This window comes from Elgaria multicarinata, chromosome 2 (assembly GCF_023053635.1).
Source record: "Elgaria multicarinata webbii isolate HBS135686 ecotype San Diego chromosome 2, rElgMul1.1.pri, whole genome shotgun sequence".
Lineage (NCBI taxonomy): Eukaryota > Metazoa > Chordata > Lepidosauria > Squamata > Anguidae > Elgaria > Elgaria multicarinata.
The window spans coordinates 144,708,642-144,852,820 of record NC_086172.1 but is presented as its reverse complement, the minus strand read 5'-3'; the positions used below and the strand labels follow the sequence as shown (position 1 = coordinate 144,852,820).

Below are 144,179 nucleotides of genomic sequence, written 5' to 3'. Positions count from 1 at the left end.
TAGCACATTTGATTAAGATCCATTGACCCCTGCCATTTTTAAAAAAATCAAATCAAGGTACAAAAGGTTCGGCCGTTTCTATGTATTAAATGGTAGCTCAATAAGCATTCTGCAACTTGTTAAACTTCCCACTAGATTGTATCCAGGTTTAGGTGCATGTAACTGGGCTGTCAGAAGCAGACTTTCTTGTCCTCTCCTCTCCACAGCAGCCCTTCCAGCCCCATGAAAATGCTACACAGATGGTCAGGGGACCCCATTGAACAAGTTCGAGCTGTGCTGTGTAAGGAGAGGGAGTCCCAAAAATCAGGCAGAAGGGATCTCCCATAAGTTCAACCCTCCCATCCATGGAAGGTATAGCCTGGATCCAACCCACTATCTTCTGGCAAAATGCAATAATAGTATCAAAAGCTGAAAGATAATGTGATTTGGGGGTTGTCTATATGCACAGAACGCCCCGGGGTGGGTGCGCTGTGGTCCTGCGTCAATTAAATTACACAGTCTCCTCCTCGCACACACACACACACCCGGGGCTTTCCTACAAAGCTGCAAAGAAAAAAAGGCGGGGACTTACCCCGAGTTTTTTCTCCGGAGCGCGGTGAATACAGTACATCTGCCGTCTATCCTTGCTCCGTGGCAGAGATATGGGGCTGGGCAGATGGCAACTCCTGATTGCTTGCCATTTGCCTGGGAAGGGGGAAGGCGGTGGGTCTGGCTGCCAGAAACCCCTCACTTTTACTGCAGAGTTGGGAATAGCCCCTTAGTTTTATCACACCAGCGTTATATTGTGCAATCACTGCGATTGCACAATGTAATTTGATTTCAGGGAGTGGTTGAAGTTTTCCAGTTTATAATCTGCTTTGACTGTGAAGTGCTCCCATGCATCCTGCTTTAATTGTGCTATAAAGGCAAAAGACTCGCCCTATTTTGCTACTAGCTTTTGAGCATATCATTTGTTGCTTTCCGAGCAGCCACTGGGGCGCAGGAGCAGGATTTGAAGAAAAATTAAACAAATGCTTACATCTGTATAAGCTTTAAAGATAAAGAATCAAAATTGGCACAGTAATAGATATTAAGGAGAGCTTTAAGCATACCAAATTTGTATTGGACTGGGTCATCTGTTGATTTTTTAATGATTTTTTTTACATTTCCTCCCTTAAACCCTTTGCAAAGGAATTTAGGAGTGCTGCTGTGTGGGGTGTGATTTAGCAACAACAACGCTGACAGCTTAGCGCTATAGGGCATAATTTGAGGGAAACAAGTATGTGGGATGAAGCTCCCTGCCACTCCAAAGTAGCAAATGTGTGGGGTTTTGCTTATCGCTGTGGCAACCCGCCATTGTAGAGGCAGCCTCTTGGAAACGAGCTTATAGTGGTGCGGTGAGAATAAAAGTTATGTTCCAGCTAGCTTAGAGCGTATCTACATGAGGCATTTGTTGTTTGCCTGTCATTCCCTACTCATGGTTGTTTATTGTTTCTTTAGACAACATCATCACCCTCCAGTTTAGCTCCTGCTTTTAAACAGCTCTTTCCATGAGTTTTTTTTTTTTTTTAGACCAGGGAAAATGGGGTATTATTTCTGATGGCAAACGTAAGAGCGATTGCCTCTAAAATGGGAGCCCTTTGTTCTATCTATCTGAAGGTTGTCAGGTCTGTTGCCTTGGGGGTACAGTAGAATGCCTGTAAATTTTATCCCATTTGGATAGAAAACACCAAAGAGACAAACCACAGAACACTAGTTTGGGTTTCCATTGATATCGATGGAAAAATAAATGAACTAATTAATGAACAGAATTCAAGCGAATGGAAAAAGAAAATGGATTTTTCTTTCTCTGCTGAATTCATGTTCAACTTGACCATGAATGGACTCGGTTGAAATAAGGTTAATAGCATTGCCATTTATTCCCTAGGATATTGGATTGGAAAATGCAGAGGTCAGAATGGATCTTACATTCTGACCTGATCCCAGGTGCTAAATTTGAATGTGCTGCCCCTGCATTGCAAATGGACAGGATGTTTACCCAAGGGTGGCAGGAGGGATGACAGAAAGAAACCAGACCAAGAACTCGGTGTGCAAATCTGTATTCTTAGCTGCAGCCTTAGCAAATGGCTTCAGCAAAGAGAACAACCTCAGCAATGAGACCATTTTTCAAAAGAATGGCAATTTTGACAAAAGACACATTGATGAAATTTATCGGATCAAAGTGGGAGGGAAAAGTCACATTCTCTGTTGGTGAGGGTTAGATAAATCCAGGTGAAACATTGGAACTGCAAATCCATTTGCAAAAATATTTTTAAACAAATTTATGAGAACTCAGAGCTTCCACTGATTGATTGGTGTGATTAATGACAGCATTGATCACAGATTAAAATTTATCCCCTACTTCATCAGTAGAACTCAGAACAAGCAATAACTCTGGGACTTGGGATTCTTGAAGAGCCCAGCCATTCCCAAGAGATGTTGTCAGCATCATTTTCTCTCTACCATTATTCCCTTTTTGGAACCCCAGGGAGCACATAGCTTGCTTTTCAGGCTGAATTGATTTCAGCTTTCTTTCTAAGAGGTAGTCTACCCCCACTTTGTGAGTGGTCCTTCCGCGCCAGCCCAGAAAGGGATGTCTGCAGTGTACTATGGCTCGTGGGGCAACTTGCTAGTCATTCCAAGACGAACAGACTGTTGTCACAAAGGACCTCAATGGCGGACCTTCTCTCTAGCAGCACCCACCCTCTGGAAAACCTTCCCTCATGTGGTTTGGGAAGCAGAAAATGTAACATCCTTCAAGTGCCTCCTAAAAACATATCTTTTTAGATAAGCTTTCCGTAGACTACAACTTATTCTGGTTTTATATGATATATTTTTTTAAGTGTTAAAGTTTTAAATCTTGACTTTTGTATATTATGGTTTTAGTTGTTAATTGCCCAGAGAGCCTTGGCTATTAGGCAGTGTAGAAATGTAATAAACAAACAAACAAGCCTTTGGGTCCACAAGATTGCACCCTACGAATAAAGATAGGTGGAGATCAACAATGGACAGAGCAATCTGGCCAGCAGCTCCTTACTCTCTACATACTTACCATCCCATCCATCTTTCTCTTCATCCCAGTGAAAAGGTCTTCAGAATTCTCAGCAAGCAGAGCCATGGTGTGTGTGTAACATATAGCCTTGCTGCTCTACCATGAAGAACCATAGGCAATTAAAGTAGACAGTGCACAAAGAGGATAAATGCTAAAACGTTTTTTAAATATCTCCTACAATACTTACGAACCTCAAGCCCGTTTAAACCATGTCCCGTTTGGGATAAAGGAAATATGGAAGAGGGCATTCTAGGACTTAGTGGTAGCTTTTGTTTATTAAATTGTAAATGATCTTAACACTTAAGAGAAACTGTTCCTTTAGTTCATAGTCTTCCAATATATGTAAATGTAATTGATTAGTCAATCACCTACCAAACATAAGGTAACCAGATCTTCAGTTACTGCAGTAAACACTATTGCAATCAATGGGCAGGCCCTATAAGATATACAGAAGTAGTAGAGCCATCCAAGGAATAAGAACTAGAATGACCCCAATTCAGTGGGGAGTAACCCCCCCTGGGACTGATAAAAAAGACTAATGCAATCTCTTATTCAGCTAACCACCATAGAAGCAGAAACACAGGAACCCAAAGAAGGTTGTCATATAGGTAAGAAAATGTTCCAGACCTTCTAGAACCCTGGTTACTGGAAAAACAGAAATCGAGAAACACCTTCTCAGGTGTTCGCTGTGAACACATGAAGAGGAGCTTTGGGGCCACAACCACAAGCTCTGTGCCAAACATCCCTGCTCCTGCTGGAGACCTTGGCATGTTGAACATGCGAAGGGAGATTCTGAGTACATTCACCTGAACACACGTAGAAGCCTCCTGGAGATTGGGAACTCTAATAATGCAGGTTCCTGATCACAGAGAGGTTTCTAGCTGTACACACTTACCCTATTCAGGTATTCTTCTTGCCGTATAGATGCAAAGTCTGAGGAAAGGGAGCTCTTCTGCCTCACCCCTCTCACTGAAACGCCTCTTCAGACAGTCACGCTCCATGAGTAGAGGGTGACGATGCAGCAATGGAGAGAGGTGGGGTGGGAGAGCTGCCTTTCCTCATATGTTCAGGGCTGGTGCCAGACTATTTTGCGCCCTAGGCAAGGCGAGCTACTTGCACACACACCCCAAATTGCCAACTTTGATTCAGCTGTTCAAGAAGATTTTCTGAATTGTATTTTCCTTTTATTATGTTTTTTCTTAAAACAGCTAATTTGTATAAAACTGTGACCCTTAAAGGGCAGTACTGGGCCCCTCTGAGGTCTGCGCCCTAGGCGGCTGCCTAGTTGGTCTAACGGTAGTGCCGGCCCTGCATACGTTGCCTGAGTAGGGCTACTCAGAATATCTCTTCAGACGTTCATGCTGAACATGCAAAGTTCAAGGTGTTAGGATTCAAGGTGGAAGAAGCAGGGGTGCCACATGTTTCTGGCATGTGTTGCCTTGTGTCCTCTACAGTTTTCCCCTCATGCATTCAGCTGAACACTTGCATAGAACTAGGGTGTTTCTAACATCTAGGTAATGCCATTTTTTCTTTATTGGATGAGAAAGATTTGGGCAGAAAGAAGTCAGCAACCTTTTCAAAATTATAGGATGGAGTAGTGACTTGGTAAGCCTGTACTTGGTGACATGTTGTTGTTGTTGTTGTTGTTGTTGTTGTTGTTGTTGTTGTTGTTAATAATAATAATAATAATAATAATAATAATAATACAATACTATTTAAGAACTTAATTGAATATCTGTCATCCATTGTCAGGATTAAAATTTAATAACTTTGAGCTCTGTAGCTAGAGAGTAAGAGTACTGTACTTAACAACTAATGTTTGAGTATTGAATTAAAGGAGTATTTATGATATATGGAAGCAAATAACAAATTGGATGAAATATAATAAGGCTTTCAAAGCAGAAGGTAGAGGCACAGTAAATCCATGTTTTTATATGAGAAGCATAGTAGGCTTAGACGATCACTAGGGCTTCACTATGTGAGGGATGGGAGTGTTAATAGGGATGGTGAAGAAATTCATTTGGTTCACATTTTAATATGATCTGACCTAAACTAACTTCCTAAACTAATATATGAACTGGAACACAATTATCCTTTAGCTTTGTTCTTTTAAAATTTTGCACTGAAGTTCTCCACTTTTTTAATGCATAAAAATGTATACATTCAGGGAAATGGTGTGCAAATAGGAATATTTTAGTGGAAATTGCATGCTAAGATGCATATATTAGGAGGAAATGTGCACAAAAATATCTTTTTATTGCAAGGCAGATCGCTGGCTGTCAAAAAAGAAGAAACTCATTTTCCTGTCATGGTTGTTTCCTTTGCATGCAACAGTCTACACGGAAATGTCAAAATAATAATAATACATTTTGAATCAAACCAGATAGGGTGAGAAAGAAACCTCATGCTTTAGAGATCAGCAACATGTCAAAAGGCACTTCAGCATTTGTGAGTTGGAGGGTCATCACCATTTGCTGTGATTCCAAAAAAAAACACCAAACATCATTTCCTTCCCAATAAAGTCAACTCAATAAATCAAGTCATTGCTCAGGAATCCATATGAATACAATATGTGGCTATTTCTTTGCATGCACAGTTTGGATTCAGCTTCTTCAGTCTCAAAAGCAAACATTCAATATACATTATTTCTTGTAAATGGGTTAACTATCTGGTTGACTACCTGGCAAAAGATATTCAACTCCTAGCAAGTTCCTTAGCACAAATGTAAATGCTAGGTATGAGGAGAGGTGCATATATTTCCAACAAATCTGCATTTAGCTTTCCATGATAGTCTCCTAAAATTGTTAAAAGCTAATAATATCAACACAGCCTAGAAAGCTTATCTACAGATACAGCAAAGGAGAGGAATGGTTTTCAGTCCAGGGGCCACATCCCCTCCTGGGAAACTTCTGGGTCAGTGGTAGGCAGAGCTGGAGCCAGTGGTGAATGGGACTGGACCCAGCACCATCTCCCCCCCCCTCTCTCTCTCTCTCTATCTCTCTCTCTCTCTCTCTCTCACACACACACACACACACACACACACACACACACACACACTCACCACCCATCTATCCATTCACTTCTCTCTCTTTTTCTCTCTTTCCCTCTCCTGCTGCCATTTTCTCTCTTCTTCCCTCACTTCCTGGGCCCAGGACCCTACTCTCAGCATGTATGCTTTTAAAAAACCTCCCATTGACCTGAACAAAAGCCCCTTGTCAAGACCTTCTGTTTCTCCAGCAAAGTGACACACCCATGGCATATCCATCAAAAATACATAGAAGTATCAGCTATTATGTGGGCATTAGCTGAGTCAGGGATAGAAGCTGACCCAAGTTAATGGTTTGCTGGGATTACCAACAGAAGTTACAATCACCCTCAACATTCATCTCCATGGAATGGGGATAATAAAAACCACATCCTTTTGTTGTGAGGCTAAATAATGTTGCAGCGATGATTACTCAAAAAGGAAACATGAAATGTGAGCAGTTGTGCAAGCAGATTTAATCAGTCTGTTTCCAGCAGATGTACCATCTTGTGCATTTCTGCCGGTTAAAAAGCACAAAATGATGCCGAAGTCAAGGAAAACAAATATTTATAAGAGTAAATGTAAGACCCAAGCAGCAGGAAGACTACAAAGTATTTTGTAGCACTTACCTGCCTTGGGCATTTCAAAAGTTTGCTTTCAAGCTGATCTAGTCACAAAAAGTACTGGCTGTCCTCTGCCTTTTAGCAGGCTCCTTATGAAATAACATGAAAGTGCATCCACTAGAACTTCTCCAGTGCCCTTATTATATGCACTATTCTGTGTTCCCACTTTGCAATGTCAATCTGACCTTAGAAAATGTAGAAGCCAGAGGACAGATAGCTGGAACTGCTAAATGCTGAAAGGCACTGGTGGGTCTTGAAACTCCCAGTAACTTTGATGTGCTCTCTGCCCTCTTCTCTCCTGTCCTCACAGTTACATTTGCATCTTCCGTCTAGCCTGCTCAGTGGAGGCTGGTGGCTCTGATGTCAGTGGGGCAGTGAATCTGCTCTGGGTTTCACTCAGAACCAGCCAGAACTCTAAAGAAGCATATCCAAGATGCTGAATCCTAGCCTTGGATAGCTCTTTGAGAGGTCTGACTGCTTTTGACTGAAGCCCAGAGTGGATTCATTGCCCCACTGACATTGGAACCATCAGCTTCCACTGATGCTGCTTCTATGTCTTGAAGAGCCTTCTCAGGCTGGTGCTGGCACTCTGAACCATTGGGCCTTGCCAGGGCTCCTGAGTCCCATTAGGATCCACTAGCACTTATACCTGGCTCCCCGGCCCCGCAGTGGAAGGTTGCCATTTTAACTTCCCACAATGCCCCTGATGTAACATTGCTCCAAGGCATTGTGGGAAATTTAAATGGCTATCTGTCTGTTGCTGCTACTGCCAGATAAGCCCACAGCCAGTGGCTACATCATGACCACCTGGACATGGACTCAGGCACTGAAGAACCAGTGGTGCCAACAGAGGAGGCTCCAGCCCCAAGCGCCAGTGTGAAACCAGATCAATGTAACTATTTGGGCATGTTTTGGTCAAAGGAATTTTAAGTGAGGACAAGAAGCTAGGAAGAGGGATAGGAGGATGCTGACTGGTTTCTGGAGGACAGAATGGTAGTTCTTGAGACAGCATGAGAAATCATAGAGAAAAGGGGGATACTCGTTCTGATCAGCTTGATGATTTGGAGCACCTCAAGACTATGTATGTTGTTTTAAAGTCAGCAATTTACTGCCTGGAATAAGCACTTGAAAGTGGATTCTTTGTGTGTTTGGTACAGTACCATATTTGTTTTTTCTTATGTGGAATGTCACTTTATTTTTCCTTTTCAGGTGTCTCAGAACTGGGCAAAACAAATTGTTTTTGTTGTTTAATGTGTCTTTTGGCTGATAATGGGTTCACAAAAGTTTATTCATGTGTGGTTCTCAATCCTAAAATATTTGCTCAAGGGTATCTAGCACATCCAAGTCAGTTTTGCAAAATATTCAATCTTAAAACGATTTCTCCGTTCTGTTCTGGTTACATTCACTATTAAACTGAATAATGATCAAAGACTCATATATATATATATATATATATATATATATATATATATATATTCCATTTCTCACTTAATAATGTTCTTTCAGTTTCCAGCCCAGTGGGTGTAAACTGGATTCAGGGTAGAACAATTTGTTTAGGGCAACTGTTTTGATTCACAGCTAATTTCCTGTGTTTCTTGTTTGGGGCTGTGACTGCATGGGTGTTCATCTGCACCATGAGAGGGAGGGGAGCAAACCAAATGACTTTGCTCCCTTAACTTCTTGTGTGTCCTCGCCACTGCATCCAGTAAACACCTTTATTTTCCCTGGCTGCCTCTATTAAAACTACCCTTTATCCTCTGTAATGCTGGTGTCTCCTTAGTGCCCAGCCAAAAGACTGTACTGAGTAGAGTGGGAAGGCCATTACATGGGTGAAATATCAAGGCACTAGATTAGGGTTCAACCAACAACAAAAAATTGGTTATTACTAAACATTTTGAAAAGCAGAAATTAAACAGTTTCTGTAATTATCTTCCTAGGTGGTGGGAACAGATATTAAAACAGTTTTAGCATTTAAGCATTAGAGCAATTAGGCCCTGAAAGTAACATTTAAAATAAACACATCCATCTAAACCTTGTCTAGATTAGTTTCCTGCTTAAGCCCAACAATAAAGCAATTTCATTCAGTTCAACTGGAGCATCATCAGACGAGCATTTTATAGCATGCTCATTACTGGGTTCGCTCCCAGATATCGTGGGTCCTTTTCATGACGCCGTCCATCTCCCATGCGTCTCCCTCTCCTTCTGCTTATTTTCACAAAAAAAGGCCTGGGAAATCCAACTTTTTTGGCTGTAGCAAAAGGTGCCGCCATTTCGTTCTGTGTGCAGGAAAAGCAGCGTGATAAAAACGCCCACTGAACGAGCCATGTGGTCATTGTTTGCTTCCTCTTTCTTTCCCATGTGAAGAAAGAGGAAGCTGATCGTCCCTATTGTAGGACAGAAAAGCAATGGTAGGGAAACATGATTTCCCCCCATATGATGACACTCAAAGTCCTTTGGCAATGCTTCATACAGGCTTCATGCTTTCAGCTCAGCATCTGTTGTCCCTGGAACCTAGATCCACTGCAATGCTCTCCATTCTGGCTTTTTTTCTTCCAATTTCTAGGTCTTAAAATAATAATAATAATAATAATAATAATAATAATAATAATAATAATAATTTTATTCATTACCCACCTCTTCCACTGGATCAAGGGAGTGCCTGTTTCCAAATTTCACATCCACACTGTTCCAACTCCCCCACCCATCTATTTAGCCAATCAGAATAACAGGATCATAGAACAGTAGAGTCGGAAGGGGCTTATAAGGCCATCGGGTCCAACCCCCTGCTCAATGCAGGGATCCACCCTAAAGCATCCCTGACAGATGGTTGTCCAGCTGCCTCTTGAATGCTTCTAGTGTAGGAGAGCCCATGGCCTCCCTGGGTAACAGGTTCCATTGTCGTACTGCTCTAATAGTCAGGAAGTTTTTCCTGATGTCCCACTGGAATCTGGCTTCCTGTAACTTGAGCCCATTATTGTGTCCTGCACTCTGGGATGATCAAGAAGAAATCCTGGCCCTCTTCTGTGTGACAACCTTCCAAGTATTTGAAGAGTGCTCTCATCTCTCCCCTAAATCTTCTCTTCTCCAAACGAAACATGCCCAGTTCTCTCAGTCTCTCCTTATAGGACTTTGTTTCCAGTAGATACAGATTAGTAGGAGATCCAAATCACTCTTATAAGTCTGAAATGATCACTCACAGAGCACCTTTGAAATTAGGTCAAGGGTGATATGACGTTAGGCCAGGGGGTGCACCTTGGCCTTTGTTGCTCCCCTTGCTAGTAGCAAAAAGATGGCACCTTTAATAAATCACTCAGATTATTCAGGTGCTAAAGGGCGTGATTAATCAGATGCATTTTGAAGTGTATGCCCTATGTTTTCTCCTCTTGATGGTCTTTCTTCTGGCTTTAGTACAGTGGTTCTTAAAATACCCCCTTAGTTTCTTTCCAGCTGCAATATAGGCACACACTTATGGTTCAAAAAAGATGTTGTGGGCAGAAAAAACTCTTCCTCTACTGAGTGTGTTATTTCCCCCCCCCCCAGATTCAGATTTTAAAATATAATCATAAATGTTTCTACAAGGTTGTGAGAAATAGATATTGGAGAAGAATTTTCCATAGGAACCCCTAAAATGTGGGAGGGGGGAAACAGAGGCTTGTTTTTGTTATGCAGATGAATAATTCCATCTGTTTGTAATCCTGTTAAGCAAACTGATGTGCTCCAAGCAACTCAGCACGTAAAACATGCGAGAGCCTGCACCGTTAATAGCATTGATTGGGCAACATTCTTTCTGAGCAGGAAATCATCTCTACGGATCACTCTAAAGGCCATGAAATCCACTTCAGTGTGATTCAGAGTTGGTGCAAGCAATAAACAGCTATTAATGTGAGAGCCTGGAGAGATGCTGACATGGGAAATCATGACCATCATGCAATCAATATATTGTCAATTATGTCAAGGCTAAATTGATGGCTGCTGCAGTGGTAAAAGGAAAAGAGGAGATAGACAGCCTAGAGGCCTGCAGCCCAGGTATTGGTGGTTAGTTCAAATTAACACGGGAAGCGCAGCCCATCTCTACACACAGAGGCACTATTTCTGATTACCCCCTTACTGCCTGAGCATGTGTGTGGTTCCTTGGAGAAGCAAGTTCACTGTGTTCATTGGGACTGACTCCCATCTATGCATGCATTTTGCTGCTTGAGGCAAAGGATGGAGTCCCCCTCCCGCCACATCATTCCAGATACAGAAGTTCCCCAGCATACAGCTGAATCTTACTTAAACACTGGCAACAAGGTAGCATCCTCCACCACAGCTGAGTTTGGCAAGTGAGCTTAAGGGGTGCAGTACCACCCACATCTCTGTCATAAGAACATAGCATAAAAACATAAGAAGAGCCATGCTGGGTCAAACCAAGGGGCCAGCTAGTCCAGCATTCTGTTCACAAAGTGGCCATCCAGCTGTTGACCAGGACCTCACAACAAGCAGGACATGGTGCAACAGCAACCTCCCAACCATGTTCCCCAGCAACTGGTGTATGTAGGCTTACTGCCTCAGATACAGATAGTCATCAGGACTAGTAGCCACTGATAGCCTTCCCCTCCAGGAATTTATCTAACCCCCTTTTAAAGCCATCCACGGTGGTTATTGCTACATCTTGTGGTAGCGAATTCCATAGTTTACAGTAACTATGCACTCTGTGAAGAAGTACTTCCTTTTATCGGTTCTGAGTCTCCCACCAGTCAGCTTCATGGGTTCTAGTATTATGAGAGAGGGAGAGAAAATGTCTCCCTAGCCACATTCTCCACACCATGCATAGCCTCCTTTTGTCCAAGCTAAACAGTCCCAGCCGTTGTAACCTTTCCTCATAAGGGGGATGCTCCAGCCCCTTGCCCATTTTAGTTGCCCTTTTCTGCACCTTTTCCAGCTCTGCAATATCTTTCTAAAGTATGGTGTCCTCCCATCAGCTGCCTAATGGAAAGCCCTGAGTTACCCTCCGTTTGTCAAGCCACAATTGGAGCAGTGATATCATAACCTCAGTCGGCAGAATGGCCTCATCAATATCCTTATCTGGGCAAGCAATGTTATGCTTCCTTGGCTCCCTCTCTTGCCTCCCCAGTAGCCACAGCTCCTCCTGTCTCTATGCCCTTGTGTAGTTTTGCACCACAGCCCTACTTCATTCCTCCTTTCTTCAATTCTGTATCTTCACCACCTCTTGTTGCGGTTCCATTAGCTGCCTTGTCTCTTCAGCAGCCTCCCAACCACCCATCCTGGCCTTGTGCTGTGGCATTTTTGCCTCAATACCCTTTTTAATCCTGTGACAATACCCTACGCCTCATTCCCTGCCCACCCTGCTACTTGAATTATACACAAACTAATGCTTTCACAGCAGTAATTTTTCAATGTGTGGCTATTACGAGTTGAAAAGTTTCTTCATCTACCTACCAACCAATAACAGCATAACTGAATGATGCCTCTGAGAGGGCGTGTGAGACTTCTTTGAATTAGAAATGTGCAAAGAACTGTTTATGGTACCTGTAATTAAGAGACTGGAGGGCATACTGTATCTCCATCTAATTAGAGTTTGCCTCCGAACTGACGCTCCTATGGAAAAACTTGCCACAAGCATAATAAAAAGAAATTGCCTTCAAACATAAATACCTGGAAACTCTATGGAACTAAAAATAATGAGCAGGAGAAATGTAATTATTCCCCAAACTCATTACCCTTGCAATTTACATCTCCTTCATAATGCCAACATTGGTCTCTGATCCAGGTTATATGTATTCATCCATCAGGTAGGTTCCTGTCAGTTCCTGCAAAACCGTTCCCTCCAAATCCTCATTTCAATTACAGATGGGAGGAGGTTGGTTGGTTTACATTTTAAAGCAAATTTACCCGAATTTGTATTTTCAAACCAATTCATGAAATGAAAGTTATTCAAAATCCAAACATCTCTGAATTTTTCAATCAAAATATGTATACAAAACCATGTACATTAGGGATAGGTGCACACTAAAATACATATATAAGTGAAAATAACAATAAAATGCATTGTACTAGAAAAATGGCTAGCAGAAAGGGCAACGAGAATGATCAGGGGTCTGAAAAAAAAGTGCTATGAGGAGAGACTGAAAGAACTGGGCATGTTTAGCCTTGAGAAGAGAAGGCTGAGGGGAGACATGATAGCACTCTTAAAGTACTTGAAAGGTTGTCACACAAAGGAGGACCAGGATCTCTTCTCGATCATCCCAGAGTGCAGGACACAGGAAGCTAGATTCTGACTGGACATCAGGAAAAACTTCCTGACTGTTAGAGTAGTACGACAATGGAACCAATTACCTAGCCTGTGGAATTTTAGGATGCTTTTAGGATGTTTTAACAATGTATACTATGTTTTTAATCACTATTTTATGTATACTTACTGCTGTTCCCCGCCTCGATCAAAATGGAGTGGCGGGTAAGAAATATTATTATTATTATTATTATTATTATTATTATTATTATTATTAGGGAGGTTGTGGGCTCTCCCACACTAGAGGCATTCAAGATGAAGCTGGACAGCCATCTGCCAAGAATCCTTTAAGGTGGATTCCTGCATTGATCAGGGGGTTGGACTTGATGGTCTTATAGGCCCCTTCCAACTCTGCTATTCTATGATTCTATGATATATAAGGCAAAATTGCATACAGAAAGTATCCTTTGCTTGTGAAAGTTCAGTACAGACAGGAAATTCCACTGGGAGTCTTTTGTGGGGAGAGAGGTTCTTCCTCAGTTATTTCCATAAATTTACGCAGAAGAAGGCAGTTATTAGTATGTGCATATTCAGAACGATGATGAGGCACATATAGTTGTCATACTCGGATATTTCAACAGAGAATTAAAGAGATAACATAGAGCTTCAGGTTTATTGGGTGAGCATCCAGATAGTAAAAGGTTCAGATAGTCAGGATTCAGGAGTCCTGTTCAGGCTTTCTAGGTGTGTGTATGATGTCCTCATGAAGAGGAAGCATGAGGATGAGTTCACTAGCTCTGCCTTACCCATCACTATGCTTGTCACCCTCCACGTATTGAGGGATAACTTCTGCAACAAGGAGACTTTCCCACCCATGTAGTCTTCCTGCATGATTTGGAACCCTGGGAAATCAAGGTTCTACATCACTTGGGGGCTCTACACAGCTGCCCCCCACTGCCTGTGAGGACATTGATGGAGGGCTGCGGATCTGGAGCTGAGCCCTCACTCTTTCTCTTCATGTGTTCATTGTACATAGAACTAGAATGCCAGAATAGGGCTATCACTACAAGGACGTGCAGGAACTTGAAGGTTTCATAAAATAATCATGATTTAATGGAATCAGGTTTGGAAATCATGTTGCAATTCTAGGAACTAATTCACAGGCCCTTCCAATTGCTGTTAGGGAAATTTTCCAAGTTGCTATCATGGAAAATGCATTATTTATATATATATAAAAATCTTCTGCTCATCCTCCAAAAATTATAAAGGGAAGATATAAATATAAATTCCCCATTGCAAAATTTCTGCAGTGCATCGCTCTGTTCGTCTGACTAAATACTATTAGCTGCAATCCTATATACAATGGGGCTTGCTGGTCTGTAGACATAGAATCATAGAACCATAGAATAGTAGAGTTGGAAGGGGCCTATAAGGCCATCGAATCCAACCCCCTGCTCAATGCAGGAATCCACCTTAAAGCATACCTGACAGATGGTTGTCCAGCTGCCTCTTGAATGCTTCCAGTGTGGGAGAGCACTGGGTATAGGATTGTACTGGGTCTTAGCCTGTCAACTTGAGAACGTGCTCCTTTGTCTTCAATCTTTCTCAGTCACAGGAAATGGATGTGATCTGCAATAAAAGTTGGTCTGGCGTCTAGCACAATATGTTTAGAAAGCATGTGCTAGCCTGAACCTAACACATCTACTGCAGTTCAGCTTTTAGCTACTTCGCGATATTAGGCTTTCACTAATTAGAAACTGAAAACTGATAAAATCTTGTATTTATCATTGCGCTATTTTGTAAATATTGGACAGCATCCAGTCGGACATAACATAAATTACGTTGTGCTAGTTGACGAGATCTCTAGTGCAGCATGGATAGCATTAGACGGCATGGCCAGATTCCCTGGAAAACCATCATGCCAGCTAACGATCTTGGTGTTGGGCTAGAGGACCCTTGCAGTGGCACAATGCCATTTCCGTTAGCACTAGGGTCCAATTGGATACTGCCTGATAAAATTAACATTTCAAAGTCAGTGGCAACTAAGCTGGTCAAATTTGTATTTCCCATTTAAAAACAAAAACAAAATGTTATGCAAATTAGAGCATAAGTAGTGAAAATATGTCAATGCCAGCTATTAATCCTAATATATGCCTATACTAGCTATTAATCTCTCCTAATTTGTTAGTATATTCATCTCTGAGATTTATATTTGTCCTGCTCGCTGTTATTACACTCATTCTATAGTCAAATATGGCTTCACTTGAGTTAATTATAGTTTCTCATCCTTCATCTGTGATTTTAGGCTTGCACAGACCAAAATAAATGGCACTATGGTGTCTAAGGCTGCAGTCTTCTACCCAAGTCAATGGGACTTACTCCTGAGTAGGCATGTATAGGATTTCCTTGCGAAGTACTTTAAAGACACCAAGCTTTAGTCCTATGGATAAAAGAGATGGGCATTAACTGATATTTAAGGCATTTTTATGTAGCTAAAGCCCAACCTAATGACAACTATAATGGCTATTCAAATGTATTACACAGTACAGCCCCATTGGCCTGGGGTTCAATTTTGCCACTATTAATTCCTGGAAGGGGATTCCTATGCCAATACATTGTGATATAGTGGAGACTACATTGCTTCTCTGACTTCTCTATTTTCAAGGTTGTTCAGGGGCAGATCTATTATCTGTGCCATTGCTGCAAGCCCTTCGCATAGGAATGCATGATGTAGATCATGGTGGGAAACCTCATTTATATCAAGGATCATTGACTCGGAGAGAGAGAAAATCAATTTGGGGCCACAGATAATTATAAATTAATTAACTGCATTCATTCATTAAGGGTGCAATCCTATTATCCCAGGGAAAGTATCCCAGGGGCCATAGGATACAGCAAACTCCCACCTAGTTATTTTGGCACCTGAGGCAGAAAATGCCATGCACACTTCTCCCCCTCCTTGACAGTAAAAGTGAAATAATAAACTAATATCTGTTGCCAGTGAAGGAGGAAGAAAGAGGTGAGACACAAAAGTTGAGGGAAACTTTGGCCACTTCTATTAAGAACTTTTCTAGATGAAACTTTTATTGTGCACTCACCATTCATTACTTGCTGTTCTTTAGACCAGCGTTTCTCAATCGGAGGGGGGCATATGGCCCTCTGGCCCCCCCCCCAGGATATTCCAAGGGGGCCACAGGTGAAAATCGCATAAATGGGGGGCCACGGCACGAGACTAGGGGGCCTCAGAGATTTCAAAACTTGGTTTCAAAAAAACTAGCAGGGCGCTTGCATGAGTAAATTACATTAAATCAAATGCACTTCAAGACCGCCTGTTTTGACAGCTTTGCGAGGACAATAACGAAGACTTCACATGCTTATTATTGCATAGAGAAGTCCGTTGGCTGTCCAAAGGTAACTGCCTTTGTCGTTTTGTTGCTTTGTGGGACTCAGTTCTGACATTTTTCAGAGGCAAGGAAATGGAAGAAAAGATAACCTCCGCTAAATGTGATATATTTTACCTGTGTGATGTCTTCAAAAAGCTCAATTTGTTAAACAAACAACTACAGGGCAGGAATTGTGACCTTTTTTCAAGGAAGGAGATTATTACAGGGTTTCTTGGAAAAGTCAAGCTGTATGCCACCAATATTGGACGTCGAGAATTCACCCAGTTTTCCTCTTTGGCAGCAGTTAGTGATGAATTGAAAGATGATGAAATAATTGTGTATGTGGATCATTTGAAGTAGCTTTATAATGATATGGAAGTTCCTTTCCGTGATCTGCTGGACATGGATATTCTGGCCTTGGTAGTTGATCCATTTGCCATGAATGCTGCTGACGTTGATGTTTCTTTGCAAGAAGTGCTCATAGAGCTACAGAGCGACATAGCAGCCAAATTAACTTTCAGCCAAGAAAAACACCTTTTTTGGACAAAGAGTACAATATCTAAAATGTTTCCACAGCTTTGGGATAAAGCAAAATTGTTTTTCATGGCATTTCCTACTTCGTATTTGGTAGAATCAAGTTTCAGTCGTGTGAATGATTTACTCAGCCTAACGCAGAATCGCCTTAACATAACGACAGAGGAGATCTTCGGTTATCCCTCACAGCAATAGAACCAGATATAAAAAAGCTTGTTTCCGGTCATCAAGCACAAGGGTCACATTGATCGAGAAATACTTAAAGTATTAATTTTTATGTAATTGTATTTTGTATAAATTATAAAAATTATAAATAAAACATGTTCTATTTACAAACAAAACATTTAAATATCTTTCTACCAGTAGGACAAGGGGGCCACAGGAAGGAAACAATCCCTGACAACCATCTGTCGGGGATGCTTTAGGGTGGATTCCTGCATTGAGCAGGGGGTTGGACTCGATGGCCTTGTAGGCCCCTTCCAACTCCGCTATTCTATGATTCTATGATTCTATGAAGGTCGGAAGGAGGCCACGGTCGGAAAAAAGGTTGAGAAACACTGCTTTAGACAACGTCAACACCCTTCAGTGTCTCCACTGTGCTTTCTATTTTCTAACCATTTTTCTGGTTTTGTTTTTCTTTTTTCAGTGGGGAAAATGCAATATATTTTTAAAATTATGAACCAAAATCACCACCTACCAGTGCAGCTGTGACGTGTTTTATTCCACTATGCCACAACACTACCTAAAGAAGCCTCCAAGTAATAGCACAGAAAACCAAAGGCAATGCAATTTGATCTCTATAGGTATAAGTTTACACCCCTGTTTATATATATATATATAGGTAAAAACATTAATAGGTATTATAAGGGGCCCAAGTTAGGTGGACAGGGCAGGTACTGGTTTGTATGGAGGATCATTTGTTCTGAGGCCGGGAGAATAATGGTGATATTTGGTGCATCCCATCAGGCTTGACCTTCCAATGTAAAGGTTATGTAGTGGAATGTATTAAAAAGACAAGAAAGGAAAAATGGCTGTGTAGAGATCAATCGCAATCCTGCAAAGAATCCCAAAGCCAAAGTAGTGGGTTAAAAACCATTGTGTACGAAAGCTGTCATTCAGTATCTGCAATGCACGAGGATCTGATCTCTATATCTTGCTAAACTGCGCTATTCCTGGACGAACTTAATCCCAGCCAAGTAAAAGGGTGCTATATAATCTCTGTCAATTCTCTTAAATTCACCTTGAGATGAAGGGGGCGGCTTTCCTCTATCACCCCCTCCCGGGGGGGGGGCAACTCTGGGCAGATGTCCTATGTTAGTCCCAAAGGCAATTCTGATCAAGCCCATGAGTCCCACAGCCCTGAGCATCAAGCCTGAGGTGTTGCCAGTCACTGTGGAGGTGCCTCCAAGTGCCCAACAAGCCCGTTGCCTAGCCCAGTGTCTGCAGAAAGCTGCCAAAGTAATCCATTCACCTCACAGAGGGCAGCCAGCACTAACTCTTACATCAGCCGAGATTAAGCAAAATGTTCACGAGTGAGGCTGCTGTTGCTGAACTGTTGGAAATGCCTCAACCAGCGCTCAAAACAGAAGAAGATCCATAAAGAGGCATTGAGCAGGGGGTTGGACTCGATGGCCTTATAGGCCCCTTCCAACTCTACTTCTCTATGAACTCTGTGGACTGTGAAGATGCAAGTACAGGCAGGTTCTCAGACAACAACAGCGAGCTCCTTTGCTCCTCTCAACTGCCCTGACCAGGGCAGGATCACGGCTTCTGCTTTGCCTGCCTCAAGGCTTGGGTGCCGGTTCTCATGGCACGTCTCTTGGGCGGAGCAGACTCTTTATGGACTGAATGCATCCCAACAGGCAGCACTTTTCCACTGACAAGAAAATTACAATAGCAGCCAGTTGTCAGCAAAGTAATAAGGGGCAAAGAAAATCCTAAACTGGGGCGTGTGCACAGTGTGCCAGATGTATCACCAGATGTACTGCAGCATCCAAAGGCCTGCTGGCTCCTGCCAGCCAGGACGGAAAATGTGTGTGTACTGAGGGTGTACTTCGCCCTTGATTATGGGGGTTTCTTGAATTTCCCTCCCATTGTTCAAAATATGGCAGCCAGGTTGGTCACCGGTACACCTAGGGGTGACCATATTACACCAACTTTAAAATCACTTCACTGGCTGCCCATTAATTTCCGGGCGAAGCAGAGTGGTAAAGCAGCAGTTTCTGCAGCTGAAACTCTCCCCATGGCCTGAGTTCAATCCCAGCAGAAGCTCCTTTAGTGGCAGGGCCTCCATGGCCGCAGAGTGCCTTTGTTGGCAGAGGGGCCCCTCCACCAAATCCTCACCCCAACCAACGAGCAACATCAGGGAATAATTATTATTATTATTATTATTATTATTATTATTATTATTATTATTATTATTATTATTATTTCTTACCTGCCTCTCCCTCTGGATTGAGGTGGGGAACAACATTTATTTTACTTTCATCTAATTCAGATTTTACCCGTTCTTTCCTAAAGGGGTTCTGTTCCTTATTTAAAGATTTGCCTACTGCTGCTGTTTTTCCCTTCCAAAACACCATTGTGGGTGGGTAGCTGACCACTGCAACGGAACCTCAAGAACAGAAGATGGCAACAATTTTCTAGCTCACTATAAAAAAAAAAAAATCTGCATTTGCCTGCATAACCAATTTCCACTTGGCAACAGCAGGATGTCAATAAGAAGTCTAATGGATTGCCAAGGAATAATTAGGATGTCAACACTATTGGCAGTGAATTAATATTGGCATGCTTGGTTACTCTAACCAAGTAATCCATTTTTTTGTCATTTTCTATAAATTAGAGAAACTGTGTTGTATCTAATGGTGTCATTCTGCCACTGGAAGGGAAACAGTCGGTGGAATGGATTTCTCTGCCCCATTGCAGCCGGCCCACTGTGCACGCGCATGCACACACACACCAATCTGTTCTGTTTCAGAGGGTTGATGGATGATGTTGGAACTAAGCCAATAAGAGCAATTGAAGAAACTCTTTTCTTTGAGCCTTTTCTTTTTCATTAGCCATTTACCCACTTCTGTGAAATAAATCGTGGAAGCTATAATGCCCTTTCTTAACAACAAGGTAAGATTACTGGAAGTTGTTTACTACCATAGATAATTAGAAGTTGTATTCATGGATATGCTGCTATATGAAATACCAGTGGTTTCAATTATGGTGTGTTATATGTATGTGTGGAATAGACACACATGTATGTGCACTCACAGTTATGCAAAGTATCCAATCCCTTAGTATTGGGGGGGGGGGGAAGAATGCCAGTTTTGTAATGATGTATCTAATCCCAGGCCACTTAATGGATTTAAGAATGCCATGCATGTTTCTGTAGATGCCCACCAGCAGTTTACTGAAACAAAACCTATTCAGATCATATTGTCATCCCATCAGCAGCAGTGGTTGGAATCAAGCTGGGATGTATGTCCCAGTTGTGCACTAGAGATGTGCATCAGACTTTTTCCGGAGTGTGTCAATTTCATATATGTTAATTCATAAGTACGTTCGGTCTTGTTTCTGCACTAATGTGTGATCTTAAAAAAAAATCCTATGAAAATTTGTATATAACTAGATATTTAAATATTTATTTCAAACTTATTTTCTTATGAATTGCACATTCATAAATGTATTTTAGCTCAGGGTGTGATCCTATCCAGATTGCTGGAAGCCTCTGAACTCAGAGGCTGCCAAGTATCCAATGCTGGGTAGGAGGAGAAATGCAGGTCCGCACTACAGCAACCCTGTGTTTCTGCTAGATGGGCTATTTCACCCATCTAAGAGCATCATCAGACAAGCATTTTATAGCACTCTTACTATTGGGCACTCACGGATTTCCGTGGGTCGTTCTCATGACAGCATCTGCCTCCTATATGCCTCCCACTGGTTTCCCTCTCCTTCTGCCATTTTTTCGTAGTAAAATAGTCCAAACAAAATGCAAATCTTCTAAGTTATAATGAAATTGGTTGCTATTTCCTGCCATGTGCAGAGAAGTTTCGCTATAAAATGCCCACTAGAGGGCACTGTCCCACTACACCGAATGGGCCATGGGATTGCAGTTTGTTTCTCCTTTCTCTCATGTGTGAGTCTTCCTGTCCCTATAGCAGAAGAGCAGCAGGAAGCAAGAGTGACGGTAAGGAAACACGATTTCCCCACCCCCAGTCTAATGGTCCCCTAACAGAGGTGCTTCAGAGGTAGAGGGAAGGAGGCTGGGGCAGCCATAGCAAATGATGTAAGGCACCTACCCTGGGAATTTCCCCTTTTCCCTGTCTCAGAGCTCTGTTTTGTGAGTGCAGAGAGGTAAGTAGCACTGTTCTCTCTGCACTGGCTATGAAGGGGTGGGGAGGGGGAGGGGAGTGTGGTTTCCTGGCTCTGAGCTGCAGTTATTCTTGCAGTACACAGATCAGTCTTTGGCACAAGTTCCTTTTTCATAACCTTATATTGGTTCCGTATCCTTATATTCTTATATTCCATATCCTTATATCCTCGTTTCTCCAGATGTGGTCTGGTGGGCATTGGATTGCTCTCTCAACATATGCATTTTAAATTTTTGCCTAAAATACAAAATTTTAACTAATTTTGGTACTTTTTTGAACCAAGAACTCCATCACAAGATTCAGAAAAGGGCAAAATCTAAAAGATTAATTACAATCCAATCCATACATTTGTCTGGGAGCTGGGCCTTATCTATCTATCTATCTAAAGCTGAATGTAGGTGAGGGTTTTTTATGTCCGGAAATGTTTACCCACTTCAAGATGAGCTATAAACTTAGCCAGAGAGGTCCGCCTGGCGCCTACACTGTACTCCTTTCGTCGCCAGCTGAAGACCTTTTTATTCACTCAGTATTTTAACACTTAATTTTAACTTAAATTTAAATTATACTGTTTTAACTCTGTATTTTAACCTTATATCAATTTTGCTGCGTGGTTTTATCCTGGTTGTGCTTTTTATATTGTATTTTGTATTTGTATTTTTAACTTGTTGGTTGTTTTATGATGATTTTAATTTTTGTGAACCGCCCAGAGAGCTTCGGCTATTGGGCGGTATAAAAATGTAATAAATAAATAAATAAATAAATAAACTTGAAATTTGGGGTGCTGATAGTTCTCCCTGTACAATGTACCAAAAACAAAACAAAACATCAAAACACCCAAGTTTTTGTGGTTTAAATATTCTTAAACAATTTAAAACAAATTCTATGCTGATGTCTACAACTCCCAGCATGCCTCTCAAAGGACTGGGCTGCCTGCAGTCTGCCGAAGGCATGATGGGATGTGTAGGCATTTCAGAGATCTTCCCTTGCCCGGAGCTGCCCGCGTCCACTGAGAGCTGCTTCCCTCCACTCCTTGGTGATGCTACTCCTCAAGGGACCAGTGAGAAGCCGCATTGATGATGAGTGGAGGGAAGCAGATTAACATTATTCGGGGACCTGAGCAATACTGGGAATACCTGCTAGTAATTAATAAAACATCCCCATTGTGCATTGATCCTAAGGAACCAAAGTGAAGGGACCAATAGAAGGAGGGAAGATTGCAAACCTTTCATTTTCTTATAAATATATATACAGCCACATTTGTGTTATTTGTGTGCATATATTAGATTGACCTAGAGTTCACGTAATACCACTGTGTACCCCTTGAGAACCTCTTGTGTGTTTCAGCCTCCAAGATATCCTTATTTCCTAATTGATATGCTAAGCATAGCAGTGTCTGATCTTTCCAAAATTCTAATTAACTGCTTGGTATGTCTCCTGCTAATTGAATAAATACTTTGTTTCTTAACAAGATTAAGAGAGGCAGCATATTTACATTTTAGGACAAACTTACTATTCTATATAAATCTGGAACAATTTAACTCTTTCAATTTCAGGCCTTGATTCACAAGATTGCTGTTTTTAGGGGTGGAGCTCTCCACCCAACCATTGTACATATTGATAATTATACAACACTGTGGGATGGGGTGGAGACTTTTTACCTGAGGTGTATTCATGCCTACCTCCTGATTAATGTGCCTAGTCCCATCCTGAAATATCCTATTTTAGGCTGGGTTTACATAATCATGGAGGTAAAATCAGTTGTGAGCTGCCTAATTACTCTCACCAGTCACGGTTGTCACGACATCCAACCTGCCTGATGGTGGGTGGATGGGTGAGGTGCTCCCCCCCCTTCCATGATTGTGGGGTTAATATAGGCAGGATCTACACTACTCCTTTAAAATGGTATATAACAGTAGTGAAAGCTGTTGGGGCCAAGGATACACTCTATATACCATTTTCAAACCATTTTCTAAGTGTCATATCCTGATTGGTGTAGATTTAGCATAAGTCATATTTTTGATTCTTGACCTTAGCATTTGATCAGGTGTTAATGACCCATGAGGCAATAGTTAGTTTTTAGACCATTTCATGCATTCCACAGAGATGCAAGTCTTCCACAGCTGAGCTTCTTATTGTGACAATACACAATGTCTTACAAAACACCAGGTCAAAGTTGCTTGGGCTCCTATGCAAAGCAGCCTGCCCAAACTCATCTCTCTCTCTCTCTCTCTCTCTCTCTCTTTCTTTCTTTGGCTGTGTTCAGACAGCACAAATGTCAATGGTGGGTTATTAGTCAACTCCATGGTTGATTATCGAGGGGGTATTCCCCACATGACATGATTATAATCAACTGTGGTATGGATTAAGGGCAGCACCAAGTTGACTATTATCATCATCAGTTTATTGTGCTAGCCAAAGGCCATGACAAATACATCCATAGAAAAGCATACAACTATAAAAGTACACAACAGTTTAAAATAGCCAAGAGAACCATACAGACAAGCTTAAATTTACTGTGACTAAAGCTCTCATTTCACTCAGCACTTTGAGTCTCCGTGGCAGTTTATAGCAATTTTATCAAGTTCTCTCTTCCTAATCTTTTTCGCTGCCAGTGCAAACAGGGCCACCTTATGAGTGACATAACTGTTGGAATCGCTAAGGAGGAAGAGAACTGTTTCTGCTTGGGCATTCATGCCTCCATATGTCAGCAGCGGTTTCAGGAGTCTCTCTCTTGGGTCCCTATACAAAGGGCAAGTTAACATATAGTGTGTTATGTCTTCCACTTGTTGTTGACCACAGATACATAATCTCGATTCAAATGGTACCTTGTGGTAGCGTCCATCCAGCACTGCAGTTGGCATCACTTGAAACCTCAATTCAATGAAAGCATTTCTCAGGGGCAGTGGCCTCAATTTGGACAGATAACATGCTCTATAGTGTTCTGTTTTTAGAAGAGGGAACCACCGAGAGAATTTAGAATTTTTAATAAGTTGCAGGTCCCTCCTGGAATCTACCCGAAAACACCAATCCCTTAGTTGCTTCTTATCCATGCTTAGAGCAAACTTCAATTCAGGGAGATGATAACTATACAAGAGCTTTTGGAATATTACTGTCCAATGACAATTATTATCCATTTCTAGAAAACACTTGGTAGGAAGACGCTCATTTTGCAAGATGGCGATTCGTTTAAAATATTTTAGCTGCGCACTCTCAATTCTTGCCCTAACTGAAGGACTACCAGCTTCTGTGCGCAAAAAAGCTGCAGGGGTACCAGATGGAAGAGAGAAAAGTTTTCGAAGGAAGTTGTTCTGCACAATCTCCAAGGCTTCGGTTGTGGTGTTGTCAGACCCCCAGATTTCAGACCCATAAAGCAGCTGCGTTATTACTTTGGTGTTAAAGATTTTTAGGGCAGGTTCGATCAACTGTCCCCCTTTATTATAATAAAACTTCATTAGAGCCCCTATAGTTTTTTGAGCTTTCAATTTCGCTGCCTCCCTATGCCCTTTCCATGAGAGGGACTCACTAAAGAGAATACCCAGATATCTAAATGAGCGGACCTGGTCAATGACGTGTTGGTCCAAAGTCCATTTGTGTGTAGGTCTGCGGCTGCCGAAGACCATAAGTTGACTATTAGTCAATGGTGTGTTTGATTGACACATCCCCTGCCCTCTCTCCCCCTCAGTCCTCCCGCTGGTATCCCATCAGCCATTATGAGTTCTGCTGGCTTGACTAGAGTGGCTGCCGCCACTTCGTTCACTCTTTCCAGCACTGTGTGCGATGAAATAGTCAACGGTGCCCAACACACAACACGATAACCAACAGTTCAAATAATCAACTCTGTACAGCATTGGCTATTTGCTTTGGTTATTTTGGTTATTCCACCCCTCTCTCAAACAGCCCTTGAATCTTCAAATCGTTCACTTATTTTCCTCTCCAACTTCCAGTCATTCTCTGTTTGACAAGTACCTGGATTACATCCTTAGCAGAGGGGGAAGGAATGCCTTTCTACCCCATTCAGAAGACTTGAGGAAGATCCAGCTATTGAGAGCGATCAGCAGCAATCCCTGTAACAGTAGCTGGTACCTGGCAACTTCCCCACAAGTTACAAGTCCTTTTGACCCCTTTTGTCTTTCCAGACTCCCAATCTCAGATCAGCGCTTATAGGCACCTTTCCCTTACCACACTGGGATTCACTGTTGCATATTAGCTTGCACACATACAAACACATGCCACATACAAACACTAATTTTCATAATACATGAAAGGATGAAAGTTGACCTGGGACATGGAATAATCAAAGCATATTGAATGTTCTTGATTTTTTAAAACTGATAATTCTATGCAAACATTAGGATGCTAGGTTTGATTTTTTTTCCTTTAAAAAAAAAATAGAGCTGTAGAAAGTGTGCGTTTTCTAATTCAAGGTGAGCATAGAGTTTCAGAGGGGAGAGAAATACATTTTTCTTAGTATGCTAGAGATTCTGAAGCCTGCTGACTACAGTTCCCACCATGCTTCCTCCACTCATATTATCGCACTGCAAACTTTGGGGGCTATATTTAGCATGTTTCCATGCTCTTGCCTAAAAACACAAGGCCCATCATGTTCTGCTATTTATGTGCGATGCTTTGTGGCTACATTTGTTTCTCTCCCTTGTAAATCCTTTCAGTAACTTAAAACCCATAGTACAAACAAAATGTATAATTATTACCATAGCTTTCATAGTAGTTTATATTTTATAAGACTATATAAATGGAAGTTCCATGCTGCCATCTACTGGTAGTCATTGGAATTTTGACTTTATGACAGAACCGTAGGCACATGCTCTATCTTTCTCTGCATATAGCAAGTAGGGGTGTGAACTCTGCACTGAAAATCAGGGGGTTCGCTGGACCTCCAAAATCACAATGCAGTTAGGGGGCAGTTTTAAAACTGTCAGAAACCCACAGTGAAGTTAGATCGTTTGGAGTCCCAAATGGATCTGTAGGTCCGAAGGTTGTTTAGGTGATGTGAGGGCACGTTTCATGTTGATGGATGGCTAACTAAACACAGTTCCATATTAGGAAGACGCCAAGGGAGGAAGGGGGGAAGTTTTGAGATTGATATCTGTGGCAATAGCCACAGTCTCCTCCCTGTCCCCCTCTCCAATCACAGTGCTTAAGGGGAGGGATTGCAAATGATATAACCCATTTCCCGTCACCCTGGAACTCATTAATTTGTTAGCTTGTGGAGCGAGAAAGAGTCTAAGTTCCACTCCCCATATACACTATTGATGTTGGCTGAAAGGAAGAATGAACAGCTGAACTGACATGACCCATATATGTAAGTATTTAGTAGCAGTAAGTAAATATGATACCCATAGTTTAAGACTGGATTGGAATAGAGAATTGGACTGTCCTATATTGCCTGCCCAATGGACGATTGCCCACAATGCCTTTTCAATAAGGGTTTGTCTAACTTCCACATTTGTTGGAGATGTAACACATCTAATGCTTCTTTAACTCATATGTTTGGGCAATGCCCCATAGTCGCCCCTTTTGGGGAGGAGGTTATAATAAGGATAAACTTTGTGCAGAAACAAGCTATAATCTGGAACAATCTGTATGCAGATTTATAATACAATAAACAATCTATAATACAGAACAATGTGCATCTCCTCCTAAATTACCTACCGGCTTCTTGAAAGTTAACATATGGTCAGCACAGATGGATCTTCAGAGCCCATAGGACAGCCAAAGGACTTATACTATCACACTGGAAGGACAAATCCACACCTCCCGTAATGCAATGGATTGAGGACCTAATAACACTATCAACTTTTGAACTGGTGTTATATCGACACAACTTGCAAGTGGATAAATACATGGATATCTAGTCTGCTTTTCTTGAAACCTTTGTATAACTCTCTCCCCCCCTTTTTTTTTAAAGAACGGTATACATGATGGAAAATGACAATAATCTTATATATATAATGTATGGTTTCCCCCCTCATTTTCACAATGTATTTTCTGTTCTGTTTTGTTGATATTCACAAAAGAAAATAAAAATTTATTAAAAGTATCTATATAGATCTATCTACTATTGCAGCAAAACCAATCGTCTTCAAGTTTGCCCTCTTTTCTGCAATAGACTTAACAGGACACTGGAGGAAGGGAAAATTCTTAGGGATTCTTAGTTTATCCTTGTATGTTTTTTGAACAAAATGTTTCAAGAGGATCAGATGCAGTGCCAATTCCATTTATTTATTTTGTACATAGATTTCTATCATGCCCTCCTAGAGCCTATGTATTACTCAGGGCAGCTTGCAACAATTTAAAATCACAGTCATAAAAAATAATGAAAATACGTTCACAGTGCAATTCTATACATTTCTACTCAGAAGTAAGGTAAGTGATATAAGATTGCAGTTTTAAAACACAATAAAAACATTAAAAATTCAATAAAAGTAAAGACCATCCACTTGCCCTAACCCCTAAACATCTTGTTTGCATAGATTGGTTGAATCGATGGGCCTTTGTGGCTAGATGAACCTGCTTTTGCAACGTCCTTGAAGAACTAGGAACCCACAGGCTACATTTGTGAACTGTGGGATGTAACATATCAACCTGTCCCTATATATTGGGGTGGGCAATTTGTGGCCATCTAGATGTTTTGGCCTACAACTCCCATCAGCTTGAGCGACCAACTGTCAGGATTTCCCCGGATTTGTCCTGGTTTGTGTTCTATCCTGGGTGTCAGGGGGGATTTTCTGTAGTTTTCTATAATGTCCTGGAATGACACACTTTCCCCTTTAAGGCCACCATTAGAGTGAGGGGGAATCATTTCTGGAGGCATGTCATTCTGGAGGTGCATCATTCCCCACACACACACTGCTCCAATTGAGGCCTTAAAGGAGAAAGCATGTCATTCCCGGACATTATAGAAAAGGCCCTGACTGGAGCAGTAGGGGGGATGACACACTTTAAGGGGCCTTTAAGGTGGTAGGAGGAATGATGCACTTTCTGGAGGCACTGGACAGCTGCTTTCGCACCCACTACCCACCCTCACAAGATGTCCTCTTTTTTCGTTTCCCAAATATGGTCACCCTACATCAGCCCTAGCCAGCATAGCCTATGTGAAGGATCATGGGAGTTGTAGGCCAAAATATCTGGGGGGGGGCACAAGTTGCCCACCCTTGCTATTACATTGACATCACTGTTTTGGAAAATTGGCCTCAAACTCCTATGAGCTCTCAAACGCCATTCAAAGTTTTCAGGACAGGATTCTCAGATTTATTCTCTGCTGAATGAGCATTTATGGCAGGCAACCTCTGCTGTACCTGGGAAGTTCAGCATCACACTATGAGCCACTATGTTTAACTGTTGTTGTTTATTTGTACTTGGTTTTAATCCCCATATTATATTATGAGTATTCTGATGTGAACTACATGAACACAAAATTCGTCTGAAAGCAATTACAGCAAAGCTAGTACAAACGAATGGAGACACAAAGATATAAATTACTATTTACGTTGTTCTAGTAACCCATGTACATATTTTCTGTAACATATTCAAATGATTAAGACGTATTTTAACTAATTAATTAATTAATTAATTAGAACACATATAACTCCCTTCTCTTATTTGGAGTTCAGGGGCATATACAACACAAATTAATATCATAATTCAAAATAACACTGCTTTTATTAATTTCATTTAATGTTTCCTATTCAGTTATGTTATAATTCACATATAATTAAAAACTGTGACAAGAATATTAGTGTAAACTACATACTACAAACAGTAGCAAAACACAAAAGGTCTTCATCATTAACTGGAAATGCCTCTATAATGTAAGCCATCTTGTTACTATATATTGAAAGGTAGCTTTTTACCCAGTGCTAATAAGCTCTTGGATGCTGATGGCTTTCTTGTAATCAGTGATAGCTTCTTTAATTAAACCCATTTTGCCACGAATATCAGCTCTAAGCTTAAACATCAGGGCATCATAAGGCTGAATTGACAGTGCTGTAAAAAAATAGTATTTTTATTAGGTGACATTTCAGAATAAATAATAACCATATGCTAAAAACTTATCCAAAAGTACATGGATAATTTGGATGTAATGACTTAAGTATTATTTGTTTAATTTCAGTTTTAGTCTGTCTCATAGGTTCAATAATAACAACAACAACAACAACAATATATTTATTTATTACCGCCTCTCCCTCTGGATCGAGGCGGGGAACAACATCAAATACAAAAATACTATAAAATACATAAAATTGATTGAAAACATATAAAGCTAATACATTATTAAAATAACAGCCAGACATCTTAAAATTCGACTGAGTAGGCCTGCCAGAAGAGATCAGTCTTCATAGCTTTTTTAAATTCAGAAAGACTGTTAAGTTGGAGACTCTCTCCCAGCAGGCCATTCCACAGTCTGGGAGCGGCAGAAGAGAAGGTCCTCTGGTTAACGGTTGTCAGCCTAGGTTTCGCTGACTGAAGTAAATTCTTCCCAGAGGATCTGAGATTGTGGGGCGGATTGTATGGGAGAAGGCCACAGGACTGTATGGGAGACATGATAGCACTCTTCAAATACTTAAAAGGTTGTCACACAGAGGAGGGCCAGGATCTCTTCTCGATCCTCCCAGAGTGCAGGACACGGAATAACGGGCTCAAGTTAAAGGAAGCCAGATTCCAGCTGGACATCAGGAAAAACGTCCTGACTGTTAGAGCAGTACGACAATGGAATCAGTTACCTAGGGAGGTTGTGAGCTCTCCCACACTAGAGGCATTCAAGAGGCAGCTGGACGAGCATCTGTCAGGGATGCTTTAGGGTGGATTCCTGCATTGAGCAGGGGGTTAGACTCGATGGCCTTGTAGGCCCCTTCCAACTCTGCTATTCTATGATTCTAGGTAACCTGGACCCAAACCATGTAGAAACTAAACAGCTCAATATGAGCTTAACCCCAATTACTAAAAACCCAATTAAAAGAGATCGTGCATTGTTATGAGAAGGTCCTCTGGGCTGTAATTTTGTGAATCTCCAGGAGGAAAATGCTCTGTAATATGTTGAAATCAATAAATCCCATTGGCTGTGATTCAGAGATCTTTGCACACAGAAGCTAGGTGCTACACACAACGATCTCCCCCCATTAAACAAATTATCAGTGCTGAAGGCTTTGACAGTGTTTATTACCTACTTGTAATGGGGATAAAGAGACACAAACATTAGGAATCGGTTTGCCCACCTGTCAAAGCTGACAGTGCTGGCCACCTATGAATGATTGGTGCTGGAGCACTCAGCATGCACACTTAGACGTTGGATGAGGTCACATTCCCCACCTCAGGCAGCACTCTTGGGTTTGCGACAAGTGATTTGATCTGTCAAAACTGACACTGCTGACCAGCTATGCATGATTGGTGCTGGAGCACTGTGCAGGTACATTTAGATGTTGGATGAACTGACAAATCCCTACCTCATGCAACTCTCCACAGATTGCTGCTCTGGGTCACAGAGGAAAGTAAGCAAATGAAAATAGGTATGTAGATCTCCAAATACTAGTACCTTTTGAAATGTCCTCCTCAGCTTGCTCATATTGTTGTAATGTGCTGTACAGATTTGCCTTGTTATAATATATTGCTGCAGAGAAAGGAGAGAGGCTAATTGCCTTCTCAAAATCTTCTTTTGCCTCTTCAAAGTTTTTCAATAGTGTATTTGTGATAGCTCGATTCAGGAATGCAGATTCATTTTTTGGATCAAGCGTCAGTGCCTTGGAATAATGCTTATTTGCCTATAAAATTAATTGTTTTATAAATAACTACTAACATGGGAAATACATATACAATGACATTGTTTTAACCTGTTATTAATACAGTGAGCAAAGTACTTCAACAAGAAAGATGGTTCTGTTCCACTCTCCAATAAGTATACTTTTGACTGGGAGCTTTTCTACATAAGGCTGTTAATCACAATATCTACTTTAGATTTTGTTGCAGAATTGCGATTCTGAGCTCTACATAAAGAGCATTTCCTTTTCTGCTTTTCTTCTGTATAACCTCTTGGTGGAGGTGTGCAATAGCAAAATAGCAGAAATATACAAGTAGATAGGGGTGTCACAAGTGTCCGACTGGATCAGAGAGGATAACAGATCCCCTGCATCCAGTCCCTAGACCCAGTTGGGCACACTGAGTGCAAACATGAACCCGCACCCAAGCACTTGCAAAGTCCCTGCGAGCACTCGACAGCCACCCACCCTGGCTGCCAAAATTGCACACTCCCCCTTCCCCCACATTAGTAGCGGCCACCATTAATGCAGCAGGGGGAAATACACAATTTCTGGAGTCTCCGGAAATAGTGCACTTCCCCCCGAGGTGTTAATGGCAGCCGCCATTAATGCATGGGGGGGAAGTGTGCGATTTCTGGATCCCCCCCAAATTGTGTTCTTTGCCTCACTATGTCAATAGCAGCCACAAAGGCCCCATTAAATTGACGGCCACCATTGACACAGCAGGGCAAAGTGAACAATTTCTGAAGGCTCCAGAAATTATGCACTTTTCTCTGTTGCATTAATGGCAGCCACCGTTAACACAGTGGAGGGAAGTGCGCGATTTCAGCCGCCAGGGCAGTGGGCTGCTAAGTGCTTGCTGGGCCAAGCTGAGCCTCAGAAGAGGCTTGTGTGGCCTGACGAGCAGGGGGCAGACAGGGTGGCAATTTCGCCCACCTCTACAAGTAGAAACACTGCTTTTAGAAATAATACCCCATTTTCCCCTGTTTTAAGAAAACCCAGGAATGTGCTCTGAAAAAACAAGTGAAAGTGGAGCACACCGTCGTCTAAAGAAAATGTAAACAACCATGAGTAAAAAATCACAAGTGCAGAATAAATGCCTTGTTTAGAAAAGCTCTCATTCTTTTATTTCTTAGTATTCTAATTAATGCCATTCACAAACAGTTGCATTCCTGTTTTCTCTGTTGTCGTATTTTTTCAAGTACTGATTAATGTACATTTTTACAATTCTACTTCAATAACACACCAGGCATCAGCTATGAACTGGCTGTAGTGTTATTGTCTCAGCTGGACCAAAGAAATAGTCTGCAACATTGTTGGTGACTGTCTGTCTCACCTCTCTAGGCCAAGCAGCACCCACCCTTTTACCACTGCCATTATTTTAAAATGTAAAAAATGTAGTAGTGAAACTGACACACACACACACCCCCGCACAAATAGTAGGATCTAGCAAAATCTTCTCCATTCCCCTCTAGCCTAATCCTTGTTCAGAGTGATCTTTCTGTTCAGTCTAGAGGAGTATGCTTTAAGACTAAAGTATTTTACTAAAAATTGTGGTGTATATTTTTGAAAGAGGAAAATATGCCTAGCTGAAATGATAGCTGCATCCAAGGAAAAGCATTCAATAAAGTTTGTGAGCATAGAATCAAATACAAACCTGTGAGAACTGCCTGTTAAGGAAGTAGATATTTGCTGCATTGAAATATGCCAAAGCATAGCTGGGGTCAACAGTGATGGCCTGCTGATAGTCCTTCATGGCACAGTTTAAAAATCCCATAAACTGGTTAATGACACCTCGATTTGTAAGCAATTCTGCACTGGCAGTTATCTGGAATACATTCAGAGAAGTACGTTTCCAAGAATAAAATTCATAAAGAAAATATTTAATATTAACAAAAAGTATATCTTAATCTGGATAGCTTCAAATTATAAATAGGGAGATTTTTATGCACAGGAAGACCCTGGATGTGCAGTTTCATTTCCTGTCTTCCATACTTTTTTGTATGAATGAAAATGAACTTAGAAGAGCAACCTACCTTAAATAATACAGGGAGCACTTGTTGGATGGCAAAGGAGTAGAAGTTGGAGAGGAACGTAAGTGAAGGATTTGAAGATTCATGGGCTGACTGAGAGAGGGATGGTGTGTGTCTGTGTGTCTGTGCGCACGTGCGTAGGACACGTAGAAAATGATGCATAGAGAGGGAAGGGTGTAAATTTACAAGCAAGGAAGGATATTGTACAATTAAAGCTTAAAACAGAGCAAATATTTACCTTTAGTGCAGCATTTGTATCTTGAAAGGCAGCAAAATAATCACCCATCTGAAGACAGACTATAGCTCTCCCATCATAAGCTAAGTGACATTTTGGATCAATAAGAATGGCTGCTGTGAACTGGGCCCAAGCTTTCTGAAACTTTCCAAGAGCCTAAAATAATTGAACACAATTATTAACAAAATGAGATTCTGGCCTTAGCTAGACCTAAGGTTTATTCTGGGATCGTCCTGGAGTTGTCCCTGCCTGCTCCCGGGATATCCTGTGTGTCATTTACATGAACAGGGATGACCCCGGGACGATCCCGGGATAAACCTTAGGTCTAGCTAAGGCCATAGTAATAGGTCCTCCTCTGGGAGCTCCCACCAAGAAAGTGAAGTGGGTGGCTACTAAGAAGATGACAGTTTCTGATGTGTCACAATTCCTGTCAGCCTCCAAACTCGGAGGCGATCTTTGCCTCTGTGCTTCTGCCCACCCTGTATTTCTGCTATTTCACCCATCTACCAGTGAGGAAGGGAAGGAGGCTGAGGCAGCCACTGGAAACAGCAGGATATTTTGCTGAATGATCCATTACCTGCAAATTGTACCCTAAGCAAAGTCTGGCCTTTATGCATGTTGGATTCAGATGTACTGCTTTCAAGAAATCTTTCCGGGCTTGTATATTGCCTTGTTCATGACCAAATTCCATGTATGAATTCCCTCGTCCAATATAGCCATCCAGAGAAAAGGGATCTAGTTTAAGAAGCTTAGAAAATGAATGCACGGCCTCTTCATACTTCTGAAGTCTAAAATCAATATACATTTGAAGGTTGTTGTTTTATTAGCAATATTTGAAGTTGTATAATTCAACAAGGAAACAAGCAATGGTGCAGCAAACAAGGTTATCACCAGTTCATTCACATATCTCTAATCTCTGACACATTCTCACATGGCTTGCTTTGTCAAGGTTTATAATATATATTGATGTAGCTATCAAAATTGCCTTTTCAATTTTCAGTCACAGATTGCACCAGTCAAGTGAGTTGGGTCAGCTGCTCACCAGAGTTTGTTGTTTCATCCAAATCAGCAAACTATGGTTTGTGCTTGCTCTGCAAACCAATATTGGAAGTATTAAAAACAGTTTGCTGGTTCAGGTGAATGTCAAAACACATGAATTTCATATAAGTTTTGCTTATATTAGCTTCAGCTATTGGATGGTATTGAAATGTAATAAATAAATAAATAAATAAATAAATAAATAAATAAATAAATAAGGGTTTTGCAAAGCATTTAATAGGAGACATGTTCTGGATTGATGTGTATGAGTATTGTGTGTGCATTGCATAAGTGAGTTAAATACTTGGGATAGATGACAGTTTTTACATTGTTCTCCCAACACAAGAGATGTAGAATTAAAAGGTATCTTTTATTATTTATTTATTACATTTCTATATTGTCCAATAGCTGAAACACTCTTGCACCGTCTGTTCATGTAAGAAGGTAAACATAATCTAACAAAGAGTTCTCTGTATCAGAGAATTTTCCATTTTGCCCAAAGAAATCTTCAGTACAGCTTACAAGGAGATTCTATAATACTCATACATACAAGGTACACATGAGGGTCCTGGGTATGCCCTCACAGAATTGAGGCAAGACTGCAAATAATTTCCTCTTGAATGAATATCCTCTCTACTGCATAACCAGGATAGGAATGGTAAGCATTATTCCTATTACAGGCTGTGCCACAACAGCCCCCATCTAACACTATCAGAGAATGAGCTTCAAAAATCAGAAGCTAAAGCATAAGTTACCTATATAGTAGGTACTAATATCCGCTGGAAGAAGCAAAAAAGAAAAAAGAAACATTGTAAAATATATTTTGTAGTACTAATACCAACTGTTGAGTAATTGAGCCACTTATACATCCTTAGACAAACTTGAATTACTCCGTTTGTCAAAATAGCATTTAGACAACCATATATCAAGCCTATTGATTTTTCAGATCTGTGAACAAGTCTAACAGGCTCTCTGTGGAATGCTGTTTCCTAGCCATCACTAGGAAAGTGAGCAAAACCACAATGAACCATTGCACAACGAAAGTGGATAATGAGAAGATGTATAGCTCCTTTTTATTTATTAATTACATTTCTATACCACCCAATAGCTGGAGCTCTCTGGGTGGTTCACAAAAATTAAAAACATTCAAAGTATAAAACAACAGTATAAAACCATAATATAAAATACAATATAAAAGCTCAACCAGATAAAAACAGCAGCAATGCAAAATTACAAATTTAAAACACAGTTAAAATTCATTTATAGACTATAAATTTATTCATAGACTGTTAAAATGCTGGGAGAAATATAAAATGCTCCTGAGAAATATAAAATCTTTTTTCTTTATATCAAGGGCAGACCTATCATATAGCAGAGTGAAGCAGCCTGCTAAAGGTACCATCGCAAGGCCAGGATAGAAGAAGACTAGTTGGTGCTTGAACGCTGATGCACCAGTGGTGATGCACCAATAGGTTTTTTTTACATATTGGCCTTAGCTGAAGATGGGGGTGAGGGTAGTTCAATTTAGGCTCCATTTCAGGCAGTAAAATGTCTTGAACTATCACTGCTTTTTGTTCACTTTCTTCCACTTCTACTACATAAACTCTTCTGTAAGCTTTATTCTAAACCAGTGGTTCCCAAAGTGGGTGGTACCGCCCCCTTGGGGGCGGTGGGATTGCATAGGGAGGCATTAAGAGGCAAGGGGGTGGCAGAGGGGTGCTAAGAGGCAAAGGGGTGGCAGGAGGGCTCTCAAGGTGGTCTTTTCTGAGAAACGCCTCTCCAGAAGGTCTTAAAACCCAGGGACATTTTTATGGGAGAAGGTAGTTTGGTCCCAAGCCATATAGGGGAAGAATCCACACATGTATTAATACTGTTTAGGAAGAGTCCTTTTAACGTTGAATTGAAATGTTTCAAAAGCACCAAAACGCTAATGAAGAGACATACCCTGCTTGGTGTGCCCTGCCATGCCAGCTGCAAAACAGAGGCATCCGCTCTCTTTTCCCTCCCTCCCTCGGCAAGCCTGTGGCGGGTGCTTCAGATTTTGAATAAATATTCAATTAATTGTTACTGTTCTGAATGTTATTTTTATTATCTTCCTTAGTGGGTCGTTGAAAACCACTATTCTGAATAATGATTTTTATAGTGTAGGGCAGGGTAGCCATGAGTTTGTGGAACCAAGGGGTTGGTTACCTGAAAAAGTTTGGGAACCACTGTTCTAAACTGTGACATCAAAACATATTCCAGATTTGTTCTGATCAATATTTAATATTACCTATGGTAGCAGAGTCCAATAACTTTACATAGTCGAGTGTCTTTTGGTTTACTCCGTCCCACGTCTGAAAAGTCCTAAAAATAGAGAAAGAGAACACAAGTGATTCACTTGACACTGATGTCTCAGGCAACATACAACATACTTCAGTTAGAGTGCACCCCTATTGGATTTGCCATGGGTACTCATAAGCCTTTGAACTTGGAGGCTTATGAATATCCAGTGCTCTGCATTTTAGCTAGGTGGGTGTTTTAGTCCACCTAAGAGAATCTTTAGGGAGGGAAGGAATCTGGGGCAGCTCTGTTAGGACTAAAAGACCCAGGAAAAGTGTGGCTGCATGGAGAGTAAGTTATAAGCAAGCACAATTTGTGACAATGCACAACATCATGACTGATTACAGGGCACATCATATAAGGCACCAGCCTTAGCTTCCAATTTCCGGGCTTTGTGGATTTTGGACAAGATGAGAAAGCCTTATCTTCCTGACTTTTAAACAGGCAGTTTTTTTTATGATTGAATTTTTTATTGTTCACTGCTCTGGAATCTGTTTAAATGTGGAGCTGTATAGAAATGCTGTAAGTAAATAAATAAATAAATTACAAAATCAAAAAATGGTACATAGGGGGAGGGCAGGGGTGATTCTATACCTCTAGTGCATTATCATGTAGGTCCAATTCTGTATAGAGTAATGCACGGTTGATCAAGACTTTCAAGACAGTGTCATCGCTTGCCTCAAGAAGAAGAACAATCCCATAATCTTTCAATGCCTATAAAATCAGAGGTCACATAGTTAATTGTTGGAAAGTGTAAAACAAGGCATGTGTTTTACAGAGTAAGGAATTATCTCCTTTACAAAGACATTCCAGTCTCCCTACCTGATTAAAGACCTGTATGCTTTACAGATGGAAAAAAGTCTCCAGAAATTTTGTTTCTACAATATAACTTTACTAGGGTTTATAACAGAGAAAGAAGGTATTTTCCACATTTTAGCAAAGTTCAGAGAAAATAATTAAATTTCAAGATTTTGTCCTAGCATTAGTTTCAATGAACCAAGGTTACTATAAAGATATGCTATAAGGATTGATGTAATAAAATTCAGGTTAGACATTAAAAATATACTATGCTTATTCAAGAAGCAAGTCATTCTCCCTTCCTATGACTTCGTCAAATGAAGAGTAAATCCAGACATTCCCCTCTCCAAATGCTATGATCCAGGAAAGAAGAGAACCTGGACTATACCATTATGGGTGAGGGGAGTGCCTTGATTTACTCTTCTAAGGAGCTGGATTTATAGTCAATACATTGCAATTCCCCAGTTCGATCACAAAATGATTGATCTGCTCAGTAAAAAATTAGTCTTAGAACTCTGACATTAACTGATATGGTTACTCATGTCTGATAAAGTTACATTTGACCTTTACTCCTAATATTTCAAATGTTGTCTTTAAAAAAAGATGAAGAATGTGAGGATGTTATTAGAAATAGGCTTTCTTTTGACATGCTGTAGACTTGGGTTGCAAAATCTAGCAAGTCTTTTATGAACCAACTCTCAAAATATTAATCAAATTGGTTTCTAGAAGAAATATAGTTCATACATTCATGCCTTAGGACATACATACTAAAATCTGGTGGTTTTTGTTGTCCAATAGTTATGAATGACCAGAACAAAGCGAAACATCCATAAAAGTGAATTCAAAGACAGAACTATCATTTGTCATTCAACATATGAAATATGGTTTTGCAGTCATCTGTGTGCCTCATTGCAAATTTGCTTCTTAGGTATATTAGAATCTGTTGGCACACTTCTTGGCATGAAAGCCTGGGAGATACTCTTCCCCAGTATTTTGTGTGACATAGTGCTGTAACTTTAAGAAGCCTAGCCTAGCATCCAGTGTAGGCAAGGCTGAAGGGAACTACTTCAACTGGAATGGCTAAAGAGACCAAAGCAAGTGATCGTACCATGAGGTCATGAGTACCTGGTCACTTATTCAAGCCAAAGATTAGTAGTATGATTCAATCAACCACACTAGATTGAATGACTCATGGTTAAATAGGGATGTATGGATTTTGTAAAATCTGTTCTAACTTTCACAGATTGTTCCGTTGTCCATGCATTGACAGAATGGGACTTTTTACGATTTCCTGAATTTGTGCAAACTTGCACTTGTGCAAAGCCCCCCCCCCAAATGCGCACTTTCATGCTTTAGTCTATGTGCATTTTCAGACAGTCTTTTTGTGTGTGTGTATTTTTCTACAACTCAATTTGCGTAGAAGTATGAAAGTTTTTTAAAAAAATGTTCTGCAAGTCCATAGAATCTGTGTAACTCAGGATAAGCTGGCCTGCTGTGGAATCCATGGGTTGGACTCACAGAAATCTGAACTCATTTGATTCTATTGTGGATTTCTCCAACATCCCCATAGTTAACTTAGGTGAAGTAATCAGGAACCAAAGCATGAATACACCATAGGCATAAAGGTCTCATGCTTCCATGGTGCTGCATAATTAGTGATAAGTGTGGTAGTTGGGAAAGGTTCCCCACCCCTGAGCCCTGCAGTCTCAGAGACATACTGGGCCAGACTGCATGACATGACAGCCCATCATGGGTTAATTTATCCATGAGGAGCTGTGGCACATGCCAGCCACCATTGTAAATATTAAGGTAAATTAACAAATAAATTAACCGATGATGGACTGGTGTGTCATCCAAACAAGGTCACTGCCTTGATTAGATTTAGCTTATCCTGATTAATATTGGAGAAAGGATCCACCCTATTGAGACTATGGCTTGCTCCAACCAAAGTAATCTCTCCCTCTTTTGTCTACTTTATCTATAGTTAGTCCTGAGCTTTTGTCTACTTTATCTATGGTTAGTCCCTTTTGTGTCCATTGTAAGAACCTAGGGCTTGAGAATGTTCTTTACCTCTCCAAAGGTCTTTGGTTGTGTGAACAGCTCAGTGCCCCTTGCTGAAATCACTTTAAGCCGCAGAACCCAGTGTTCTATACGAGAGCCTCAACCACCTTATTTCCAGAACACCTTGTCTAGCTGCCTAGTTCCCTGCTCTAGCTGAAGTGGTGACCAACCTACAGCCTTTTTCAAGGCTTCCTTTGACATAACCTCAGAGGTTTCCATGCACCCCAGCACTGTCTTCAGGAACAATGCTGGACAGGTATCTTTCAATCCTGCCCTATGTTTTGGAGGTCCTTTCCCTATGAATTGTAACCTTCAGCCTTTCAACCCACTTTTATTATGTGCATGTCTGAGTGTATTAACCAGTTTTGGGGTGGAAGTCTGGCCGCTATAGTGCAACTTTGCCCTGCTTAACAACTAAAAAGGATTGCAGCCAGGTTCCCTTTTCCATTGTCATCCTTGTTTCCTATTCATGCCCATTGTAGTCAGCCAAGTCTAGGGTGACCATATGAAAAGGAGGACAGGGCTCCTGTATCTTTAACAGTTGCATAGAAAAGGGAATTTCAGCAGGTGTCATTTGTATATATGGAGAACCTGGTGAAATTCCCTCTTTATCACAACAGTTAAAGTGCAGGAGCTATACCACAGTGACCAGATTTAAAAGAGGGCAGGGCACCTGCAGCTTTAACTGTTGTGATGAAGAGGGAATTTCACCAGGTTCTCCATATATACAAATGACAGCTGCTGAAATTCCCTTTTCAATATAACTGTTAAAGATACAGAAGCCCTGTCCTCCTTTTCATATTGTCACCCTAGCCAAGTCATCAAGGATTTGACTGACACACAAAATAATCTGGAGTCCCAGAGACTCTGATGGTACACAATAAAGAGCTGGAACAGGAAACAAGAAAAAGCAAGGGATAATGCACAACACTGGAAACTGGTGTCAGTGTGTTTAGTATAGATGCCCAATCATCCTGCCCCCTTCTCTAGCCATGGTGACTTTGTGGAAGGATTAGCCGCAGCTTTTTGCCTGTGACCAGAGAAAAAGCATTGCAGGTCCCCCTTGTCTCCCCAGCCTCATTATCCTCTTATACCACACTTTTTTTCTTTTTTCCTTCCCCTCTCCCAGAGAGCCCTAGAACTCAGATTTTCCTGGCCTCATCTTCTTCAGCTCCCAAAGAACTATAGTCCAGCCCATTCAAGTCCCAGCCCACTGCACATGTTCATGACCTAGCTTTCCATGCTCATTATTATTATTATTATTATTATTATTATTATTATTTATTTATTTATTTATATAGCACCATCAATGTACATGGTGCTGTACAGAGTAAAACAGTAAATAGCAAGACTCTGCCGCATAGGCTTACAATCTAATAAAATCATAGTAAAACAATAAGGAGGGGAAGAGAATGCAAACAGGTACAGGGTAGGGTAAGCAGGCACTGGGTAGGGAAAAACTAACAGTAGAAAGTAACAGTAGAGCCTTGGTTTAGACATGGAGTGGGCCTTTGAGATAATGTCACCATCGTTTGAACCCTGTGCACGTATTCATTTCGTATTATATTTTTTATGCTTAGTGTGCATAGGATTGTGTTTGGTATATTCGCTGATTAATTCCATCCAGAAGTTCATATAATGCTTAATACCAACCAACTAATTCCAAAAGTAATTGTTTTGTGTGTGTTCAGTAAAATAACCCCCTTTTGGAATAGACTTGTCTGGGACAAATCTGCCGAAATGTCCTATGACCAACATTGAGAGGTTCCTTAAACATGTGTATCTGTGAACATGTGAATCCTTGCACATGTGTTCAGAGAGGACATTTGTTAACAAGTCTGTCACTCCCACAAAAGATTCCAATATATTCAGTAAAAGCCTTTTTCATATACATAGATTAATGTGGGTCCGGAGCTCCCCTTCAACCAAAGTGAATGGAAAAAGCCTGCAAGTATGGAGAACCATGTGCATATTACAGTGTACACAAAACTGGATTGGGGTAGTACATGCATGATAATTAAAAATAAAAGCAGGATCATTATATTTAGAAATAGTGCTAAAGCAATTAAACAATGATATATGATTGATCTTCTTTTTTAAAAAATGAAACATACATTTTTCCAGTCCTTCAATTGGTGGAAGGCAATTGCCCTATTGTAATATGCCAAAGTGCATGCATTGTCCAGGTCTATAGCTCTAGTTAAATCTTCAACAGCATGTTTGTAAGTCTATAGAAAAAAATGGCACAGAATTAGCATGAACTGTAGACTTCACATAATCTACACAGAAGTCTCCCAGAGCTATTATTTTTGTTCAAGGCTGCCGCTAGGAATAATGGTACATCATGACTTAGAATCATTCCTATTGGGGTATTCTCAACAAGGAACACTGCTGGGCTGCTGCTACTTCTTGCAGCTCCATTGCTGATTAAAGAAGTGGTAAAGCTTTTTTTTCTAGTAAAAGAAAGAACGCAACCTTCTGCCACATCATATCTCTCATAGTAAACCACCACCACCACCCTGAAAAATATGAAAATCCTAAAAATCTTTGGAGTCATTTTTGCTTTCCCCTCATTCCCACAAAATTCTGGGCTGAATACCTCAGGTATTCAGAATACATACAATTCCAGAGTCTTCCTGGGACTTAGAACTGGGGATATGGCCAAGGAGTTTAACTTGGCTCCTGTGTCCTTCCTTGGTGAGTCTATCTTCTCACCAGTTGCTATTGCTCCTGGTCCTTTTTCTCATCATTCTTATCACTTGCTTTCTTGACAGGCGGAGAGCCAGTGAGAAAGTAGGCAGTGGAACCTAGTGTTCCTCCTTCTCACAATCACCACTGTCTGAGCCAGAGCAAAAGGCAGGTGAACAAACAGGGTGCAATGATGAAGAGGAGAAGAAAGTCCAGAAAGCTCCTGTCAGTGGGTTCTTGCTGGGGTGTGGATCCTTGGCGGATGCCCACCTCTTGATGTTGGCTCTGACTGGTTCCCTTCTATTTAAGAGTTCAGAATGGATCTAATCATCACATTTTCCTTTGCCTGCCAAGTTTTTGAGCCTTGCAGACTTCTGATTAGTTCAGAACAGCACATGGCAGAAATTCACTAAGACTTGACTATCTGCATTACTAAGAGAAGCAATGCAAAACCTTAAAGCATTTTAAGCAACCTCCAGAGATCTTCAGGGATTGGACAGATTATTTGGTTGTATATTTCTTTGTTAGGATGTGCCCCATGGGTGCACAAGGTTTTGGCTCCGAGGGCTGGATAGACTGTACACATATATATAGTCAAATGAGCGCGCACGCACACACACAGAGAGAAACGCACACACAAAGAATGGGTTAACTTGCTCCTGTTAGCAAGAGAAAAAGGCAGGTTGCTTACTTCCAACTGTAATTCTTCAAGTGGTCATCTGTACATTCACACATATGGCCTCTGTTCCTGCATCAATCCTCGCTTTGGAAAACTTCTATAGCTGATGAATTTTGGCAGGAACTCTCTCCCACTGCCCCAATGTGCATGTCCCTAGCTGGTTCCCACTTATTCCCTCTGTTCCTTCAGACGATATTGTAGCCTCAGAACTGAGAGGGATCTTTGGTATTTACATTGATCTTGAGTATGACACCAAAGAAGGGATGAAGGGTGGGTTATGTGAATGTGCAGGTGATCATTTGAAGAACTACAGGTACAGGTAAGCAACCTGGCTTTCTTCTTCATGATCTCTGTGCATCACACATATGGGTGAGCAGCAAGCAGACATACTGGAGATAGGCCAGTGTCTTACTGCACAACAGAACAGAACAGAGGACAGCATGGCCAAAAGTCAGCTCTGGTTTGAACATCCAGTCAATAGTGCCAAAAATGTTGCCATCTTCAACCAGACTGCATTTTTATCAGAAGGTCCCAAGTGGAGGGAGGACATAGAACTTAATTCTGTAGCCCCTCTGGATGATGGAAAAGACCCAGGAGACCGATGTTATGTTGGTCCAGGCTGGCAGAAAAAAAAACACCCAGGTGAATTCCAATGAAGGAGGTACAGTAAAAGGATGAAGAAAGAGAGAGGAAGTGTCAAAGGTGATGCTTGTCATCCTGTTCCCCTGCCCCCCACGCTTGTGGCGAAAGCTCCTGAAGTTGGCCAAGGAGTTTCTCAGCACTGGAGCCTGCTGTCAAGTCCCTTGCCTCGTGCCCAATTTGCTGGTAAGGATGCTGCCACAGGGGAATGACACCAACAGTGTTGTTTGTATGAAGAAGGCAGTTGGCTCAGCCCTTTACACTGTGGTGTATTTCTCTCCTTCTGGACAGAATCCATGGCCTTATCAGTCTTGGAATTGAAAAGGCCTTGACCATCAAACAACAAGTCCTTGATATAAGACTGAGCCTCCTGGGATAGACTGCTGACCTCAGCCAGGCATGATGCCTCAAAGCCACTGCCCCAACAAAAACATCAGCATTGCAATCCACCTGATGCAGAGCAGTGTTGATCTGTTGTCTGGCTAAGTGTACGGCCTCACCCTGGAACACCTGAGCAAGGTCTCTCATATCTTTGGGAAGATAGGAGAAGAGGTCACCAACTTTTTCACAGAGGAAATGCTGATAACTTGATAGAGCTGCAAGGATGCTGAGGAATACAGCCATCTGCAAAGCAAGTGGAAATGACGACCCTTCTTATCAACCGGAGAAGAATAGATCTCCTTGATTTACTCTACAGTGACTCAAAGATAGAGTTCAAGGCATGATGCGTGAAGTGAAACGCAGTGTCCTTATCCTAAACTCAATATATCTCCTCAAGCCCTTTAGACATGGGAGGCATAGAAGAGAGCCTTCCACAACTGTTTTATGGTATGGTACAGAGCTGGAAGGAGCAGAATAGCTAATGCCCAGGAAAACTCAGTATTTACAGTGTTGAAAACTGGTTCTTGAATGGTAGACACAAACTGCTGTGTCCAGGGTCCTAACAACTGGGGCATATGAATGACCTGATCCAAGAACTACACCAAATGTTCTGATGGGGAGATCACATCCTGGGATCCTATGAGGACATCTAGGGAGATGATGATGCATGCAGTGAAGACTGCAAAGCTGAGGCCGACTGATATCTATTGATCCCCCAAAGCAGTGATGCTCCTGGAAGGTCTGACTTGTGTTGTCGGGTACGACAGCGCTGCTTGTGCTGAAGGAACCTCAGATGAACTGTCAGAGGCTGGAAGGCCTTCAGCTAATTAGATGAGATTGGATGCATTGGTTAGGAAGTTGTTATTGGACACATTAGTTTGAAACTTATACTTGGATGGGAAGTTATGCTTGGAGGCATTGGTTGAGAAGATATCATGGGAGGCATTGATTAAAACAATAATAAGACTCTTATTATTGTTCTATGGTCTCAATAGTGTGGCCTAAGGTGCTGGTCAATACAGACAAGCCTCATGATCATAGGACTCACAGTGAGTATAGTACTACTGCCAATGGAATTGGTTCATACTATCCACATTCCTATCCAGAGGTCTCCTGTAAATCATGTCCCATTCTGATTGCCTATCCCAGTCTGTCAGCGGGATCCTGATTGGCACAGGCTCTGCCATAATGCCTAGAGGGATTATCTGTACCACTGTGATTGAGAAGATGGAGTCTCAGACTCTCTGCTGGTCTTGAAGTCTCAGCTAGACTATGGAGGAAATCCAACCACAACTCTTGTATAGGCCACGGTGAAGTCGACACACCCTTTGTGCAGCTAGAAGGCTAAGCAATTGTCTCCTTTGGTACCTCCACTGCCTGCAGTGCCTTTCTTCAGAGAATGGTGCGAAGCTGATCAGAACGGTTCATTCAGACTTGATTCTTGTAAGAAAACAAGGCCAGAAGCCTTGATATACCTGCATTGTACGCAGGCCTCTGTGTGTAGTTTGGTTCTTGCAAGTGAACTGCATGATGGAATTAGAATAATGTATGTGCCTGAATGTGCTGTAATGCTAAACCAGTTATATCAGCAAACAAATGCTTAATTGGATTTTCTAACTGTCAAGACCTCTTGATATAGTAGAAGACAAATAAGCTCACTTGATAAGGAAGACTGACCATCCAGGTCAATCTAACATTGCCAGAAGGGTTATGGGCCATCTGTTGATAAAGTATAATGAAGAGGTTTTCTTTGATCTGTCTTTGTTTTGCTTTAGAACTTAACTAACTGCTAATTGGTTAAGATGCTACTATGTATAAATATACGTGCTTTTCACACTGCTAGTTGAGAAGTTCTTTGTCTGTAGGACTTTCTCCATACAGCTGTATTACGTGCAATAAAACAGAGTTGCCTTACAACCAAAGTGGATTTTTATCTTTGACACTTGAAAGCATGTCAATGTGCACAGGTTCTATCTTATTCCTTTCCCTGGGGCAAAACAGGCACAAGGGATGTCCATTGATTGGAGGTAATTTGCTCCCACAATGGACACACTTCTGAAAAGGAGCCATGAGGGTCATATGTCTTGGGGGCAATCACAGATCACACAAAAAACCAATAAAATAAGAATAAGAATAAAGCATGAAGGATGAAGAACAACAGACAGAAGAAAACAATAAGGAGGGGGAAACCCTTAACAAAAATGCTTTCAGATTGATTGGATGCAGAGAAGTTCCCTAATAAAGCTACCACAATGGGAGTCGAAAGAGAACTGAGAGAATAAGCAAAAACCCGCTAGGGGCCTGCACACTGGGACCATGGGGCACAGAATTCCTGCCAAAATTCCTTAGCTATAGAAGTTTCCCAAAATAGGTCTCCATGCAGTCAGAGAGCCCATATGTGTGATGCACAAAGAAAAACCTACACTTATTTTCAATCTTTGCTGAGAGTCATTGGTTTGGAAGATAAGTATGGAATCTCCTTGACAGCACTAGCAACGGAAACCCCAGGCAGTGCCACCAAATCAGCAAAAGATTTGGGGGAAGTCACAAGCTGCCAGAAATGGCTTAGCTGGTTGCATGTATGAAACAGACTGCACATTTTGCACCCCCTGGCACATCCTAAAAGGCAACTTACAAATATTTTAAATAAATAACAAAACCAGACTACAATCCTATGCATATGTACCTGGGAGTAAGCTCCTTTGAACAAAGTGGAACTTAGTTCTGTGTGAACATGCATAGAAATGCATTTGTAAAGGTCTTCAGTCGCCAAGCTTCACAGATCTTTTTATTTTTGAAGGTACCACCTCACCTACATTATCTGATTCCAATTTTCTTAAAACACACTATTAATGAAATTATAATCATTTCATTAGTACTTAACATTATCCAGCTGTGTGTTTTGTGCCATTTCCGTGATAGGCATGCGTTTTTTCTCCAACTAGTGGCAATTATTATGAAACTATATTCCTAAAAATTACATTCATTGAAGACAATTTACTACATTGGTCTATGAATCAGTGGGGTTCCATTTTCTATATAACTAAACAGTAGTGGACTCCAAATACCTGCTTTCAACTGTAATGGCACTCCATATACTTCACCTCAAAAAGTTAAGGCAGCAATAGGCATATTTACCCTATTATAAAATTTCATTGTTCCTCTGTAGAGATAGGCTCTCACACTATTAGGCTCAATTTTGATGGCTTCAGTACAATTCATTATTGCCTTTGAGTATCTTCCTTTGCTCCCAAAGTAAGCAGCACGACTTAAGTACGCCTTTACAGAAGAAGACAAAAATATTACAGAACAAAATTGGATGGGAAAACTCCAAAGGCTTATGTGTACATCTTATTGTTTTCATGTGTACTAGAAGGGTAAAGAGTTCAATGTTTTCAAGCTTTGACCTGTATACAATGATTTGTAAATGTGAATAAAATCAGCTATATTAACAATCTCTCTCTCTCTCACACACACACACACTCACACAGGCTGAACACCTTGCTATATAATCAGCAATTGTACAGTAAATATGAATTAGTTTATCATTTGAACTTGAGGAAATGTTTTCATTTCCCCCAATAGTGCAGTTCTTGCTGTTGTGATTGCTAGGTGGAGTGTGGATACACAGGTATCACAGACTGTTAATAAATGAGATTCATGACAAGTGACCCATCTACTATCTGAACTTTTTATTTCAGTTTTTATTAAGTTGCATATTCTCCCACAATACAACCTTTGTGTAGGAGTGCTATCCTCCCATTTAAGTGGCAAATGTCTGGAAGATTATACCCAGGCCATCTTTGGTTCATTGCAAGAGGAAAACACCTTTCGTCAGTAAAGACATCATTTAGACTTTATTGATAATTCTATGTATGCTGTGAGCTTCCTTTCTCTTGTATGGCAGCATACATTTAGCCATATATTTTTAAACAGTGTTCAAAACCAGAGCCATTCTCACACAGTGTGGTTCATTCCAGAAATTATATTATGTGTAGATGGAATATTAAAAGAGACTTCTGGAGTTTTGGGGAGCATATTTCAATTGATCATGCAGAAAGGCTCGAATGGTCTGTGCCTAGGCATATTTACTTGAAAGCAAAGCACACTGTGCACATGATTCCTACCTAAGCATGGAAATGTTAACAAACAATGTGCATAAGCCACCAGTGCATTATCATAAATGGATTGTCCTGCAGGCAAGGAGGCCTGCCTGAATCTTTGCAGTAGCGAGCCAACTGTGTCTAGGTCCAAGTCCAAAAGCCTCCCTTTTCCAACTAGCTAGGCATGTAGAGAAGACATTAAAACTTGTTGATTCCTTTGAAGCTGCTATTTTCATTGGGAGTAAATCACTCACTGGAGTCACTGGGGCATTTCTGTCCAATACAAATAGCAGCTTCAAATGAGCAATTTTCAGGAATTTGTAAAGAAGTCAAAAGTGAAGTAAACATCAGCAGCCTATTCATTATCTGTAAGTTTTCCCTAGCTATTGGCTAGCTTGTTGTGATATCACAAAAGCATGAGAATATGGGAAAAGGTAAAAAGGGCTGAAATGAGGAAGGAAGGGCATCTGAATAACCTTAGACAGAAGAAGAAATGAAGAAAGGATTATGAAGAGCTGGGTAAGAAATGTTAAACAAGCTAATTATCAGCTTGCCTGTTAATGAATACCCATTACTATATAGACATAGAATGTTCTGGAGAAAAATCCTATACAGAACCCAATGATGAGGCTATCTGCTGGTGGAAGGAGATTTGAGGATGGATTTCTCAATGTGATCTCTACTCTATTGATTGTGGATGGGTTACTTTACTTCCTGGTAGCTTGTGCTGTTATGGGACAAGTAAACATAATCTTGTTTATTGGAACACAAAATAAATGTGCATGTGTTGATAGGAAGGTATGTGGCTAGATGAGGAAAGCTGAAATTAAGAAAGACTAACTGAAACAAATCTTTCCACAAATTGTAAGCTTTCCGCTGTTATCACTTAATGCAGAACATCAAGATCGTTTACGTTATTTCAGTATCTTCAAAATATCTTCAGTATCTTCAGTGCTTACCTGAAAATGTGTTGGTAAAACAGCAAGTGTTTTATTAAAATCTAATATGCATTTAGCTTGCTGGAGCTGCATTCTGCACAGTCCTCGCTGATAATATGCATCTGCATAACGTGGATATAGCTTGACAGCAGAAGTAAAAGCATCACAGGCCTAAAAAGATAAGGCAGTAAGTTTTACTGAAATTGATATTCTAGCTATTTTATAAAAGCAACATCTAAAGCTAATTTCCTAAAGATTTTTTTATATTTTCTTTTTACTAACTGTAAATATAAATATGGTATATGAGGGAACACAGACAATATGAGATAAATGGGGAAAAGAAAGAAGGGAAGAGAATTTTTTATATATATTATTTGCATCGCTGCAAAATGCTTTATAAAACAGGTATTCTTTGGAGGAAATCAAGGGTGGGGAAGAACAATGCCAAATGGCAATACTGTGATCCCAAGTACTTACTTTGCTTTGCCAGATGTTCTATTCATGAAACACATGTTACGAACTTAGAATCATAGAATCATAGAATAGCAGAGTTGGAAGGGACCTACAAGGGCATCGAGTCCAACCCCCTGCTCAATGCAGGAATCGACCCTAAAGCATCCCTGACAGATGGTTGTCCAGCTGCCTCTTTAATGCCTCTAGTGTGGGAGAGCCCACAACCTCCCTAGGTAACTGATTCCATTGTCGTACTGCTCTAACAGTCAGGAAGTTTTTCCTGATGTCCAGCTGGAATCTGGCTTCCTTTATCTTGAGCCCGTTATTCCATGTCCTGCACTCTGGGAGGATCGAGAAGAGATCCTGGCCCTCCTCTGTGTGACAACCTTTTAAGTATTTGAAGAGTGCTATCATGTCTCCCCTCAATCTTCTCTTCTCCAGGCTAAACATGCCCAGTTCTTTCAGTCTCTCTTCATAGGGCTTTGTTTCCAGACCCCTGATCATCCTGGTTGCTCTCCTCTGAACACGCTCCAGCTTGTCTGCGTCCTTCTTGAATTGTGGAGCCTAGAACTGGATGCAATACTCTAGATGAGGCCTAACCAGGGCTGAAGAGAGAAGAACCAGTACCTCACGTGATTTGGAAGTTATACTTCTATTAATGCAGCCCAAAATAGCATTTGCCTTTCTTGCAGCCATATCGCACTGTTGGCTCATATTCAGCTTGCGATCTACAACAATTCCAAGAATCCTTCTCATTTGTAGTATTGCTGAGCCAAGTATCCCCCGTCTTTTAACTGTGCCTTTGGTTTTTATTTCCTAGATGTAGAACTTTGCATTTTTCCCTATTAAATTTCATTCTGTTGTTTTCAGCCCAGCACTCCAGCCTATCAAGATCACTTTGAAGTTTGTTTCTGTCTTCCAGGGTATTAGCTATCCCACCCAATTTTGTGTCATCTGCAAATTTGATAAGCGTTCCCTGCACCTCCTCATCCAAATCATTAATAAAAATGCTGAAGAGCACTGGGCCCAGGACTGAGCCCTGTGGTACCCCACTTGTTGCCTCTCCCCAGTTTGAGAAAGTTCCATTGATAAGTACTCTGAGTCCGATTCTGTAGCCAGCTGTGGATCCACCTAATAGTTGTTCCATCTAGCCCACTTAGTTGTTCCATCTAGCCCACTTATTATCCTTAAAAAATACCCTGCCTTTCCACATATAGCTAACAAAAAAAGCTAAGAACAAGAAGTATGATCAATTGCATATAAACAACTAAGAGAAGACAGTAACAGCAACCAGCTAAAAGATTAAGAGCAACAGAGCAGTAAAACCATACTTAGGGACAAGAAGAAGATTAACCTGGCAGATCATAAGCCTGCTGGAATAGAAAGACCTTTGCCATCTGGTGGAAGGCCAATAACAATGGGGGCTAGGTGGACCTCCCTGGACAGAGAATTCCAAAGCCTGCATGCAGCCACTGAAAATATTCTTTCCTGTGTTACTGTCAAACATACCTCTAATACACAGAGGAGAATGTCTCTTCCAGATTTTAATACACAGACAGGTTCATAGTGCAGAAGATCCTTCACAGGTAACCTTAAGAATGTTAAATTTTATAAATCATAACCAGCAATCTGAATAGGCTAGGAAATGAACTGTGAGTCAATGTGACCATTGTAACAAAGGAGTCAAAATACTCCCAATATCCAGCTCCCATCGGTCACCTAGCTGGTTGACTGAAAATCTTCCAGGAAGTGGTGTGTGTGTGTGTGTGTGAGGTGAGGAATCCCAGTCTCTGTGCTTAGGTTGGAGCTAATTTATGGCTGAAGTGCTGTTGCCCTAGAGGTATAGTTCTCAGTCAATCCACTATCCAATAACTATATTTCCTTTATTGACATGCCATTGAAGGATTATTTTTTACATTTACCTAATTAATGAAAAGTGTTTTAAAATATTTCAACTCTTAACCCATTCCAACTCAGCAATCAAAACATTCATTCACAATGCTTAAAACTAAAAGAAATATATACTTCTAATAAAGAAAAATTAAACAAAACTGGAAACAGTAATTCAATACATCTATCTCAGATTATCAGCAGAATTATGCCTATAAATTCTCTTTAAAAATCTATTAGATGTCAACTCCAAAGAACTCATTTATAAAATTGTATACAGGTGGTACTATAACCTTCTAGAATATCTAAGATGTTACGAGCATTAATGAATCTTTGTTGGATGTTGGGGAAATACTGCATATTGAGGCAAAAACTTCCAACTTCAAGTATAAGCTAATGGGATCTCAGCTAGCGGTGACTGACCAAGAAAGAGATCCCAGGTTTGTGGTGGACAGCTTGATGACAATATCAGGCAAATGTTCAGCTGCTGTGAAAAAGGCAAACTCCTTGAAAATAATACTGCCAATATCAAAACTGCCCTTATACAAATCTATGGTGCAACCACAGAATACTGTGTACACTTCTGGTCACCAGTACCTCCGGAATCAGAAGCAGTATGTCTACGTTCACCAGTTGCTGGGGAACATGAGGACGGTGTTCTTGAAATAGCTCTTTACTGCCTCTATAGTTTGCAATATTAGATATAGGAAAATACAGAGTCCCTATCTTCCTTGACAATGGCAGCTTTCACAGAGGACAGACAGTTGCCAGGCACAAGGGGATGGCAGCTAAGTCCCATGGGCAGGCAGGGACAGCAGCTTAGCATTGTCCTGGATCAGGCCAAAGTGTTTCAGACCCAATCCGATCTGCTCCAGACAACTTCAGCCTAATCTGGTCCCAATCCAGATCCAGGCCAAATCATCCTACTTTGCTTCAGGATTGAGATCTGTACCTGAAGCAGTGTACAGCTCTAGTATCTAATGGTATTTGAAAACTTAGAGAAAAAACAAACAAAATAAAACTTCTATTCACAATGCTTAAAACCAAAAGAAAATCATACCTCTAATAAAGCGACTTGTTCCATGTAGCACTGACCCATAAATAAATATATCTCTGCAGCCTCAAATGTGTTAGGTGGAGCTTTTGCAGAACCAGTCAGCAACTTTAAGGCCTGCTTGAAACTGGCCACAGCATCCTAAAATAAAATGTAAAATACTGTTGTCAGGTTAGCAATCCTTATCTTCAGGATGATCCTGTTTGTAGTTGCTTAAGAGGAGAGAAGTGGTGAATCAGTCACATTTTAATAACAATTTGCCTCCAGCTTTAAAAACAACAATAGCGAACCTTGTAAATTCTACACATTTTTTTAACAAAATTGGTTTAAACAATGGGAAAGGGATAAAAGCCCTGCAACATTAGCCCAAATCTAAAATATGTATGCTCCTTATATGCCTATACACCAAAATGGGATTGTTACTATATTAAAATAGCCCACTAGATTTCTCCCATTCCTTCTCTTCCCTTGCTCACACTAGCATCTCCAAGGAGTATTCCCTAAGATGTCACTCATCTTTGCCTACAAAAGATATTACCTTTCTCACATCATGTGCAACTTTAAACTGGAGATGCCAAGTATTGAATCTGGGACCTTCTGAATGCAAAGTATGTGCTCTACCATTGAGCAATAGTCCTCCTTTATGTAAGGTTCTATTGTGCCTTATCCCCAAAACCATCCTAATCCCTTGTAAACAAATAAAAGCCCCCAAGAAAACTAAGTGTTGGGGAGAGATCAATATTAGCTACTTGGGGTAAACCTCGTGTTAGTTTTAATTTATTATAGTTATATAAGATATTGTCCACCTTTCAAAGCAGGAGCCTTTACAAGGCGGCATACAACAATAACACTCATAATAAAAACTGATACGGCAATAAAAACAGTAAAACCACAATAAAAACAAAGCAAACACAATAAAACAGCAATAAAATCAGCAACAGCAGTAAACATTCTAAAAGACATCAGACACCAGGTCCCAATCTACACGGCTGGTTTAGTGCGGAGCGAGAGTACATCAGACTCATTTGTGACAGATGATGCTGTTGCCAATCCATAGCAACCCTGTAACTTCCCTCTGGAAAAGGAACATCTTCAAGAAGTCCTTTTAGTGCATCTTTAGTGGCTCCTGCCCCATCCCCCTGCATTAAATCCTACATGTGCATCTGTGAACTGGCAGTGATGTGGTCAAGGGATAGGCCTGCCCCCTTCCCCACCCCCATTCCCTCTTTTTCCCCATTTGCAGTAGGGCATTTTTGGACTCAGGTTTCCTTTCTTACTCAGCACGACTTCCCACTGTTTCATCCTTTTATTATATCACAGTAGTGCTGTTTTCCCATTCACAATATGTAGCCTAGCACAGTAGCCCCTTTACCCATTCCCAGTATGCAGCATGTTTTTCCCATTCAGAATAGTGCAGTAGCACTGTTTCAACATTCAAAATAATGCAGTAGCTGCTTTACCCATTCAAAGTATGTAGCATATGCTCATCTCGAGATCCTCCCCTGGGTTCACACGCGGCGCGCGACATCCAAGTAGGAAGCAAGACATTGCGCCCGCCATTTGTTTTTAAAAGAAGAGGAGCTGGAGCGCACTTGGGCTCCAGCGAAAAAGTAAGTTAAAAAAAGAAGCCCCGATGGCCCCGGATTCTTCCCGTCCCGGCTCCTTCCCTCTGATGACCCCCACTACTCGCAGGGAAGAGGAAAGAAGCTGAGATGGATGGCCACGCCATCTGTGGTCCTTGGGATCGTCCTGGGACTGCTGGAAAAGCCAAGAAAAAAGGGCCTGCCGATATCCTGGGGAAATGGAGGGATCATCCCTCCCTGCTCCTGGGATCCCCTGTACCTTATGTGGATGCACAGGGATGATCCCAGGATGATCCCTGCGATATTGACTGGTGCAGACATGCCCAAAGAGTCAAGGGAGAAAGACAAAAGCATTTGGGTGTAGGAAACTATGGCTGAACAAGAAGCCGAACTTTGATCAATCCCTTACACAAGTCTATTTCAGCCACACTAATTTTTCATTATGTCATCTAAAAATAAGGTTTTCTTCAAAACTCCACAAATGTAAGTGTGTTTCTTTAACCTTGTGTTTTTTGGCTTTCATTTGGATTTTTCCAAGCAGAACAAACATGGCAGGTTCAGGTTGCTTTTTGGTAACTTCAAATGCACATTCAATAGCCTTCTTATGATTCTGACAAAAAGAGTGAACAAGTGCTTCTTGAACAAGAGAGCATTCAAGAGATCCTGAAAATAAAACAAATTTATTATGGGCCAAAGTATGTATTACTATGCATTCCAATGCACATAAATAAATACAGATATAATAAACTGTTAAAATAAACTGTATCATTTTAAAATGATAAATGCCAATGAAACATATTAAAGTCCATTTTTAACTTACAACCTTTCACATAAGACCATAAGAAGCTGTGTTATACAGAGAGCTCCATCACACCTATTTTCCCCCCAGTTTACCTCCACATTTTTTACCTCAGTTTCATAAGCGTGGCAACTGCTCCTTCCTTTCACGATTGTCACTCTCTTTTCACTTGTTTGCTCTCTCGCTGCTATTGCACCTGCCATGCCCCACCCCTTCTCCTTCCCCCTCCAGTTCATTGGTTCTTGTCATTGATGGACATTGTGATCAAGTGGCAGCCTCCCCCTACCTTGCTCATTGGAGCTCCTAAGGGAATTAACCAAAATGCTTACAGCTCCCTCATTTTTAAAGATAAAGAGATGAAATATGGGACAGTGAGAGCTCATAAATACGGCTTTAGGCATGCTTCAGTTGAATCAGATTGGTTCATCCTTTGATTTTTTAGGAATTTTTAATCCCCCCATTAACACACACACCCCTCTCTGATTCTGCATAGGGGTGGATTAAAGCAGAATCATAGGTGTGTGTGTGTATTCAATGGAGCTTGTTTATTGTCCGGGCTTGATTCCCTTACTCAAGGGTAAATCCCATAGATTTCAACTGCATTTACATCCAAGTCATACTAAAATCTGATGCATGCTTAGTAAACCCTGTTGAACAGAGAGAAACTTACTTCTGAGCAAACAGAAGTAAGAAGTAAGCATAGGGCTGCAGAGCACTTCTTTCCAGTTTGCTATTTTAGACTTTACAAAAAAAGCTTCTGAGTGACCACACTATTAAAAGTCAGTTCTATACGTGTTTACTCAGAAGTAAGTCCCTTGTCATATCCTATTCATAGTGGCAAGTGTCACATGACCCTGGAGACCATCATGTGTTTGGTATTGACAACCACGTGAATCACATATTAAAAGTAAATTCCACTGACTGAATAGGCTTTACTTCCATCTAAGTATGCTTAGGATCAAGAAGACAAAAATAAAAGAAACATGAAAGCAACATCAAATACAGCACTTAGTAGCAATAACATCATGTTGTATTTTAAATAATTTCCTTAATCTGTGATTATAGGCCAGGTCAAGGAAACTTTGGGCTTGTTTTTCTTAAGCAGCAGCCCACTGGGCCACAGGTCAAACCACATCTGAACGTGAGAGGACTTCCAAAAGAAAATGGTGATTGAGCATTGAAAGTCTCCTCTACAAAGAAAAAAGTTGAAAATCCTGCTGGGCATATCTCAAGTAGCCCTTTGGACCTTAACCACAGTTTCACAGGGCATAGAAAACCAACAAGAACGATACTATACCTTCGTCCATCTCTGCCACTTGGTGTATGCAGAAACTAGCAAGATCGTAATTCCTCATCTCCAGTAAATACTGTCCCCTGTAATAAAGTATTTTAACAGACAGCAATGTCTTGGAATTTTAGTGGAACTATTTAAGTGCTTTAAATTATCAATAATTTAGGCCATAGCTAGACCTAACGTTTATCCCTGGATCATCCAGGGGTCAAACCTGTTCATCTAGGGGCCTTGCTAGACCTGCCGGGATAAGCCGGCAGGGAGGCGGGGCGATGGCGTGCAAACTTTAACGCGCGCCGCCCAGCCTCCTAGACGCACAACGCGCAGGGACAACGGAAGCCCTGCAGCGCCGGCCATTTTTTTTAAAGTTTAAAGGGGCCACGTGCGCCCGAAGACTGCGGAGAAGGTAAGGGTTTTTTATTAGTTAACCCCCCCCCATCCGCTCCTGATCCCTTCCTGATCTTTCTCTCCCTCCATGTCCCGTGTGTCGTCTCCCCTCCTTTTCCCTCCGTGCGTGTGTGTGTGTCCTGTGTCATCTCCCCTCCTTTTCCCTCCGTGTGTGTGTGTGTGTGTCCTGTGTCATCTCCCCTCCTTTTCCCTCCGTGTGTGTGTGTGTGTCCTGTGTCATCTCCCCTCCTTTTCCCTCCGTGTGTGTGTGTGTGTGTGTGTGTCCTGTGTCGTCTCCCCTCCTTTTCCCTCCGTGCGTGTGTGTGTGTGTCCTGTGTCATCTCCCCTCCTTTTCCCTCCGTGTGTGTGTGTGTGTCCTGTGTCATCTCCCCTCCTTTTCCCTCCGTGTGTGTGTGTGTGTGTCCTGTGTCGTCTCCCCTCCTTTTCCCTCCGTGCGTGTGTGTGTGTCCTGTGTCATCTCCCCTCCTTTTCCCTCCGTGTGTGTGTGTGTGTGTCCTGTGTCATCTCCCCTCCTTTTCCCTCTGTGTGTGTGTGTGTGTGTGTCCTGTGTCGTCTCCCCTCCTTTTCCCTCCGTGCGTGTGTGTGTGTCCTGTGTCATCTCCCCTCCTTTTCCCTCCGTGTGTGTGTGTGTGTCCTGTGTCATCTCCCCTCCTTTTCCCTCCGTGTGTGTGTGTGTGTGTCCTGTGTCGTCTCCCCTCCTTTTCCCTCCGTGTGTGTGTGTGTGTGTGTCCTGTGTCGTCTCCCCTCCTTTTCCCTCCGTGCGTGTGTGTGTGTCCTGTGTCATCTCCCCTCCTTTTCCCTCCGTGTGTGTGTGTGTGTCCTGTGTCATCTCCCCTCCTTTTCCCTCCGTGTGTGTGTGTGTGTGTGTGTGTCCTGTGTCGTCTCCCCTCCTTTTCCCTCCCGGGATCTCCCCGACCGATGGGCACAGCGCTCAGCGCTGTGGCCAGTCCGCGGCTTTTTGTGGCTACTCGTGAGTAAGCGATTAGCCGCAAAAAGCCACGGAAGTCCCTAGACCTTCCCCAGCTCCGGCCTCAGGCCGGAGCTGGGGAAAAGGCGCGCCATAAGCGAATTCGCTTATGGCGCGTTGGAGAAGGCCTCAGCGCGGCCTGTCTCCGGATTCCCCTGTGCGTCATCTGGACGCACAGCAGGGAAGCCGGGACAGAAGGCGCGCTAAGGCCTCGTCTAGGAAGGCCCCATGTGACACACAGGGGATCCAGTGCTCAGGCAGGGGCGAACCCTGGATGATCCCAGGATAAACCTTAGGTCTAGCTGTGGCCTAAGTAACAGACATTAACAGAGCAATTCTAAGAGAAGGGAGGGAATGAAGTTGCAGATTGTCCACCTGCTGGCTCATGCCAGCTGAGGCAGGGGAGATCTTACATTTTTTGCTCTCTGGAGGTCCTTTTTTTTTCTTTTAGTTCATATTGGTTTCAACAGGAGGGAAAATACCAATGCCAGTTCATGGCTGATGTTGGTGAAGGTCCTGATTTTGCGGCCTCTTGAGGGAATGAAAAGGTTGGATAGAAGGTTGCCTCTGTCCCATCCCAAAATACCCTGTTTCAGGGCCTACGACTGGCAGAATAAATCTACACCTAAAAAGCTTTCCATGACATACTAAGGCCCTTTCTACACCTAAGGATTATCCCAGGGAAATGAAGGGATCATCCCTGCCCGATCACAGGATCCCCTGTGTGTCATTTGCATGCACAGAGATGATCCAGGGACGATCCTGGGAAAAAGGGCAGGTGTAGAAACAGCCTAAAGCTGCTGGAGTGGATGTGATCCCTTGACAGTGGAACTCCTCACTGCTGGTGGAGAAATGTTTTCACCTCATCCTAATTCTCACCAAACAATGGATCTGTGGGTCACGTTTGCTGTTTAAATAATTTAGTAAAAAAAATTTTTGGAAAGTATCTTCAACTTTTCATTCCTCGTACATTCAACTATCTTCCATCTACACTAACAAAATTGCTAAGAATTTACCAGGAATAAATGGTGGGCTCCACCTGATTCTAGTGATCAAGCTCATTTCTTTTGAGTTTAGTGCAAATTCACCCAGTCAAATGAAACACTAAGAGATTGCATCTATTTGTTTTTATTCATTCATACATTCTGAAAAATGACAGTTGTATATATTGAGAAATCTCTCCTATACAACCCAATTTAACACTGAAGTGTGCGCAGCACTAGAAAGTTCCTGACAAAGGGTCTGTGCAGGACACCAAAAAGAGTGCTATTTCTATACGTTTAAAAACTAAGCACAAAAGTTATAAGGAGACAAACTTGTTTTACAGGCCCACAGTCTATTAAACTAGCCAGGTTGCTGGTAATAACGTGTAGGGGTCATAAGTTAATTGCAGATGGAAGGTTGGGGAAAAGAAGAGGGCAAACATGCTTCAGTCTCTGCAATGGCTTCAGTGTTGATGTGGGAGGTATGTGGTGAGTTTGCTCCTCCATTCCTTTCAGATCTGAAGCCATTACACAGGCTTCTCTTGGGCTGAAGGGATATATGCAGTGCTGCAACTGTCACAATGTCTTTAGGACCAAAGGGAGGGTGAATGTACTTGTACTAGGCCATGTGATTTTTTCTGAATAGCAGAGAATCTCACCTACCATAAAGAACCATTGATAGTAACACTAAGAGCCAAATTAGAGGTGACATTAAATACATTTAAACATTTGAGGACCAAGATGCATGGAGAAGGAGATTTAAAACTTCTCCCCTCCTTCCCACACTGCAGTCCCGGCAACACCTCACTCCAACCAAATTCACTGTGGAAATGGCAGTTTCCCTCCTGAAGGAAATAGCAAGTTTAGAAGGCAATTTTCACTGGGACCATTGGTAGGATCCAATGGGGCACTATCGCTTGTGGCCAGCACTGCTGGTCCCAGGGCATGTGCAACTGGCCCCTACTGCTGGCAGCAGCTGTGTAGTGCTTCCTGGGGAGAAGCCCCCAAATGACTGGAAACACTCATTTCTGGAAGGCACAACCTGCCCCTTCCAGAATCATGTGTTTCCAGTTGTTTGGGGGCTTGCCCCCAGAAGCACTACATCACTGCTGCAATGGTAGGAGCAATGCGTGCACAGAGAAGCAGCAGTGCTGGCTGCCAGTGGGAAGGCACTGTTGGATCCTACTCATAGTGGGGAGGGGGCAGACACACCTTCCCTCCCTGCTACCACTATTCTAAAAATTCAAACAAGAAATGTTAAATGTATTTATTCACTGAATGTCACCTCTACTTTGGTCCTAAGGCTGACTACAATATATGTTATAATAAAGACAGACAATAAGAAAGAAACAAATTGAAGGGAGGCAATGGAGAAACACATCACCAAGTCCTGATAATAATATCCTACCTTGTTAAACATAACTGTGGTGAGTTGGGCTGGAGATGAATGGCTCTGTTTAGATCTCTAACTGCACGCTTTAAATCATGAATCTGTTATTTTCAAAAAGACAATCATTTGATATTCGTACTCTCTGGATACTACTACGTCCTTCAACGCATTCTCCTGTACAAAGAACACCTCCTTCCTTTCTGAACATTTACAGTCAAACTAGATGTGCTTCCTAAAAACTGACTATTGCCTAAAATGGCAGCCATCCAACTTCCCATCACTGCTGTAAACTCTAGTAGAATATACTACTGTTCTGACATCACAAGACACACTCACATACCAGCTACAAATTGTGTAGAAAACAAGAATATCTGAGCTACTTTACCTAGCTTCTTTTCTTGTTTTTCTCTTCTAATCAGTGTTGCTGGCAATTAGTATTTGTAGGGTGTTCGTAAAATGTGGCATGTACTTAAATTTTGTTTTTAATATGTCTTGTTAATTGCCTTGGATACTTTTAATCAAAAGGCTGGTTACAAATACATTAGTTAGTTAGTTAGTAAATAAGTAATGAACTAAATAAAATAATGCATGCTTTAATAATATCTACAATTGTCTACTGCAAGATACTTTAAATGTAGCTGTCCTTTGAGGATGTTTGGAATCTGTCGTGGGAGCAGAATGCAGCAACATATAAGACCTGTTCTATTTCAACTATACTGGCTGCCAGTTAGCTTCCAAGCCTAGAAGGGGAAGAAGCTGGATCACAGAGGAGGCAAAAAAACCAACATCCTCAAGATCATCCAATTGCTCCCATGTCAAATAGGCTTGCAGGATGTTAGCTAATTAGATGTTAAATACTTATCACAAAAATGCTAAAGTATAGATAAATAATAGATACCTTGTGATATGCCTGAGCTCTGCACAAGTAAGGTCTAGTATCTAAGGGATCAACTTGAATGGCCTGAGTGAACTGTCGAATAGATTCAAAATAATTATCCAGATGTAACATCAAAATCAGTCCAATGTTTACGTGAGCTGTGACAAGGGTCCTAAAAACAGAGACAGAATTTTATGAGTTCTACATTATGCAACATGTTTGTCCTGCATGTAATTTTATAGCATTTATTGCATTAAAGCATGTGTGCATACTGTTAAAGAAAATCCTTGTTTCCATGACAGGCCTATGAATACTACATATCAAAAGCAAAACTAATATTTTGAATTCCCCCCACACACTCCCCAATCTCCACCGTGCTTTCCACAGTAAGTCAAAAGCACTGCAGAGTGCCAAGGAAAGGATGTTCTCCTTCCTGAACCATGGTATGGCATCTCATCAATCGCTTTGAGAACAGCTAAAAAGCTGCAGCTGGTCAACAGTAGGTCTGTCTACTTGTTATTGGAAATAGATATTGGCATTGTCTGTCCTTCCTAAACAAACAAACAAACAAAAAACAGAATTGTGACTTTTTAAATATGATACGACTAAAAGCAAGGGGTAATGAAGGGGGGGAAACGAAGAGAAGGGAGAAAATGAAATAACACCCTTGAGAAGTCTCAATGAAGCTGTTGTAGGATTCAGAAGAGAACTGAATGAGAAGATGCTTGCTGCACCCTAGTAATATGCATGGAGAAACCAGTGTGTTCTGCCCGAGAGAAAGGGCAGGAGTACCAGTTCCGTGACTACAGTTCTAAAAAGTTCTATAAATGCACTATGCAACCACAAATCCTAGTTTTGGGACTGTGTTTTAGAAGAATATTTAATGAATCCCTGCTTCAAGTTCCATTATTAGTGAAAAATAGTATTATCTACAAGAAGTAGAATGTTTTCAGTGGTGGCCCCTACATTATGCAATGCCCTCTCCCTTGTAATCCACTTGGCTATGTTTCTTCTAAGTTTCAGAAAGTAGGATTAAGTAGTTTAATTCCACTATACATTTGTGAATTAAAGAAGGCTTTTCTTGCTATAAGGACAATATTGTGGGAGTAACTGCTTTTGTTGTTCTTTAATGAATTGTTGAAATGTTGGCTTGATCTATTCTTTTACTGTATGATTTTCTCAAATGATTTTATTTGATCAACTATTTTGGAGATCCTTGTACTGAAGGACAAGAAATAATTAAAGCAAGCAAGCAAATAAATGCAATAAAAAATAAAAATAAAAGTGTACCTGTCCAATGCTAGCGCGCTTTCAAAATCACATATTGCCAGTAGCCACTGTTTCAGTTCTGAATACAAGACTCCACGGTGAAGGAAAGCACTAAGATTGTCAAAGCTGTGATTGAGAAGAACTGGAAAAAGGAGGAAATGCAGATATTTAGCTGTTTGATATATGTCTTTTATTAACTGTAGTTTTTAAAATAATTTTGTGCATCTCATATCATTAGTTCTTACTATTTCAGTTTGTCTTTTATTTGCTCTGGCATAGTACACTCTGCTTGCAGATTGGCAAGTTTTATTTTTTTTAAATATATATATGAGTGTGATATTAAAATGTGAATTATTTTAATGTGATAGAAAAAAACACTGGATGGGGTTATGACCTTCAAATATTTATGTAAGCAAAATAAAAATAGGCACAATTATTGTTATTTCCCCCCCGTAGCCTAGAGTAAAAGTTCCCTGAAGCAAGCATTGAGCATGCTACTGAAGGTTGGGAGTAGGGCTCCACCAACTTGCCTTTGGAAGTTTTTGAAATGTAGCTCTGTTTAGGCACAAACCACATGTGTATTACTGCACAGAAACCACAATGAAGATTTTGTGGATGTACAAGATCATGAAACAACCCTTTCCACCTCTTTCCCAAGAAATTATGGAGTTTGCAATTTTGAATAAAGTGGATATGCACAAATTCAACTTAAAAAAATAACAGAAGAAAAATGCTCTATGGAAAAAAAGGAGGGAGGGAAGGAAGGAAGGAAGGAAGGAAGGAAAAACGGGTCTCTGGTTGTGAAAGAGGAAGGAGAGGGCAATGGAAATATGTCATGAAGCATTTGCTCCAATATATGGAAGGAGCCAATAACTGGAACTTGCTTACCTGTAATTGTATTTCTTCAAGTGGTCAACTGTGAACTCACACATATGTGTTATGCACCTGTGTAGAACAGTCATTCGGAACATCCTAGAGTTAAACAGAGCTTTAGGCAGGAGCCCTGGCTCCAGGTGTGGCTCCCGGTCTGCCTTTCAGTTTCAAGTCTACCACAGCGAAGGAATAAAAGTAAGGCACTGAAGCAGGCAAGAGGGCAGCGTATGTGAGTTCACAGATGACCACTCGAAGAACCATAAGTCACAGGTAAATAACCTGTCCTTCTTCTTCGTGGTCTCTGTGACACATACATATGGGTCACTGAAGAGCAAGAGACTTAGCAGAGGGAGACGTCATGCCAGATTTGAAGAAAGGAGCATGAGCTTTGATATCCAGACAGAAATGTTTGATGAGGGTAGAGGGTTGAGCCCAGGTTGCTGTGCTACACAGCTGCGGAAGCGGGATACTTCTGAGGAAACTGGTAGAGGATACTATGGTTCTAGTCAACCATGTACTTGTAGGGGGGCCAAGTGTGCCAGTTAGTAAGCAAGAAGTATGGCTGAAATCACCCATTTGGCAAAACACTGAGAGGACACTGGGTGACCCTTCTTTCGTCCCAAATGGCAGACAAATAAGTGAATAGATTTTCTAGGTGATAATGTTCTATGGACATAGGAAGAAAGTACCCTCCTGACATCTAAGAAATGAAACTTGACCTCCACTGGGGAGGAAAGTTGAATAAGGAACCACAGACAGTTGCTCTGAAGTGCTGAGAAAGAGCTGGATCTTGGGGGGGGGGGGTTTGCAGATGGAGGATGAGGCAGTGTGCAGAGACTGTCTGCTTCCTTGAGAGCTTGTTCCCACAACAGGGTGCAAAGGTGTACTGTTCTGTTTCTCCTAGCCTGCTCAGTGAAGGCCCACTAGTAGATACAGGAGTTGACCCAATGTGCCTCTCCAAATCAGAGCAGGCAGTTAGGTCAATGGTATCTTCCTGTCACAGCAGGTACACTTTTTGAAGAAGGCCTTGGAAGCCATACACCCCTAAGGGGCAAGAACAGAAAGAGAGAGAAAACTCAGAGAAAGAACAAGAAAGAAGGGTGCTCTGTTCAGCATTCGAGGTGGGGATGGAAAGATTTTATTTTTTTATTTTTAAGCCATGTGGTGAGAGAAGATTCCAAATGCTGCTATTTGCTGCAGCAGACAAAAAGGAACTGAGAGGCAGGCGTGAGCCACACCTGGAAAATGAGCAGAGGGGTACACGCCTGCCTCTCAGTTCCTTTTTATCTGTAGGGCTCCCACCTAAAGCTCTGATTAGTTCTGGAATGTTCCAAATGACTTTTCTACACAGGCACATTACCCATGTGTGTGAAAAGAAGAATAAGCTATAGCAGCTTGAACCAGCTTCCTGTGCTAAATAGAGATGGATCAAATTGACTGAAGTGCTCAACTGTGAAAGGTATTCCTAGTGTTTGAAAGAAAAATCTGTAATGACTATATATGCAGTATATAGTAACTCTCACTGTGAACTTTCTTTTTATTACATCCATAATAAAAGCAGTTTAGCCTACACATGAAAATCAAAACAGTAATACCAGAAATGCTCAAGTCTTGTAGGGCTTGTTTTGGATCAACCTTTCGCAAAGTACAACCTCTGTAGTAGTATGCAATCCAATTGCAAGGGTTCAAGTGAATTGCAGCAGCTAAATCTTCAACTGCATTGTTATACTGTTCTTGTTTAATATAAGCTCTTCCCCGGTAGGTTCTAGAAAGAAAATAAATGTCTCTTTATTTTTCTTATATTTACAATAATCTGTATTTCTATATGCTGTTTGAAAACATGCATTTGTTTATTTGTGTTCCAAGATGCTTAACATGGTTTTAAGAAGTTGAGGCACATGTAATCAAGTCAAGCACACTTACATGGAAGTAAGTTCCACTTATAGGAATGGGATTGACTTCCAAGTGACGGTCAAACTAATAATACATTAAAGACACAGCATGCAGCTGATCCTCTCTTTCTTTTTTTAATCCCAAGTAAGCAGGGTGGGGCCCCAAGCCACATCAAAACCACTACACATAGGTAGGGGAAGTTTATCTGGTTCTAACAATGAAAGCTGCATTATTTTTAAAGTGCTTTATGAGTCAACACCTTTCACAGCCTTCCAACATTTTTGAATTTTCTTACCTTCAACTGCAAAAAAGAGTGAAATGTAACACGAAGGCATAACATTAAGTAAGGAAACTTAAGTGCCAAAAACAATAACCGCTGAAGTCAATACAATAACTTCAGCTCTAACTGAAGCATAAGATTAGGAAAGGAGATATCTGTATCAAAGCTATCTATTTCCTGCATGTAAAGTTATATCCAATGTTGAATAGTGGAAGAGAGGTTGCAGAAACTGAATTCTGTGTTCCCTCCTTTTCCCAGCAGCCCCAGAGCCCCCTGAAAAACCTCTTCTGAAGGTCAGAGAGCCCTCCTGAATGTGGTAGGCTTTTGGAGCAGGAGGGCTCAGGGGGAAGGGAGGATCCCTATCGTAGCCGATGGCGGTTGTCGACGTCGAGGGGGTGATAGCCGGGTTTCCTGTCGATATCGGTCATGGACGTCGTGCCAGTCCCTATAATAATAGGTCGGGCTTGGTGGGAGAGACCATTCTGATTGTCTGTCCCATTCCCTTACAGGGGATCTAGACCGGTGTCATCTTGCGTAAAAGTAACGTTCGTCTTCTCGATATCGACCATCGACTGAATGGACTGAGTCAGGTGAACGGCGATATTGCAATCGAGATTCGAGTGGTGTAGGCGATCTTCAATAGCCATGTCGGAGTTGGACATCAACAGGTAAGTTTCTTTGAGGTAAGCCTCTGCTCGATCCCCTTGTAGGGTGTTCTCGTTCTCTACTTTGGAGGGATGCGTTCTTCCTAATTTCGCCTTCCGACAGCGATGGTGTTGGTATTGGAGCAATTGTCGATGGAGGTACGGTGATCGTAGCCATCTCCATTATTGGTGGAGGAGCAGGAGCAGGCATCGATGATGCAGTCGATGTCGATGCTCTATTTTTATGGTGATTGTGGCTTTTGGTCAACTTAGTCTTCTTTCTCTGTTTTACGATCTCCGAAGACTTCAGAGTCCGTGCCTTTTTGGATAGCTTTTTTGCTACAGAGGCAGTCAGGGATCGCCCTGGTGTTGCAGGGGTTTCCTGGCGGGGTCTGTCGGCCCGACTCGTTGTTGGCTCGACAGGAGCTGGAGACGCTAATGGCTGTTGTTGGGAGGCCATAACAGGTTTATCCACTGCTGCAAGCGCTCTCTCCCACAGCTCTGCCCGCAATTTATCTGCCCTATGCCGCCTTGTAAGTTTTGAAAAGGCCTGGCAATGGGGGCAAACGTCTACCTTGTGTCCTTGTGGCCGTCTGAGGGTGGAAGCTTCATCCCATAGCGGGCACACTTTTTAAATGGGGCCTTGGGGCCCATGCGGACCAGAATAAAGTTAGAGGTAGAAGGAATGAGGTAACTGAGATTTTTAAAAAAAAATTATAGAGAAAGAGATAAGGATGACAAGATAGAAGAAGGAAACGAAGATAGTATGAAAAAAAGGTAAGTCTTAGCTATTTAACTGTTTTGTTTTACGAGCGATGTTCCTGACGAGGCTGTCATGATGACGGTCGAAGAAGAACTGGGGATCTGGGCAGGAACCCTCCTGCACATGCACAGTAGAGAGGGGAGGGTTTCCCGCCCAAAATGGCTCTTAGCTATAGAAAATTCCCGAAGCGGGGCTTCGCGCAGGCGCAGAGCCCATATGTGTGATGCACAGAGACCACGAAGAAGAACCATAGTTACAAGTAAGCAACCTGTCCTTCTTCTTTGTGGTCTCTGTGCATCATACACATAAGTGAATAACAAGTTCACTTACTGGAGGTGGGTCAGTGTCTTAGGCAAAAATAGAAGAGAGCACCAATCTTCCAAATACGGCATCTGCTCGAGCTTGAACATCCAATTGGTAGTGATGAATGAATGTCGATGGTGTGGACCACATAGCTGCCTTGCAGAGGTCTGGAATTTGTATGCCTCTTTCAACGGCAACTGATGTTGCTACTGCCCTTGTAGAATGAGCTCTGACTAGCAAGGACAGAGGTAGATCCATGAGTTGGTAAGCTAATTGGATGATTTTTACCACACAGTTTGAGAATCTCTGAGATGAAAGCCTTTCCATCGTCCACCATAAAAAATAAAAAGACATGGTGACTGTCAAAATGGTTCAGTTCTTTCTTTATAGAAGGCAAGTGCTCGTCTTACATCCAAAGTATGTAGCGTATGTTCCAACAGAGTTGTAGGAGACGGAATAAAGGTTGGCAAAACAATATCTTGGTTCAAGTGGAATGATGTCACAATTTTTGGCAAAAAGTTCACATCAGGCCGGAGAACCACCTTGTCCCTATGGAAGGATAAATATGGGCTGTCAATCCTGAGAGCACACAACTCACTAGCTCTTCTTGCTGATGTGATAGCTACTAAAAAGGTGACTTTCCAGGAAAGTAGATGTATATTTGCTGTAGCTAATGGTTCAAATGGCTTTGCCGACAGTGCTTTTAGCATAACTGACACTCCAAGAAGGTATAAGTGGTCAAATCAAAGGAACCAAGTTATTCAAACCTTTTAAAAATCTTTTAACAGTAGGGTGAAAAAAGAGAGGAAAACCCTCAAGCTTTGGGCAAACTGAAGAAATTGCCACTAAGTAAATACAAACTGATGAAAATTTTAAACCTCTTTCATAGAGACTATTTAAAAACAGTAAAAACTGCTCCAAAGAACAATTACACGGTTGAAACCCCTTCTTTTCTGCAAACTGTAAAAAAGCGTTCCACTTTCTCTCATATGACTTTCTAGCTGAAGGTTTACGAGCAGCCTCCAGCACATGCCATAATGGGGAAGATAAGTTTTACACATTTACTGCCTTATCCTCCAAGTTGTTAACCACAGGGTGTGTAGATCTGGATGTTGTACTTGACCATACTGCTGGGTTAGCAGGCTAGAAAACAATGGAAGCCTGATTGTCTCCTCCTTGGGTGCTCTGAGGAGGGGAGCAAACTAGGGTTGTCTCAGCCACCATGGGGTGACGATAATACAGCTGGATTTGTCCCTCAATATTTTCAACAACACCATGGTTATTAGCAGGAATAGCGGAAACAAGTAATGTAGGGGTCCTTTCCATAACTTGAGGAAAGCATCCCCTAGTGATTTCTTCGCTTGTCCTGCTCTGTTGCAAAAAGCATGACACACTCTATTGTGGGCTGTGGCAAACAGGTCGATTTGTGGTATTTCCCATTGTTCAAAGAGATCTGTCAATACTGATGCATGGATCTCCCATTTGTGGAATATTGTTGTCAGTCAACTCAATTTGTCTGCCACGATGTTCCTGACACCTGCAACATGGATGGCAACAATTTTGATGTAATACAGCAGATGGGCTTGTGGACTTCACGGTGCTGATGGGAAGGAGGGTGTCCAGCTCGATCCTGTATCCCAGTCAAACAATTGACAAGACCCAAGAGTCCGATGTTATCTCCTCCCATGCTCTGAAAAAATTTCAATAGTCTGTTCAGAAACACAAGAGGTGGTAGAGGTAGGACAAAGTCAAAGATGCTGCTTGGCCCCTCCTTCATCCTTCCTCTGCCTTGAAACCTAGTTTGCTGATAGGCTCTTTGATATTGAGGCTTTTGTCTAGTCGGTGCTGGTTGACTCTGCTGGTAAGGTTGGTAAGAAAACTGATTTCAGTACCAGCGGCTTTGCTTTACTTGGTACTGATGCTGTTGCTGCCCAATTCCCATTTTTGTGCTGTATTCCTAGCTTTCTGAATGGAATCCAGTGACTAATCAGTTTTTGTGTTGAAGAGACCCTGTCCATCGAAAGGTAAGTCTTCAATACATGCATGTGCTTCTTGAGATAATCCTGCAGATCGCAACCAAGCGTGTCGACGTAAGGCAATCAACCCTGCAAAGACCTTAGAGTCACAGTCAACCTAATGTTGACTAGTGTGTATTTGTCAACAACTTCAAAGCCTCATTTTGAAACATCTTTGCTAGATTCCGCTTTTCCTCTGGAAAATGCTCAAAGAACTTCCCCATTTTTCCCCACAACTGTAATTGAAACCCTGACATTGTGTCTTGATAATTTGCCACTTTCAACCCCATCAATGCTGAGGAATACAGACATCTACCTAACAGATCTAATCTGCGGCCCTCCTTGTCCACCGGTGACGAGTGTTGTCGGCGAGACTTTCCCATTGCCACCTCTACTACAATAGAATTCAGGGCTGGATGTTGAAACAAAAATTCTGCATCCACCTCCTGAATCTTGTACAGACATTCTAATCATTTCTATGTTGGGGGCATGGACGAAGGGCTCTTCCATGAATTTTTTATGACAGTTACATAGGTACGTTTCTGAAGTTACAGCTTCAAATACTGGGTCCTGCACTGGAGCCGCTGACCGTTGTGTGGTCAAACCAAGTGCCTGTGCCATATGAAGAATTTGGTCAGCGAACTGACCTAAGTTCTTGGAAGGCGAGATTGCCTCTTGCAAGCCTTCAACCACATCTGGTGAGGAGATGGAAGGGTAGCAAGAGGAAGAAGACGTCTACTTCACTGGAGACATCCAGTGCCGGATGACTCCCTTCTAGTAGGATTTAGCGTCTTTTTAACCAACTTTTTCTTCTTTTTTGGCTCTTCCCCTGCACCTCTCCTTCTCAGTGATGGGATTGGCCTCAGCACCGTTACGTGTTCCAAAGGCTGTACCGATATCGATACCGAGGCCTTGGTATGGACCGGTATTGGTGAGTCCAGTAGTGTTGGGGGAGCAGGCAAAAGAGAACAGTGCCGTGATGGTGACGCTCTTTTGCTCGAGTTCTTCCTTTTCTTTTGAGGAGGATCCCTTGTTTCCAAGGCCTTTTTCAAAATTTTCTTGGCTACTGCCAATGACAAAAAACATCCAGGAGTGGGCAGTGTTAAGGCTACAATGGAGTGTGTGGGAGATGCTCTTTGGTTTCCTCCCAGTTTTCCTCTGTCCTCCATTGAGTTAGGGCTTTTTGGCGTCTCCGCAGCTCCTAAAGCCTTGTCCCACAAAACTGTGCAAAGACAATCAGCCTGATGCTTCCTGGTCTGTTTTGTGAAGGATATGCAGTGGTGGCAAGTTTCTACTATGTGTCCTTCACCTAAGCACACCATGCAGAGCGAATGGCCATCAGTTGGCGGTAATTTCGCCCCACAGCAAACACATTTCATGAAGGGGGCCTTAACAGCCATATGCCTTCAGGCACAATGCGGTCAGTGATCGCACCAAAGAAAGTAGTCTTTTTTTATATAGTAGAGAGAAGGAGAAAAACAACAAAGAGTGATGAGCGAGAAAAAAGCTCAGCTATTCAGTTTTTCTACGGAGAAGTTCCAAAATGAGTTCAGCCACAATGGCGGTTAAGAAAAAACTGAGGGAATGGGCGGGAACCCATTGGAGCATGCCCAGTGGGATGGTGGGGGAGGGTTCCCGCCAAAACACCCTTAGCTATAGAAGTTTCCCAATCAAAGCTCCGCGCAGGCTCAGAGCCCATATGTGTGATGCACTGAGACCACGAAGAAGAACCAGCAGTACAGTGCATCATAGCAGATGTATTCACTATGCTCTTACTCAAATAGGGAATAACAACTTCTAAAACAGGGAAATTAGCTCAAACACTCATTCAAAGTCCAAGCATATAGACTTTATGTTTACAGATCTTTGTTCTCAAAAACACACGCATGTTCAAGAGGAGAAAATTGGCTTGATCAGTGTACTCACCCCCCAGGACAAGGATAAGTATACCAGTTCTAATAGGCCTAATGCTGGATCTAGAATAGCAAAAGTTTGGTTCTGACAACTGAATAGAAGCTCAGAATAGAAGTCCATTAGGACTTTTGAGTGGTCAATTCAAAGTTACCCTCATGAGTTAGTTATACTTAGTGGGGTGGTGGCATGACAATCAGGCAGGCATTTGCTTGTTTTCCTGGATGCAGGGAACAACCTTCTTTAATCAAGGAATAGGCCAGTATATACTATGGCTCCTGTGCCTCTGCAGAAGTTCCAGCTATGCATCCAGAACAAAATGTATTTTTGAGCCAATTACATCCATAGCACATAATGCATGTGTCAGAGATTAATAAAGTTACTAAATCATAAATTACACACAGAGACATGTGAATTTTTACGCAACAGGAACAGCAAGTAATTTATTAATTTATTATTACCTTGCCTCAGAATTGTTTGGATCTTCTTTAATCACAGTTGTAAAATCATTAATAGCTGGAACCCAATAAGATCTGTTAAAGTAATATCGTCCACGCTTCATAAGTGCATCTGTTCTTTTGGGGTTATAGTAAAGGCACTACAATGAAATAAAACACACACCCAATATTTTTTTAAAAAATATATAATTGGTCTTATCTTCAAGACAAATAACATTATTTTAGCTTAAAACAGATCATAAAAATATTTAATGGAATATGTATGTTTTTGATTAGAAGTGGCTTGGGCTGCAATCCTATGAGCTCAACAGGGGTTACTTCTGAGTAGATTTGAACAAGATTTCACTGTAAATGTATTTTTATTAAATAAATTTCTTCTATATCAATGATATATAATGACACATAATCAGATATATAATGCTGTTAGTTATACATATGAGAGTTTAGCTTATTACCTCAGAACCAGCAGGTCCATTCCATTCCAAGAGGTACTTACAAAGCACTTGGAACATCTAAGTTTTCAGTTGAGCCTTCATCCATTCGTCAATGGTACTAACTGCCTGAAAACTGTATGCTCATTCTGGATGGGTAGGGTTCCGATAATGGCCAAGCTTCAAAGAGCTCCTTTAGGTATTAAAGGCTAGTATTTACCCAGCATTTTGACTTTCCCCTCCCTTTGAACAGCAGACATCATACTACCCTATTTCTTCAATTCTACGACACACTTTTTTCCCCATATAAACATCTCTAAAAATGGGGTGCGTCTTAGAATCGTGGGTGTGTCTTAGGTTTTTTTTTTTCTGTTGGTAGTACTGAAATTAGTGTGCATCTTACAATCGATGGTGTCTTACAATCGAAGAAATACGGTATATCACAAACTGCCCATGAAGGTTCCCTTAGTTTCAAAGTTGGTTTGCAATTTGGCATATCTGCCATTTGAGAAACGCACGCCAAAAGCAGCCCTAAGCACATGGAAATGGTTGTGCACTCCTTGGATTCTGGACACAGAAATTATTTGCAAATGCCTTGTAGTGCCATGGAATTCAATAATAGTTTGTAACTATTTGAGCATGAAACAACTAAAGTCAAATTGCTCCATTATTGCCCCTTTTTTGATGTCTGTAGAGGAACCCAAAGAAGAAACTGAGGAACTATGTCAATTATTTCTGATCAACTTAAAGATTCCCTAGACTAAGATAGTAGCTGCTGTTGGAAAATATGCTCCCTAAACTCAATTCAACAACACCCCCCTCCCCACCCATTCTCTGTGCTTTATCTGGGAAGGCATCACAGCCTCAAAGGGAATTTATGAAGGGGAAAGCAGCATCCAAATTCAAATTCAGCTTCCTCCTTCAAAGCAACAGAAAACTTCTTTTTCTGTTGGATAGCAACTGGGTACCTAGAATCATTGCAGCAGCCCTTTCTCCCTTGACTGATCAGCACTTCGGAAAAGTGGTGAGCTGAAGCTTAGCTCCAAACCTGCTAGAGAACCAGTAGAATTTGGGCTGAGCCCCCATCTTTGTTCTGCAGGGAAAGAAAAACGTAAGCAGGGAAGCAGATGCTTAGTTACCATCCTGTTGGGATACAACAACCCACTCTACCTCTCTTAGATTATAATTCTAAACAAACATAAAAAGTTCACCTAAAATAAAAATAACTTATTAATGTAGATTGATTTAGAACTGGTGTTTGTCTCCTCTGGAAGAAAAAACTCAAAGGCCTTATCATTTGGAGCCAAATGATGGATAAACTGTGTACTAGCCTGCTCTTCCCAATGGAATGCAGCCTTAGATTAAAGAATCAATTGAGGAACAATGGCAGTGGATAGGAGAGGATGCAGACAAGCTGGAACATGTTAAGAGGATGGAAACAAGAATGGAAACAAAGCCCTATGAGGAGAGACTGAAACAACTGGGCATGTTTAGCCTGGAAAAGAGAAGATTGAGGGGAGACATGATAGCATAGCACTATCACATCACAGAAGAGGGCCAGGATCTCTTCTCGATCATCTCAGAGTGCAGGATACGGAATAATGGGCTCAAGTTACAGGAAGCCAGATTCCGACTGGACATCAGGAAAAACTTCCTGGCTGTTAGCGCAATACAACAATGAAACCAGTTAACTAGAGTGGTTGTGGGCTCTCCCACACTAGAGGCATTCAAGAGGCAGCTGGACAGCCATCTGTCAGGGATGCTTTATGGTGGATTCCTGCACTGAGCAGGGGGTTGGACTTGATGGCCTTATAGTCCCCTTCCAACTCTACTATTCTGTGATTCTAGGTTATATAACCATATATTTTCCTGTCATTGGTACAATCAAACTATTCTTCTCAACTGCTTTCCACCTGTGGGGTGGGGTGGAATTTCCCACAAAAGGAGAAATAAAGATTGACTGGATAAACAGCAGGAAATTAAAGAATAAAGCAGCCCCTCCCTGTGCCAAAGATGTGTTGCATCAAAAGGCTGGTGCTACTTGTAAAACCGAAGGACAAGGAGAGCTACAATGAGTGTCATCAGACAAGCATTTTAGCCCATACTCATTACTGCCCACTTACAGTTTTTTGTGTGTCCTTTTGACAATGCCATCTGCTTCCCATGCATCTCCCACTCCTTCTGATCTTCTTTCCGCCACAAATAAGACCCCAGTAAATCCAATTTTTTTGGGGGGGGGAAGCAAAATGTGCCACCATTTCCTGCTGTGTGTGGGAAAAGCAGCACAATAAAAATGCTCGCTGAATGGGCCACGTGCTCATTATTTACTTCCTCTTTCTTCCCCGTGTGAAGAAAGAGGAAGTATCATGGGACAGAAGTGGGGGGGGGGGAAAGCAACAGTAAGGAAACATTATTCCTCTCCCCCATCCGATGATGCTCTTTAGTTGCATTCAAAGCTTTCCCTTGTTTAGTAGTAGTTTTTACAGTTTTTCTTTGAACAGCAGGCCATCATGCCATATTATAAACAACATTTGAAACACCCCTTAGTTTCAAAAATGACATATGACAACTGTTTGAAAAACACAATTTCAACAAGTTTGTTGGATGCAAAGCACAAATTGAGCAGTAATTTAGGTTCTGCCCAAAGCAATATATTGTGAAATTACAGAGAGTAATACTTACTTTGGAATAGTCTTCCATTGCCAATAGTAAGTCACCATTTTCTTCATAGGCCTCCCCTCTCTTGTAATATATTTCATCATCAGTAGGTCTGCATCTCATTGCAAGAGTGTAATTTATAATTGCTAATGAATTATCTTCCTGTTTTTTGTATATATCAGCTCTTGACAGATATGCATCTAAATAACCAAAAATAATAACACAAAACATTAAACATTTTCTTATTCTTTACTGGCATGTAATACTGCTGACATGCAAGTTTATGAATTAAAATTTTATTTAATTGAAATTTTAATGCAAACATGCAAGCCAAACCTGCAAAAATATTACCAATCTTAGTTAGAAAGATTAGATAATAACCCTTTCCTTTGATAGTTATTAGTTAATAGAATTTCAAAGTCTGATATATATCCCTAGAAACAATAAATATTATGGATTGTTGATGAGTTAGCAGATTTTATGCATGTTTGGTGAATCCAACACAGGACAATACCTTTTCAGAAAGCTGTCAAGCAAATTATCTAGGAAATGCTAGGAATCAATTTTATATTTCTGAAAGAGGGTTTTAGTAGATGTAAAGAATGGCAAATTATTAGCTAACATGATTCTTGTAGTGCTAATTGTATATAACTGGCTATATCTTCTTGTGAGACGGGCTTCATAAAATATGAGACATTATGCTTATGGAAAAATTGAAGAAATAGTGGGAATGAAAATAGAACAAACACCAAAAATAGCATTGCTGTCACTATTTGAAGATATAAAGTGTGGAAAAGGAACTATAGAGCTGATATCGAGTTTGTTGGTTGCAGCACGATTGATGATAACTAGGAACTGGAAGATCCAAGGGGAATATTCTATTGAGGAATGGTATAAAGTAGTATGGGACATAGCCATTAATGATAAACTGACATGCAATATTAAGTGGAGAAAAGGCGTAACTAAAATAAATGAGTTCGAAGGAATCTGGAAACAGTTCCTAGTGTTCGTGTTTACTAAGGGAAGTGGGAAACCACCAGCAGAAGAAATGATTAGATTTTGGACTCAAGAATGATCCCGAGGTGGGGGGTGCACTTTTATGTTAAGAATGAAGATGTTGTAGTGTGATAAGGCATATGTAATAGTTTTTGATATTTGTACTCAACAATTATTCAATATGTATGCAGCAGATATTTGATGTATTTTTTTTTCTTATTGTGTTTGTTTCAGTTATATTTTGGAAATGTTTATCTATGTTTATATAGTGTTGAAAATGAATAAAAATTATTATATAAAAAAAAATTACTGCTATTGAATGCAGTAAAATAGGAGAGTTGCGTGCTATTAATAATGTTGTTAAAGTCTGGAATATTTTAACACCATATTAGCACATCGCTATGTTAAATTTCTCCTAAATGTAAAAATTAAAAGAATAAAGAAATATTTAGAAGCACATATTTCATAAATTTGCCCTGATATTCAAAGTCCTGGCAATCACATTGTTTAAAACCACTCAGCAGAAATTAAAAGGTTCAAAGAGTTTATTTATAATAAGTAAAGAAGTACAGCTATGAACTGATCAAAGAAATTTTAAATCAATTAATTATGAGTATTAGTTAATTATTTAATCTATTGATTAAATTGCACAAAAACAATATGTGTAAAAAAACCAATTCTATTATCACCCATGGCATCCAGACCACAAAATACTATCTATGATAATAGTTAGCTTTTGTGAGCCAGGATAATAGAATGTCTAGTGCTGGTATGCAGGAGATCTGGATTCAACTCTTTCTCAAACATGAAGCCCACCAGTGCCATTGGGCATGTCGCCATCTTTCACCCTAATCTACCTCATAACAGTGTTGTGGGGACTTTAAGCAGAATTGCGAAGTTTTGTGGATAAATCTGGTTTTTTTGTTTTTGGCGTATCACATTTTATTAAACTGTTAGGTGCCTTGGATTTATTTAATAACTAAAAGTAGGCTATAAAATATCAGAAGTAACATCGGGGCCTGCTCCTGCTGGACTCTTCCCCCCCCCCCCACAGGGCAAACTGCCATCTTGGCCCTGTGGGGAAGAAGAAGGACCGAGGGGACAGGAGCAGGCAGAAGTAACATCGGGGCCTGCTCCTGCTGGACTCTCTCTCTCTCTCTCTCTCTCTCTCTCTCTCTCTCTCTCTTTCTTTCTCTCTCCTCCCTCCCTCCCTCCCTCCTTGACTCCTTTTCCTTGTGTGTCATGTCTTTATTAGATTTTAAGCCTGAGGGCAGGGACTGTCTTTTTTGCTAAGTGTAAGCCGCTCCGAGAGCCTTTTTTGGCTGAGGAGTGGGGTATAAGTATGATAAATAAATAAATAAAATAAAAATACATACATACATACATACAGTTCAATTTATCAGTTAAACATCTTGAGCATCATATAAACCTGCCCAGGCCATGAGAACAGCTTCAGAGGCCTTGCTCTCTGACTTGCCACCAAGGTCTATCAGATTGAGAGGTTCCAGAGACCAGGAATTTTTAATGATGGGCCTCCATCTTTCTAATTCTCTTCCAGGGGAAATACGTATGGCCTAATCCATATCTGCCTTTATGTGGACCTTAAGAGCTTGTCTGTTTCACCAGCTGTTTTATTGTTGTGCTATTCATGTTGATTGCTATCTGCTTCTTGTCTGATTATTTTGATTAATTTTAATTGCATTTAAATTATTGTTTGTTGCAAGCTGCCTTTGGAGGGTTTCTTGTCCTAGAAGGTGAGGTTAAATAAATAAATAAATAATAAAAATGTAGTATGCGTTCTTCTTTAAAACATTGTTTTATCCATGTGCTAATTTCATTGACACAACCATACAGTTAATCAACCAAGATTCCTTTAATTGAATGAGAGCCCTAATTTTATTGACACAACCATACAATTAATCAACCAAGCTTCCTTAAATTGAATGACAGCCCTAACATTAAATATATAAATTCATTGGACTGGATCCAGAGGTGTCCTTCCATTTGAGGAAGGCCTCTTTCATGAGCAGAATTAATTCAAGACCTTTATGAGAACAAAGAACTAAAATCTATTAGTATGCCTCTCTAATCATAAGAAGTTTTAGATAACAGGGTTTCAAAGATACTTACCTGCATTGTTTTTGTTGCACTTAATTATGAAATTCAGGTCTTCTAGTGCTGGGGAAATTTTGTTTTGGTAAAGGAAAAGTAAATGTCTGTGCCAGTATGCATTAACCAGCATTGGTTCTAAACTTATTGCCTGTGAAGGAATGAAACAAATTGTTACTGAGCATGAAGATATTTTTTTTTACATTCCAATGTACCAGAAGGCACATCTTAGAAATTGCTCTAAGGAGTGCACAAACACACAAATCATGTATAAGTGACAAACTTCAAGGAAAGGTCGGACTCCAGACTATCAGGTTCCAGGACTTGGTGGAGCTAATTGCCTGTCCAAGTCAGCCAGAAGCAGACACATAGTCCAAGAAGGGCAGGGACAGAGTTTCAAAGCAGACACATTGCTCAGACTGAAGAAGTTAGCTTAGGGCTTTTTAACATCTGGTGGATAGGGACTGACCCTTTTGTTCAGGTGACAGCTCAGGAAAACTGGTATTGCAGCCTAGATGGCAGCACTGAAGCACAGAGCTGCCCCACAGTTGCAATGGAAATGGAATAATGAAGGCACGAGAGGTAAGGTACCACAGCTTGATTAATAGAAACCCAGGTATGAGACTCCACTTGGCATCTTACAGTAAGCTGCTGCCATACAATTAAGTACAGAACTTTACAGGAATGGAAGACGAAATAATGAGATGAGAGAAAAGATTGGATTTAAATAGGGACACATTGATTAACTTTCTGCAAAGGAAGATGGAGGCCTAGGCAGGCATCCTATCTTGGCCAAAGTCTTGTCCATATTTAGGATCAGGAGAGCCATTTGTATCCTGATAGGTGATGTGTGTATGTCGCCACACATCAGGATTCCCCTTTGGGGTAGGTAGGCCTTTTGATGCCACTCCCTCTCAGGTTGCAAAACTCTGAGTAAGGTTGGCCTCAGACGTAACCCTTATCCCGTCATCTGGTGCTGCAAGAGTCCCAGTGAGGGCTTCAGGTGTCACCAATCACCACAATGGTGCCTAAGAATGCTCACCAACCCTATCCTTGCTCCCGATGCCCTACACCTGCCCCAAATTAAATGTGACCAAATTCAACCAATTAGCCTACTTAATACTCCCCTGTTGTCTTACAGTGTGAAGTAGGCGGGAGGGGAGACCCAATCGTAAGATGATTGGGAGCAAAAAATTCCTACTTGGCCCCCTAAAGGGCAACTGGCAAGCCCACACTGCCTACAGGGAGGGAGGGAGCCGCATGTCAGAGAGGTGGTAAGGAGGGGCAATGGCCTGTAAATATAGAGCTGCCGGCCCCTCCCCTCCTCTGGTGGCACCAGTGGAGACCACCAATGGCACGACTCCACGTGTCTCGTCCGCCTCCACCCACAACAGCCACCCCACACCCAGGCAAGCTGGGCGTGGTCATAAGGTCTTTCTTTAATACTTAGTTAAATAAGAATACATATATTAAAATCATAAGAACATAGGAAGAATCATGCTGGATCAGACCAAGGGTCCATCTAGTCCAAGATTCTGTTCCCACAGTGGCCAACCAGCTGCCAGCAGGAAACCCACAAGCAAGACATGAGTGCAACAGCACATTCCTGCCCATTTTCCACAGCAAGTTGTGTACATGTGCTTACTGCCTCTGATACTGGAGGTGGCTTAGAGGCATCAAGACTGGTAACCATTGATAGCATTCTCCTCCAGGAATTTGTCTAACCCCCTACTAAAGCCAGACAAATTAGTGCCCATCACTACCATCTTGTGATAGCGAATTCCATAGTTTGACTACACACTGTATGAAGAAGTACTTCCTTTTCTCTGTCCTGAATCTCCCACCAATTAGCTTCAAGGGATGACCTTGGGTCCTAGTATTATGAGAGGAGAAAATGTCTCCCTATCCAGTTTTCACAACATGCATAATTTGTACAACTTTATCATGTCTCCCCTTACTCACCCTTTTACCCCAAGCTAAACAATCTCAGCTGTTGTAACCTTTCCTCATTGGGGAATTGCTCCAGTCCCTCATTTTAGTTTCCCTTCTTTGCACTTTTTCCGGCTCTACAATATCTTTTCTTAGGTATTTACCTGATATACAAATTCTGATACTAACAAAACCATTTTGAATTTTTTGGCTATAAACTGCAGTGAGTGGGGATGAACAGGTCACAGTAGTCTATGGGTACTCATATTTAGTATCCAGTTTCAATATGCTCTAATTTACATGACTAAGCTGGAGCCCCAATGTTAAACAATCATACTAATATGATCAACAGTCTGTCTAGAACAGCAACCTTACTACTACACAGGCTTATAACATATGCTACTGAGGAAGTACACAATAACACAAAGCAATACTGTAATGTTCATGCCTAGCTTCAACCCTGAAGAAGTGTAGACACAATCTGTGTATGCTATCAAAAATATGCATGACATCACCATCTTGGCTAATAGCCCAATATTTTTATAGTTCACAAATTTGTCAACTACTTTTTAAATGTAGCTAAACTACTTGCCAAAAGTGAACAATGACTGTGAGTCCCACAAATCAATAGTACAACTGACTAATAGAATTCGGTTCTATAATGTATGTTCATCAGTTTTACAGATGACACTTAAGATGCCTGAAGTTCATTATTGTGGCTCCATCAGAGATTCTGATGCTGCAGCAGCTGAATACCTTCTTGCATGCATTTCTATGACTAGAAAAAACTTTGCAGGGTCTTTAAAGGGGACAGTAGTCAAATGAAACCCACCTTCATCACCACTGGTGGATATCTGGAATCTTGTCCATTTAGCAGATAATGTCACTAGTGACATATCTCTCTATGATGCTGGTGCTTACTTCTAGTGCCCTATCCTGGCTTGGAGCCTAGCTTCTATATCAATCTGTCTATTTACTAAAGTCAGCTGTAAGACATGAGGCAGGTGGCAATGAAGGAGAGGGTATTTCATCCGCAGTGCCTCACTTGTGGAATTCTTTCTACAAGGGGATTCAAACAATGTCTTCTTCACTATCAGTCATATAGGGACCGGGCTAAGACGGGTTGTTGTTTTTGTTCATCCAGGCTTTTTAGAGGTGTTGATTGATTTTAATTGAAATTATTATGCTGTTTTATTTATTTATTGACCTATTTATAAATTACCCATCTGCTCAAAGAGTGCTCAAGCCAATGTACAGTAAAATAAATAAATAAATCAAACCAACAATACAACTATCCTGACCAAAAAAAACCAAAACATAAAACAGATAAAAACTCCAATTATAATAAACTTGGAGGGCAGTACTAAATTCAGAGAGCAACATCAACCATTAAAAACTTGGTGGAATACTATCAACCAACCATCTGAAGGAAACTAGAGAAGGAGCTAACCTTACCTCCCTAGAGGAAGTTCTATAGCCAGGTGCCACTACTTACAAGGCCCTGTCTTGAGTTACCAACCTCTCCTTCCTCAGTGAGGGGACTTTAGTGGATTTTTAAAAATTGTATTCTTAACTGAGTGCAAATCATCCTGCAATGAAATTGATAGATGGTGGCAAGTACATTTTGAAAATAAAACAAAATATAAGTAATGTTTATAGTACCACATGTACATATGTACATACATACATACATACTATGTAAGTACTCATATTTTTAGTTTTTATAAAAGTATATCTTGCTAAGAGCCGGATTAAAGCTATTGATATGTACAAGACATGTTGAAGAATGTAGCTTCACAACAGTATGATACACGTCAATGTATTTTCTTTTATGTGTTATAAATGGGTAGAAGATGGCTGAGATAAAATAAATAGCACCTGTGTGAAGCAGTGAAGATGGAGACAAAAATGATTGCCATAAGTGTATAATATTCAAGAACTGATCCCTGCAAACATATAAATAATGAAAGAGATCCTAAGTGTGTTATTGATGCTGCTATTATGCAAAAGGACATAGCTCCCAAATGATTAAATATGCTGGTGAGGGCAGAATTTGTGTACCATGTTAGCAGTATGTTACAAGTAGACACTGAAGACAGCTTTTGAAAAAATAGCTTTACAGATCAAGAAGATAGATGAAGACAGTGCACACTGCAGGGATGAAGGCTCATTGCTATGTCTTTCAACACATAGGCCTTAGCTAGACCTCTCTTTTGTTCTTGGAGAGAGGAGGGGAGATCTCGTGTTGGGATTAATGCGAGATCTCTCCCTTGTTTACACGTAAGGCGCGACGACCTCAGGAAGAGAGGCATTGCGCCATTTTTTAAAAAGAGGACGTAGTGCACAAACACTCATGCGCTAAAGGTAAGTCTTTTTAAAATTTAATTTGGTTTCCCCACTCCCCCCCACCCTAACCCCGATGGGCACAGCACTCCTGAGGAGCGCTGTGCCCCATGCGCAGAGCAGGGTCAAGCTGCGGATACGGGCCAGACGTTCCATGGTCTCAGGCTCAGCCCGAAACTGCGGAAAAAGCAGGCCCAAAGGGGAGAGCTATATCCCGGGGCAAGGGAGGGATCATCCCTCCCTGATCCCGGGATCCCCTGTGCGTCATCTGGATGGACAGGGACGATCCCAGGGTTTGCCCCGGGATATAGCCTGGTCTAGCTAAGGCCATAGTGTCTGCTACTGATCTACATTTCCAAATAAAATCTATGTGAAGTACTTATTGAATTATGACCATGCCAAATCTTAGGAAACACATTTTAATGGTTTTTTGTTTTGTTTTACTCTTTGCTGTTATATTTTATTTATTATATTTATTATATTTCCAATAGCTTTATTATATAGCTTTTTGTGTTTATAACATTGTAAACCACCTTGAGTTTGCATTGCAGCGAGAGGAGAAATATAAACTCTAGTAAAAATAAATAGCTATCCAGGAGACATGCAAGTGGACACTGGTAACCTCCTTTAATCATCATGGGTGGTATATGAGCTTTGAGAGAGTTTTGTGGAAGAGTAGTAAGTTGATGAGATATTTTGTAAGATCAATCTGTAGAAATGTCCCTTTACCAAGTAAATGCACCAGCAATATGGTCATCCTTGGCTCTTTCAATATTTCCAACCATGACAAAAGGATTGTATCAGTCTTATATCAAGGTATTTCTGAATGTCAGCCATGAAGCCCAAACTATTAAAAGCTGCAGTTTGACTTGGTGATAAATCTTTTAAATCTGATCTATCATGTCATAAATCACAGGCATTTCATAAAACATCTGTCTACCAACAGAATGCCTTGTGAATATAAATCTTTATATTGTGAATCAAAATTATGACAGGAAGATTGAAATATATGGTGTAGACCTTATCCAAGCTTAATCTATTATACATACATGATAGCATACTTTTTGTGAGGGGTTTGATCTGATCTGCTTTCAGCTATCTGATTTTGGAAGACAACATCCTTCAGAATGTGGTAGAATTTCTCCCAGTTCTCCCATGCTCTGACACAGTATTCAGCTCTGTATGGATCACCTAAGAACCGTCAGTATGCCCAAAGCAAGTTGAAGCAGACACTATTGTGAGCATTCTCAGAAGGTGATATTTGTGAATGTGTTTGAACATGCAGCTGTGAAACTTCATTATCTCTACAGTGTGGGCTCTCCACTGATTCTTTGTTTGGGCAAAACACTATTTCTTCTAGACTTTTCTTCAATGGGTATTATAAAAATATTTGTGGTACACAAATTCTGTACTTAGTTGTTTGACAACTATGCCATGTCTATAATGCCAGCATCATAATACACTCAATAATTAGCCTTTTCATTGCTTACAAGCTTGCAGGGACCAACTCTTTAGTATATTATAAACATATGTAATGTATATGTAATGAAAATCCCTTCCATTTTCATTGCTCCATGCATGTGCTACCCTTTTTAATTCAGACATCTTAGACTTATTTTATTACACCTGAAATAAAAGAAAATAGATTAAAATGTCATTTACAGTAATGAAACTACATTCCTCATTCTGTAATAAATATCCAACATGTCTTGTACATGCCAACAATTTTATACCTTTTATGTACTGCTTTCATGCTGCTTTCATAGTGGAATATCCTGCTTGGTGTAGATGAGCTCCACATGCGTATATGAGAATGAGATAGAGGACATATGGGGTAGAATACAAGTAATTCCTACTTCAAGTAGACCCGTTGAAAAGAATGCAACTTAAGTTAGTCATGACTAACTTGTCCCATTCATTTCAATAGGTGTATTCTAGGTAGGAATTTACTTGGATTCTACCCAGTAATAGATGTGACTTAATTATCTGCTAAATAGCCAAAATTCTAGACATCTGCCCAAGATGGGGTTTTCCCTCATAAAGACACTGAAAAGTTTTTCTCTAAACAAAGAAGTAGATACAAGGCAGTATCCAGCCACCAGATTATTAGACAGATGTCCTTCCCCCCTCCTTTTAAAACCAATCTGGCACCCCTAGAAGGTCATAGCTACTCAGTACGATTAAAAAAAAATACTGGCAGGTAAAATAAGTTAATATGTATTTTAACTAACTTTTTCCAAGTCATCCATAGCTGATTTCAATTTGCCTATTTTTCTGTATATTGCTCCACGTCTACAGTAGTGAAATGCAGAACATCCTTCATTTATCAGTTGAGTTATTTTATCAATTTCAGACTGATACTGTTCAAGTTCATCTGTTTTGCCTTCCCAAAGAAGTGGATTCACCGTGTCTACTAATTCTTTTTCAGTTGTTTTCTCTTCCATGTCCTTTTTGCTTGACACTGATTTGACTTTATCTTCAGCAGTGGGAGAGTATATCTCATCGAACCATTTAATCCAGATTGTTCTGGCCCAAACATAATTATCAAAGTTGTCTGGCTTTCTACCTTGCTTTTCTGCAAATTTTTCAAAATCCATCATACAAGGGAGGCTGGGACTTCGATAACATTGAACCACATGAGATACTTTGATAGAGAATTTATTATGAGCATGAAGCTTTCCAAGAGATATAGACCTAAGTTGGGGGGGGGGGAGAAAAGCAAAATTGTAGTCACAGTTTGTCAATGTATTTGTCAGACATAGTGAGTTAAGATAGACAGGTTGCTGACCTGTAACTGAAGTTCTTCGAGTGGTCATCTGTGCATTCACACCATAGGCTCTGCGCCTGCATGGAGCAACATTGGAAAACTTTTAAAGCTGAGGCATTATGGGCAGGGAACCCTTCCCCCACGGCGCAACCGGACAACCCCAGGTGTGGAACAGGTGGTTTAGGACTCGTCTGTGTGGCTGCCACTCATGAGATTCTTGCTGGTATTGGCTGAGAGTGTTCACTACGGTGTTGTAAACACTGGCAATGTGCATGGCTGTGAGCTGTAGCTCCTTGTTGAAACACCAAGTCAAGATCTGCAATGTGAGTTCTAGAAGGAGTCAAGATCTTGTCTCCCCTTGCTTGTTCAAGTAAGCAATGGCTATGTTGTTGTCTGCCGCAACTTGCAAGAGTCCATGATGTAAGGCTCTTAATACTTTGTAAACTGCCACTAGCTCTAACCAATTGATGTGGTTGGCATGGTCAACATCAGACCAATGCCCTTGGGCATGTAGACCCTGATAGTGGGCACCCCAACCGAGGAGGAAGGCATCTGTTGTCACGATGCCCTAGATGTTGCGAGAGTAGAAGGGGACTCTCTGACCCAAAGAACTTGGCATCACCACCACACAAGGGATGCCTGGACCAAAGGTGGCAGAACCAACCTGGTACTCCTGGAATTGGCATTGATGTTGAACATTTGGAGAAACCATAACTGCAGATGTCACATTTGGAATCTAAATTGCTGCATGACAGCCACTGTCAAGGCCATGAGTCCGAGTAAGTGCTGGATATTGAATGCCCTGACATGAGCTGCTCTTTTGAGGTTGGTTGCCAGCTGCATTATTTTCTGAGCTCGATCCAGTGGAAGAAAAACCCAGTCCAATAGACTGCCAATGAATTGGATAATTTGCTGTGGGTGATTTTTCATAATTTATATGTAGGCCAAGCCAGCAGAGAAGAATGCAGGTGATATCAATGGACCTTTGCAATTGAAGCTTCGTCTTGGCGACAAGGAGCCAGTCATCGAGGTAAGGATATACCTCAACACCAGTGAACCTGAGATTTGCACAGATGATGGCCATGCATTTTGAGAACACCCTCAGTGTGGTGGAGAGCCCGAATGGAAGTGTGGTGTATTGGTAAACCATGCCTCCGACGATGAAGTGCAGATATTTGTGATGGGAGATCCATTGATGCGGACTAATTGCCTGCTTTGAGAAGAGGGAGAAAGAAGGCCAACGAGACCATTCAAAACTTCCTGACATGGAGGTAGGTATTGAGGTCGCGCAGGTCCAGAATTGGACGAAGATCTCTGTCTTTCTTCGGCACCATGAAGTACCTGGAGTAAAACCTGTTGTTGTTTGAGGTATACTTCACAGTGCCTAGAGGAGGGAAGTCTTCGGATTCCAAATGATAGCCTTTTTCTATAATAGAGAGGACCCATAGTTCGTTGGTGATAGCCCGCTAAGCTGGAAGAAAATGAGCCAGACACTCTCTGAAAAGGCTGGGACGGTCCATCAACTGAGTCTGATATGAGTCAAAACCATCCTTGGTTTGAAGGGTCATTTTTCTTTGGGAAACCCCTTCCTCTGGAAGGTGGAAATTGTCTTCTCTGCTGTGGCGGTTTCTGGCGGTACTGCTCAAGACTGCTGTTGCTGACGGTACTGATCTTGAGAGAAGGACGATAGAGGTCAAGACTACCGGCATTGTGGTGGGATGTATGGCTGCTGGAATTCCATCATCATTATTATTATTATTATTATTATTATTATTATTATTATTATTTATATAGCACCATCAATGTACATGGTGCTGTACAGAGTAAAACAGTAAATAGCAAGACCCTGCCGCATAGGCTTACATTCTAATAAAATCATAATAAAACAATAAGGAGGGGAAGAGAATGCACCAAACAGGCACAGGGTAGGGTAAAACTAGCAGTATAAAGTCAGAACAAGTCCATCTTTCTCGCCATCACCCAAGCCTTCTGGGCAGGATCTACACTATTCATTACACCGTTGTTTAAGTGCATTGTTGCGTCCTCCCTTGCTACGTTACAAAATGCAACTTGAGCCCAGTCAATCGAAATACCTTTTCTTCTATCGTTTTACCCCGGCATACTCTTCTTTAGAACGTTCTTCATTATGCTCGTACCGGCTCTGAAGTAAACCTCCTTCTTCCGGTGACTCTGAGCTAGACCTGCCGGGATAAGCCGGCAGGGAGGCGGGGCGACGCGTAGGGACGAGGGAAGCCCTGCAGCGTCTTAAAGGGGCCACGTGTGCCCCGAAAGATAAGCGGTTTTTTAAAAAAATTAAGCCTCTGTCCCCTCTTTCACCGCCCTCCCTCCCCCTCCCCCTCCCCCTCATCGCGTTGTGCCAGCTCTCCCTCCCCTAGAAAAGCCCTCACTTGTCCTAATCAGGAAGCAAAGACCATGGTCACGAGACATGACTTTGAAAGACGGCATTGAATACAACGAAAGGTTGGGGCACATTGTTAGTTTTAAAACGATTTTAACAGAAAGTGGAACGGTTTTAAAAGTCAGAAGAAACGTAACAACAACAGCATCACGTGACTGCTGACGTCAGCTCTGCCAACTTGTTACGTTTCATCTAGACAAGTGTAGACGGGCTCCTGAACAGCGTCAAGTGCGTTGTCAGTTTTATCATTAAAAAGGCCCAAACCATTAAAAGGCACGTCCTCAATCCTTGCCCATATTTCCTGGGAAAGACCTGCTGAACGAAGCCAAGCATGTCTACGCAGGGCAATGGCAGTGATGAGAGCCTTTGACTCGCAGTCAACCTCGTGCTTCAAGGTGTGAATCTGCTGGCGCAATAGTTTAAGGGCTTCATTATGGAGGCAGTGTGCAAGAGTACGTTTTATTCGAATAATAAGAGCAGAGTGCGTAGCACGCAACGAAAGTTTGGCCTGCAAAGTCCTAGCACTTTTCCTTGAGAGGCTGGTTGAGGGGATAAATAATACTCACAGTCCTCTTTTACTGAGATTTTCTCATCAGGTTTAGTATAAACTTTCATTTACACACATGGTCATCATAATCATCACGTTACATCAGCACGGATATCCAAACACCTAACAAGATGCTATTAAACACTGTGCATCTTAAATACATATTACCACTAGTACTGCACCATACTAAACTGTCCAATTAACCAATTCTCCTCTGTCCATGTCTGACACGTAGACCACGTCCTCCATGCTCCGGTTGCAATCTTGCCAAGTCCAGAAACATGATTACAAAGCTTTTAACCCCTTACAACCATTTAACCCTGTGTGTGTAAAATTTCTAATCAACACAGTTTTCTTCAGGGAGATGATCGATTAACTTTCCCATCTTTTCCCATAACAGGAGCTGATAGCCAGACATTGTGGCCTGGTAGTTGGTTACCAGTAAACCCAGACTGGCCGAAGAATAAACCCAGTGACTGAGAAGATCCAGATGCCTTCCTTCCTTGACTGTGGGTGAAGCATGTTGACGTGTGGTCTTGCCCTAGACTGCCTCTACAATAATCGAGTTTGGGGCTGGATGTTGAAAAAGGAAGGCGGCTCCCTTTTGCTGAACTTTATAAAGGCTATCCTGCCTTTTTGACGTTGGGAGCATCGATGATGATGTGTTCCAGGAATGTTTGATGGTGTCTAACAGGACTGGAATCATCGATATGGAGACAGAATAGGTTATATCCATCGATACCAAGTTGAAAACCAGGTCCTGAATGATCAGAGCAGCCTGCTGCACCACAATCCCCAGAGCTTGAGCCATATGCATAACCTGGTCTGCGAATTGTCCAAGGTCTTCCGATGGAGACAGAGCTCCCTGAGTAGCCACGTCTGCATCCGGTGATTGGATGGATGGACAGGTGGTGAAGAAGAAGCTGAGCAATAATCATTGATGTCGGAAGTCTAATGGACTGGCGGTGGAGAGATGTGATCTCGAGCCTGATGTCCAATAGAGGATTGACGGCTGGTAATCCGCAAGAGTGACTCCAGTAGTGGATCAGGTTGTATTGTTTGAGCTTGACGAGGTAGCTCCGCACGATCATCCCTCGGCTGGGACAGAAAGACATCCGTCTCTCTTGTCACCCCTTCATGTGTCTGCCAACAGTGGTACTCTATGTCATCACAGCAATGGCGATCATAAGAGTCCCAGTCTCTGCAGTCATGGTATCGGTGCTGCGGTTCATAATCATAACGTGGAGACCAATAACAGCGGCAAAAATCCGATAGCCTGTCCCATTCAAGGGAGGATCTTGATCGGTGGCGATGGCATGATGAAGGATAATTATAATCCCTGCTTGATGCTGCTGAAAACATTGACTCTGGCGAATGTCGCACTTCATGGCGCTGAGGGTCCTCTTGCTGCTGAGAAGGAGGATGAGATCGACGTGGGGTCTCTAATTTCCCCCTCGGAAGTCAAAGTGAGCGGGTCCACATAATAGCCTTACGGTGATCAGAGTGGTCCACATAATAGCCTTACGGTGATCAGAGTGATGTCTGCGAGTTTGCTTAGAAAAAGCCTGGCAAAATCAGCACTTCTCAACGTGGCCCTCACCCAAGCACAAAAGGCAAAGGGAGTGGCCATCCAACGGTGAAAGTTTACTCCTTTTACAAAAGGAGTAACATTTACAAAATGTTTTGTAACATTTTGAACATTTACAAAATGGGGCCCTTAAAGCCATACGCCTCGTCTGTATTTTTCAGGCGTCGACCGCGACCTGAAATGAGAAAAATTCTATAACAATTGTAACTCTAAATACATTAACTATATTTAGGAAGCAAAGAAACGCATAAATAATCAAGAAGAGAAGTTCCTCAACAATGTTGTCACGATGACGGTCGAAAAGAACTGAGGAGAATGGGCAGGAACCTGTCTGAGCATGCGCACAGTGCTGTGGGGGAGAGGTTCCCCACCCATAATGCCTCAGCTTTAGAAGTTTCCCGATGCTGCTCTGCGCAGACGCAGAGCCCATGGTGTGATGCACAGAGACCACGAAGAACTACTTGTTAAAAAAAATGAAAAGCAAGTTAGACATTATAACATTGTAAGAGACTATCTACTTTGTTACATATATTGGTACTTAATATTCAAGCATTAACCCAAATCAGAAAGTTCCTAACAGAGGCATAAAACAAACTAGTTCACAGATTGTACTTCAATAGGTTTATAATATTGTAGAGAGCTGTATGATTGTGCAAACTCTATGAAGAAATTGTGCAATCTAGCCCAAACAGTAGTTCTCATGGAAGTTCTGAGGCAGAAAATCCAAACGGCATCTCCCTCTGATGGTGGTTACCTTATCACCTTAATAAATTAGGAGGACCATTTAATGTTACCAAGGGTGAAGTACACATACACAGAAAATTCCATAAGGCCCAAAGCACCCTATTTCCTGTCTTCTGACCTTGGCACATCCACAGGCAGGGGAGGAGGGGGACACATTCCATATTCTCAGGCAACATGTGTGTTTTATCTAATACATACGTTACTCATGATCTGAACAGACAAAATTTGGATTTAAGTTAGAGGAAGGGTTGTATGGTAATATGAGAGGCACCAAATCCACATAATTTATTTTTATTTATTCATTATAAATAAAGCACACATAATCCCTCTCTTCTCCACTTTATCCTCACAACAACAACCCTGTGAGGTGGGTTGGGCTGAGAGTGTGTGACTGGCCCAAAGTCACCCAATGGGCTTCCATGGCTGAGTGGGGACTAGAACCCGGATCTCCCGACTCCCAGTCCAATGGTCTGTTGTGCTGCCTGAACATTGGATGAAAAAAGAAAAAACAGGGCTCTGCTGAATCCAATGGGAACCATCTGCTGTGCTAGGGATCAGACTAAACTTTATTTATTTATTTATTTATTTATTTTATGGGCTTCTTTTATGGAAGGAAATCAAGGTGGCTATCAAAACAACAAAACCCCTCATACATTATTTAAAAACACTGGAAAGATTAATACATAGGATTGTAGACATTGCCATGCCACAAGCCTCAGATACCAAGGTCATGATTTACTTTCTATCTCTTTTTCCTCTCTCATTCAGAGTTGCTAAACTTGTTTTTTCCTCTTTGACATCTCTAAAATCCATGCTGTCCTCCATGACCCTAGGATTAAATATCTTCTCCATTTTGTAGTCCCATCTCAAACTGTCCTTCCTGTGAGATATTCAGTCAATTTTGAATGTTTCTGTTAAAGTCATTCATTATCCCAATCACTATAATGATTGTCATTCAAATAGACATTTGGTGCCCTTCAATATCCCCAAATTTGCCCCAGAAATATGGTACCATATACTTGTAACACCTTCCTAGGGATGGTTGCAACTGCTCCCATCAGAATAGTGTCACTGGTTGCTGCATGATATCTGGTCTGTGTAATTTCCCAAATTTCGGAATGTGTGGAGTTTGTTAGGGTGGCATGGAATGTGTGGAGTTTGTTAGGGTGTTTTCTAGAGTTGGGGTCAGTAGTACAGGTTAAGTGTAGCACAGCAACTTGTGTATCGTGAGTAAAAGACCAATCCTAAGAAGGAGTGAAGTGGCAAATGATCCATCACACTGAAAGCCTTGCCACATCATGCCAGCCAGAACAGGAAGTAGTGCGGAGCATTTTCCTTTGATGATTTCACTGGCAGGTATTTTTTTTTAAAAAAAAAAACACCTTCCCCTCACCTCATTGCTTTCAAGGGGGAATGAACTACACCAGCTCCAGGCTGTATAGTTGAGGGGTCCAATCCTTTGTTTTCAGTGGAACAAAGAGGCTTTGGATCCAGCAAATCCAAGGCCACTCCTAAACCACACCAAATCTGCCCCTAGAACTTCCCATTTCGGAGCCTACTGCCATTGGAAACACTGTCAGTGGTAGATCTATGCACATGGAGTTTTCTTCGGGGATACTGGAGGGAGGGGGCTCTGCAATGAAGAAGCACTTCTGCCCTATCCAACCCACTTCCAGCCAGTGGATCTGCAAATTTGGATTGCTCTGTACAAGTACTTAAACAAATGTAATATTTATAAATACATTCTTTAAATGTAAATAAAAATAAAACCTTTTAATAATCCTTGGAGGTTCATTTAATTTCTCACTTATAACTCTTAATATTTGAGGGGTAACAGTTTTCCCTGATTTCAATGATTTCTTTCTGCCTCCCTTCTTTGGGAAAATGATGTATTTAATCCCAGCTTTTCGAGATTGTGCCGCAAGAGCAGTATTATCCAGAAGCTGAGGATCTTGAAAAGGTTGAGTAGGTGCTGCATTGGAAGGGTCAGAACTTTCTGTTTGCCTTTTTATTAAATCAGAATCTTTATCTGCATTAAGAACCCATTTCAGGGGGCTAGAAGAACTTTTCAGAGGGCTAGGAGAACTTTTCAGAAGGCTAGGACTAGGAGAGCTTTGCTGAATCTTCACTGGAGAAACTTTAGGCTCTGGTAATATAGCTTTAATATCTGCTGTTTCTTCATGTTTTTTCAGATCATTGATTTCTTCCATAGTGGTTTTGAAATTTGCAGAAATCTTTAAAATCCCTTTGTCTCTATATGATGACAATTCTGGTGCACTAGTTGATCTTTTAATCAAATCTACCTGCAAGAAAAATACTCTTAATTTATTTGTTGTATTTTGGGGGAATGTGCCATACAGTGATCTACATAAATACTATAAAATGTTATAAATAACATTGAGATGCATACTGATATATCATAATAAAAAGAAAATATTAGCATTTTGATATTTATTTAGTCTTAGAAACATCCCCGATCTAGAGTTCCAGATTGCTCGATCGGGGCATGATTTTACAACCTTTTAAAAAGTCATAGAGGTTTTTCTTTTTACAGATAACAAGATTACTTTCGTTGCAAACATTCCCAGTAATAAATTGTGTGTGTATCAAATAGAGATGGTTTTAATTTGGGCTTTTAATAATCAAGGGCCATAATTTGAAGGGCTTAGATAAAATAACTATATAAGATGAAAGGTATGACATCATTGCAAAAATATAGAACATCTCTATTTCAAAATGGGGTTGTTGTTTTTTGAAGTTTTAGTGACCTCTAAAAATCTTGGGAGAAAATATATTGATATGTATTTCCAAAGTGCTGTTAATTCCGCAACCAATATGCTGTGTGGTGTAAATTCGTAACCAAATAAAAATTCCTTTCTAAGTCTCATCACTTTTGGTAATACATTCAGTTAAAATTACCCTAAAAGTATCTGACTTAGGCTGAACTATGTCAGTGATGTTTGTTAATACACCCCAATAAATTCATAGGTTTTTCCCCCCTAGCTTACTAGAATTCTTTTAAAAACAAAGAAACATTACCTCAACTAGAATGCTACATAAAACTTACATTTTTGTTAATAATATAGAACTGGCCTTAATCACTTCAAAGGATTTCCATTAAGAAGTGTAACGGGAAATTTTAGAAAAGTAAGTGCCGTTTTATGTTCCTGGTACGTAGTTTGCAATCTAAGGGTATGCATCCCTTGTCATATTTACAGGTAGTCCTTCATCATTCTGGTAGTAATCTTCACAGAAAATTATTTCTGTATTATTGATACTTAATGGCATATAAATTGAGTAAGATTTATAAAACCAACATACATATTTGTTGGAGATGTAACTCTTCCACAGCAGATTACTTACACATGTGGTGGCTTCATCCTGAAATACAAAGTTTTTGTTCTCAACTAAAAAGATATATTATAGGAATGACTAATTACAGTCTACTCGTAGAACAAAAAAATGTTGCTTCAAATTTTGCAATTTATAGTAAATTATGAACATAGTTCTTCAATTTCTAATTTATTGTCTGTTGAAAAGTTATTAAGAGCAAAGAACTGGAAGAAATCTATTGTTCCAATATGTAAAGAATGAATAAGAAGAGTTTGTCAGCTAGTTTAGTTGACAAAACTAAGCTGAATGGTTAAACTGAAAAAAGGCAGACAAAGTAATGAGAAATTTGCAAGAGAATGGTAATATTTAATCAAATTTTGGAGAAGAATATTAATATAAATGTGTTTTCAATATTGTGAATCTCTCTCTCTCTCTCTCTCTCTCTCTCTCTCTCTGTTTCATTCTTAATACTTGTATTGATATTTGTAATATATTTATTGCATACCCAGCATATACACCTTTTGTTTACCTTGTTAAACATGTATGAATAATCAATTGAAATATTAAAGTTAAAAATAAACAATAGGTTGAATTCAGAGTTGCACAGAACAGAATTCCACAAGTGAAGTTTTGCTCCCACAGGTGAAAGGGGAGGAGGTGATTTTTCACTATTCCCCATCCCTCGCCTCCAATCTTCTCTCCCCCCACCCCTAATATCAGCTCCAGAGGGTTGGGGGGCGGTTTAGAAGAGTGTGAGAGATGGCACTAGGGAAAGGGGAAATTGGCCATATTCCTCACTTCCCTTCCACCCTCATGTGGAGCACCTTTCTGGAGCATTAGTTTTTGTTGGATCTAGCTGACTTCTATGAAGAGAAGTAGCCCTTCAAAACAGTAGGTCTGTATTTATTATTATTATTATTTATTTATATAGCACCATCAATGTACATGGTGTATCCAACCCCAGTAATTTTGAGTTAAACCTCTGACTTTAAAAAAAATAACTTTAAATATAAAATTCCTTATTTTCTTGCATTGCAATTGTATACATGCATACTGAAAAGAAAGTTCCATTGACGCTTACTTTCAAGTAAGTGTGCATAGGATTGCAGCCTAAATTGTACGATTTTAAAAAATGAATTCTTAATGAAAATATTGTATCACACTAAGAATAAAAGTGATGGTATGAGATAACAAGAATAGGTAAAAAAAAATTACAATACCTCTGATGTTTTACTTGCGGGAAATAAAAGTTGTGGGCAAGAACGTCTTCCATTTACTGTAATGTTCTACAAATAAAAATAAAGTGGATTTTTGTTTTAATAAGATCAACAAATTGCCCTAATACAATTTTTATCTGAAAGCTGCATTTAGACTGTGAATATGTATGAAAACTATGTTAATTTTACATTAAGTCTATGGAATTTAAAATAATTTGAGTTCTCTTTACATGAAGATAAACTGACTTTAGTGTATATATAACAGGTCCAACAATTTTCATGAGAGAGGTGTACACCATGGGTTTTCTTTCTAATTTAGATCAAATTTTCTCCAACAACTGGTTGCCAAAAGGAGACATTGTTCCACATAAACCTAGTTGTTCCTTAACAAACAACTATTTGGACATGGGGATATGTGAGTTTGGTCATATTTGTTCTGTGTAGGAATATAATTTTTACACAAATGATGTCCAGCCACCCTAATGCTGGGATGATACATACAAGTCACACAACAGTATACTAAGAAGTCGCATCTGCTGGTATGCTTCTGTCTGATTCCATTTTTTTTCAGCACTGGACTTAATTGTGCATGAAATTATAATATTGCAAGCAACCCTGTAAGTGTATATCGATGGATCTCTAGTAGACAGAAGAGCAGGCTGAACATCAATCTGTTATCTGAGAATGGGATGGTATTAGGTCACATGTAACAATATAAATGAGGAATGCCAAGTATAAGGGCCCAGCTATTTATCAGCCTACTGAAGACTCCAGTAAGCTCATGGTATCCCTATTAGCCTAAAACAAATCCAGTTATTTTTCAAGGGCAGGAATCTTTTGGTCTCATTTAAAACAACAATGCTGACTTCTTAATGACTGTCACTATGGCCATAGCTAGACGTAAGGTTTATCCCTGGATCATCCAGGGGTCAAACCTGTTCATCTAGGTGACACACAGGGGATCCAGGGCTCAGGCAGGGGCGAACGCTGGATGATCCCAGGATAAACCTTAGGTCTAGCTGTGGCCTAAGTATTAGAGATCAGCTTTGTCTCCAACGTCTTTTAAATTTGCACTGTGGAGTGGAAAGTAGTAGTGAATGATGGGCAATAGAATGAGGGGTTCAGAAATGTATGTACAAATTAAAATAGAATTGACATTTGAAGGAAATATGGGTACTGAAACTGGGCATCTGCTAGATGAGGTATTTGGCACTCCTTTTCATATCAATAGCAGGAAACATATACAGCTACACAATGGAAATAAAGATGAATGAGCACGGAACATGATTCTACAATCTTCATATGCATTAACTTGTACTGCTGGCAACATTCATAGCATAAAATATATTTTATTTTCAGATTGATCTCTTATGCTTGCTTCAATCTACCACGTCATTTATTTTCTTTATATCTGGGAACTTTACATTTGAGCACCTTGAAAATTCTCAGGCCGATACACTGCAGTGTTAAGCAACAGTTTTCTTACTATTTTATAGGCATTGCTACATGCAGTTCTTCATGATATTTCCCCCAAAATTCATGATGGTATAACTGTGACAAATGATCCCATGTCATTTGATTCTATGATAATTCTAAGACAGGGAGTAAAGGTACACAGATTAACTAGTCCTTGGTTCTTGGTCCTACTAATGAGTAGAAAGGAGTCATTGTGGTGGAACCACAGAAGACCAGCACTTATCGAGGAACTCGTGGTGCATCACAATTATTCTGGTATTCTTGCCCTAATCCATATGAGAGCCCAGCTCATGCTCGTGCCTGGATTTCTCTCCCAGGCCTAGTGGGCCTTCTGTGTAATGGCTCCTCAGTTGTATGCATTCTCTCAGCTTCTGGCTTAACTTTAGCAAAAAGACCCTCAGTCGGCCATAGCTCACTACTGCCAACTGGCTTGGCTGCCTGCAAATAACAGCGGCTAGTTCTTTTCTTCCAGCTTGTGAGAACCTATTGGGACGGGGGAAAGAGAAAGAGCCCACTAAGTGTATAAATCTCTGAGGGAGTTTTGAGAGGTAGAATGTTGCCATAGGCTGAGCTGGACAGGTGCTGTGGGGCCAGACCATTATAAAGTCTGTTTGTCCTTGCTCTTATGTGTTTTCCTGATCTTAGATAAGAGTAAGGGGTTCCCGGTGCTTTGAATATACTGACTTGCTTTCTTGCCTACTTTTGCTAAATAAATTTCTTTCCTTCCCCATTGGTATTTTCATTGCCTCTGAATATCCAAAAATAGCCATCGTCTATTGACAACACAATTGGCAAAACAGCCATAAATGGCAAGTAGCTTCTCAGGTAGAGGAGGAAGACAAAGTCATAAAAGATAAGCAACAATAACTTCTAGAAATATGAGTGTGCCTAAGGTTGTTAGTGAAATAGCAGGGGATAAAAAAAAAACCTGGGGAACAGAGAAGGCAACAATTGCCCAATGGTGACAACATTCACCTTGATGTTTTTCTAGGCCAATGGAAAGGCTGAAACAATCACGTAAAGACTGATGGGTCAATACCCATCTTTGTCATAAGAACTTACAATATAAAGCAGCCTTGTAAAGAAGTCCATAAATGTACTAGCCTGCAAAAATGTTTACTAGCCTGCTGGCAGCTGGCAGAAACATGACATTGCTATGCTGGGTGTGAAGGAGGAGTCTTTCCTCCTTGAGCAGACTGTTTGCTTTCTATGCTGGGTGTAAAGGAAGGATGGAGCATCCATCCCTCTTCCCCCAGCCCACTTGCTCATCTGCATAAAATCCCATACATTCACCTAAATGGAATTCCTGATGCTCATATACAATGCAATAAAGGCTGAGTGATGCCTATATTAAACTAAGGGCTTCTCCACATGGGGTTTTTATCCTGCAATTGAAATTGGTTACTCATGGAAGTCAGCCGGTCCTTTGCATTACATTCTCAATCTCCAGCACCTCTCCTGTGGTTTCTGACTATTTCCATGGTTTAATTTGAAATGGAAGTAAGGTAATATAAAGATCCAGTATGAATAAATTTAAATTTGTCCATATAAAGAGAAATTAGCACTATAACAACACAAACTAGTGGCTGTATAACGAAACATATAGAACTCACAGATAATGGGAAAAGGGGGGGGGGAGCAAGTGCATGCAAAGGGTCATCTTAATCCTGTAAAGAATCCAGAATCCCGGTAAAATCACAGAATAAAAAGCCTCTGTGTGGAGAAGCCCTAAATATCCAATGGAGAAACAGATAAAAAAATATTTTGATAATGCGAAGGCTTCAGTGAATGAGGAATGTGTTCACAATTTATATAGAAAGCTACCATATATTATTTATTCATTCCAATGTTTGTATGCTGCCTTTCAGGGAAAAACCCTGCCCAGGTGGCTCACATGAAACAAATAAAACAATTATTTATAAAATATATAAAACCATTATCCAAACAGAATACTAATAGCAGCAGACTAAAATAATATATAGCAAACTACTGCAATACATACAGAAAGCAAGTTGTCGAAGTCATCCTCAGACTCTGATTCTTCTTCCTCTCGAAGATCACAGGAAAAATCTTCATAAATAACCCCATTAATCATATTGCTCTGGGAAAATAAAACAGAATTTAATTAACATCAATGAGCACTATAATCTTTCATACCAACTTCACTTTGAATTCATAAATTTCAGGCTGTAGTTCTAGGAAAAAATTAAAACTTTAAAATTAAGGTAGTCTACATTGGCCCCATAAAGCCCCTTACCTGGCAGCAGTGGCAGCAAGAGGTCTCTCCAGTGCCTGAAACACTGCTACAACACTGGGTCTCAGGGCATGAACAGTCATGGAAAACTGCATTTCCCACCTCTCCTAGCATCTAGATCATCGCTGTAGCAGGATTACAGCTGCTAGGAAGGGGAATTCCCTCCCATAACAGCAGAAGCAGGAACCAGATAGGCATGTGGGAGAGAGGACGCTCCTCTCCAGCTCAAATTAAAATCTACACCTGAAAAGAACTTTATTATTATTATTATTATTATTATTATTATTATTATTATTATTATTTACAGTTCTATATCGCCGTAGCTCTCTGGGCGGTTTACATAAGATTAAAACAATTAGAAACAATATACAAAATTTAAAACCACAAAAACATGCAGCACACACGTAAACATACATCTAAAAACAACTATAAAAATAGATCGAGGATCAAGGAAGCTCATCACATATTGTTAAATGCCTGGGAAAAGAGAAAAGTTTTAACCTGGCGCTGAAAAGCTAGCAACGTTGGCACCAGGCAGGCCTCATTGGGGAGATTATTCCATAATTGGAGGGGGGGCACCACAGAGAAAGCCCTGTCCCTTGTTGCCATTATTATTATTAATTATCATTTATTATTATTTATTGCATTTTTATACCACCCAATAACCAAAGCTCCCTGGGCTCTTCCTCGAAGTAGGCACCTGGAGAAGGACCTTAGATGTTGAATGTAGTGTATGGGTAGGTTCATGTCAGGAAAGGAATTCCGTCTGGTATTGTGGTCCCGAGCCATGTAGGGTTGTAATACCTTGTATTTAATACATTATTAGTCACCAGGGTTCATAGGAACTTCAGCAACATCACTAACAGTACAATCCTGAAGCTATTTCAATATTAACATCCCCAATTAATTCAGTGACATATTTATAAATACAGTGCTTTGGAGAATGTGTCCCAAGTGCAAATGATAATATACTATGCAATTAGTAATAGTGACTTACACTTTTAAATTTTAGATATTGATACAGAAATTCTGTCGAATGCTGACCACGTGCTGGTGGGACACACTACTAGCACAACGGGAACCTAGTGCTTCATAAGTCAACTGGAAAAGGCAGAAACACTCATTTCTAGAATAGGGCAGGTCATCAGAGCTCACAGAAGGAAATTCTGCTGACCTGTCATGTCCTAGAAACAAGCATTTCTGCTCATATCTGGGTTTGCTTTTGGAAGTGCTAGTTTCTGTTGCACTGGTGGTAGATCGTGCAGTGGTACTGAAACTAGCAGAGGCCTAGCAGCAGTATTGGACACTGCACGATATATTCAATAATGTGGAAGTCAATATGATTTAACTTGAAGGTTTTAATTGAACCATAGTTTAAACTCTTATATACTTATGGATATCTCTTAATGTAAGGTTTTGTTAGTGTGGTTTTTTAAATTATTTTAAATCCTTTGTATTGTAGAGTTTGTATATGTATATCAGTTTTATGCATATTTTATGTATGCATTTGTGGTTGATATGACCATGATGGTTGAAACAACAAATAAAATTCAAAAGTATATTCAATAATAAACAAATGGGATGTTAAACAAAGTGTTAGGTAGATTGTTCAGAATGATTACCTCATACTTTGAAAATAATGTTTTCTTCATAAGAGAGAGAGGAGCAGAGAATTTCTGTGGAGCTGGTGTCCAAAACATTTTTAGAGATGCTGGGTGAAATTTAACCTTCAAATTAATAATAATAAAAAAGTTATTTAGTATGGCTCATCACTAAACTTTGATTCTAAATGTCCACTGCCTAACAGGTAGTAAATACGTAATTGCTCCTATCTTCCAGATAGTTGTGTAAGAACACTATGTTTACATTACCAATTGCTACATGCTGGCTTTGTGAGACGTTATCATGGGTGCTGAGGACATACTTCTCTATACATTTCTCCAAATTACTTCTCTCTTCCAGAATGCAAATTACTGGGGGGAATTTGCTTAAGTGCAAGGAAGACCTCTCCCTACTGTAGCCCTGGCTGCATTCTCCCAAAGGACAGGCTGCTCGTTTTCTGGTAAAACCAGTCTAAAAACCAGCATGTTTACAAAAAATACACAGGAACACTGTGTGTGTGTGTGTGTGTGTGTGTGTGTAAGTTAGGGATAAAGTCTAGATAGCAGAGCGCCCTCATAAGGTGCTCAGGAGAAGATCCAATCCTACTTCTATCTGTGTTCCCCACCCTATCACCTTGCCTCAGAAGTCTCCAGTTTGAGCCAAGGTGAAAAGATGGGGAACACAAAATGGAAGTAGCACTGGTGCCCTTTGGCAACAAAGACACAGAATTGATTTGCATGTGCAAATTTGCATTCTTTGCAAAACAGTGAAATATTTATTCTAATCATGTTACATAAGAGTAAGGACCACTTTAAACAAGAAAAAAACTAAATGGAAGGTCATAAGTCCCTTACTTTCACATGATGTGTTTCTGTCAGGGTGTTTATGTTCAGGATTATACCTTAAAGCTCCAACCCTTCACATTTTTCACACCTTACAAACTTAATAACTATCCCACATAAACCAAGACATGACAGAAGACCCCAGCGATAACAATTCCAGCAAGAAAAGGAGAAACCCTAAAAAGGTCCAGCTCTGTTTATGCAAATACTTCTCCCGCAGAAATTTAAAAGATTGTTTGGTAGAGAGGGGAAGGAAATACATTCTTATGAAAGAGAAGTTTAAACAAACATTTAAACAAGCATTTAAACAAGCAGAAGTTTATTCAAGGCATCTAGAAAGAATACAAGCTCAGATGACCCTGTTCTGAAAGGAAGCCACTAAGGCTGATAAGGAAAGCCCTAATAGTCATGTCTAATGAACCTCCTACCTTATCTACCTCCAAGTAGGTCCTGCATAGGAGTGTGAAAAATGTAAGCCTAGGAACAAAATATCCATACTCTGTATATTAATACAACCATTTTGGATCAGTGGGCACATTTGGAATTTTGAGTGTATGTGGTAGACACTCTCATGAAATGGTAATGTGAGGGATCTTGCCCATTCACAAAATGGCTCCCCTAGTGAGCGAGGCCAGTCACAAAACACCAGTTTCATAGAAAGAAAACTGATAAGGTTCAGAGATAAATAACTTGGGGGGAAGTACAAGGCAGAGGTGACATCTGAGCTCCAAATGCCATCAGCTATTTGTATCCACCCTCTACACCCCTCACCGCCCCACAGGGCACCCTACCACCCCCAGCTTATCTTTTCTGGGTGGCTGGGCACACTTTAAAATGAAGCACAGGGCTGCAGCCCCTCCTCATCCCCCTCCCCCAAGAATGTCTTTGGATCCCAAATGGGTACCAGAAGTATTCTTGGAAATAAAGCTTGCACTGGGGGCCAGTGCTTTGCAGCATGCTAGCCTACCAATTAAAAAATGCAAACAATTCTAAAAAATAAATAAATCAGTAGGGGCAGAGATCTTGTAGAGCGCCAAGAGAGGTATCTGTGGGCAGAGTGGTGCCCCTGGGCGTTATGTTGGAGACCCAGATTTAAGAAATAAACCAATCCCTAGTTTTTCTAAGCATTGGCTTCTTAGAGGTGAATGTTTTCCATTGCCTACACCCCACTATCTGCAAAGGAAAGTAACTGTAAACAAATTTATTGAAAATAGACCAATAATTTTCAATAAAACTTAATTCCTAGAATATTGGTTGAAAGCATTCAATGCCTCATGTAATTAAAACCTCTGTCACAACATAGGATTCCTACTGTAAGAAATTTTGTAACACTATCTCTTTCTTCTTGTTCTTGAAATATAGCAAAAGCAATGCAGGAAGACAATAGTATCTTGTATTTCAGAAGACGGGTTTCTCAAAATAAATGATCAGAAACTCTTACTTTCTCGCCTAACAATTTCAGCTGAGGTTTTTCAACATAGAACTCAGCTACTCTTTGCCATTCCGGCATACTTCTTGGTGACTGTGGAGGCAAAACCTTAATTCCATCTTCCTGACTGCATTGGTATACTTCTGAAATAGGAAGTCCTTCATTACAAATTCTGAAACAAAATAAATTCTGAGTCAGCTACTGGGCTATTTCTAATGCAGGCTACAAAATAATCTATTTACTGAATTAACCTTTTTTTCAAAAAAAAACACCCAAAAACTTACAGCACATAGAGCATGGCAAATAACAACAGGGTATAAGACTTAACAGTTTTACTGACTTTTGTTCCAAAAATATTAGCCAATCAGTAAGGACTCTGACAAGAGACTTGACCCAGCACTGAAAGAATAAGCCATTGGCACTATACACTAATTTATTCTTTTTCATTTATATCTTTCACTTTTCTATAATAAAATTGCACTGAAAGCAGCATACAATCAGAACAAAAAACTTAGATTGAGGTAACAGAAAGTAATACCCACTTTAAAACAGTTTGACAAAATTATTATTAAAAATTAAAATAGGGAAATATTCTATGAAACATTCTCTGTGTCCTACAGCTCTCACCAAATACAGGCTGTTTTAAGAGGGGATGGGTAGAGTTTATTTATTTATTTATTTATTTATTTATTTATATTTATTACATTTTTATACCGCCCAATAGCCGAAGCTCTCTGGGCGGTTCACAAAAATTAAAACCACAATAAAACAACCAACAGGTTAAGATTTATAAAATGTATAGAGTCCTGAGTAGGAAAGCTAGTTTTTGTGTACCCCTATACTTTGTCTGTCCAACCTAAGATTTCTGAGACCTGTTTTAGAAAAGCTGCAGCAAGTCAGTCTAATTTAGAGTCAAGACATTCTTAAACTAGGCAGGGACCAAAGAACGGGACCAAAAATCAAACATCACCTGAAAAAAAAATCAACATAAACATGTCTGAAATAATGAAGGAAACTGCTTATCAGCTAGTGTTCTCAGAGCATCACCTTGTGTTGCCCTTTAATACAGCAGTAGACAATTATTTCTATTCAGCAATACATTTACATCTCTTTAGAGTTACATGATTCAATCATACTTGCCAAGCACAGAGTGCATCTTTAACACATAGTTTGAGACACAATGGTTAATAATAGAGCCTTATGATAAATCCACCCACCTTGAACTGATGTTTACTAATTGTTGTTTACAAGTGGCATGTGGCTATTAAAAGAGAGAGGCATTTCAATCATATTGCCATGGTTATAGAATACCATCCTCAGAGAGGTTTATCTGGCACCTTCCTTATTGCACTTCTGTCATCTTGCTGCTATTGTGTGTTTATATTTTGTTGAAATACTGTTATGTGCCTGGGCAACTGATCTTCTCCAACTGTAATTGTATATACCCAATGAGAATCCTATTTATCAGTAGACTTTTCTATGTCTCAGAGCAAGCAATTAAGGTAGGGCAGACCACAACAGCATGGAAAAGGTACAGACAATTCAGCTAGCATGTTACATGCACTAATATGTAACAAGAAATTAGTCCAGAAAGCATTCCACTGGGATAGGACAAGGCTATGGGAAGAAAGGGGTAGAAAAAGAAATTGAGACTAACTCCATGCTGGCTGGATTTCTTAAACTGAAAACACCATATCATGCAAGACATTCTTCCCTGTGGGGAAGAAGATGCGAGGGAGACTGGAGCAGGCAGGGATCATCAGAGCCTGCTTCAGTTGGACCCCACACCCTGCCCCAGGGCTAACATCTTCACCTTGTGGGGAAGAAGGAACTGTTGGTTTGCCCCTCCATTGGGAGATGAGAGGACCGAGTAGGGCCTTCCCACCAGCCTAAACAGTCTCCTCAATTTCTTTTTATTTTCTCCCTCTTCCCTCCCCATCCACTTTTCCTTGTGTGTCATGTCTTTTTTAGAATGTAAGCCTGAGGGTAGGGACTGTCTTCTTTATTGATACATTGTAAGCCGCTCAGAGAGCCTTTTGGCTGAGGTGCAGGATAAAAACACTCTAAAAAAATAAATTCGGCCCCCATCTTTACAGCGACGCTTCAGCACCTTGCACCTGCACTTGCATTCCATCCCGACATCTGCACGGGAACGAAGGCAAGTGTGAATTTTCCAGCCCCACACCTCTGGAAAAGTAAAAACAAATAAAAACAGTGGGGGGGGGAGGAGAAGAATAGGGTCATTCCTCTCCCCCCCCTTTTTTAATTATAATCTGTCTCTGCGGAGCTCTGCAGACACAAATAATAAAAACAAAAACGGGGGGAACAGGATAGTGGCCTGAACTGAGGTAATTTTTTAATCCCCCAAGGGGTGCTAATTAAATTAACAATGCTAGGGTGCTTATGTTTGCATCAACACTGCTTTGTGAATGGTTATTGTAACCATAGAATCATAGAATAGCAGAGTTGGAAGGGGCCTACAAGGCCATCGAGTCCAACCCCCTGCTCAATGCAGGAATCCACCCTAAAGCATCCCTAACAGATGGTAGTCCAGCTGCTTCTTGAATGCCTCTAGTATGGGAGAGCCCACAACCTCCCTAGGTAACTGATTCTATTGTCGTACTGCTCATGTAACATTGCACACCCTTTGCAGGTCACCACCTCTAGGGACTCCTTTCCATCCATATTGTCTATTTCTGCCTTGTTTTTTCCTTTCTGATTATAGTGGAATTGCCTTTGCTTTGTCCTGTCCACAACTATATGAGTATGTCTTAAGGGAAAATAAGATTTTTTTGGTTGGGGTTTTTTGTATGTGTTTTTCGGGTTGTTGTTTTCTCTTTATGTTTTTCTTTGCCCCCCTTTTTTTTCTTAGCGGCCTCCCCCTTGACCTCCCCTTGTCATACTCCCCGTCAAACTCCTGTTTGCTCTTCTTGTTAGCTCGCTCGCTGTTAGCTCGCTCTGGGAACTGGCTTACTTTTCTAGCTTCTACTTCAGCTGGGGCAGCTGCTCTTCCCTACTTCTGCTCAGCTCCAAGTCAGGAAACATGCCATAACAAATTTGTTTAATCTTTTAAGATGCCTTTATACTCTTTGCTGATTTTGCTTTGGTCCTGTTTGGTTTCTTCCATTTAAATAAGAGTATAGGAAGAGCTATGCTGTATCAGATCAAGGGCCAATTTAGTCCAGCATTTTGCTCTCATAGTAGCCAACCAAGGCTTTAGCTAGAGTGAGATGAAGGGAGACCTTGCGTTGCGATTAATGCAAGATCTCGCCCTTGTTTACACGTAAGGCGCAACGACCTCAGGAAAAGAGGTGTTGCACCCACAATTTTTTTTATTTTATTAAAGGGAGAGGAGCACATGAACGGTCATACACAAAGGTAAGTGTTTTTTAAAATTTCATTTCATTTCCCCGCTCCCCCCACCCTAACCCCGATGGGCACAGCTCCTGCGCGGCTCCCAGCTCCGCAAGAGTAATCGCACAGAGCCGGGTAAACCTGCAGAAATGGGCCACACACTCCACAGAAAAAGTGGGCCCAAAGGGGAGGGCTGTATCCCGGAGCAAGGGAGAGATGATCCCTCCATGATCCTGGGATCCCCTGTGCGTCATTTGGACGCACAGGCATGATCCCGGGGTTCGCCCCAGGATATAGCCTGGTCTAGCTAAGGCCCAAGATGCCTGTAGAAAACCCACAAGTAGGATATGAATGCAATAGAACCCTGTGGTTTCCATTCCCCAGCAATTGGCATTTCAGAGGCATACTGCCTTTAATATTGGATGTAATATTAGCCATCATGACTAATAGCCACTGATATCCTTCATTTATTTTTCTAATGTCTTTTAAAAGCTATCTAAGTTGGCAGTCTAATTCTTGTTAAACTATTCCAAATGTGGTCATAACATAGGTTTTTATAAAGGCATTGTGATATTGGCTGCTTAATTTTCGATCCTTTTCCTAAAAGAGATCTAAGTGAATCAAAATAGAGATCAAAATGCCATACTGATAAGATACACATTACAGAGGAAAGAAAACAATGAAAAATATACACATACCGCCCTCACACACATACTAACTTTAGGAATATAAAATCCTACAATAGGGATCTATGTCATTATTTTTGTCTCATTAGTACATGCTAACAGTGACATCTACTGGTGATTCAAAATTCTCTCATTACACAACTGCTAAGGAGGCAAATGTGATCAGTTTTTATAACTGTGTGTTCTCTTTTACCAGTGTTGTGAAATATAATTTTTATACAAGAACACCTACTGAATTACTCAGCCTTTTATGGCACTTTCATAGTTCCAGTGTTTTATTTTACGGAAGTTCCTCATATGTACAACAGTAAATCAAAAGCACAACAGGTTAATTATCTTTCCTAACACTCACCGCTTCATATTTTGATCAAATAGTTTGAAAAAGCAATGCAAAGGAAGTCTTTTCTGACTGGACAAAAGGTATTCACATAATTATTTTTTTATAATGATAAAATAGAAGGCATGTTTGACCTTTTTATTCTGGAACATTTTCTCAAAATTTGAAACAGTCATGCTTCAGTGATTTAATTCGTGAAATTACATTCTTTATTGCACATTGTTTTATTTCACAAAGAACAAGTCATAGCGTCCTGTTTCTCTAAAATTTAATGCTTTACAGCATAATGCTATCCTTAAGTTGCACCTGCTGGGTGGTGATCAGATAATTCATAAGTTGTCCTATCATAAAAGATATCCAAGCACAATAACCATTTACATCATTCTTAATATGAAGAGAAAAAGAGGGGAAAGGAAGGATTTAACACTCCAATTTCAAACGTAATATAAGCAGTCCATATATCTAAATAAGCATCCATATGCAATTGACAGTTGTAGGAGATACGTTCTCCTTTTTTGTTGTTGCTGCTGCTGTTTGGTACCAGCCTTCCACTGGTGGAAGCAAAAGATGCACCAGCACTGGAATCTATAGTATATAAGCATGGCCCCACTATTACTCTGGCACACACATCCCTCTACAATTCGGTGAAACTGTATAGTGGATAAACAATCCTTCATTATTCCACAGTTGTAGCAGCACCTTCCACACAAGGGTCATGGAATAAGTATACAGAGTGCATGCAGATAGGGGGCACCTGTTGCCAACAAATCCCCAAATGCAGGCTAGTTCTTACTATCACCTGTGAAGACAATGGGCAACACAACCACTTCTGTTGGTGAGCACTGGCACTCCACTCTGATGTACAACATGGCTCATTTTTCCTTGCATGATATGAACAAGAGCATGTGGAACAGATAAAACAGAAGCTGCAGGCAGAGGTCGAGTAGAACTCCTTATTTTCTTGATTATAGATTATTGTATTAATTATACATTATCTCCTTCAACAGATGGATCAGGAAAGAAAATATCAGCAACAATGCACAATGGAAATGTGGGGAGCGAGGCCAAGGTATAAGGAATGAAAGAGCACTTAGGTGATCACACCCTCTCTCATTATTCACTCAATAACTACTAATGCATTCCTAGTCACTGGAGCAATTTGTTGCAGCTATTACCTATTATTCATCACCTTTACCATGTCTCCCTTGTCTCTCCACAGGCAACTATTCAATACTCACAAAAGCAAGGATGTTGCCCACCCCATGAAGGTAAGTGAGGCTTACAGCATCAGCAGTGAAGTGGGAAGCCAGCAGAATTTCTGTTAAGGTTAAAAGGCATCTTTCTGGCCAGAATGCATGGTTGCAGCATTACTGGGTATGGAGAAACAGCAATGGGATAAGACTGCCAGTTTAGCAGCAACTACTACAATGCATTTCAAAATTTATAGTGTCCACTGATCTTTATGTTACACAGTTAACAAAATCTGCCTCGGATGCCCTGTGGGTAGAAAGCCAGTTAATATATTTTAAACTAATAGTAATAAAGCATTTTATTTATTTATCTATAAAATCTACATCACACTCTTCAGGCCTGTCTACACCATGCCTTATCCTGGGGATCATCCCAGGATCATCCCACATGATGCACAGGGGATCCCAGGGGCAAGGAGGAAAGATCCCTTCATTTCCCTGGGATAACCGGGACGGCTTTTAGCCCACTCTTCAGGTGCTCCGTGCACATCAGGGGTGGGATGGGGGGAGTGGGATTGTTTTATTTTTGTTTTTTTAAACTTACAGTTCCGATAGAGTACATGAGTGCTCATCTTCTGTAAAAAAAAAAAAGAGAGAGAGAGAGAGAGAGAGAGAGAGAGAGAGAACCAGCGGACGCAACATCCCTCATTCCTTCTGGGATGTTGTGCACACCATCTGCACAATGGGGAGGATCTCACAATCAGAAAATCGCAAGATCCTCCAGCTTCCCTCCCGGAACACCAGGAGGTGTAGACATGCCCTTCATCACAAAATGATCCTAGGCCATGTATACAATATACCATTATGAAACTAATAAAAATGGTCATCAACCAGTCAGTATCAAAATTGTCATATGATCCAACTTGCTGTATTTATTAATTTAATTACATTTATATACCGCCCCACAGCCAAAGCTCTCTGGGTGGTAATATATAGGCCCAAACATCTCACCAAAAGGTCCATCAAAAAATTATTGTTTTCACCTCGTGCTAAAAGCTGACCAATGCTGGCACCACCTAACCTCCAAGGGGAGGCCATTCCACAGGCAGGAGGCACCACCAAGAATGTCCTTTTACAAGTTCCAGAAGTCTGGACTTCATTAGGTAATGGTATATAACTAAGAGGACCTCACTAGCTGATCTCAATTCACAGGCAAGGAAAGGTGCTTCTTAGGGTAGCCAGGACCTAAGCCATTTAGGTCTTTATATGTAAAACCCAGCACCCTGAATTGGGCTTGGTGAGAAATATGCAGCTAGTGTCACTCTTCAAGGCAGGGGTGTTGGAGAACAGATGGCTATTAGAGTTGGAGGGGCATGATATAAGATTTGGGTGGCATGGATATTTGTGGTATGAGGAAACAAAGGGCAATGTGGACTTTAACAATCATTTTATTAGAAGGTCTATTTTGAATGTATGGAAGAAATACAAATTGAGATTATGTCAGAAGATTCCAATGTGGGTGTCAGCTCAAGAAGCTTTTTTCAGAAGAGAACTATCGAGTGGACACAAATGGTTAAAATATAGGGATGTCCTGGAGACAACCCAAGGAGAGACCAAATTAAAAATGAGAGAAGAGTTGGTAAAAGAAGGACATATATGTCAATGGTTTTCATATCTACAGATGCAGAAGAAGTTTAAGAGTGATTTAAAAGAGGGGGGATTTGAGGGGTCAAAATCATTGTTCGAAGAAGTATTATGTACTAATGATGAACATCTTATTGGTAAAGTATATAAACTGTTATTACAGATGTAGGGGGAGAAAGAACAATTGAAGGGCTGTATGGTCAGATGGGAAAACAATGTGGGGCATAAGATTCCAATTGAATTATGGAAAAATATGTGGACAAAAGGTTTAAAGTACACATTAAGTACCAGACTAAAGGAAAAAAATTATAAGATGATGTATAGATGGTATATGTCTCCATCAAAGTTCGCGAAAATGTATAGTGGTTGTTTGGGGGACTGTTGGAAATATGAAGAACAAGAAGGAACCTTTTATCATATGTAGTGGTCTTGTAAAAGGGCAAAAGCATACTGGGTTAAAATACATGTCTTAATGCAATTTTTTAAAAAAGATAAACATAGAAATGAAACCAGAATTGTTTTTGCTTGGACTCGGGGATGATCAATTTAAAGAAAAAAGATTGTTATTTCAACATATGGTGACAGCGGCAAGACTACTATATGAGCAATATTGGGGGAAAACACAAGTACGAACAATGGAAGAATGGCTCCTCAAGGTGATGGAATTGGCGGAGATGGCGAAATTAACGCGCTAGTACATGAAAGAACAATAACCTCATATGTATTGGACTGGAAACCTTTTATTGAGTATATACAGGAACAGCAAAAGGATGATTTGTTTGTTTGTGGGTTTTATATATAATCTGTACTTTTGCCTTTGATATATATACATCAGCTTGTTGTTATGAAATTCGTACCTGGTAATATAGAAACAACGGATGTTTGCCATCTGACATGAAGATCGCTTTAAATGAAATATAGCCTTATGTATTGTGTTTATTTTACTAGATGTATGTGTGGTGTAGTAGTTTGTAGTGTTTCTTTTTTGTTTCTTTTTTGTACCGTCCTTAATGTGTGTGTTTTGTGGGAAATAAATAAAAGTATTAATTGGGGGGGGGAGGCAGGGGTGTAGAACCTCTGGCCCTCTGGAGAAATGCCTTCAGAGGGCATCCCCTCGATGCTATCTCTTATCTAAGACTGGAGATAATAGTGAAGAGAAGGAGCAACTCCTCCCCTCTATTGGGGGATGACAGTGTTGGGGCTCACCAGTGACAAGGAAAGCAATACAGAATCATAGCAGAGCTGGACTCTCAATGCCTCTCATCCCTGATGCTAACTATAATCTGAGATCAGAGATAGCCGTGGGGATGAATGGTAACAGGTGGAAGGGAGATTAAGCAATTTCTCTTATGTTTGCCCCACCGCTTTCCCCCATTAAAGAAAAGCACTGCACACGAAGATGGGGTACAGCTGATTTAGTCTCCATCACTCCCCATCAAAGGCTTCATTCATCAGGAAAGCTTGCACACAGCAAAGCCTGGTCTCTGGCCCAGGCACCAGGTGGAAGATCCATCCAGCTCTTGGTCCAGGGAGCAAATTATATCAGGTGGGCATGGCTATGCCCACTGACATCAGAGGTTTGGCTATGCCCATCTGACTTCACACAGCTGGGTGATCCGTCCCTCCCCACATCCAAAGGTAGCTATGTACCTCTGCTTTAAGGATATAATTTCTTATGTAAACTGCTTAGAGCTCTTATATCAAGTAGTATATACCTGCTTTAAATGAATGAATGGATGAAGGACTGGTGTTATATGAGGTTCCATAGCAGAACCCATAAACATCCATGTAGCTGCACTGGCACAAGCTGCAATCTCCAGACTGTCTTTGAGGGCATTACAATAGTCTAATGGAGGTTTCTAAGTCATAAATAACTATGGGCAGGCTATCCCTGTCAAGGAATAGATGTAGCTGGCGACCCACTGCAGTCACTTGAATGATAATGTAGAATCAAGGAATATTCCCAAGACTATGTGCCTTCTCCTTCAAGGGAGAGCAACCCATACAGAGCAAGCTGCTTCCCTAATTCCAAGACCCAAGATCCACCTAACCAAACTAATATAATATTAAATTATATTTATTTCACATCTTGCTTCCTTTGAGTAGCAAAATATTGTTTTTAAAAAAATATAATGCAAATATGAAACCATAAAGGTCTTGTGTGATATCATACTGAACCATTATGTCCACTTTGATATTCTCTACTATCATAAGAGAGTAGAGGCAGCCTTGAAAGAGGCTGTAGTGTGCCCTCTCCTGAAGTGCCCTCCCTGGACCCAGAGGTATGTGAGAACTATCGCCCATTCACTAATATCCCCTTTTGGGGCAAGGTGCTTGAGCGTGTGGTGGCCGGGCAACTTCAGACATTCTTGGAAAAACGGATTATCTGGACCCATTTCAGTCTGGTTTCAGGCCAGGGCACAGCACTGAAACAGCCTTGGTTGCTCTGACTGATGACCTACTCCGGGTGAAAGACAGGGGGAGTGCTAACCTGTTGATCTTCCTGGATCTCTCGGTGGCTTTTGATACCATTGATCATGGTATCTTACTGGATCGGCTCTGCGAGATGGGAGTAGGAGGCACTGTGTGATTCGTCACTCTGGGACCAATCCCAGAGAGCGGTATTGGGGGATTCCTGTTCCACCCCATGGCAATTAAGCTGTGAAGTGCCACAGGGTTCTATTCTATCCCCCTTGCTGTTCAACATCTATATGAAGCCGTTGGGTGAGGTCATTAGGGGTTTTGGGGTTGGGTGCCATCAGTATGCTGATGATACTCAGCTCTACTTCTCCTTGTCATCGGAGTCAGCTGGGGCTGTGAAGGTGCTAGACCAGTGCCTGGAAGCTGTAATGGGCTGTATGAGGGCCAATAAACTGAAGCTGAATCCTGATAAGACGGAAGCTCTGTGGATTGGTGGTTCCCGAGTCCGGGAATTGGGTAAGCGACTTCTTCTGGAGGAGGTGGTGCTCCCTCTGACAGAGCAGGTACGTAGCTTGGGAGTACTCCTAGACCCATCATTGTCACTGGATGCCCAGGTGGACTCTGTGGCATGGAGTACTTGGGGTCAGCTTCGGCTGATCCACCAGCTATGGCCTTTCCTGGACAGGGACAACCTAGACACAGTAATGCATGCACTGGTAACTTCCCGATTAGACTACTGCAATGCACTCTACGTGGGGCTGCCCTTGAAGATGACACAGAAGTTGCAGCTAGTGCAAAATGCAGCAGCTAGACTGCTGGCGGGTACATCTTACAGAGGCCACATAACACCGGTATTAAAGGAACTGCACTGGCTGCCTATACGCTTCTGGTCAGAATTCAAGGTGTTGGTAATGATGTTTAAAGCCCTGAATGGCGTGGGACCTTAATACTTAAGAGAGCGCCTCTCCTTATATATGCCTGCCCGAGACCTTAGGTCTGTTGGAGCAGCCCTTCTCCGCATCCCACCAATGCAACATATACGTTATGATGGGACAAGGGAGAGGGCTTTCTCTGTTGTGGCACCCCGACTGTGGAATGCCCTTCCCTTGGAGGCCCAATTGGCGCCAATATTGATTTCATTTCAATGCCAAGTAAAAACATGGCTTGTTAACAAAGCCTTTGATGGTTAAACTCACTGGCACATTGTTTTAACTGTTTTAACTGCTTTTATTGCTTTTAAATTATGTACTGTTTTAACTTGGATCATGGTTTAATTTGTTTTTAAATGTGCATATTTATTGTTTTATACTGTATGTTTTTATTTGTATGCCGCTCTGAGATCTTAATGATATAGGGTGGGATATAACTGTTTTAAATAATAAATAAATAAATAAATACGAGGTGAGTGATAGTGTACGGAATCTTTCTAGCACTCTCAAAAATATAAGCAGGTAGGTAAAGTAAGCAGTACTATTTCAACTGCCCAAGAGACACCTTCCTGAAAGCATGCCTGAGCTTGTTCACATAAACAATTCCTATGAGTCAACTGAAACTTTCACATTGTCATTCTTATGAAAAGAAACTGCTGAAAGAATTCATTGAAACAGGGTGGACATAATTCAAACAATCTTTGCCAGGTTAACATAATTGTGGGGAGGGAGCTTCCCTCGTCCTGCAGAGTTAAGTACATAAGGAGCAATACATGCCTAATAGTGTGGTAGAAGGCATAACAGAATATACATGTTTTTGTAAAGATGAAAATGGCAGAGTCATAGTAGTAAGGGTCAGAATCTAGCTATCACTGGTACAACAAAAAGTCAATGTTGAGAAGAACCCAGCATCATATGTTCTTATTCTTATTTCCAGGCACCTTTTGTACAAGGGTGGTGGAGGAAGGAGGGGGAGAGAAAGGTTGTGACTTAGCATGGTTTTGATGCCCAAACACACTCAGTAAAAGACACTAGAAAACCAAAGTTTATTTTACAAATAAAATCAGCTTGCAATATGGCCCATGGTGCATGTCCAACAGGCTGTCGTTTGCCAGATTTGTGAGGGACAAGTTGGAAAGATTCCCAGCGCTTCTTTTTAGGTGCTTCCAGACAACAGGTGCCTAGTATGCTAGAAGCAGAATTGCAATTGGCCGTCCACACTTGGGCTATGATATGATTATATGTTGGGGCAATGCCTTGATTGTCATAGCAGCCATTAAGTCCTGAGGTCCCACAGGACTATCATGCAGGCGGTCCACCATACCAGCTCCAAGTCTACCTCTGTCAGCTCAGGCAGTGTTGTCCCCTGCCCTTTCTTCATTTCACTAAATAGTCACTGCGTACATCCTTCTCCCAACATTTTTCTCAGCACCATTTTAGCACTCTTGTTTTTTAGGAGTATTTTACAGTTTTTTTGAAGCACCACAATTGCAAAAATAGAATAAAAGGCTGTTGTTTTTAAAAAGAGTGCCTGCAACACAGGCAAGGGGATTGCAGCTATGATTACTTATGAGTAAACACGGTTACAAATTGGGCTGCAGCTCCCATTGATTTTACCTGAGAGTGCCCAATCTCCAGTTTAGTCAATTTCAAAATTTGATCTAATCAAGGCAACCTGATCTAGTCAATTTCATTAGCTCATCCATCAGTGCTCAACATGCATGCCAGTACTGCCCATCATGTGGTGCCATTCCCCTGCAAGGAGTCCAACATTAAAGGGACAGTGATGTGCCATCAGCAGACAGCAGTGGCTTATGCACTGAACACAAGCTGGTGCTGGGAGGAGGAAGAGAAGGATTGAAGGTACTGCAGAAGCTGGTGCTGGGAAAACAAGAAATCAGGAGCCACTGCAACAAAACTGAACTGAGGGGAGAGGGTTCATCACACTTGCCAGAAGTAGTGTTATAAATTTGGAATGCAACCAACACCTCAACATGCAAATATTCACTATCACACGTGGTACTCATGCTGCTATACACAACTATTACACAAAATATTGACTATTCATACCTTTCTCTTTCCATCTGTTCCTCAAAAGCTGCAGTGGCTGGGAAGAGCTCTTCTGGTTTGTGATGGGAAATATTAATTGATGGTAATAAAACATTGTGACCTTTTTTGTCTAAAGTATGGTGTACTCTAGAAACAAGCTGCAGATTAACAGGCAATACACATCGGGGAGAAGCCATACACAGAAGGTGAATAAGTGGGTAATCCACATCTCTGTAGGGGGAAAAAGATCAAGTCAGAACTTCAGCTATTGGGCGGTATAGAAATGCAATAAATAAATAATAAATTATGCACTATATATTGAGTATAAAGTTACTGTTAGTCAGCACAGCCCTAAGCATGTTTACTCAGAAGAAAGTCCCATGAAGTTTGATGGAGTTTACTCCAAGCTAAGTGTGCATAGGATTAATCATGCTATAAATGAGAACACCTTCAGAAGCCCTTTCTCCACTAGCCAAAGCATACTTCAAGCACATTTTAGCTTTTACACAATACTTCTACAAGTCCACCATCAACAGCCTATCCACATATAATATTTCTTCAGAAAACTCTTTATTCAGATCAGCTTACACAGAGTTATTTATGGTGTCTCATCCAGGTAATCACCAGGCCCATATTGGCTGAGTTTGGATCTGGAATTGGTTCAGGCTCAGTCTATTAAAAACAATTATTATCAAGATCCTAATGAATATTATGCCTACAAGGACAATACTTCACACTCCACTAACAGAATCTGGATTAAATGGAGGCCGTTGCTAGACGAGGGTTTAGCCCGGTGCGTGGCCCGGGCTCCCTGCTGTGCGTGCAGATGATGCACAGGGGATCCCAGGGTAAGGCCAGTCTAAACCCTCCCTTGACCCGGGATAACTGGATCCACTTTTGGCCCGGTTTTTCCGCAGCCATGGGCTGAGCCCGGGGCTGCAGAAGGTATAGCTGGTTCCGCGGCTTCTCCCGGCTGCTTGCTTACTCGCGAGTAGCCGGGAGAAGCCGCCCATCGGGCCCGTGTGTGTGTGTAAAATCACAGGGGGGAGATGGGGGCCGGGGGGAGGGGAAGAGCGGACCCAGCGGGAGAGATGAGGAGGAAGAGCGGAGCCAGGGTGGGGAGATCAAGGACAGGGGGCGCGGAGGGGGCATCGGACATGGCGAGTGGGTGATCGGACAGGCGGGTGATCAGGCGGGCATGGCGAGCAGGCGGGCGAGCGGGCAGGGGGGCATCAGACATGGCGGATGGGGGGGAAGGAGAACGGGGCCAGGGAAAGCAGATCGGGGATGGGGGGGAAAGAATGGGGCCAGGGTGGGGAGATCGCTGCCGAGGGCAAAGGGGGCATCGGACATGGCGAGCAGGGGGCGGACGAGCAAGCGAGGGGGCGAGCGAGGGTGGGTGGGCAGGTGAGTAAGTGGGGGCGGACATGGCGAGCGGGGGGCAGACGAGTAAGTGAGGGGGTGAGCAGGGGGCGAGCGCAGGGGGACGGGTGGGCAAGTGAGCGGGGGCGGACATGGCGAGCAGGGGGCGGACGAGCGAGGGGGCGAGCAGGGGGCGAGCAGGGGGGCAAGTGGACGAGCGGGCAAGTGGGGGGAGCAGGGGGCAATCGAGCGGGCGGGCAGGGGGGAGCGGACTGGCGAGCGGGGGGCATCAGACATTGGGGGGAAATCAGGGGCAGGGGAGAGCAGGGAACACTTTATTTTTTTAAAAAAAAAAGCCTTACCTGCTCATTGGTGCGTTCCTGTGCACATGGCCCTTTAATTAAAAAAAATGGCTGACGCAACGGGGCTTTCCCTTACCCCATCGTGTGTTACGTCTAGCTAGGGGCGACGGCCTGCGCTAGCTGCAGCGAGACATCGCGCCTACTCCCCACCGGATTATCAGGTAGGTCTAGCAAGGCCCAGAGTGACAATGCTTTTAAAACTGACCACTTATTACTTAACTGTGGTCAATAGTGTCAAATATTCCATGAAGCCAAGAAAGCCCTTTAGTAAGGTGTGACCTACTTTTGAAATAGCATTATGGTATCCACCGTAAAGCAAAGGCAGGCACTGCAACCATTATAAAACTGACTTATTTGTCCATTCCTTCTATGCACAGGTTGTCTGTGTTTGTGTGTGTGTGTGTGTGTATGTTTTGTTTAATTATTTTTAATAGATTTTATAGAAATTAAAGGGATTTTTTCAAAATTTTAAATGGAGTTCTGGGCTGCAAGCCAAGTACTATGTATTAAATAGCATTTATATATTTATATTTGCACATTATTACAGTAATAAATAATAATGAATTACAATTGTTTAGAATTTCATAATAATAGCTAACGAATTAATGGTATGATTTAGTTGGACTACAACTCCCATCACCCCCAGCCAGTCCAACACATCTAGAAGGCACCACCATGGAGGCTAATGTAGTTCTTATCTGAATCCATTCCTGCATGCATGGATAACTGTACCAGCATCTCACTCTGCTGCACCCAACACGTACAAGGGCGTGTTGTCTGCATCTTGATATACTTCTAATAAATTAATGGCTTTCAGTATTTAACCAACTAGCCAACCCTATATTCAGATCTAAACCAATTTTAAAGAATATAATAAGGAACATGTTACATGTAAAAATGTTCTTTGTGGACCCCACATTTTCCTTTTCTTATGGTTACCTCATGGTAGGTTGGCTTTAAAGGCAGTCAGATTAAAACACCTAATGTACTGTGATGGAACTATATTAAATGCATAAAGTGAAGGGAGAGAGAAGTATTGCTAGGTAGAGAGTAGTGCTTCTTAATTAAGACACTATTCTTCAGGGCAGGACCAGTTTGAAAGTGCATGGTGATCTGTGGACAATTTTAATGCATTTTTTTTAAAAATAGTTATTTCACTTCTCATCACACATTTCAGTTTTCTTACAGAATACAATTGTCATGCCATCCTTTTTCAAACACACACACACTTCTGTAATTATTCAGATATTACATATTATATAATATTTGGAGAATTACAGAATCATAACTTTCTATATAGTACATGATTAATTAAATGAACATAGCAAAAAATTGTCATGTGTGATTTGTTAAGAGCTTTAAATTTACCTAAGAAAATAACAGCTAGACTATATGTTTCAGTGTCCCTTTGCTATATTTCAAAAAGTGGATTGATTCATTTAATGAACAAAAATGGAAACACTTCTAACAAAAACTAAAATATTTAGACCATGTTGCAGGTAAAGGTGTGTGTTTTTACAGCACACACTCTCCTTAAGCAGCCTATTTATCATCCTTTGAAAGAGAAGACAAGAAAAACCAATACTATGTGTGTGGCCTACATTAACCTCACTTAATGCACTCAATAACTTTTTTCTCCCACAAAATCATGCTTATTCTGCACCATTGATAATCTGACAGTAACTTTTTATTAGAGTAAAATACTCATTGTCTGCTGTCATTATTTGTTTTAATATATAATCTTGCTAACCAAATGAACTTAAAGCAATGCAGATAAGCAATGGCATGCACAGGGTCACTTAAATGCCAATTTGACTGTTTCATAAACTTTGGCATTCTTCTCCTGTGAGTCTACTCTCTGTTACTTAATGAAAGTAATATCCATTTACAAACTTCAGACCTGCCATAAAAAGGCTCTCTTCCGTGTCCAAGAAACCTTTCAGGGTTTGAAGCACAACAAAAGCCAATAATTAAAGTTTTTTTTCCCTACATCAATAAAGTAGTGAAGGAACTTGGGGTATTCCAAATAACTCTGCCCTATGTGCAGAAAGAAAGCAAAGCTGAATAAAAAGCTCAACGTAAAAGAATTGTACCAGTCAAATCAATAATGACAGCTTAATACCAAAAACATTTAATGAAATGTGTTCCACAATTTGCCAGAGAACTTACTTCCAAGCAAACATACTTGAGATCACAGCTAGATAGAATCTGCCAAAATTTACTAAAATCATGCATGCACAAAATGAATGAACCCATTCCACAGAGGAAGCTCTATGCATGTTAACAGCCTCCTACAAACAGAACAAATATCTATAGTGGGGTCTTTGTGAATAGTACATATAATTGGTTAAATTCTTTCATCCTTTCTATGGCTTATAGCATAGACATTGAGACATAAGATTTCTAGAAATTGTTATACATATAATAATATTCATTACTTTTCAAGAAATGTTGTTCACCACTTGGTGCAGTATAATGTTATGAAATAAAATATAAATGCTTTTCGCAGAGATCTAAATTGCTGTATAGGCTCATGTGAGGTGTTTGCAGTAGCCCCAGTGGAATTTTTGACTTTTCCCTCTTTGAATAGCACCATCAATTCAAAAGCAGTTTGCAATATTGCATTCAGCCTATTGTTCAAGAAATACTCAAAAGCCTCCTTGGGCTCATGGAAATAGTACCATAGTTTTTTGGTACTAGACATTTATTTTTTTAATGGTAACCAATACACTCAGAGGATGGGTTTGACCAAGCTAACATTCTAAGGAACCCAAGTAAATGAACCCTTACCCAAACCACTGGGTAAGGAAAAATTAAAGCTTAAAAGAGAAACCATTAAAATTGCAGATCACAAAAATGAGGTTTTATTATTTGGTCTCAGAAACAGAATTATCACAGAGAACAAAAGAAAGTTGTGTTTCTGGCAAAAATGCTAAGAAAACAGACTGCAACTAATCTGTGCAGTCACACATATAGGAACATAGGAAACTGCCTTATACTGAGTCAGATCATTAGTCTATCTAGCCCAGTATTGTCGACACTGACTAGCAGTGGCTCTCTAGCGTTTCAGACAGGAGTTCTCCTACCTGGAGATGCCAGGGACAGAACCTAGGACCTTCTTCATGCAAAGCTCTTCCGCAAGGCTCAGTGCTTGGCCCGTTGTTGTTTTCCTTATACATGTTGCCCTTGGGCAAGCTTATTCAATCTCATGGCCTCCAATATCATCTGTACGCCGATGATACACAACTTTATCTGTCATCTCCGGAACTTTCTCCTGATGTTCACGATCGTATCTCGGCATGTCTTTCAGATATCTCAGCTTGGCTGCTTCATCGTCGTTTGAAACTTAATATGGCAAAGACTGAATTGCTTGTTTTTCCTCCTAAACCTTCTCCTCATCTCTCATTCTCTCTTACTGTCAATGATGTTACGCTTACTCCGGTCAAGGAAGCTCGTAGCCTTGGCTTTATATTTGACTCCTCGCTCTCCTTTATTCCTCATATTGAGGCAGTAGCTAAATCTTGTCGTTTTTTCCTGTATAATATTGCCAGGATTCGATCATTTTTGTCTGTCTCTTCTGCCAAGACGCTTGTTCATGCGCTGGTTATTTTACGGTTGGACTACTGCAACCTTCTTCTCTCTGGCCTTCCTTCTTCTCACATCAGTCCGTTGGTTTCTGTTCACCACTCTGCCGCAAAGATCATCTTCTTGGCTCGCCGCTCTGACCATGTTACTCCGCTTCTGAAATCTCTTCATTGGCTTCCAATTCACTTCAGAATCCAATATAAACTTCTCCTGTTAACCTTCAAAGCTTTTCACGGTCTAGCTCCTTCCTATCTCTCCTCTCTCATCTCACACTATTGCCCCGCTTGTGCTCTTCGCTCCTCTGATGCCATGTTTCTCGCCTGCCCAAGGGCCTCTACTTCCCTTGCTCGGCTTCGTCCATTTTCTTCCGCTGCCCCTTACGCCTGGAACGCTCTTCCAGAACATTTGAGAACTACAAGTTCAATCGCAGCTTTTAAAGCTCAACTAAAAACTTTTCTTTTTCCTAAAGCTTTTAAAACTTGATGTTGTGCGGACTTTATACTGTTAGTTTTACCCTACCCTGTGCCTGCTTACCCTAGCCTGTGCCTGTTGGCATTCTCTTCCCCTCCTTATTGTTTTACTATGACTTTTTTAGATTGTAAGCCTATGCGGCAGGGCCTTGCTATTTACTGTTTTACTCTGTACAGCACCATGTACATTGATGGTGCTATATAAATAAATAAATAAATAAATAAATAAATGAATGAATAAATAAATAAAAATAATAATAATAATAATAATAATAATAATAATAATAATAATAATAAAGCATGTGTTCTACCACTAAGTTCTGGGACCTGTAGCCTAATTCTAGATCTTCAGAGAGCTAACTCTGGAAACACTCTAGAGCTCTAAAGCAGAGTTAGTAATCCTATCTCGTCTACTTAAGAGGTGATTTTAACCATCTGCACATGCCTTGAGGGGTGGAGCACTCAGAGGCCTTCCCACTCAGTTCCTTTGTAACCACTATAAAAGGGAATATGTCATCAGATAAACACCCACAGGAATGGGAAGAAGGAGGGCAAATCATATGACTGCACAGATGACCTGTTGAAGGACATCAGTTACAAATTAGCAACCTGTTTTACTTCTTTGTCGCTTCTGTGCATAATTGGTTATCCAACATATCTGAAGGAGGGAGCAGGTGTCCTAAAAAAAACACCCAATCTGCAGAGGACCACTCTTATCAAAATTCTATGTCGGCTATCAGGGCATATTGCTCAACAAAGATGTAAGGCATCAACGAAGTCACAGCTTTTAGAAAGTCAGCCAGAGGGATGGTTCTTGAGATGCCAGAGGACATATACCCCCTTGGTAGAATGGGCTTTTACACCATATGGAATGGATTGCTTGACAGGTTAGCATAGAGTGATCCTAGCTATTAGCTGCAACAGTACATTTTGAAATTCACATGAAGACCTCTCCCAGGATCAAGACAAAAAGGGAAAGGGTGACCCTGAATTCAAGTTTCCTAAACCACCAAACAGGTTGTGAATATTATCAAAGCTGAGAGTACATGTCAGCAACTGTACAGAACATGTACCATATCTGTTGGTATTGTACATGTGGTTCCCAATCCAGTATTGGGAAAGACATAGCCCTGACTCCTACACGCTGAAATTCATCTCTGGGCATAGTGTATATAGTTCTAATCCAGCAGGGGGCACATGTTCAATAGCCTATTTTCATCCATGCATTGCCACTAAGGAACTGGGATGGCATTTGTACATCAAGGCATTTATCAGTATTTTAAATATATATTTATCGGAACAACATACTGAGTCAGATTATTGGTCCAACTAGCTCCGTACTGTGTGTACTAACTGGAAGTGCCTCCCAAGGGTTTCAAACAGGAGTCTCTCCCAGCCCTATCTGAAGATTCTAGGAATTGAACATGACGCCTTTTGTGTACAAAACATGTGCTCTGAGCTACGGCTTTTCCCATAAGTTCGGCAAGTATCTCAGGGAAATATCAATGTACACAGCACCATGTACATTGATGGTGCTATATAAATAAATAATAATAATAATAATCACCAACAATTAATCTTTGCAACTTAGGAAATTTAGATGGAATATTCTCCACTGCATCTAAAATAGATGCACAAATAGATCTAGAACCATTTGGCATTACATTTCTGTTGCTGTAATGCAACATTTCATTAGATGGCCTTAGACAAAACACTTTTCTCTCATTTTCCCCTCACCCATCTGAAATACGAAAATATAAATAATATGATGATAACATTACAATACAGATTGCTGTAAGGATTACAAAAATATATATGTAAAAGTCTTCGACTCCTCTAAAGCACTATAAAATGCCAAATATTATTATTAAATAGTAGTTGTAAGTAAAAGTGAAATGTTTTTAAACTCACTTGATCTTTGTAGTCCATGTGGAAAGTAGAGACACAGGCTGCTGTTCAGAAAGATCTTCTAAACCTTTTTCTATTTCAACTGGTTTAACCTTTGGGAATGCTTTTCCTTTTATTAACAGATCCTTGTCTGAAGACAGAGACTCCTATATATAGAAAAAATTCAACAATAAAGCTCACCAGTTTAAGAACATGAAAAAAATGACTAGAATGTTTTTGGGCCTCTCTCAACTAGAAATGGTTGAGTCTGGCTTGTTACATTACAGAAATACCTAAACCTATTGGGTTATTTTTTCAGACACACATTTGGATTCTAAATTATTTTCAGACTACTAAATTATTTTCAGACTAAAGCTTCCCAGCACATGACATGACATTGCCACAGGCATATAAAGACCAATTAACCTAACATCTCTCCTAAGTAAATTGGTGAAAAGAATCATTAAAGCTAGAAGTATTACATATATAAAAGACGTAGTCTTGATCAAGATAAATCAGCATGACTTCTGTAAAGGGAAATCCTAATTTACCTGCTTTTTGGAGTTTTTTGAGAGCGTCAACAAGCAAGACAATAGGTGTATATTATATACGTGGAATTCCAAAAAGCTTTTGACAAACATCTCACAAATGGCCCAATCCAGCTCCATTACCATCCATCAACAGAAAAATTGTGCCAATTAGGTATCAGGGTCAAATGTATACCAAGAAAGCCATACAAATAAAATACCTGGTAAAAGTTATTAAGCATGGCACCATTTGTAAGTTAAAAAACCACATGCCTTTATTAAGATGTTTGCTTTTCCAGTAAAACAATATAGTTGCACATAAATCATCTGGAACAATAATACCCCAGAATGCAAAACAGAAAACCCTACAGGAATAGCATGTGGTGCCTAACTAACCTCACAATTTTTTCAACTGAAAAAGCACCTTGTGCCGTTAACATGAACGTTTCAAAAGTATAATACAAGTATAACAGTGTAATAATCATGAGTTGTAAATTAACAGTAACAACAAATCTCACAGGCCTTGCAACCAGCAACATATGCTACCTGAGCAGCCTGCAGAAAATCATCACATTTTACAACAAAGTTAGTTGTCAACAGGCAATGGAAATGCTCTGGAGGCATAGAAGTAAGCATTCTTTGCTGTTTGCACCACCATGCAGTAGGTAGAATTATGTGATCCAACTCATTTTTGATCAGCTCCACAACAAATAAATAAATAAATAAATAAATAATAATAATAATAATAATAATAACAAGGCTCATATCACATACACTCCAGCTTTCATCCGGCCTGTTTTATTGTCCACAAATCCCTGGAATATGAAGAAGCAATGCAAGCTCCACAGCATTGGACAAGATACTTGGGAGCAATCATGTCAATGCCTACTTGCATCTCAACGTTCCATAGCAAAAGTAGGATCTCAACAGGATTGCCTCATCTATGCATTGAAAAATCCCCCACAACATTCAGGAATCCAATAGATTCTGTTAGTCTCTCGGGGCAAATCATCTAAATAGCTCCTCCCACCCACCACCCACCAATCCTGCAGGGAAGAACTAGTCCAAATCATAAGCAGTGCGACAATGGAATCAGTTACCTAGGGAGGTTGTGGGCTCTCCCACACTAGAGGCCTTCAAGAGGCAGCTGGACAAGCATCTGTCGGGGATGCTTTAGGGTGGATTTCTGCATTGAGCAGGGGGGTTGGACTCGATGGCCTTGTAGGCCCCTTCCAACTCTGCTATTCTATGATTCTATGATATGGTCTGACCATGAGGACAGAGATATAGAAACCCTCCTTGTGGTGTACAAATGTTGCCAATAAATAGTAAATATATACATGTATTTGGAAGTGTATGTGGAGACCATCAAGACCCGGGGTGCAGAACCACTTTCAGCCTGAGGGCAAATTTAAAGGGCTGCATTGCAGGGCTAATTCCCTGGCTTGTTGCACACTTGTGAAAATGTCATTAGTTGTAATATTTCATCTGGAATCCTGCAATGTGATGTTAGTTCATCAACTAATTGCCTAATTATGAACTCCTCAGGCACCCTTTTATGTATCAGCATCATAAACATGTTTTGGAATCACAACACAGCCAGAATTTTATGCCATATTTTGTGGGTTTTGATGGCATATACTGCCTTACTAGGCACCTTCTATTGAATGGCACTAGTTATTAATCAATTGTAACAATCTTACATGGTACAAAGTATTGTGGGAAAGACTTGCAGTGGGGGTAAAATAACCCCATAAACTGGATTAGTAAATTTTGTGCAAAATGATAGCTATGATAAAAAAAAGAGTTACAAGGAAGGTTCCCACTAGAAATGTAGACATGAAAATTAACTCATAAATTTAAATAGCATTTGGCTGGATCACTTTGACCCCTAGCTTCTTGCGCACATGGCTTTTCAGTTGTCCCAGCCAATCCAAAAGGCTAAGATAAAACTGCCCCCCCCCCAAATCCATAAGAGTAAAAACATTGATTTTTCAATGGTACTATAAACAATTATTTCTCTCTTACCTCTATAACTTCAAATGTGACTTTTTCCAAAGAGGTTGGCACTAGAGTAGCTGACTCGGGTAACTGTTCAGCCTCTGAAGATAAAAGCTCCTCACTTTCTTGTACACTTGGCATCTCTTGTGAAGAAATTCTTAAGACATGAACTGGTTTCTCTTTAGGTGTTTCAGCCTAAGCGGAGAATTTAGTCTCGATATAGCTTTACTTTTCTGAGTCACAAAACTTCAGCTTCTAATCTAGCTAAATGCCAAAATATCTAGTTCACAGATGTAACTAAAATAATGACAACTCATAGGAAATGCAAAGACTTGCTGAAAAACTGAGAAGAACTGAGAAGAACTGCTCGCATCTTCAGATACATTTATTTCAGAAGCTAGGTTATAGTACTAGTCAATTTATTTATCTCCAAAAACACCATCTTCTAAAATTTTTGAACATAGTTACATTCCCACCACATATGTAAATACGTTCCTTCACCCCCACATCCTCTCCAACAGTTTGCTGATTGCTGATTATTTATCTTATTCAATCTAACCGGAGTTAGGTACCACCTCCATATAATTTTAAAATAATTCTCTTTTATTCTTACTGACATATTTCTCAACGCTCTTTGTTTCCATAGTCCCTCCCAGCCCTGTTGTCCTATTTGTACATTCAAATCTGTCTCCCAAACCATTTTGCCTGAATTATCCATCAACCCTTTCTCCACCAATATTCTATATCAACCCTTTTAACACTGTTCTTTTCTCCCTATCATTTTCTTTCTTAACTATCAATTCCTCAAACTTCGTCAATTCTCTACAATCTCCGTTATCTCTTACCCACTTTTTAGTCCACTGTTCTAATTGCCAATAATTTAACCAAGTTTTTTTATCTTTAAAGATCTCTTCCATATCCTCTCTTGTATTCATTCCTCTTAACCATTCCCTTAATTTCATTTTATTTTTTTCTATTAAAACTTTACTTAATCTACTCTTTAATTCCTCTGGAAAATTCTTTAACATTATTACCGGTGACAAAGGGGAGCTGCTCGGAAGCAGCTCCCCTTTATATTTACTCCAAATTTCCCAGTGAGACCTCAAAAGCGGGTTATCTATACTTTCTACCCATTTTTTTTTCCCTTCCCTAAAAAAATACATTCTCCAGATTAATCTCTATATTACTTGTGGTTTTATCCTCCATCCAATCTAATTCTCCTATTCCTGTAATTGCCTCCACAATATGTCTTAATCTGTTAGCTACATAATATAGTTTAATATTTGGGAGACCCAATCCTCCCTTTTTTTGACTTAAATACCATTTACTTTTATTTACCCTCGCTTTCTTATCACCATTACAAAAATTATTTATAATACTTTGCCAACTTTTATCTCTAATTCTGAATTTTTTATTGGTAGCATCCTAAACACAAAATTAATCTTTGCTAAAATCTTCATTTTTATTAATGCTATTCTTCCAAACCAGGATAAGTTTAATCTTTTATATTTTTCCAATTTTGCTAAAATCTCTTTTTTTAACACATTTAAATTCTCTTTCTCTGAACTCTCTAACTTCTGCGTAATTTTTATTCCCAAATATCTAATCTGATTCCTAACTCTCATTTCTCTTCCCTTTCCTTCCCAATCCTTCTCTTCCTTTTTAGTATAGTTAAACAACATCATTTCTGATTTGGACCAATTTATTCTTAACCCAGTAACATCCTCAGATTCTCTCAGTTGCTGTTTAATTCTCCCCATCTTTTCTATTGGATTTTTAATAGTCAGCAACGTGTCATCTGCAAACATATTCAGTTTAATTTTTTTCATACTACCTATTCCTTCAATCTCCTCACCTTCTCGTATTGCATTCGCCAATAATTCCATTACCATTACAAATAGGATCGGCGAGAGTGGACATCCTTATCCGTCACACCATCATTCACTACCACTACGGCTGTATTTTGAGAGTACAACTGTTCTATTATAGCTTTAAATTTATTTCCGAATCCCATTTTATTTAAAACCATCTTTAGAGCTTGCCAGCTCAAACAGTCAAAAGCCTTGAAAATATCCAATGCCAGAATTCCCGCTTTAACCCTAGACTTATTTATCACCTGTATTACATTTAGAACCCTTCCCACTAAATTAGGCATCTACCTACCTGCTACAAATCCACATTGATCCTCCCCTATATATTCCTCTATAAATTTATTCAACCGCCTTGCTAAAATAGTTGAAAAAATCTTAGCATCTTGGTTTATTAATGAAATAGGTCTGTATGAATCAGGGACAGTCAAATCTTTATCTGGTTTTGGTATTAAAATTATTAATGAATGTTCCCATGATTCTGGTGTTCTTTCTCCTTCCAATATGGAGTTATACAACTTCAATAATTTTGGTACTATTTTTTTAAAAAAAACCTTATAATATTCTGAGCCTAAACCATCTACCCCGGTGATTTACCCACTTTCAGATTCTCAATTACTTCTTCTACTTCTCTTTGAGTTATTACCTTTTCCATTAACTCTTTATGTTCTATTTTTATTCCCTTCTTTATATACTTTTCTATATAAGCTTCCAACTTCTGTTTTTGAGTATCCTTTCCCTTATACAATTCTTGATAAAATTCTTGAATTTTTTTTATTTTACCCTTCATTGTATGACAATAATTCCCTTGTTTATCCTTCAATATTCCTATCCCATTCCTGGCTTTTTCCTTTCGTGTGAGCCTGGCAAGCAATCTAGAATTTCTGTTGCTATTTTCAAAATACTCCCTTTTCATATATATTAAATTTTTCTGAACTTCCTCTAAATTTAAATTTTCTAATTGTTTTTTCTTTGCTTGTATTTCTACTAATTTATATTTATTTTTAGATTGCCCATAATCTTTCTCCAATTTCTTAATCTCTTCCTCCAATTGTTCCTGTTCTGCTATTTGTTGCCTCCTTAAATTACACATTTCTCTAATACATATCCCTCTTGTTACTGCCTTCATGGTATCCCAAACTACTGCCCTTGACGTCCCTCCCTTCTCATTAATTTCCCATGTCTCTGTCAGTTCTCTTTGCATTTTTTCTACCACTTTATTATACTTCAAAAGTTGTGTTTAATTTCCACCTAAACGCTTCTTTATAATTCTTTCTAACTATAAACTCTAAACTTAGCAATGCATGGTCTGTTACTTTTATTACCCCCATTTCCATTTTACATACCTTACTTGCAAACTCTTTTGAAACCAATATATAATCTATTCTAGAGTATGTATGATGAACTGAGGAGTAGTACGAGAAGCCCGGATTGGACCCATTCAGTAAACACCAACAATCTACATAATCTTTTTCTTTTACTAGTTTATTCAATATAGTAATATTTCTCTTTTCCACATTAGTGGGGTTTGATCTATCCACTCTATTATCCATTACCATATTAAAGTCCCCAGCTAAAATAAGATGCCCCTCCCTAAACTCCTCTATTTCTTTAAATAATTCCATAAAAAACTCTCTATGTCTCTCATTGGGAGCATAAACATTAACTAATGTATATTGTTCACTTTCAATTTGTCCCTTAATCATAAGATATCTACCATTATCATCCTTTTTAATAGTTTTCAATATAAATCCACTTTTTTAAATCAAAATTGCAACTCCATTTTTTTTTTTTGATGTCCCCAATGACTTTTCATAATAAACTGACCACTTTGTCCGTATTTCATTTACGCCGTCAAGTTTTTGGTGTGTTTCTTGCATCATAATTATATCAGATCTTTCTTTATTTAACATTTGTTCTATTCTCCTCCTTTTCACGACTGCCCCCAGACCTTTAACATTAAGCGTTGATGCTTTAATTTTTTTATTCATATTTACCCTTTTGATTTTTCTTCCGATCCCGGGTGCTCTGCAACTCATAAACATACACAACAAAAAACACAAACCCTAAACCCCCCTTCAACTCCCTCCCTCCCACCCTATTAACCCCCCCAATCTCCCATCCCCCCCCACTACCTTCCCTCCCCATATCCCCGTGAGTCTACCACTCCGGCCATTAGCTACCTTAGGGGAGGGGGGGAGGCGGAGCTCCGCACGAGCGGCAAGATCTCTATACTTAACAGCTTTTATGTATTATTATCTCATAACCATTCAACATTTTACCCCATCCCAGACACCCCCGCTTCAGCTCCGTTTCCAGCTTCAGCTCCAAGACTTGCTTCCTTAGATAAACCCAGACTCTTCAGCAACTCCATGCCTTGATCCAAAGAGGTTACTCTGTGTTGACTCCCACCATATGAAAACTTTAAGAAAATAGGGTAACCCCAAGCATAGTTTATTAATCAATTGTAACAATCTTACATGGTACAAAGTATTGTGGGAAAGACTTGCAGTGGGGGTAAAATAACCCCATAAACTGGATTAGTAAATTTTGTGCAAAATGATAACTATGATAAAAAAAAAGAGTTACAAGGAAGGTTCCCACTAGAAATGTAGACATGAAAATTAACTCATAAATTTAAATAGCATTTGGCTGGATCACTTTGACCCCTAGCTTCTTGCGCACATGGCTTTTCAGTTGTCCCAGTCAATCCAAAAGGCTAAGATAAAACTGCCCCCCCCCCAAATCCATAAGAGTAAAAACATTGATTTTTCAATGGTACTATAAACAATTATTTCTCTCTTACCTCTATAACTTCAAATGTGACTTTTTCCAAAGAGGTTGGCACTAGAGTAGCTGACTCGGGTAACTGTTCAGCCTCTGAAGATAAAAGCTCCTCACTTTCTTGTACACTTGGCATCTCTTGTGAAGAAATTCTTAAGACATGAACTGGTTTCTCTTTAGGTGTTTCAGCCTAAGCGGAGAATTTAGTCTCGATATAGCTTTACTTTTCTGAGTCACAAAACTTCAGCTTCTAATCTAGCTAAATGCCAAAATATCTAGTTCACAGATGTAACTGAAATAATGACAACTCATAGGAAATGCAAAGACTTGCTGAAAATCTAAGAAGAACTGCTCGCATCTTCAGATACATTTATTTCAGAAGCTAGGTTATAGTACTAGTCAATTTATTTATTTACTTATTTATTTATTTATTACATTTTTATACCGCCCAATAGCCGAAGCTCTCTGGGCGGTTCACAAAAATTAAAACCATGAGGAACATAATAAAACAACCAACAATCTAAAAACTCAAATACAAAATACAATATAAAAAGCACAACCAGGATAAAACCACACAGCAGAAATTGATATAGGATTAAAATACAGAATTAAAACAGCAAAATTTAAATTTAAGTTAAATTAGGTGTTAAAATACTGAGAAAACAAAAAGGTCTTCAGCTGGTGACGAAAAGAATACAGTGTAGGCGCCAGGCAGACCTCTCTGGGGAGCTCATTCCGCAGCCAGGGTGCCACAACAGAGAAAGCCCTCCTCCTAGTAGCCACCTGCCTTACTTCCTTTGGCAGGGGCTCACGGAGAAGGATAAATATAGCTTGCATTTGACAAACATGGCTTCAATCCTAACTGCTACTCAAAATTCTCTTCTGCAGAAGTCCACAAATAAGATCATCACCGCTGCAACATGAACTTAATTCTGACAATCAGAATTTGGGTGCGGTCTCCAACAAGGAACTATTGTATTCTCTTTTCTTTCTTTCTTTTTTAACTGCTGACATTTTACCTATTGAGCAGCTAAATCATTTATTTATTTATTTATTTATTTAGAATATTTATATGCCGCTCCCCATTGAAAAAATTTCGGAGCGGTGTACTTTGTCATAATGCTACCACACCCCACAATCCTCTGATTAGGAAAAGGCATGGCAGTGCCTTTTTATTCCATCAGACCTTTTACTTTCTGCATCTGTGGGTGTCCTCATTGTCTGTTGCTCTCCAATTTCACTATCTTTTCCAATCCCTTCTCTATGTTCCTTCCCTCCCCACAATCTCCCCAGATGCTCACAGCTGCAAATAAAGAGCTGCCTCCACCAGTGGCCTTTTGCCCTTCCCACAAAACAAGAAAATGGCTCTTGGTAGTCAGGGACCACCCAGCGCCAGAAGTTCTGTCCTCCCTAGGACTGATTTTAATAAGAAGATGACTTTAATTTGTGAAGAAGTGAGTTGCTACAAGAAAGGGATGTTGGAAGAAAAGGTTAAAGAAGACCTCTTTTGTAGAAATAAATGTTGTGTGTACATGGCCTTTTAAGATCTAGTATTATAAAGAGATTTGTACTGGGCTGTATCCTGGGCCAACTGCAGCCCTTAGTAGGTATTTATTTTATTTATTTATTAGATATTTATACTGCCCAACAGCCAAGGCTCTCTTGGCAGTTTACAATTAAAACCATAATATACAAAGGTAAATTTAAAACTTAATTTTTTAAAATATATATATAAAAGCAGGAAAAGTTATACTCCAGGAAAAGCTTGTCTGAAAAGATGTGTCTTCATGAGGCATTTGAAAGATGTTATATATTCTTCGTCTTCCGAACCACACGAGGGAGGATTTTCCAGAGGGTGGGTGCCGCTACGGAGAAGGTATGATGCAGAGAGCCTGCTTATAGCAAGTGGGGGAAATTGGGAGGGGTGTGTGTGAAGAGCTGCTGGATAGTAGTTGGGAAAAACAAAACTAGATAACTTGAGAAGGAAGACTATTAGCATATAGACAGTGATGCCAATAGGAGCTTTCCTTATGACTAAAATAGCACGCATGAGCCCCCGTATCTGGATTGGGACCACAGCAGGGAGGAAAGTATTAAAGGCCCCATACCAGGGCACCTATCCAAATTGGGTGGCCCACACCTGTCAAAACTTCCTGCAATTGCTAATTGTATGAATAGTATCAAAGCTAGTTTGGCCCTATATACTATAGCAGTATACTTACACAAAAGGTAAGACAGAGTTTAATTTCAAAAAAATACAAGTATTAGCATTGAGGCCTGTGAAGGTACCCTGCCATCTATCTTTTTCAATAATGGGGAAGGATAAAGATGTAGTTATTCAGTGTAAAAGGAAAGCACATGTACAGAAGGCTTTTCAGATAATTTTTGTTGCCTACCAGAAATAATGGCTAGGTTTTGCTACCACACAGAATTTATGAACTTACACTCCTCCATGAATCTATTAAAAGTGTTTATAGAAGCAACTCCCACACCTCTTTATCCTGTTATAAGGGTGCAGTCTTAGGCCTTAGCTAGACCGGGCTTTGTCCCGGGGCGAACCCTGGGATCGTCCCTGTGCGTCCATATGACGCACAGGGGATCCCAGGATCAGGGAGGGCTGATCCCTCCCTTGCCCCGGGATACAGCCCTCTACTTTGGGGGCGCTTTTTCCGTGGTCTGAGTTGAGCCTGAGACCATGGAGCGTGTGGCCCGTTGCTGCGGAGCTGCACACGGAGCTCAGCGCTCCTCAGGAGTGCTGTGCCCATTGGGGGTAGGATGGGGGGAGCGGGGAAATTAAGTTAAAATTTTTTAAAAAAACCTTTACATACGACTATTCATGCACTCCATCTTGTTTTTGTTTTTTAATTGAAGATGGGGACACGAGTGCTCCATTGGAAAGGTAAGTCTGGGGATTTTTTTTAAAAAAAGATCCTGCTCCCCCCTTCCCCCGATGGGCATGTAGGTCGTGAAAAGCTCCGTGCCCCATGCCTGGATTCTGGCTCCTCGCATTTACTCATGAGGAGCTGGGACGAAACCAGGACGGCTGCCCACACATCCCTCGCGGTCTTGGGATGATCCCAAGACCACGAAAAAAGTTGGGATTAAAGCCATTCTGGTTATCCCAGGGAAAGGGAGGGATCATCCCTCCCTGCCCCCGGGATCCCCTGTGCATCATATGGATGCACAGGGATGATCCCCGGGCGATCCCCGGAATAACCCCTCATCTAGACACACCCTCCATTTAATTTTATTAAACAGACATTTATGATATTTTATAGGACTGTTGACACACTGAGAACAAAACTACATGGCATGTGGAATTCAAGGACAATAAAAAAGATGCCTAAAACAGCAGCTTAATAAAAGAATAAATTTCAACAAAGGAAAAACTAGCATGGAACAAAAGCATCTATAATTTGATTCTTTCACCTCAGCTTTGGCAATATCTTCTCCCACTTCTTCAGCTTCCTCTTGTACTTTGAAGAAAACACTCCCTTTTTGTAAGTGCCCAGGTGTATCCTGGGGAAAATAACAATATAACAAGGCACTTTCTAAGACCACTGCTAACTAGAATAGTTCAGGAATATTAATGAGATTTTGAAAACAAAAGAGAAAAATCAGGCTCTCTTTCGAAACAGGTAATGTAGCTAAACAATTATTATAAAAGTGTAAAAACCATTTCCCCCCCCCCCCCCCAGCACTTTGCCAAATACTACATTTTTAATTTGCTGTCTTTGGAGGAAGTCCTCTAACTACTATGAGTTATCAGTGAGACAAACTGAAGCATCAATGAACAATCACTAGACTCCCTATTAAAGAGAATTTTAAAATATTTGCATTGAGAACAAAAATGCATGACATATGAAATTAAAGTATATGAAAAATGATGCCTCACATAACAGTTTGGAAAGAGAAAAAACATAAGCAAAGGATGAATAGAGAAAGGAATGTTGGACTTAGCATGAAGTGTTCTTTGGGTCAAACAGCAACTCTGCTTTTAAAAGAAGGCAGGCCAAACAAGAAAAAAAACACTTTATGTTCTTCACAGAAAGCAGGAATCTTCCAGTTACAGGTCTTAATTTCAGCATAGAATTTACTACGGAAAAACACTTGTAGATAACATTTATGAAAAACAGAACCAGTGGGGGCTGGTGCCCACTGGAGCCGGTGGGCCAGAGGGCAGGGTCACCAGAGGTGGAGCCAAGGAGTCACTAGAGGCAGAGCAGTGTTTTAAATCCCCAGAAGCCAGCAACCAATACCACAGAAAGGAAAAACCAAGGCACATGACCTTTAAAATCTTGAATGAAAAGCGAAGGGAATTCACACGCAATGGTGCAGCTAAGGTGTGAATTCCTCAGGGCCGAAATCCAGGATCTTCCGAATGACAACCCAGTGGTTAAACTAGGGTGACCATATGAAAAGGAGGACAGGGCTCCTATATCTTTAACAGTTCCATAGAAAAGGGAATTTCAGCAGGTGTCATTTGTATATATGGAGTCCTTCTTCATCACAACAGTTAAAGCTGCAGGAGCTATACTAGAGTGACCAGATTTAAAAGAGGGGAGGGTACCTGCAGCTTTAAGTTTTGTGATGAAGAGGGAATTTCACCAGGTTCTCCATATATACAAATAGCACCTGCTGAAATTCCCGTTTCAATACAACTGTTAAGGATACAGGAGCCCTGTCTTCATTTTCATATGGTCACCCTAGTTAAACAGTGGCACCAACTGACTGAAAGGGCATGCCAGGACTGACTAGGATTGATGCTGCTCACTGTATCATCCTTATTTTTAAAAAAGTTTTATGTACATAGTCGCCAATTTGCAAATCTGTAGAAGTGAGTTAGATAAATTCCTTGAGGATAAGGGTATCAATGACTACTAGTCCTGATAGCTATGTGCTACCTCCAGTATCAGAGGCAGTAAGCCTACGTACACCAATTGCTGGAGAACATGGATGGGAGGGTGCTGTTGCACTTGTGTCCTGCATGTGGATTCCTGGTCAACAGCTGGTGGGCCACTGTGAGAACAGAATGCTGGCTTGGTCCAATCCAGCATAATTCTTGTTATGTTCTTATGTTTACAGATGCTCATTTTATTATTTTTACTTTTATTATATACTAGCTGATATACCTGGCATTGCTCAGGCCCCCTAAGATATATGTCTGTGAGGTAATAGGCCGGTGAGGTAACTTTTAATAGAATTGTATTCATTCCTTTTTTTCCTCTTTCACTTTCATGACAATCCTGCAAGGTAGGCTGATGTAAGGCCTGTGAGGTAACCTAAAAATGAATAGGATTTCTCTCTCTCTCTCTCTCTCTCTCTCCCCAGAAGCATGGCGAGGGCCACCTTGAAGCCACTGCCATGATTTTCCTTCTCCTCACAGAAAATGAAAACTACAACTCCCAGCATGCTTTTCACCATGGTGCCCAACTTGCTCAATGGGAATCCTGTCACTGAGACTCATGGGAAGTGAAGTCTGGCCAATCCAATCCACACTGCACTCTGCAATCATTGTCCATACATAGGTCATGAGGGAGCCAGCCAGCTGACTGATTGACGGTTAGTTCGGTTGTGTCCAGAGCTGCAATCTCCTTCTCTCCAGCTCCAGATGATGCCTAGTGACCACAGCAAATAGCCCCAGGCACTCTCCCTTCAGGGCCAGGATGGCAAGCCAGTTCCAGATGATGGGCGCCAAAGCCCGATAAGTCTTCCCTCTCACACAAGGCATGCTGGGAGTTGTAGGTGTAAGCCTAGGTCGCTGAATACCATGTTAATCTTTGAACACCATCTCAGGTGTCGTGGGAGACAACTGGAGAGTGGGCCTTCTTAGTTGTGGCACCCTGCTTATGGATTTCTTTTCCCAGGCAGGCTTGCCTAGTGAAAGATTCACTTTCCAGGGCCAAGTGAATTCCCCCCCCCTTAAGGCCTTTTGACTTGATGAGATTTTTTATGTTGTGTGTGTCCCAACCCCCGTTATAACTAAACCACAACATTCCATACTTTGAATGTTTTTAATTTTTGTGAACTGCCCAGAGAGCTCCGGCTATTGGGCAGTATAGAAATGTAATAAATAAATAAATAAATAAGACAGATGCAGGAATTACTGAATGAAGCTGTCAGTGCTGTCAGTGCCAGCTCCAGCCAAGTCCTGCTGGGACTGCCTCAGTCTGCGCTTCTCACCCACCAAGTGCTCCATCAGGAGCCTGAATTGAAGGGACAGGGCTGGGCCAGGTACTTCCCCACTTCTTTGGGTCTGTTTCTGGACATGTGCAGAGTGCCTCCCCTTCCCCCCTCCCTCTTATGGGTCGAAGACTGTGCACTTGCTTCCCCGATTCTGAGAAAACAGTGATATCAGGGTGGAGTGCCTTTGAGCACATTTGGCTTTTGTATCTAGTTACAATTTAAAAACTATGCAGAGGGCGGGAGGAGGCACCACAAATGGACGCAGCCCATTTATGTGGGTTATTTCCTTTTATGTGGAATTGGGCTGACTGCTCGAAACCAAACTTAGGAGTTGGGGTTGTGAAAAACACACAGCGGCAACCTGCCCTTGCACTGATAGTGGCCGCCGAAGGCCAGTAAGTCTGGCCTCCCGCCCAAGGCATACTGGGAGTTCCACCCAAGGCATGCTGGGAGTTGTAGGCATAAACCTTGGTTTTTATTAAATTTTCTAAAAGTACTTAAAACACCAAATTTCTGTGTTTTTCAATTTTCCTGGTACATTGCACAACCAGTCTAATCAGCATGCCAAATTTCAAGTTTCTAACTCATCTGGAAGTGGGTCAACATTTCCAGACATACATCGCGCACACACACACACTTTATAGGTAGAGATTAGCCTTTTCTACAACAAAATATTGTTTATTCCCAAGGCTCTCTCTTGCATCCCCATTAATTAAAAGGCAGTGTCCAAATACTAGAAGATGCCTCTTCCCTGGGAAGGGCATAAAGTTATTTCTGTTTGGCTCTGCCTTCTGTTATAAGTGAAATTAACCCTCTGCTGTCTGTTTCCCTTGACTATTGTCCAAGAAAAAAAAGTTTCAACTTTGTGCATTTCACCTCAATTTTGGCAGTATCATCTCCCATTTTCAGGGCTTCCTCCAGTACTTCAAAGAAAATATTCCCTCTTTGTGAGCTTTCAGGTATATCCTGGGAAAAATAGTGAAGGACAACAACAATGCACATTCTACAATCTACAACCACTGCTAACTACAAAAACTGAAAGAATATAAATAAGACTTTCAAAACAAATGATAAAAATTAGAGTTTCTTTCAAATCAAGAAAATGAACTATACAAATAGTATAAAAGATTAAAATAAGTTTTGCTTTCAATTTTCTGGTAAGTACTATTTTTTTAATTTGTGGTATTTTGTAAAACTATTCATGACAATTTGATTCTGCTATGAGCTGTCAGTGAAAGAGGCCCAACCATCATTAGGCAGTCACTAGATACCATATTAAACAGGTTTTTTTTTACAAAATTTCACAATAAATTTATCATATCTTCATTGCATGGTATATGAAATTCAATGATAAGAAATAGGATGCCCAATAAACAACTTAGAAAGAACAACAGAAAAGAAATAACGTTTGGAACAGAAATGTTTATAATTTTGTGTATTTCATCTCAATCCTGGCAGTATCTTCTCCCACTTTTGGAGATTCCACTTCGGGGGTAATACTCCCTTTTTGCAAGGTTCCATATATATCCTGGGGGAAATGCTAAAGGACAACAACAATGCACTTTCTATAAGCAATGCATGATTTAAGTAGTAAATTGTCAACAATTATATGGAAAAGCAGAGATATGCCATGGACAAGCTATATCATCTACACGCTTTTGTTGGTTCAATTTCCAGGGATGTCAAACATAATATTCTCAGATATAGCTTTATAACAATATACTTAGTCTTTTAAAGAAACAAACAAGAACAATTCAAGGAATATTGAGTTTTTCATCTCAAAAGAGAAAAGGAAGATGATTTCAAATTAGGAACTTTTAAATCCTAAACTAGGCATTACAAAATAATTTTTAACAGTTCATATTAAGAACTGTGAAAGTATATATAAATAAGCTTTCCCTTCAACTTTTCATACCACATTTAAATTATATAGGTACAGGGTGGCTGCATTATAGCACTTCTCTGTAACTCTCGCAGTCCAATTAAATTATAGCCTGCTTTAGCTGCTGCAGCAGGAAAAAAGTCAACATTTAAAGCAACACTCAAAACTAGGCTAGCAGGAAATTGAAGTCCAACTTATCCTGGCTAACCTCTAAACAGTAAATGCCCTTACAAATGCCCTTGCAAACCCTTACGTAGGTGCTAGTTTGTTCTTTATCTAGATAAACTGTGTACAGCTGAGGCACATATAGCAGTGCTCTTGCCTCACATAAAATAATTTTCTCAACACTAGAACAACAGCATACATTCTCTTGATCTGGAAGCTTGATCAACAATTCTACGTACTACTGCCATAGGAGAGCAGGGCATAGGATCAGAAATGTATTTCCATATTATTGGGTTAAACTGTACCAGTTTTGTTTGTTCAGCATCTGCTGATGTCACTTGTTCACTTGAAGATTCACCTGCAGATTTAAATTCTATAGTTCGAGGTTCTTTTCTAACAGGTGATGGCTGCATTGAGAAAGAGGGAAATCAGTATTAAGGTAAAATGCATAATGTTTGATGATACATTAATCCTATTGGAGGCATTTGTTTACATGTGGTCAGAGGGCTGGACTAGGGTTGTGAAGATCTGGGTCCAGATACCCATTTGTCTATGAAGCTTAATGAATGACACTGAGCCAGTCATTAACCCTTAGCACAACCTACCTCATTGGGATGTTGTGAGGATAAGAGAACAAGAGGACAACCATGGATGCCACCTTAAGCATCTTGGAGGAAAGGTGGGACATAAATACTATGTAATAGATTAGATTTCTTTTCGTATTTCCAAATATTATGGCTTGGATTCAAAACTCTGCTCACACCAAGATTGGAAATCCACCACCACTCTTGATACAGCACATGCTGTTCTAGAAGATAAGGTTCCCTGATCCTCCAGAATAGCTTCTCAGTGAGTCAATGGGCAGCAGATTGGGCAAGGGGAAATCAGTGCCCCTACCCGATGTGTAAGTTAGTTTCAACTCAGACAAACTTAAACTACTTTGATTACAGAGGAAATGATAAAGGAAATAATGCAACTTTATTATAGACAGTAAGGAAAAAAATAACATCTTCTGAAAATAATCCTTTGAATTTTACCGGTTTTATCTGTTCCATTTCCACTGATGTAACTTCTTTAATTGGAGACTCCAATTCACTTCCTTTTTTAATAGCAGGTAGCTTTATTTTACAAAGAAAATAATAATATAACTATTAGAATACACGAATATGTGATAACACACTGAAATCCTACTGAAGGCATTTGCAAGCATAGTATTTATTGATCTGCAATATTACTCACATTACTCCCTGTAACCCCCTGTACAATAGAAAGTATCCAGGAGTCCATTGTGATGCTGACCCAGGTGGAGAGAAAGTGGGATAGAACAGTGCCGAAGATAGGAGGCCAAGCAGAGGGACAAAGGGGGTGGGGAGACAGTCAAAGATGCCACTTACTTCCTTTGTCACTTTCCTGTGGAAGGATCAAAATAAGGATGCTGAAAACGGTTTTCTCAATTGCGAGAACTGCTAGTATGGTTGCTGAGAGGCAACAGAAGTTTGAAAACTGTATGGTGCCCTAGAGTGCCTAAACCAGAGACACTGCTGGCGGCCTGTGGTCCTGTCATAGAATCCTAGAATAGCAGAGTTGGAAGGGGCCTACAAGGCCATCGAGTCTGTCCTTTTGGATGGAGTCCAAGACGTCTGTTTTGGCATTGAACAAGCTCTGGCCATCAAAGTGAAGATCCTCTATTCAGCATTGAGCCTCCTGGAAAATTCTCATTGATCTGAGCCACGTATGCCTTCAGAGTGCAATGGTGGTAACCAGGAGCTTGGCATCATAGTCTACCTGCTGCCTGGAAGTGTTTATCTGTTGTCTAGAGTTTCATTGCCTCATTCTGAAAGATGCAAGCAATGTGCAGAAAAAGGCAACTAAAATGACCAAGGCTTCAGCTAGACCTAAGGATTATCCCAGGCAAATGGAGGGGTCGTCCCTGCCTTCTCCCAGGATCCCCTGTGTGTCATTTGGATGCACATGGATGATCCCGGAATGATCCCAGGATATACGCCTGGTCTAGCCATGGCCTAAGGTTACAACAGCTGGGATTGTTTAGCTTGGAAAAAAGGAAGCTAAGAGGAGACATGACTGAGGTGTACAAAGTTATGCATAGTATGGAGAATATGGATAGGAAAACATTTTTCTCCCTCTCCCATAATACTAGAAACTGACTAATAGCCCTCTCCTCCAGGAATTTATCCACCCCACCTTTTAAAGTAATCCAAAGTTGTGCCCATCACTACATCTTGTGAATTCCATAGTTTAACTATGGACTGTGCGAAGAAGTACTTCCATTTATCTGTCCTGAATCTCTCACTGATCAGCTTCATTGAATGATGCCCTTTTATTCTTTGTCTTTGAAGAGAACACAGCCTGTTTGGGTGTCTTGGCCTTTTAAAATAGTTTCTTGGCCAAGAAAAGTGTCAGCATTCTCCTGGAGTAGAGGAACCTTTCCTGCTTGGCGAGTTTTGAGCAAAACACTGTGGGTAAGTTCTCCCTGACATTTGAATAGGCTCCTGAAAGGCAGGAATATTCCCAGAAGGGGAACTTGGCATCCAAGCCATTGGAGCAGACTCTGCCACTGTCTCCAGTGCTTTCTTCCAAAGCACAGCTTTCAGGCAATCTGAACGATTTTGCTGAACTTGTTTTGAAAACTTCTGGCAATGAGTATAGGACTCAATGATGTGGCCTTCTCCTGGACAAAAAAGGCATAGCAAGTGACTGTCAGATGGCAATAACTTGTCCTGTAATGGCCACACTTTGTAAAGGGCGCTGTCCTATATCAGTGGCACAATCTCAGCTTCCTCTAACTGTGAGCCCTGCCAACAGAGTAGCTTCAAGGTTGCTCATAATCATGATAAGGTGCATGGCCAAAAAGCAGTTCATCAGAGTCAAAAATATCTAACGACAATCAGAAGCAAAGCCAGGATCAGTCCGAGGTCATACATGAAATCCAGTTCAAGTCAGGAGCTCCACCCTGACACTTCAAAGTGGTGGGTGGGCAAGCTCTCTGAAGAGCCAAGTCAGACAGAAAATCCAAGCATTGTGGGAGGATGTCCCTGGAGATTGCCTGTACTAGGGGTGATCTTATTATTATTATTTATTTATATAGCGCCATCAATGTACATGGTGCTGTACAGAGTAAAACAATAAAATAGCAATCCCTCTTCAAGGGATTGCTATTTTATTGCTATTAAATTTATTTTATTGCTATTTTATTGCTATTTTATTGCTATTTTATTGCTATTAAAATCCCTCTTCAAGGGACACCCCTCTCACAATGCCTGGCTCTGAGGAAGAATCCCTCAGAGCCAGTGATCTGGACTTGGCCGGCACTCTGAAGACCTATGCCAGCTGCTTTTCCAGCTAAGAGATCTTCAGAGATCTCACCAGCCTGCTGCATGCTCTGAAAAGATCCACAGAGTGTGTGGTGGTGGCAAAGGAGTAGGAAGGTTGGTGGGAGACAAAGTGCCAAAGGGGTGGGGAAAGAAGGAGACATGGGAGGCAAGCAGGCAGGGTTAGAGAGGAAGACAGATGCAGCAGGTGGAAGGAGAGAGGGGGCTAGGTTAGGCAGGCAAACTGCTGGACTGACAAAGGTAGGAGGGAGACAGGTGGCAGGAATGCTTACACAAGTGCTAATAATGCATTTCTGCTGTCATGTCTATTTGATCACAGAAATCCTTCAAACTACAATGCATTTAAATTTGTTCGAATTTAAAGTTAAAAAACAACAAAATGACAAAGAAAGGATGAAGAAACATTAGTATTATCATTTTGTTTGTCCAAACTTCTGTGTTATATAACACATTGTGGGCTTTGAGAAAATATGCAATATTCATGGAATATTTTTACAGTGCAATCTTTTACATTTCTACTCAGAAGTAAGTTCTATTGAGTTCAACAGGATTTACTCTCAGGTAAGGATGTATAGAATTGCAGCAACCTTACTCAACCAAACATATTTATCTCATTCTAATTCACCTACTTCTATTTTTATGCTGTAGTCCTGGCCAAGAATACTCTCCAGGAGTTCTTTGATCCTCAGGTCTGAAGCAGTTGGAGCAGTAGACTTCAAGGATGCAATTATTTCATCAATAGACCGTGAAACCATTCCAGAAGAAAACTTTTCAATGGAAGCATGCACTTGTGACTTACTCCGTGAAGAATGCCTCACATGGTCTTTTGAAGTGTTTGATCTACTTCCAGCCAGAGCTTCTTTCACAGATTCTGAAGCAGACTTCACACTAGATGAGCCAATGCTTTTTTTACTACATGATCTGTCTAAGTCAAATTGCGAACTTAATAAACTTGTTTTTGAAATTTCTTTATATATTTTAGAAGGCTTTTCACTTAAACTGGAAACCATGGAATATGACTCATCAATTTCCATAGAGAGACTGGCAGGAACTGCGTGTTCAGAGAGTATTTTTTGCTGTGGTTGTTCAATATCAATATTGTCTGTTTGCAGATGGATGGAAGATTTAAAATGCGATTTTGTACGAACAATCTTTCTATATTTGTGTTTTGGTGGGGGTTCTGGTTTCTTTAACATGATGAGTTGTTTGCTGGTACCTACCAGAGAAGCTATTACTACTGGCCGTTTTTCACTTTCTTCCTCTAGGCTATCATTTTTATATTCTAAGATTTCTTTTCCAAAGCCATTGCTCTCTTTTTTGTCTACACTGACCTCTTTCTTAAGATATTTCTTCTCCTGAGTTGTGACATCTTCTGTTTCATTTCCTGTGTCAAATATATCAGAAGGTGTGCTTTCAAAAAGCAGGGGTAGACTTCTTGAGCTCAGGAAAGAACTAGATTGTAGCTGAGGTGGCTCGTCTGGTGGTGTGATTTTCAATAAAGGTGTATTCAGATCTGTATGATCAGTGTCTATTTCTTGTTTAAACTTCAGAAATTTCTGCCGAGATTCTTTACATATGTTTTCACGCTCCTTAAGTATACTCAATTCTTCCAAATAGCTTAATCCAAAATGCTCATGTTTTCTAGCCATTTGTTAGTGCCCTAGGGGAAATAAACAAAGAATTTTGCTTTTATGTAAATAAAAATGCATAACTATAAATGATGGAGAGTTCTTTATATTTACTGCATAAATTAGCATATTTATTTTCATTTATCAGCTTGTCTACATAAAAGTCTCAACATCTTGGAAACAATACTAACTAAGGAGTTTGAAAAAGGAGAGGAAAAGCAGGGTAACACCAGTAAAAACCAGTAACACCAAACCTTTATCTTATAATGCAAAGGGAAGAATGTGTAAACCCCTCCCCCCCGGTGACCCCAATCATGCCATTTAATTTTTCCTTTCCCCAAATACCACATCTGGCATACATATGTCAAACAAATTATATCAGGCTAGTAGATTTATAAGTTAACTTTAAAAAAAAATAGCCCAAACAAATAAATTAGTTTTGAAGCAATAAGCATACTTTCTGTTTTAGCCCATATTGTAGCAGAAGGGGCACTGCCTCCATAGTGTGAGAGAGGAAGCTTCTTTTAAGAACTGCCATCTGCAGTTTTCTACAAGTATTTATTTTTTTTATTATTTATTATAGCACTTTTATCCCACCCTTAAGCCAAAAAAGGCTCTCAAAGTGGCTTGCAAAAAAAAAATCCTTAAGACAATCCCTGCCCACAAGCTTAGAAGAGGAATTGGGAGGGAGGAGGAAAAAAGCAAATTTAGGCACTAGATACTTAGTTGAAAAGTTCAGAAGGTCATGGATACTGTGGAAGGGCTGCCGCTTCCTCTCCTTCTGATAGCCTCCTACAGATCCAGGCATGATGGAGGATGCCTGGCTGCTCATGATTCTTTGTGAAGACAAGTGGCTCTGATTTTGGTGGGGCTGCGATTCCATTCTGGGTTTCTGTCAGAATCAACTAGAACACTAAAGGAGTTATCCAAGGTGCTGAATTCATTTGGGGCTTGGGGTTCAGCACCTTGGATAGCTCCGTTAGAGTTCTGGCTGGTAATGACGAAAACCCAGAATGGAATCATAACTCCACCGAAATTGGAGCCAGCAGCCTTACTTATCTGCTGCCCAATTAATCGGGAACACCTTTTTCAGGCTACGAAAAGTTATAACTGATTAATATAACCTATTTACTGCTTAAACAGCCCAAGTTTCCACGCCACCCCCACAGCACTGGACTCCCGTGCCTTCAAGCCAGTCAACAATTCAACAGAAAAGGCTTTTCCTGAGCCTGCTGGGGTTCATGATAGGACATTTTGCAGCTCTTTGATTTCTGTCATGCAGCCGTTTAAAAGAAATAAAGAGAAATGCGAAGGAACCTTACTTGACTTGGACTTCGGAAAAGATTATCCCACCCGCCCGCTCCTATGCTCTGTGTCAGGTACACCTCCGCCAAATGATCTCAAGCAACCTTCCGCCAAGAACGGCAACATATCTGGCGCGATTCCCGAGTCGACAGTCAAATCCTTTATTATTATCTCGCCTCCCTTCCTCAGGTCGATTCTCAGCAGCGGCTCAGCCACTGGAGGCTGGTGGCTCCGGTTTCGGTGGGTCTGTGATTCCATGCAGGGTTTCACTCAGAACCAGCCAGAACTCTGAAGGAGCCATCCAAGGGGATGAACCCTATCCCAAAAATAGGCCTCGCCTTGGATATCCCCTTTAGAGTCCTGACTGATTCTGACTGACACCCAGAATGGATTCAGGGCCTCGCCAAAACCCGAGCCACCAGCCTCCACTGGGCTCAGCCGTTTACAACTGAGGCGAAGAGGTGAAGCGTCGGCCCGCTTCTCCTCCGCCTGCCTGGGTCGCAGCCACA

The 144,179-nt window shown here is 40.8% G+C and overlaps 1 protein-coding gene across 1 annotated transcript; it reads right to left on the bottom strand.

The window, feature by feature from the left end:
• Nucleotides 1-29,048: 29,048 nt before the first annotated feature.
• Nucleotides 29,049-142,386, bottom strand: TTC6 (tetratricopeptide repeat domain 6). The gene is made up of 30 exons (XM_063118473.1): nucleotides 141,367-142,386; nucleotides 137,693-137,794; nucleotides 121,999-122,141; nucleotides 114,330-114,539; nucleotides 101,711-101,870; nucleotides 99,448-99,552; nucleotides 97,574-97,672; nucleotides 88,201-88,623; nucleotides 84,269-84,324; nucleotides 83,712-84,174; nucleotides 77,230-77,359; nucleotides 74,128-74,303; nucleotides 71,018-71,154; nucleotides 64,343-64,512; nucleotides 61,896-62,016; nucleotides 60,627-60,777; nucleotides 59,747-59,829; nucleotides 55,987-56,063; nucleotides 54,393-54,553; nucleotides 52,314-52,448; nucleotides 48,932-49,081; nucleotides 47,008-47,148; nucleotides 41,597-41,710; nucleotides 37,218-37,337; nucleotides 36,574-36,647; nucleotides 33,841-34,051; nucleotides 33,267-33,419; nucleotides 32,653-32,823; nucleotides 30,776-31,001; nucleotides 29,049-29,229 (listed from the first exon to the last, which is right to left on the bottom strand). Exons 1-30 carry the CDS (start codon nucleotides 142,384-142,386, stop codon nucleotides 29,093-29,095), a joined length of 5,619 nt encoding a protein of 1,872 aa, XP_062974543.1. The 3' UTR covers nucleotides 29,049-29,092.
• Between the last annotated feature and the right edge of the window lie 1,793 nt (nucleotides 142,387-144,179).

What these genes read in the sequence shown, in the direction of transcription:
- TTC6 (XM_063118473.1), bottom strand. Translation starts at nt 142,386, where the DNA reads ATGGCTAGAAAACATGAGCATTTTGGATTAAGCTATTTGGAAGAATTG. An exon ending in AATTGAAGGACTGGAAAAAT is followed by an intron (nt 37,338 to 41,596) that starts GTATGTTTCATT and finishes CTGATTTTATAG; the next exon opens with GCATTGAAAGATTATGGGAT. An exon ending in TGAGGAGGACATTTCAAAAG is followed by an intron (nt 29,230 to 30,775) that starts GTACTAGTATTT and finishes ATTTTTTTACAG; the next exon opens with CACTGTCAATTCAGCCTTAT.